The sequence below is a fragment of the Oryx dammah genome, unplaced genomic scaffold (genome assembly GCF_014754425.2).
Source record: "Oryx dammah isolate SB20612 unplaced genomic scaffold, SCBI_Odam_1.1 HiC_scaffold_26, whole genome shotgun sequence".
Lineage (NCBI taxonomy): Eukaryota > Metazoa > Chordata > Mammalia > Artiodactyla > Bovidae > Oryx > Oryx dammah.
Genome location: NW_024070210.1, coordinates 51,131,499 through 51,275,677, shown reverse-complemented (window position 1 = coordinate 51,275,677; position 144,179 = coordinate 51,131,499). Strand labels below are relative to the sequence as shown.

General features: G+C 38.4%; 2 protein-coding genes and 1 non-coding gene across 3 annotated transcripts in view; 2 read left to right on the top strand and 1 right to left on the bottom strand.

Annotated features, from left to right (window-relative positions):
- Nucleotides 1-37,196: 37,196 nt before the first annotated feature.
- MINDY2 (MINDY lysine 48 deubiquitinase 2) lies at nt 37,197-119,083 on the bottom strand. The gene is made up of 10 exons (XM_040226621.1): nt 117,958-119,083; nt 99,717-99,774; nt 85,105-85,169; nt 78,904-79,062; nt 67,326-67,428; nt 60,921-61,063; nt 47,023-47,196; nt 44,265-44,471; nt 40,924-43,712; nt 37,197-38,118 (listed from the first exon to the last, which is right to left on the bottom strand). Exons 1-9 carry the CDS (start codon nt 118,807-118,809, stop codon nt 43,584-43,586), a joined length of 1,890 nt encoding a protein of 629 aa, XP_040082555.1. The 5' UTR covers nt 118,810-119,083; the 3' UTR covers nt 37,197-38,118; nt 40,924-43,583.
- LOC120853828 lies at nt 46,541-46,647 on the top strand. Its single transcript, XR_005718879.1, has one exon. It is a non-coding gene; the product is annotated as a U6 spliceosomal RNA (small nuclear RNA).
- Nucleotides 119,084-139,926: 20,843 nt separating the features above from the next.
- ADAM10 (ADAM metallopeptidase domain 10) overlaps nt 139,927-144,179 on the top strand; it is a 137,289-nt gene continuing 133,036 nt past the window's right edge. Inside the window, exon 1 of the mRNA XM_040226620.1 lies at nt 139,927-140,276. Coding sequence (XP_040082554.1) covers nt 140,222-140,276 — 55 coding nt within the window. The 5' untranslated portion in view covers nt 139,927-140,221. The remainder of the gene's footprint in view (nt 140,277-144,179) is intronic.

Below are 144,179 nucleotides of genomic sequence, written 5' to 3'. Positions count from 1 at the left end.
CTTTATCTACAGATTTATGACCTTTATGATTCCTAACTTTAAAAAAATTCAAATATAGGCAACTCTGGTCATTCTGCCTAATCACAGGAGACTAAAAGGGTAACAAATCATATAGGGCATGTTACAAACCTTGATTGTCATCACAGAAGTTTGTATTTATTGAGCACTTAACATGTACTAAGCATTGTACTAAGTAATTCAGTTCAGTCGCTCAGTCGTGTTGTCTCTTTGCAACCCCATGAATTGCAGGACACCAGGCCTCCCTGTCCATCACCAACTCCCGGAGTCACTCAAACTCACGTCCATGGAGTCAGTGATGCCATCCAGGCATCTCATCCTCTGTCATCCACTTCAACTCCTGCCCCCATCCCTCCCAGCATCAGAGTCTTTTCCAATGAGTCAGTTCTTCCCATGAGGTGGCCAAAGTATTGGAGTTTCAGCTTTAGCATCAGTCCTTCCAAAGAAGACCCAGGACTGATCTTTAGGATGGACTAGTTGAATCTCCTTGCAGTTCAAGGGACTCTCAAGAGTCTTCTCCAACATCACAGTTCAAAAGCATCAATTCCTTAGTGCTCAGCTTTCTTCATAGTCCAACTCTCACATCCATACATGACTACTGGAAAAATCACAGCCTTGACTAGATGGACCTTTGTTGGCAAAGTAATGTCTCTGCTTTTGAATATGCTATCTAGGTTGGTCATAACTTTCCTTCCAACGAGTAAGCGTCTTTTAATTTCATGGCTGCAATCACCATCTGCAGTCATTTTGGACCCCCCAAAGATAAAGTCTAGCACTGTTTCCACTGTTTCCCCATCTATTTCCCATGAAGTGACGGGACCAGATGCCATGATCTTCGTTTTCTGAATGTTGAGCATTAAGCCAACTTTTTCACTCTCCTCTTTCACTTTCATCAAGAGGCTTTTTAGTTCCTCTTCACTTTCTGCCATGAGGGTGGTGTCATCTGCATATCTGAGGTTATTGATATTTCTCCCAGCAATCTTGATTCCAGCTTGTGCTTTTTCCAGCCCAGCGTTTCTCATGATGTACTCTGCCTATAAGTTAAATAAGCAGGGTGACAATCTATAGCCCTGACGTAATCCTTTTCCTATTTGGAACCAGTCTGTTGTTCCATGTCCAGTTCTAACTGTTGCTTCCTGACCTGCATATAGGTTTCTGAAGAGGCAGGTCAGGTGGTCTGGTATTCTCATCTCTTTCAGAATTTTCCACAGCTTATTGTGATCCACACAGTCAAAGGCTTTGGCATAGTCAACAAAGCAGAAATAGATGTTTTTCTGGAACGCTCTTGCTTTTTTGATTATCCAGTGGATGTTGGCAATTTGATCTCTGGTTCCTCTGCCTTTTCTGAAACCAGCTTGAAAATCTGGAAGTTCACGGCTCATGTATTGCTGAAGCCTGCCTTGGAGAATTGTGAGCATTACTTTTCTAGCATGTGAGATGAGTACAATTGTGCTGTAGTTTGAGCATTCTTTTGCATTGCCTTTCTTTGGGATTGGAATGAAAACTGACCTTTTGCAGTCCTGTGGCCACTGCTGAGTTTCCAAATTTGCTGGCATATTGAGTGCAGCACTTTCACAGCATCATCTTTCACGATTTGAAACAGCTGAACTGGAATTTCATCACCTCCACTAGCTTTGTTCATAGTGATGCTTTCTAAAGCCTACTTGACTTCACATTCCAGGATGTGTGGCTCTAGGTGAGTGATCACACCATCGTGATTATCTTGGTCGTGAAGCCCTTTTTTGTACAGTTCTTCTGTGTATTCTTGCCACCTCTTCTTAATATCTTCAGCTTCTGTTAGGTCCATATCATTTCTGCCCTGTATGGAGCCCATCTTTGCATGAAATGTTCCCTTGCTATGTATCTCTGATTTTCTTGAAGAGATCTCTAGTCTTTCCCATTCTGTTCTTTTCCTCTATTCCTTTGCATTGATTGCTGAGGAAGGCTTTCTTATCTCTCCTTGCTATTCTTTGGAACTCTGCATTCAGATGCTTATACCTTTCCTTTTCTCTTTTGCTTTTTGCTTCTCTTCTTTTCACAACTATTTGTAAGGCCTCCCCCAGAGAGTCATGTAGCAGGTTTTCATCACTACAGACTCAGGAAGCAACTTTTTCTTCCCCTTAGAATCATAAATTGTAAGTTCGGTTCAGTTCAGTTCAGTCGCTCAGTCGTATCCGACTCTGCAACTTCATGAATCGCAGCACGCCAGGCCTCCCTGTTCATCACCATCTCCTGGAGTTCACTCAGATTCACGTCCATCGAGTCCGTGATGCCATCCAGCCATCTCATCCTCGGTCGTCCCCTTCTCCTCCTGCCCCCAATCCCTCCCAGCATCAGAGTCTTTTCCAGTGAGTCAACTCTTCACATGAGGTGGCCAAAGTACTGGAGTTTCAGCTTTAGCATCATTCCTTCCAAAGAAATCCCAGGGTTGATCTCCTTCAGAATGGACTGGTTTGATCTCCTTGCAGTCCAGGGGACTCTCAAGAGTCTTCTCCAACATCACAGTGCAAAAGCATCAATTCTTTGGCGCTCAGCCTTTTTCACAGTCCAACTCTCACATCCATACATGACTACTGGAAAAACCATAGCCTTGCCTAGACGGACCTTAGTCGGCAAAGTAATGTCTCTGCTTTTGACTATGCTATCTAGGTTGGTCATAACTTTTCTTCCAAGGAGTAAGCATCTTTTAATTTCATGGCTGCAATCACCATCTGTAGTGATTTTGGAGCCCAAAAAATTAAAGTCTGACACTCTTTCCACTGTTTTCCCATCTATTTCCCATCAAGTAATGGGACCAGATGCTATGATCTTCGTTTTCTGAATGTTGAGCATTAAGCCAACTTTTTCACTCTCCTCTTTCACTTTCATCAACAGGCTTTTTAGCTCCTCTTCACTTTCTGCCATAAGGGTGGTGTCATCTGCATATCTGAGGTGATTGATATTTCTCCCGGCAATCTTGATTCCAGCTTGTGTTTCTACGAGTCCATCGTTTCTCATGATGTACTCTGCATATGAGTTAAATAACCAGGGTGACAATATACAGCCTTAACGTACTCCTTTACCTATTTGGAACCAGTCTGTTGTTCCATGTCCAGTTCTAACTGTTGCTTCCTGACCTGCATACAGATTTCTCAAGAGGCAGGTTAGGTGGTCTGGTATTCCCATCTCTTTCAGAATTTTCCACAGTTTGTTGTGATCCACACAGTCAAAGGCTTTGGCATAGTCAATAAAACAGAAATAGATGTTTTTCTGGACCTCTCTTGCTTTTTTGATGATCCAGTGGATGTTGGCAATTTGATCTCTGGTTCCTCTGCTTTTTCTAAAAGCAGCTTAAACATCAGGAAGTTCATGGTTCACGTATTGCTGAAGCCTGGCTTGGAGAATTTTGAGCATTACTTTACTAGCATGTGAGATGAGTACAATTGAGGGGTAGTTTGAGCATTCTTTTGCATTGCCTTTCTTTGGGATTGGAATGAAAACTGACCTTTTCCAGTCCTGTGGCCACTGCTGAGTTTTCCAAATTTGCTTGCGTATTGAGTGCAGCACTTTCACAGCATCATCATTCAGGATTTGAAACAGCTCCACTGGAACCCCATCACCTCCACTAGCTTTATTCGTAGTGATGCTTTCTAAGGCCCACTTGACTTCACTTTCCTAGATGTCTGGCTCTAGATTAGTGATCACGTCATCATGATTATCTGGGTCATGAAGATCTTTTTTGTACAGTTCTGTGTATTCTTGCCACCTCTTCTTAATATCTTCTGATTCTGTTAGGTCCATACCATTTCTATCCTTTATCAAGCCCATCTTTGCGTGAAATGTTCCCTTGGTATCTCTAATTTTCTTGAAGAGATCTCTAGTCTTTCCCATTCTGTTCTTTTCCTCTATTTCTTTGCATTGATCGCTGAAGAACACACTTTCTTTCTTTATGAGGATTCATGCTGTGAACTTCCTGAACACTACTGGTATGTGTTTAGACTAGTTACTTAACCGCTCTTTGACTCAGTTGCATCATCTGTAAAATGGGGGTAATGTAGTGCTTACTTCATTGGGTTCTAATTGAGATCAAAAGCACTAATTCATGTAAAAAATTTAGATCATTTAAATTACTATTTTAATGTTTATTCTACTTAATATGATATGTTTTATTACTGTTTTTTACAGGGACCCAATCAGAAGAGTGGAAGTCTAATTAATATTGGCTCAACTATTTTATCTTACATATGCAGACAGAAGTTGGTAATTAATCTGGTTGACTCACACCCCACACTGTTTTCTGATGTTGCTTGTCTTGGAACAATTCTAAGTTATCCTTCTGGTGTCAGCCACATCCCAAACCATCTCTTTCCCCTGCATGAAACTCTCAAGTCCTAGTCAAGTGGATGTACATTTCCAACATCCTAGATTATTTTTGGCTGCACCTAATACAAATGCCAAGGTCTCCTCTAAGAACAATGAGTGAGATTGTCACAGTACAGCTTCTGCCTTATTTATCTGAATCCTTCCTGTCCCACCTATATGATTCAAACAAACTAAGCACACACCCAGGCCCTGGAAAATGGAAAGAGGCCTATGTATTTGGTGCCGTGGAAAATGTGCAAATGGCATCACTAGTCCATCCTTCTTTCTCCCACTGCAAACTGAAGTCATTCTGTTCACAATGGACATGTCTGAGGCTGAATGTAGCCAGCAATGGCTGAGGAGTTGACAAATAAGAATTTCTTGCTAATTCATTATAAGTTTAAAACACAAGCATATATAGTATATAATCTTTTTTTTGAGTTCTCCCAGTTTATTGCTACCAACCCATCTCCCTCCATCCCCATGCACGCATGCTCAGTCATGTAACCCCATGGACTGCAGCCCACCAGGCTCCTCTGTCCATGGACTTTTCCAGGCAAGAATACTGGAGTGGGTTGCCATTTACTTCTCAACATATTACCTAATCTTAATATAATAAGTTTGACATTTCTTGTTCGAAAGAGCTTACTCTCTTTCCAAGGGGAGGAAATAATAATGGTATCTGTAGAAAATTTTGCACAAGAAGTACCAGCTTTCCTTTTATTAAATTGAAAGAGAGAAAATTATAAGTAAAGCTTAAAAAAAACCTTCAACACGGGCATTTTTATGACCAGTATTGGATGACAGGCCAACCAGTCAGATATCCCATAGCAAGCCCTTTAAAGTTGCAGAAATTACACAAGAAAATGTCTCATAACTGAAGGGCATAATCATCTAGATTGAAAAGAGTCACCAAGTCCCTTCAAGGGCTTCCCTTGTGGCTCAACTAGTAAAGAATCCACCTGCAATGTGGGAGACCTGGGTTCAATCCCTGGGTTGGGAAAATCCCCGGAGAAGGGAAAGGCTACACACTCCAGTATTCTGGCCTGGAGAATCCCATGGACTGTCTATAGTCCATGGGATCACAAAGAGTTGGACATAACTGAGCAACTTTCACTTTCATCAAGTCCCTGGAACAGTGAATAAAAAAGACTCATATCAAGGCAATTCATTTTGAAATATCAGGCCACCAAAGATAAAGAGAAGATCCTAAAATCTTCCAGGCTGTTAAAACCACACACAAAGAATCAGAAGTCAGAAGCACATCTTGGTAGTAATATTACCAAGCCCAAGCTCATTCTGCTCACCACGTGACAGGCCAATAAATTGGGAGACTCTGTTATTAGAACAAGGAAATAACGACTTTAATGAGAAAGATAGCAGATGGAGAAGAATTTTCCACAGTTTATTGTGATCCAAACAGTCAAAGGCTTTGGCATAGTCAATAAAGCAGAAATAGATGTTTTTTTTGAGAAACCTATATGCATGTCAGGAAGCAACTGGACATGGAACAACAGACTGGTTCCAAATAGGAAAAGGAGTACGTCAAGGCTGTACATTGTCACCCTGCTTATTTTACTTATATGCAGAGTACATCATGAGAAACGATGGACTGGTAGAAACACAAGCTGGAATCAAGATTGCCGGGAGAAATACCAATCACCTCAGATATGCAGATGACACCACCCTTATGGCAGAAAGTGAAGAGGAGCTAAAAAGCCTGTTGATGAAAGTGAAAGAGGAGAGTGAAAAACTTGGCTTAATGCTCAACATTCAGAAAACGAAGATCATGGCATCTGGTCCCGTCACTTCATGGGAAGTAGATGGGGAATCAGTGGAACAGTGTCAGAGTTTCTTTGGGGTCCAAAATGACTGCAGATGGTGATTGCAGCCATGAAATTAAAAGATGCTTACTCCTTGGAAGGAAAGTTATGACCAACCTAGATAGCATATTCAAAAGCACAGACATTACCTTGCCAACAAAGGTCCGCCTAGTCAAGGCTATGGTTTTTCCATTGGTCATGTATTGATGTGAGAGTTGGAGTGTGAAGAAAGCTGAGCACCTTAGAATTGATGCTTTTGAATTGTGGTTTTGGAGAAGACTCTTGAGAGTCCCTTGGACTACAAGGAGATCCAACCAGTCCATCCTAAAGGAGACCAATCCTAGGTGTTCTTTGGAAGGACTGATGCTAAAGCTGAAACTCCAGTACTTTGGCCACCTCATGCGAAGAGTTGACTCATTGGAAAAGACTCTGATGCTGGGAGGGATTGGGGGCAGGAGTTGAAGGGGATGACAGAGGATGAGATGGCTGGATGGCATCACCGACTTGATGGACGTGAGTTTGAACTGCGGGAGTTGGTGAGGAACAGATTCATGAAGTCGGAAAGAGACGGACACGACTGAGCGAATGAAATGAACTGAAGTGAACTGAACTGATATGGAGAAGATAGCAGACAGCAGCTCAAAAAACCATCTTCCCTCATTCTGAATTCAGGCGACTTTTATATACAGGAGGGGAAGGGGCGGGGCCCACTATGGCGCCAACCAATGGCTGAGCAGTACCGCTAAGGGCACCAACCAATCGCTGAGTGCCTCTGCAAGACAAGCAGAAAGGTGCAACTCCAGAAAGCGGCTGGTCTGAAGGACCCTGCTTTTGCAGAATGTCCTCCTCCAGCCCTCCATGGAGAGAGGCATGCAAGCGGCAGAGACCACAGTGCCCATGCAGAGGCAGCGGACATGCCTGTTAACCAGGATCACTGTCTGAGGCTGCGGGTGCCGTGGGATCAGCTCACCACTGGCCCCAGCAGTCAGCTTGTGCCAACGAGGAGGCCTGGAAGCTGGTGCCCTGGAGCAGAGCTCCCACCTGCCCGCTTGCCTAGTGGGTGGGTGGTGGGAGCAGGTTGGCCTAGTGGGCTAGGTGGAGCCTAGGGTCAGCAGCTCCTGCCTCAACAGAGCACTGAGACGGGCACCAGGGAGGGAGCAGGGAAGGGCCATCACATCTGGGTTCAGGCTGAGGAAGCCACCACTGCAGTAACACTGGAAGCAAGATCCGAACCTGTGAAATTCTGAGAGATGCATATTTCCACTCTAAAATTCTACATCCAGATAAACTATCCATTGAGTCTGAGGGCAAAACAAAGACACTGTCATCCATGCTTCTTCCCACGGAGGCACCCCATCTGCACACTTCTGAGGGATTTACTTAGACATGTAAACCATGTGAGAAGTAAACCAAAAAGTCACACTATGTACAAAAGAGATAAACAACAAGGATTTACTATACAGCACAGAGAACGGCATTCAATATTTTGTAATAACTTATATGGGAAAGGAATCTAAAAAAATACATATACATATATACACACACATATATGTATACATAACCGAATCCCTTCATTGTACACCTAAAAATTAAATAAATCAAAATAATTTTAAAAGTAAACCAAAAAGAAATAGACATGGGTCCAAGAAGTAGAAAATGCACTCCAAAAGAAAATTCTTAGGATTATGACAAAAGTCATCCAGGACTGATATCCAGCAGGTCTTATGGAGAGCAAGTAGTGCAGGTTGAGGCAAGAAGAACACCACAGGGAAGATATTCCCAAGAAAATGAAAGAGAGCTAGAGAGAATATGTGAGAGAAAGACAAAACAGCTTACCTGGTATGTTTGTATCACAGTGAAAGGAGTTATAATTCTATCAAAAAGTTTATAGATGAATTAGTGAGAAGTGCAAAAAGAACTAAAGCAGTGGCCAAAGAAGGCAATTATTATTATGAAGAGAAGAAAAAAGTTGTACATAGATCAGCTGTGAACAACAGATAAAATATAAACATTGATTACCAGTTTAATCAAAAGCTGGTACATCGCCAAATTGGGAAGATTGGAGGAAAAGCATATGTAGCATAAAGTCCATAGGCAACTGTGAAAGACCAAGAAACATCATATAATCAACTTTTAAAAATTATTTTTATTGGAGTATAGTTGATTTACAATGAGGTAGTTTCAGGTGTACAGCAAAGTCAATCAGTTATGCATATACATATATCCCCTCTTCTTTAAATTGTTTTCCTATATATATCATTATATTGAGTAGAGTTCCCTGTGGTGTACAGTAGGTCCTTATTATATATTTTATATATAGTAGTGTGTATAGTAGAGAAGGCAATGGCACCCTACTCCAATACTCCCGCCTGGAAAATCCCATGGATCGAGGAGCCTGGTGGGCTACAGTCCATGGGGTTGCTAAGAGTTGGACAGGACTGAGCGACTTCACTTTTATGCATTGGGGAAGGAAATCGCAACCCACTCCAGTGTTCTTGCCTTGAGAATCCCAGGGACTGGGGAGCCTGGTGGGCTGCCGTCTATGGGGTCGCACACAGTTGGACACGACTGAAGCGACTTAGCAGCAGCAGCAACAGCAGTGTGTATATACCAATCCCAAGCTCCCAACTTATCCCTCTCTCCCTTCCCCTCCTGGTAACCAAAAGATTGTTTTCTACATCTGTGACTCTGTTCTGTTACGTAAATAAGTTCATTTGTACCATTTTTAAAGATATAAGCGATATATAAGTGATATCATATATAAGCGATATCATCCAGCCTGACAATCTCTAAGTCCATTTATGTAACTGAAGCATGTTTGACTTTATAAACTAAGTACATATATTTGTTTGATGCAAAAATGTTAAAGGAAAAAATCCAGAGTTATGAGGAGAAAATTACAGAGTATTTTAAAAATATATGTACCTATTATTTTGAAAATCCTCAGGTTATTTATTTGTCTTATTACCGCCTTTCTTCCTAGGACATAATTTCTGTATTTCTATTTCAGACACTCAAAATGTGTGGTTAGCCAACCAGAATTCTTCCCTTTGAGAATGGTATTATGAAACCTTTTTCAGAGGACATAAGACACTAAGTTAAAAGCCAATTTTGTTCAAGAGAACATAAACTCATTGACTGCATAGTAAATTGTTCCAAATTTGTTTTAATAACTTTCTGACAAATCAGTATATGGCTTTTCCTATCAGTTTTAGCCCATTAAAAATAGGATAGTCAAGGTAAGGCCTATTTTATTAACACAGAAACATTTTCCAGATACATAAGAGTATTCACTAAAGGTGTGTTTGTGTGTGTGTGAATAATGTTTTACAGCAAGGAAAAAGAAAAAAGTTATTGCTTTTTATAAGCTTTACAAATAACAAAAAGCCAGGGGACTTTTTTCGATTACTCAGATAATGAAAATAATTGCGTTCTGAATGTATGTTACATGCATTATCATGTAATAGAAGGGCTCCAGAATTCAATGTGAAAGACTTGGGTTCAAATTTTGGCTTCATCTCTTACTCACTGGATGATTTTGGACACATCATTTAATTTTTTTGATTCTTAATTGCTTCATCTGTTGAGAACCTAGACTGTAACAGGCACTATTTTAAGCATGGAGGTACAGTAGTCATGTGTAGTCTAAGCCCTCACGAAGTTGATCTTTTAAATGGGGAAGATACTAAGCAAGCAAAGCAATATTAGAGTAATGAGGCTCCTGGAGAAAATTAAAAGAGCCATAGGGGGACTTCCCTGGAAGTCTAGAGTCTACAACTCTGCACTCCCAATGTAGGTCAGGGAAGTAGATCCCACAAATCCTCAACTGAAAAAAACAAAAAACCAAAAAAAAAAAAGATTCCACATGCCACAACAAAAAATCCGACATACTGAAACTAAGACCTTGTGCACCCAAATATATAGATATGCATTTTTTAAAGACTCATAGGATAGTGACCAATGGGGAGCAATGTCAGCCAATTTTAGAAACAGGGCTAGCATGGACTTCTCTGAGAAGCTGGTATTTGACACCTGGATGATCCAAAGTCGGCTATGTGAGGATCTGCTGCTGCTGCTGCTAAGTCGTGTCAGTCGTGTCCGACTCTATGTGAAGATCTAGGGGAAGAGATTTCCAGGCAGAAGGACAGCCAGTCCAGAAGGGGCTTGGTGTGCTTGGGGCTAAGAGAAAGCTCGTGTGGCTTGTTTACTGAATGAATTCAGAGGGCACTGTGTGCAGGAGCTTGAAAGGCACAGCAAAGAGTTTGAGTTTTATCTGAGAAGAGAAACAAAGGACGGTTTTAAGTAGGGGAATAACCAATTCTGATTTGCTCTGATGGCTGTTCTGAAAATGAATTACAGGAGGGCATAAGAGAAAGCAGAGAAACTAGTTTTAAGCTATTGTGTATATTGTAATGATGTATGATGATGGGTGATTCTTTCTAAGGCCCACTTGACTTCACATTCCAGGATGTCTGGCTCTAGATGAGTGATCACACCATCGTGATTATCTGGGTCATGAAGATCCTTTTTGTACAGTTCTTCTGTGTATTCTTGCCACCTCTTAATATCTTCTGCTTCTGTTAGGTCCATACCATTTCTGCCCTTTATCGAGCCCATCTTTGCATGAAATGTTTGCTTGGTATCTCTAATTTTCTTGAAGAGATCTCTAGTCTTTCCCATTCAGTTCTTTTCCTCTATTTCTTTGCATTGATCGCTGAAGAAGGCTTTCTTATCTCTTCTTGCTATTCTTTGAAACTCTGCATTCAGATGCTTATATCTTTCCTTTCTCCTTTGCTGTTCACTTCTCTTCTTTTCACAGCTATTTGTAAGGCTTCCCCAGACAGCCATTTTGCTTTTTTGCATTTCTTTTCCATGGGGATGGTCTTGATCCCTGTCTCCTGTACAATGTCATGAAACTCATTCCATAGTTCATCAGGCACTCTATCTATCAGATCTAGTCCCTTAAATCTGTTTCTCACTTCCACTCTATAATCATAAGGAATCTGATTGACATCATACCTGAATGGTCTAGCGGTTTTCCCTGTTTTCTTCAATTTGAGTCTGAATTTGGTAATCAGGAGTTCATGATCTGAGCCACAGTCAGCTCCTGGTCTTGTTTTTGCTGACTGTATAGAACTTCTGCATCTTTGGCTGCAAAGAATATAATCAATCTGATTTCGGTGTTGACCATCTGGTGATGTCCATGTGTAGAGTCTTCTCTTGTGTTGTTGGAAGAGGGTGTTTGCTATGACCAGTGCATTTTCTTGGCAAAACTCTATTAGTCTTTGCCCTGCTTCATTCCGCATTCCAAGGCCAAATTTGCCTGTTACTCCAGGTGTTTCTTCACTTCCTACTTTTGCATTCTAGTCCCCTATAATGAAAAGGACATCTTTTTTGGGTGTTAGTTCTAAAAGGTCTTGTAGGTCTTCATAGAACTGTTCAACTTCAGCTTCTTCAGCGTTACTGGTTGGGGCATAGACTTGGATTACTGTGATATTGAATGGTTTGCCTTGGAAATGAACAGGGATCATTCTTTTGTTTTTGAGACTGCATCCAAGTACTGCATTTCGGAGTCTTGTATTACCATAACGGCTACTCCATTTCTTCTGAAGGATTCTTGCCTGCAGGAGTACATATAATGGTCATCTGAGTTAAATTCACCCATTCCAGTCCATTTTAGTTCACTGATTCCTAGAATGTCAACGTTCACTCTTGCCATCTCCTGTTTGACCACTTCAATTTGCCTTGATTCATGGACCTGACATTCCAGATTCCTATTAAATATTGCTCTTTACCTCATTGGACCTTGCTTCTATCACCAGTCACATCCACAGCTGGGTATTGTTTTTGCTTTGGCTCCAACCCTTCATTCTTTTTGGAATTATTTCTCCACTGACCTCCAGGAGCATATTGGGCACCTACCGACCTGGGGAGTACCTCTTTCAGTGTCCTATCTTTTTGCCCTTTCATACTGTTCATGGGGTTCTCAAGGCAAGAATACGGAAGTGGTTTGCCATTCCCTTCTCCAGTGGACCACAATCTGTCAGACCTCTCCACCATGACCCACCGATCTTGGGTTGCCTCATGGGCATGGCTTAGTTTCATTGAGTTAGACAAGGCTGTGGTCCTAGTGTGATTAGATTCCCTAGATTTCTGTGAGTATGGTTTCAGCGTCTCTGCCCTCTGATGTCCTATTGCAACTCTCAGCAGTGACCACAGGACTGGAAAAGGTCAGTTTTCATTGCAATCCTAAAGAAAGGCAATGCCAAAGAAGGCTCAAGCTACCGCACGATTGCACTCATCTCACACACTAGTAAAGTATTGCTCAAAATTCTCCAAGCCAGGCTTCAGCAATACGTGAACTGTGAACTTCCTGATGTTCAAGCTGGTTTTAGAAAAGGCAGAGGAACCAGAGATCAAATTGCCAACATCTGCTGGATCATGGAAAAAGCAAGAGAGTTCCAGAAAAACATCTATTTCTGCTTTATTGACTATGCCAAAGCCTTTGACTGTGTGGATCACAATAAACTGTGGAAAATTCTGAAAGAGATGGGAATACCAGACCACCTGACCTGCCTCTTGAGAAATCTGAATGCAGGCCAGGAAGCAAGAGTTAGAACTGGACATGGAACAACAGACTGGTTCCAAATAGGAAAAGGAGTACGTCAAGGCTGAATATTGTCACCCTGCTTATTTAACTTATATGCAGAATACATCATGAGAAACGCTGGACTGGAAGAAGCACAAGCTGTAATCAAGATTGCCGGGAGAAATATCAATCAACTTAGATATGCAGATGACACCACCCTTATGGCAGAAAGTGAAGAGGAACTAAAAAGCCTCTTGATGAAAGTGAAAGAGGAGAGTGAAAAAGTTGGCTTAAAGCTCAACATTCAGAAAACGAAGATCATGGCATCCGGTCCCATCACTCCATGGGAAATAGATGGGGAAACAGTGGAAACAGTGTCAGAGTTTTTTTGGGGGGGGCTCCAAAATCACTGCAAATGGTGATTGCAGCCATGAAATTAAAAGATGCTTACTCCTTGGAAGAAAAGTTATGAGCAACCTAGATAGCATATTCAAAAGCAGAGACATTACTTTGCCGATTAAAGTCCGTCTAGTCAAGGCTATGGTTTTTCCTGTGGTCATGTATGGATGTGAGAGTTGGACTGTGAAGAAGGATGAGCGCCAAAGAATTGATGCTTTTGAACTGTGGTGTTGGAGAAGACTCTTGAGAGTCCCTTGGACTGCAAGGAGATCCAACCAGTCCATTCTGAAGGAGATCAGCCCTGGGATTTCTTTGGAAGGAATGATGCTAAAGCTGAAACTCCAGTACTTTGGCCACCTCATGCAAAGAGTTGACTCATTGGAAAAAACTCTGATGCTGGGAGGGATTGGGGGCAGGAGTTGAAGGGGATGACAGAGGATGAGATGGCTGGATGGCATCACTAACTTGATGGACGTGAGTCTGAGTGAACTTCGGGAGTTGGTGATGGACAGGGAGGCCTGGCGTGCTGCGATACATGGGGTCACAATGAGTCGGACACGACTGAGCAACTGAACTGAACTGATGATGATGGGTGGATTACAATGGTTGCCGGGGAAATGGAGATAGGATTGTACTGATTTGGAATATAATGTAAAGATAGAGTTAAACTTCTCATGAATTAGTTAGGGATGAAGGAAAGAACAATTCAGTTCAGTCACTCAGTCATGTCCGACTCTTTGTGATCCCATTGACTGCCAGGCCTCCCTGTCCATCACAAACTTCCAGAGCTTGCTTAAACTCATGTCCATCGAGTTAGTGATGCCATCCAACCATCTCATCCTCTGCCAGCCCCTTCTGCTGCATTCAATCTTTCCCAGCATCAGGGTCTTTTTCAATGAGTCAGTTCTTCATATCAGGTGACCAATGTATTGGAGTTTCAGCTTCAGCATCAGTCCTCCCAGTGAATATTCAGGACTGATTTCCTTTAGGAGGGACTGGTTGGATCTCCTTTCAGTCCAAGGGACTCTCAAGAGTCTTCTCCAACACGACAGTTCAAAAGCATCAATTCTTCAGTGCTCATCTTTCCTTATGTTCCAACTCTCACATCCATACATGACTATTGGAAAAACCACAGCTTCTACTAGACGGACCTTTGTTAGCAAAGTAATGTCTCTGCTTTTTAATAGGTTGGTCATAGCTTATCTTTAAAAAGCAAGCATCTTTTAATGCTGAAGGAAAAAAAAATTAAGGTTTTTCTTTTCTTTTTTCCCCAAATCTGAGCAAATGGGTAAATGATGATGCTATTGCTCAGATCATGAACTCCTTATTGGCAAATTCAGACTTAAATTGAAAAAAGTAGGGAAAAAACACTAGACCATTCAGGTATGACCTAAAATCCCTTATGATGATACAGTGAGAAATAAATTTAAGAGACTAGATCTGATAGATAGAGTGCCTGATGAACTATGGATGGAGGTTCACGACATTGTACAGGAGACAAGGATCAAGACCATCCCCATGGAAAAGAAATTCAAAAAAGCAAAATGGCTGTCTGAGGAGGCCTTACAAGTAGCTGTGGAAAGAAGAGAAGTGAAAAGCAAAGGAGAAAAGGAAAGATATAAGCTTCTGAATGCAGAGTTCCAAAGAATAGCAAGGAGAGATAAGAAAGCTTTCCTCAGAGATCAATGCAAAGAAATAGAGGAAAACAACAGAACGGGAAAGACTAGAGATCTCTTCAAGAAAATTAGAGATACCAAGGGAACATTTCATGCAAAGCTGGGTTTGATAAAGGACAGAAATGGTATGGACCTAACAGAAGCAGAAGATATTAAGAAGAGGTGGCAAGAATACACAGAAGAACTGTACAAAAAGGATCTTCACAACCCGGATAATCACGATGGTGTGATCACTCATCTAGAGCCAGACATCCTGGAATGTGAAGTCAAGTGGGCCTTAGAAAACATCACTACAAACAAAGCTAGTGGAGGTGATGAAACTCCAGTTAAGCTATTTCAAATCCTGAAAGATGATGCTGTGAAAGTGCTGCACTCAATATGCCAGCAAATTTGGAAAACTCAGCAGTGGCCACAGGACTGGAAAAGGTCAGTTTTCATTCCAATCCCAAAAAAGGCAATGCCAAAGAAGGCTCAAACTACAGCACAATTGTACTCATCTCACACGCTAGAAAAGTAATGCTCAAAATTCTCCAAGCCAGGCTTCAGCAATATGTGAATTGTGAACTTCCAGCTTTTCAAGCGGGTTTTAGAAAGGGCAGAGGAACCAGAGATAAAATTGCCAACATCCACTGGATCATGGAAAAAGCAAGAGAGTTCCAGAAAAACGTCTATTTCTGGTTTATTGACTATGCCAAAGCCTTTGACTGAGTGGATCACAATAAACTGTGGAGAAAGAGATGGGAATACCAGACCACCTGACTTGCCTCTTGAGAAACCTATATGCAGGTCAGGAAGCAACAGTTAGATCTGGACATGGAACAACAGACCTGTTCCAAATAGGAAAAGGAGTACATCAAGGCAGTACATTGTCACCCTGCTTATTTAACTTATATGCAGAGTACATCATGAGAAACGCTGGGCTGGAAGAAACACAAGCTGGAATCAAGATTGCCAGGAGAAAAATCAATAACCTCAGATATGCAGATGACACTACCCTATGGCAGAAAGTTAAGAGGAGCTAAGGAACCTCTTCATGAAAGCAAAAGAGGACAGTAAAAAGGTTGGCTTAAAGCTCAACATTCAGAAAACTAAGATCATGGCATCTGGTCCCATCACTTCATGGTAAGTAGTTGGGGAAACAGTGGAAGCAATGTCAGAGTTTATTTTTTTGGGCTCCAAAATCACTGCAGATAGTGATTGCAGCCATGAAATTAAAAGACGCTTACTCCTTGGAAGGAAAGTTATGACTAACCTAGATAGCATATTGAAAGCAGAGATGTTAGTTTTCAACAAAGATCCATCTAGTCAAGGTATGGTTTTTCCAGTGGTCATGTATGGATGTGAGAGTTGGACTGTGAAGAAAGCTGAGCACCGAAGAATTGATGCTTTTGAACTGTGGTGTTGGAGAAGACTTTTGAGAGTCCCTTGTACTGCAAGGTGATCCAACCAGTCCATTCTAAAGGAGATCACTCCTGGGTGTTCATTGGAAGGTCTGATGCTGAAGTTGAAACTCCAATACTTTGGCCACCTGATGCGAGGAGTTGACTCATTGGAAAAGACCCTGATGCTGGGAGGGATTGGGGACAGAAGGAGAAGGTGAGACAGAGGATGACATGGCTGGGTAGCATCACCACTCGATGGACATGAGTTTGAGTAAACTCTGGGAGTTGGTGACGGACAGGGAGGCCTGGCGTACTGCAATTCATGGGCTCGCAAAGAGTCAGACATGACAGAGCGAGTGAACTGAACTGAGCTGATAAGATGGATATCTCCATGGGAGGATCAAGTTTAGGGGTAGAAATCAGGAGTTCAGTTTTAGTCATGTTAAGTATGACATGCCTATTAGACCTCCAAGGAACAACTATGCTGGAACTATGAGTTTGAACTCTGGGGGAGAGTTTGAGCAGAAGATATAATTGGATTAGCATTAGCACATGGTTAGTACTTCCAGTCAAGGGACCAGATAGGATCATATAGGGAATACTGACAGGCAGATGAGAAATAGTCTGTGTCCTGGAACCAAGCCCTGAGACAGAGAAAAACAAACTATATGCTGGAATCAACAACCAAGAACCAGAAAGGAGACTGAGAAGGAGGAGCCTGTGTAGATGAAAGAGAGTCAAGGAAGTATGGTGATGCAGGAGGCAGAGGAGTTTCAAGGAGGGTGTTGAGCCTGCAGTCAGCAGGGTCAAAGGCTGCCAAAAAGTTTCAGAAGGCGCCAAAAGAGAATGCTGGATGGAGGTCAAAGGAGACCTTGATGAGAGCTGCTTCAGTGGAGTCATGGAATGGAATCTTTGAGCAGGTTGACAAAAAGATGGGAGATGACTGAAGGAGTGACCAGAGACAGTGCTTCCAAGGAGGCCTGCAGTGAAGAGGAGCAGAAGAACAGGAGAGCAGCCAGAATGACTTTCTATTTTGTTTTTTAAAACAGAAGACATTAGAACAAGTTTCCTTTCTGATAGTGGTGATCCAGGAAAAGATCACCTGGGAGATGGAAGAGAATCATGATTTTAAAATCCTGACAGGACTTCCCTAGTAGTCCAGCTTAACCACTTCCCAACGCAAGTATGGGATCAATCCCTGGCTGGGGAATTAAGATCCCACGTGCTATGGGGTACAACTAAAAAAAAAGTAAAAAAAAAGACTCCTGACAGTTGAATAATTAAATAGAAGTCCATTAAATTATATGAAAAACTTCCAGCAAAACTCCCTAACTTTGAACAGTTCTGTGAAGATTTCTGGGGCTTCCCTGATGTCTCTCTGGGTAAAGAATCCATCTGCAATGCAGGAGACTCAGGTTTGCTCTCTGAGTTGGGACGATCTCCTGGAGGAGGATATGGCAACCCACTCTAGTATTCCTGCCTGAAAATTTCCACGGACAGGGGAGCCTGGAGGGCTACAGTCCAAAAGGGTGGCAAAGAGCCAGACATGACTGAGTAATCACATGCACGCATGAAAATTTCTGGTGTTTTTTTTAGCTTTTTCTCATTCCTTGTTTTTAAGCATTTAAACTTGAGTTTACATGTATCTAGCTTTTTTGCTTTCTGAGAGTTTAACTTTCTTTATAATCCATACTTGTCACAGATAATAAGTCTGTGTCCACATGAGGTATTATTTTGTTGTGATTAAGAGATCGAGTCCTGGCTGCAGATTGGCTTGGATTAAGCCTCAGCTCTGCCACTTGGTAGAAAGAGGAGCCTGGCCAGCTACAGTGCATGGGGTCACAAAGAGTCGGACACAACTGAGCCACTAAGCACAACACAGCACTGCCACCTGGTAGCTGTGTGGCCTTGACATGTGTTAACGAAAATCTCTGAGCTTCGGGGGTATTTTCTATCCTTAATAATAATACCTAGTTCATTAGGTTATTCTGAGCTTAAATAAGCAGCTATATGAAAAGTGTCTGGCATGTAGTAGGCATTCCATAAATAATAGCTAGTATTATCATTACCACCTAAGCAAATAAAAAACAAAATTAAAAAATTTTCATGTAGTTAAAATATTTACAATTTTCAGACTTAATAATTTGCCTGATAAATTCAATAAATGACAAAAATTTTTTTCTGAATCACCCAAGTAATCTTTACTTTCATACAGCTTTCAAAAGGTGAGTGTTAATTGTTTTGGGGACTAGACAGCGGTGGTTGCATCAAGCATGAGTGTATACACTTTAATACATGAATCATACACTTGCAAATACTTGATTTTATTTTCATGAATTTTACCTCAATTTTCAAAAAAGTGTGCAATGAATACCTCCTATGTGCAAAGCACATACTATGTGCCTCTATCTTATTTTGTTTATCAAAATATAACCACAATGTGGGCTTCCCTGGTGGTGCCTCAGATGGTAAAGAATCTGCCTGCAATGCAGGAGACCCAGGTTTGATCCCTGAGTCAGGAAGATCCCCTGGAAAAGCCACAAAGAACTTTCTTTTCCTTTCTTGGTCAAGAACATCAAATTAAAGCAGAGATGGATAAAAATAGGTGGATGGATGGATAGATGGATAAGTACAAGATAGACAGGAGACAGACAAATGATCAGGGTTTCATGGTTTAGAGAGTCTATCCCCAAGGAAAGAGCTTAAAGACCTCAGTATTTTTTCCCAGGCAGGACCAAAGGCTCCAGATGTTAGATAGAAATAAACACGAGGGATAGTCAAGCATCAAAGTCCAAGAAGGGCACATTTTCAAACAAGGATTTAGATTGATGTTTTGGATAAGAGCTAAAATTCAGGAGGGGATCCTGCAAGGAAAGGAGACTGGCGAGAAGTCTCAAGCAGCACCAGGGAGAGCTCCCAGCCAGTAGGCATTTCTGCCTAAGAACAAGCTATCCATTTTCCTTCAGAAACTCAGGTCTTCCTCAGCTTGTTCTGCTTTCAGTACAGGGCTATCCTTAAATGGGAAGGAAATCCACGGAAGAGGGAATATATGTATAAGTATGAATGATTTACTTTGCTGTATAGCAGAAAGTGACACAGCAGTGTAAAACAGCTATACTCCATTTTTTTTTAATGGCAATTAACAACGACAACAAAAAAAACTGGGTCATCTAAAACTTAAGGACCTTTCTGACCTCCAGTCCTAGGGACCACATCTGCTTGCACACAAGAAACTTCAGTCAAGCTTTCAAGGACCTGCCTCTCCACAGAGACCTAACTCTGTTTAGAACATTGCTACCCAAAGTCTGGTCTGTGTACCAGGAGCACCAGCACCATTTCTGTGTTAGAATGGAGATCCACAAGCCTATGAAACTGAATCTGCATCTTTACAAGATTCCAGTTGATTCACAGGTATCTCAAACACTGAGAAGCATTTGTCTGGCAAACATGACTCCACCAGAATCAGACGCTTGAAGACCTTTGTTTTTTTCCCTGGATAAGAAACAGTGGTTCAAGAGGCAGGAACCCTGGTCATTGGAACCACTGGAAAAAAATCTAGAATTTTGTGTTCAAAAAGAATCCTAGTGATGTCTTGTCATTTGGAATTTATAAGGAATATCTATTTGATTATATAATAACTCATATAAACCACCAGGAAGACGTGATTGAAAGGAAGAAACAAATGGGAAAATTCTCTCTAGGCTCATATTCAGCATGCAACAATATGCAACAGATATTCAGTACGAAACGTTTATTTTTCCATTAAACTCAGCTGTACTAATTTAAGAGACTCTCCAAAAATATCAGTTGCTATTTAGCCTCCCTTGGTTAAGAGTCGTTTAATTTTCTATAGACAATGGAGTTGATTCTCATCATCACAGAAGGGAGAACAGAGTGTCATAAAGTCACAGAAGGATGTCCCCACTTACACACGGTCACAGTGCTATGAGTAGGGGACACTGTGACTAAGGACATGTTCTGGTCATATAAACTTAGAGGGATATGATGGGGATTGCCAGAATCAGAACCAGAAGTTGTATAAAGTGATGTGTTTGCTGCTTGTGTTTGCTTTTTGCATTTCAGTTTCCCAGCAGGAGCATTTTTGTCCTGTTTCTTAGATGCCAGTCCCCAAGGAGTGATTCTCCATTTTTATCTTGCAATGGATTTTCTAGGTCATCATTTCAGGGAAACTCTCTGTGAATCAATCAAATAGGCACCAGGCATTTGCTCTGAGTCCAGTTCCAGGTTGGGGAGTGTGAAGGGGTGAGGGGAAGGGAATTGGGGAGTGAGACCCAAAGTGTATTTAAGTTCCTCGATTCCTAGCCTTGACAGGTTTCTTGTCTTGCTGGCTTGAGTTAAAATAAAAAAGATACATACATACACACACACACACACACACACAATGACACAAACAAAAAAACCCAGAAACCATTGGGAAGAAATGAAACAGAGTAATACAGTGCTTCTATCACCAGTCACATCCACAACTGGGTGTTGTTTTTGCTTTGGCTCCATACCTTCATTCTTTCTGGAGTTATTTCACTGATCTCCAGTAGCATATTGGGCACCTACCAACCTGGGAAGTTCCCCTTTCAGTCCCCTATCATTTTGTCTTTTCATACTGTTCATGGGGTTCTCAAGGCAAGAATACTGAAGTGGTTTGCCATTCCTTTCTCCAGTGGACCACCTTCTGTCAGACCTCTCCACCATGACCCGCCAGTCTTGGGTGGCCCAACATGGCATGGCTTAGTTTCATTGAATTAGACAAGGCTGTGATAGAAGCAAGGTCTGATGCTGTAAAGAGCAATATTGCATAGGAACCTGGAATGTTAGGTCCATGAATCAAGGCAAATTGGAAGTGGTCAAATAGGGGATGGCAAGAGTGAACGTTGACATTCTAGGAATCAGTGAACTAAAATGGACTGGAATGGGTGAATTTAACTCAGATGACCATTATATCTACTACTGCTGGCAGGAATCCCTTAGAAGAAATGGACCATGATAGTCAACAAAAGAGTCCGAAAGCAGTACTTGGATGCAATCTCAAAAACAAAAGAATGATCTTTCTTCGTTTCCAAGGCAAACCATTCAATATCACAGTAATCCAAGTCTATGCCCCAACCAGTAACGCTGAAGAAGCTGAAGACCTACAAGACCTTCTAGAACTAACACCCAAAAAAGATGTCCTTTTCATTATAGGGGACTGAAATGCAAAAGTAGGAAGTCAAGAAACACCTGGAGTAACAGGCAAATTTGGCCTTGGAATATGGAATGAAGCAGGGCAAAGGCTAATAGAGTTTTGCCAAGAGAACGCACTGGTCATAGCAAACACCCTCTTCCAACAACACAAGAGAAGACTCTACACGTGGACATCACCAGATGGTCAACACGCAAATCAGACTGATTATATTCTTTGCAGCCAAAGATGGAGAAGCTCTATACAGTCAGCAAAAACAAGACTGGGAGCTGACTGTGGCTCAGATCATAAACTTCTTATTGCCAAATTCAGACTGAAATGGAAGAAAATGGAGAAAACCACTAGATTTTTCAGGTATGACCTAAATCAAATCCCTTATGATTATACAGTGGAAGTGAGAAACAGATTTAAGGGACTAGATCTGATAGATAGAGTGCCTGATGAACTATGGACGGAGGTTTGTGACATTGTACAGGAGACAGGGATCAAGACCATCCCCATGGAAAAGAAATGCAAAAAAGCAACATGGCTGTCTGAGGAGGACTTACAAATAGCTGTGAAAAGAAGAGAAGTGAAAACCAAAGGAGAAAAGGAAAGATATAAGCTTCTGAATGCAGAGTTCTAAAGAATAGCAAGGAGAGATAAGAAAGCCTTCCTCAGAGATCAATGCAAAGAAATAGAGGAAAAGAACAGAATGGGAAAGACTAGAGAACTCTTCAAGAAAATCAGAGATACCAAGGGAACATTTCATGCAAAGATGGGCTCCATAAAGGGCAGAAATGGTATGGACCTAACAGAAACAGAAGATATTAAGAAGAGGTGGCAAGAATACACAAGAAGAACTGTACAAAAAAGATCTTCACGACCAAGATAATCACGATGGTGTGATCACTCACCTAGAGCCAGACATCCTGGAATGTGAAGTCAAGTGGGCCTTAGAAAGCATCACTACGAACAAAGCTAGTGGAGGTGATGGAATTCCAGTGGAGCTATTTCAAATCCTGAAAGATGATGCTGTGAAAGTGCTGCACTCAATATGCCAACAAATTTGGAAAACTCAGCAGTGGCCACAGGACTGGAAAAGGTCAGTTTTCATTCCAATCCCAAAGAAAGGCAATGCCAAAGAATGCTCAAACTACCACACAATTGCACTCATCTCACAGGCTAGTAAAGTAATGCTCAAAATTCTCCAAGCCAGGCTTCAGCAATACATGAATTGTGTACTTTCAGATTTTCAAGCTGGCTTTAGAAAAGGCGGAAGAACCAGAAATCAGGTTGCCAACATCCGCTGGATCATGGAAAAAGCAAGAGAGTTCCAGAAATCATCTATTTCTGCTTTATTGACTATGCCCAAGCCTTTGACTGTGTGGATAACAATAAACTGTGGAAAATTCTGAAAGAGATGGGAATACCAGACCACCTGACCTGCCTCTTGAGAAACCTACATGCAGGTCAGGAAGCAACAGTTAGAACTGGACATGGAACAGACCTGTTCCAAATAGGAAAAGGAGTACGTCAAGGCTGAATATTGTCACCCTGCTTATTTAACTTATATGCAGAGTACATCATGAGAAACGCTGGACTGGAAGAAGCACAAGCTGGAATCAAGACTGCTGGAAAGAATATCAATAACCTCAGATATGCAGATGACACCACTCTATGGCAGAAAATGAAGAGGAGCTAAGGAACCTCTTCATGAAAGCGAAAGAGGAGAGTGAAAAGGTTGGCTTAAAGCTCAACATTCAGAAAACTAAGATCATGGCATCTGGTCCCATCACTTCATGGTAAGTAGATGGGGAAACAGTGGAAACAGTGTCAGACTTTATTTTGGGGGGGCTCCAAAATGACTGCAGATGGTGATTGCAGCTATGAAATTAAAAGACACTTACTCCTTGGAAGGAAAATTATGACCAACCTAGATAACATATTCAAAAGCAGAGTCATTACTTTGGCAACAAAGGTCCATCTAGTCAAGGCTATGGTTTTTCCAGTAATCATGTATGGATGTGAGAGTTGGACTGTGAAGAAAACTGAGCGCCGAAGAATTGATGCTTTTGAACTGTGATGGTGGAGAAGACTCTTGAGAGTCCCTTGTACTGCAAGGAGATCCGACCAGTCCATTCTAAAGGAAATCAGTCCTGGGTGTTCTTTGGAAGGAATGATGGTAAAGCTGAAACTCTAGTACCTTGGCCACCTGATGCAAAGAGTTGACTCACTGGAAAAGACTCTGATGCTGGGAGGGATTGCGGGCAGGAGGAGAAGCGGACGACAGAGGATGAGATGGCTGGATGGCATCAGCGACTCGATGGACATAAGTCTGAGTGAACTCTGGGAGTTGGTGATGGACAGGGAGGCCTGGCGTGCTGCAATTCATGGGGTCGCAAAGAGTCAGACATGACGAGTGACTGAACTGAACATGAACTGCATACAGTGCTAAATTATATGGTTCACACTTTGAGTGCTAGAGAAGGTCAGAAAAGATGAAGTTTTTTTCTTCTGAAAAGGGTAAAGGAAAGCTTAAAATGTGTTCCAATGAATGCATGGTATTTTAGTGCATAGAAGTGGGATTAGAGCAGTTCCTAGAGAGAAAAAAGGAGAGTAAAAATGAGCTATTTAACATGTCTCCATCTGCCTTTTCCCTTCCCTAAATGGGAAAAAAATTAATAGTATTCATTTTGATTGATTCATAGGTTTTAATGTGAATTACATGAGATTATGCTTATAAATGTTTTACATCCAAATAGTTAATCAAACAGATGAAATTATCTCAGTAACTAAATTATCAGTAGTGATTTGAAACCAGTATATCAATTTCTCATGACTAACTAGAGAAAAAATAACCCAAAGACTTGTATCAGTCTTCTACATAGGTTTTTTCCTGCAGTCAATCTAGAAATCAAATTACAAATCAAAAGGAGAGGGATGATCCTGATAATACTGACCACCATTTCTTGTGTCCCAATGTCTTGAGCTCTTTGTCCTCATGACGTTGCTGATTCCTCACAGCAGTTCTGTGAGGAGGAAGTGTCACCACTACTCCACACTGGCCAAGCTTCACAGCTTGTAAGTGACGGTCCAGTGGTTAAGGCTCTGCACTCCCAAGGCAGGGGGCCTGGATTCAATTCCTGGTCATTGAACTAGATTCCACGTGCCACAACTAAGAGTTCATATGCCACAACTAAGACCCGACCCAGCCAAATAAGTAAATGAACCAATTTTTGAAAGGAATCATTGCAAGAAATGGGCTTTCCTGGTAGATCAGCTGGTAAAGAATCCGCCTGCAATGTAGGAGACCCTAGATAAGATTCCTGGGTCAGGAAGATCCCATGGAGAAGGGATAGGCTACCCACTCCAGTATTCTTGGGATTCCCTGGTGGCTCAGATGGTAAAGAATCTGCCTGCAAGGTAGGAGACCTGGATTTGATCCCAGCGTTGGGAAGATCCCCTGGAGAAGGGAATGGTTACAGACTCCAGCATTCTGACCTGGAGAATTCCATGGACTGTTTATTCCATGGGGTCTCAAAGAGTCGGACACAACTGAGTGACTTTCATCATATTTCATAGAGCAAGAAACATTATTTATTAAAGTTTTCCCTACCTTGCTTCTTGTTAGCATAAACATTTGGAGGAAAAAATAGCTGAAAAACTGAAGTGGTCCTTATACCAGTCTTGAGAAGCACTTTTGCAACTTACGAGCTATCAACCAGACTACATTCTAACAACCTGTTTCAGCTTTCTTAACTCACTCTTGGGAAGATTAGATTCCAGAGAGATCACAGAACTACTGTGTTTATCCCTGTGAAGTAAAGAATATTGTCTTCTAAAAGAGGAAATATTAAGTTACAGCTCATGAGTTTGATGGATTGTGAAAATCAGTTTGGGTAAGTTACCAAGCACCTTTTTCCTGCATCAGGTAGGTTTTCTGTTGCCACTGTTCACTGCCTCACCTCTGCAACTAGTCCATCAACCCAGTCTTAGAACTAGCTCCCAGCTCGTATTGTATCCTCAGTGTACCATGAAGCTTATACTAGAATGTTCATTTGGTTCCCTAGAAGAGAAAGGCTTAATGCCTTCCTGGTAAAGCAGAATGAGTTTTTGGCTTTTTTTTTTTTCCTATAGCTATGTTGATCCCAGAGTAAATTTAACACTTAGAACTTGAGGAGATGATATTTAGAAAACCAAGTAAATATGAAAGGAGAGATGAGGGAATTCCCTAGTGGTCCATCAGTTGGGACTCCCAAGCTTCCACTGCAGGGGGCACAGGTTTGGTCCCTGGGTCGGGGGACTAAGAGCCTGCATGCTGCACTGCTTGGCCAAAAAAAAGGGAGAGGGAGATGGCAATGGAGCCACTGACTCGGCATCCACAGAATTTGGGGGATGGGAAACTACTGAATCAAGATACTGGAGACCTCAGCATTTATCCATTTGGAACTGCAGTGAGCTCCACTCATGTTTTTCACCTATAAAGTCACCAGTTTTGATTTTCCTTTATTTCCCAAGATTCTTCAAGGGTAATGACAGAAGCTCCTCTAGCTGCTTCACTACACACTCCCCACCCTACCCCCCATCAACTCTTTCAGTGGTTCTGGGCACATCACTTGGGAAGACACACATGCAGAAGTCTAGGACAGCAGTTTACAGACTTCAACTGCTTACAAAGAATTTTGAAAAACTAAAAAACCCTACATATATTTTCAAGTTGACATCTCAAAATTTTCACCATAAATTCAAATAGTTGCAAAAGATGTAATTTCTGGCACAATAACATTTTAGAACTGGTATGGACCTAATTAACATGCATTAATTCATTTAATTTCCAGAAACAGGCTTATGGGTTAGATCTCGGTACTAATATTATTCCCATTTTAATGTGTGGAAGCTAAGGAACAGTTTGTCCAAGATAGCAAGTGGTAGAACCAAGATTCAAACATAGGCATGTACTTAAAAGAAGGTCAGTTCCAGTCATTTCATCCATGTAGGGGAGATAAGACCAGTGACTTAATATGTAATATATTTGATACCACAAAGCAAATAATTTCTAAACACATCCTCCTCTGTATGACAAAATTATTTTCTGTAATAAGCATTTCCTTTATTCTTTGTTTTAAAATAGTGATTAAAAATGAATTTTCAATTTATAAGATATTACTACAGGTTCAGTATTTTTTGCAGTAACTAAAATTTGTACTTAAGAAACAAAAATATTATACTTTACAATTCTCACTCTGTGTAACTAACTTTAAAAATTTTAATGTAAAATCTCAAGGTGGACATGGACAAAGACAGAAATGAGGTAACTCAAGGTTACGTTTTCAGTGACTAGGTCTTATACATATTTTGTCAAATTTATATTTAGTATGTTTGAGATATTATACATGGAATTTTAAAATTTCAATATTCAATCATTTGTTGCTAGTATATAGAAACAGTATTTTTTTTAATTTTAAAGTAAAATTTAGAAATAATACTATGCACACATTTCAAGTGTACAGTATAATGAGTTTTGACATATTATACACCCAAGTAACCGCTACCATGGTCAAGATGCGGAATGTTTTCATCACTAAAGGTCTTCCTTGCACCCTTTTCCGGTCATCACAAGCCACATCTTCAGCCCTAGGCAGTCATTGATCTTCCTGTCACCTGGAGATGTTGTTTCCTAGAGTTTCATATAAACAATCACACAATAACGTCTAATTTTGTATCTGGCTCCTTTCGTTCAGTGTAATGTTTCTGCTATTCATCCATGTTGTTTTGTCGTTCCTTATTGCTGCTGTATAGTATTGCACTGTATGGGTGTACTATAATTTTTTATGCATTCACCTATTGATGAAAATTTGAGTTGTTGAGATTTTGGCTACTATGAATAAAAGTTATGAATATTTGTGTACAATTAATTCCCTGTGCACATTTTCATTTCTCTGGAGTAAATATGTAGGAGTGAAACTGGTGGGAACATATATATTTGTTGTTGTTTGGTCACTAAGTTATGTCCAATTCTTTTGCAACTCCACAGACTGTAGCCCACGAGGCTCCTCTGTGCATGGGATTTTCAAGGCAAGAAAGCTGGAATGGGATGCCATTTCCTTCTCCAGGGATATAATATTTACACTTTTATTACATAAGGCATGCCTCATTTTATCGTGCTTCATAGATACTGCTTTTTTACAGATTAAATGTTCGTGGCAACTGTGCACTGAGCAAGTCTGTGGGTGCTATTTTTCCAACAGCATTTGCTTACTTTATGTCTCTGTCACATTTTGGTAATTCTTACAATATTTCAGACTTTTTCATTATTATATTTGTTATGGTTATCTGTGATGAATGATCTTTGATGTTGCTACTACAACCCAGTGAAGGCTCAGATGGTGGTTAGGACTTTGTAGCAGTTAAATATTTTTGTTTCTTTGTTTAAAAGATCAGCAGGAATTTAATCATTAAGGAAAATTTGATATTCAACATGATACAAGGCTTTGAAAAACATGGACTTTATTACTTTAGTACATAAGACAATAAAATGAAAATCACGGACTCGATGGATGTGAGTCTGAGTGAACTCCGGAAGATGATGATGGACAGGGAGGCCTGGTGTGCTGCGATTCATGGGGTTGCAAAGAGTCGGACACAACTGAGAGACTGAACTGAATTGAACGGAACCATCATTTTATGTATTGAGTTGGACAGAAAGTTCATTTTTTTACATTAAGATGGCTCTAGTAACACTTAGTTGTCTTTAACTTCATTTGAAACAATTTTGTTAGATTGTATTGTGATAGCTGTCATATCTGTGCATTTTTTTAAAAAACTTATCAAAATTGGTGGTTTTTGTGTAGCCATTTTAATACAGAAGATGGAAGTAAAAAGTAACATTTTGGGCATATTATGCTTTATTACTTCAAGAAAGGAAAAAATACAACTGAAACATAAAAAAAGATTTGTGTGGTATATGGAAAAGGTGCTGTGACTGACTGAATGTGTCAAAAGTGGTTTGCGAAGTTTCATGCTAGAGATTCCTCGCTGGATGAAGCTCCACAGCTGGGCAGACAAGTTGAAGTTGCTAGTGATCAAACTGAGACATTAATTGAGAACAATCAACATTATACTGCACAGGAGATAGCCACCATACTCAAAATATCCCAATCAAGTCATTTGCACCAGCTTGGTTATGTTAATCGTTTTGATGTTTGGTTTCCATATAAGTTAAGCAAAAAACAAAACAAAACAAGTGTTGACTGTATTCCCACATGCAATTCTCCACTGAAATGTTAACAAAAATGTCCCATTTTTAAAACAAGCTGTGATACGCAATGAAGAGTGGATGCTGTACAATAATTTGGAACAGAAGAGATCATGGGGCAAGTGAAATGAACCAACCATAGCAAAGGCCATTCTTCATCCAAAGAAGGTGATGTGTATATAGAAGGATTGGAAGGGAGTCTTCTATTATGAGCTCCTTCTGGAAAACCAAATGATTAATTCCAACAAGTCTTGCTCTCAGACCAAGTGAAAGCACAAAAAGCGTCTGGAATTAGTCAACAGAAAATGCATAGTCTTCCAACAGGGTAACAGGAGACTGCATGTTTCTTTGATGACCTGGCAAAAACTTATAGCTTGGCTGGGAAGTTCTGCTTCCTCCATCATCCTCACCAAACACTGCACCTTTGGATTTCCATTTATTTTAGTCTTTACAAAATTCTCTTAATGGAAAAAAAATTCAATTGCCTGGAAGACTATAAAAGATACCTGTAACAGTTCTTTGCTCAACAAGACTACAAATGTTTATAAAAATGTGCAGATGGGGCAATTTGCTGACTAGGGCATTTGGGGCTAAGATAACTATCCGCAGTTTGGCCAATTTTGCTGACCCTTGTATACCATCGATGCTTCATCAAGGACATCTCAGACAAAGCAGCAACACTGCCCTGAGCTCCCTCACTTACGATGGTGGCAATGCCATACACTCTATGAGCTCCCCCACTGCTGTTCACTCAGTTAATCCCAAATGGCTCCTCAGGGGGTCAAGGGATCTGGAGGGGTCGTGACATATGGCAAGGAACTAAGAGCAAAGGAGGCCAATTCTCTTTGAGGCAGAACATGCCCTCTGGCCCAGGTTTGGATCCACCCTGCATCAAGGAGGCCTCAGTAGCAGTGCCAGGCTTGTGCCATGCTGCTTCCATCGGCTCAAGGCATAATTGGCAGACGGGTACAGAGAGTCACAGGCTTGGGATCTGAGACCCTGTATTTCCAGGATATCCCAGCATGTGACCAGCAATTTCTGCTCTAATGATATATAGCATGAATCTGAGGTTAGCCTGTGGGTAATTTATGGTCATCATAGGTGGTCCAGAGACCCCAGGGGGCATGTGGGGAGCCGTCAAAGCCTCTACAGCAAAGGAGTCTCTAAAGGCATTGATGGAAGTGCCCTTGATTTTAGTTTGGACAGATTTTAGAGCCTTTTGTTGAAGGGAGCCCCGTTTAAGATGGCCTGATTTATAAATAGTGGTGTCAGTGAGATTAAGTAAAACTTGTAATTAAGTAATACAATGATTTTAGAGCTCCAAAAGGACTAAAAGATGTTGGACTTGTGTGTCCTTAATGAATCTATCAAGTGAAACTCCTGAAAGGAGGACATCATCAATGTATTTAATACTGATGCTCCTGGGGAAAGGTGAATGCAATTAAGATATTGTTTGAAAAGTTTTTGTATGATGGCAAAGATGGTGAGGGACCTCATGGGTAGCCCAGTAAAGGTGTATTATGTTCCTTCAAAGGTGAAGGTGAATTGTGGTTGAGAAGCTGTGTAAATAGGCACCAAACAGAACATGCTAGTCAAATCTTTAGTAGCTAAATTACCAGTCTCTGGATGGCTGCTATTGCTACTGCTGCTAAGTCGCTTCAGTCATGTCTGACTCTGTGCGACCCCATAGATGGCAGCCCACCAGGCTCCTCCGTCTCCGTCCCTGGGATTCTCCAGGCAAGCACACTGGAGTGGGTTGCCATTTCCTTCTCCAATGCATGAAAGTGAAAAGTGAAAGTGAAGTTGCTCAGTCATGTCCAACTCTTAGTGACCCCATGGACTGCAGCCTACCAGGCTCCTCCGCCCATGGGATTTCCCAGGCAAGAGTACTGGAGTGGGTTGCCATTGCTTTCTCCCTCTGGATGGCATTAGTAATTTAAGTAATATTCAGTACTGGGTATGCAGGCCTTAATGGATGGGACCACAAAAATTAAGACTGCTATAAGCCACTCTGAGACATCATGATTTTTTCTAGGTTTAAGAATAGGAAAATCTGGGCTGTCAAATGGAGAATCAGTGGGAATAAAAACTCATTCATCACTTAGGTCTAATAAGACCAAATTAGACTTTTATCTAGCTTTTTTTTACTCAGCATACTTAGAGATTCATTCACATTGTTGCATGTATCAATAGTTCATTTCCTTAGTGACGAGCAGTGCTTCACTGTATGGATGGATGACATTGTTTATGCATTCAGCTGGTAATGGGCATCTGGGTTATTTTTAATTTTATGCTCTTTCAAATGAAGTTATTCTGAATATCTGTGTACAAATCTTTATGTGCACATATGCTTTCACTTCTCTTTGTTAAGTAAGAGTGAAATAGGTAGGTTGCATGGTAGGTATATTTTTAATGTTTTAAGAAACTGCCAAACTTTTTTCCAAAGTGATACTGTTTTATATTCATACAAGCAGTCTAAGAGTTCTAATTGTTTCACATCCTTATGAACACTTAGTATTATCAGTCTATTTAATTTAACCCATTCTAGTGGGTATGTAGTTGTATCTCATTATGATTTAACTTGAAATTTCTTTTGACTAAAGATGTTGAGGCTCTTTTTATGTACTTAACTTGCCATCTGTTTATTTTCTTTTGTGAAGTGTCTATTCAAACTTTTGACAACGTAAAATTTTTTTTTGCCTTCTCTTGAGTTGTAAAAGTTTATCTATTAATCCAAGTCTTTGATAGTATATGCTTTGAAAATATTTTCTCTCAGTATTTCACTTGCTTTATCATTTTCTTAAGTAACCCTAGCAAACGTTTTAAGTTTTGATGAAGTCTAATTTATTTACAATCATGTCCACAGACTAAGAGATTAAATATTAAGATGTCACTGCTTCAGAAATTATTCTATGGATTCAATACAATCCAAATAAAAATTATATAGGGCTTTTCTTGTAGAAATTGGCAGATTGATTTTAAATGATTTTTTAAATTATATAAAAATGCAACTATATAGAATCTATAAAGGTCAGAACAACCTGAAAATGGCAGAGAAAAATTCAATTACACCTCCTATCTTGAAATATCAAGACTTTTTGTACCGCCAAATCAAGATGTTATGATATTTACATAAAGATAGAATAATAGATTAATGGAATCAAGAAAATAAAACTTCAAACATTCATGGTTAATGATTTTGACAAAGGTACCAATATAAGAAAATGGGGAAAGGATCATCTTTTCCACAAGTAAGGCTGAAATAATGGAATGGTTGTATGCAAAAAATAAGTTGATCTTTACTTCACACCACATAGAAAAATTAACTTGAGGGAAGTCAGCCTCATGGCTGTGAGTTGTTTCCTTTTTCCTTCCCTTTTGAAGTGAAGTTGCTCAGTCGGGTGTGACTCTTTACAATCCCATGGACTATAGCTTATCAGGCCCCTCCGTCCATGAAATTTTCCAGGCAAGAGTACCGCAGTGGGTTGCCATTTCCTTCTCCAGGGGATCTTCCTGACCCAAGGATTAAACCCAGGTCTCCCACATTGCAGGCAGACGCTTTACCCTCTGAATCACAAATTGGATATCCATGAAAAAAAAAAAACCACTGCATAGCAGGACATCTGAGAGATCCATCCATGTGCGTGCCTGACTGGAACAGAGAGGAGGCCATGGAGTGAGGGAGGTGGTGGTGGAGCCAGCAGTGGCAGAGGTGGTTAGGGCAGAGAAGGTAGAAGTTGGTTCACTGGGGATCAGAGGAGGAGGAGGTTGAAGGCAGTGAGTGGGTGAGTGGCTCTAGTGACTAGCTGCTCTCTCCAAAGAGAGACCACAGCAAAAAAGAAAAAAAGAAAAAAAAAAGAGAAGTCACAGTGACTAGAGGGGGTGGGTATGGGAGGGAACTGCATTGGTAATTTAATAGAGATTACATTGAATCTATAGATTGTCTTGAGTAGTATATTCATTTGACAATACTGATTCTTCCAATGCAAGAACTTGGTATATCTTTCCATCTCATTGTGTTATCTTTGATTTCTTTCATCAGTGTCTTACAGTTTTCAGAGTACAGGTCTTTAGCCTCCTTAGGAAGGTTATTTTTACTGTTTTTGATGCAATGGAAAATGGGATTGTTTCCTTAATTTCTCTTTCTGATCTTTTATCATTAGTGAATAGAAATGGAAGGGATTTCTGTGTATTAATTTTGTATCCTGCAACTTTACCCAACTCATTGATGAGCTCTAGTACTTTTCTGGTAGTATCTTTAAGATTTCCTAAAAACAGTTAGTTTTACTTCTATTTTCGGTTTGGATTCCTTTTATTTCTTTTTCTTCTCTGAATGTTGTGGCTAGGACTTCCAAAACTATGTTGGGTAAAAGTAGAGAGAGGACATCCTTGTCTTGTTTCTGATTTTAGAGGAAATGCTTTGAGCTTTTTACCATTGAATATGTTAGCTGTTGGTTTGTCATATATGGCCTTTATTGTGTTGAGGTAGGTTACACTTTCCAGAGAGTTTTTATTGTAAATGAATGATAGTGAATTTTATCAAAAGGTTTATCTGTATCTATTGAGCTTGAGCTTTTTCTGGTGAATAATCAGCTGATAACCTTATCAAGAGTCCCTTTGATGTTATTTGTTGCTTTTCTATTGTTGCTTTTAATATTAAAAAAATTTTTTTTGTCTATTTAATTGATATGTATCTCAGCATATAAATAAAATCTCAGAGCTAGAGTGATAATGTAACTATATACTAAGCCACTAAATTATAAATGGCATTAAAATTTACCCTGAAGTTGGAAATTCAGATTATCATTAGCAAATACAGATTATCATTAGCAGAAAAGTTTGAATGCACAGAGACCATAATAAATGAACTGGTTGCAGACTCATATCAAAACCCTATCAGTGAGTGACAAGTGACAATTAAATTATATCTGTTAGCAGGCTTTATAGTGGCAACTGAGTTGATGGACTTCAACCAGACAGCTGCATCTGGTCATAGGCAGATGATGATTCTGACTTGAAATCAGATCCAACAATTATTTTAGTCCATGCATGGCCCTCCCATTATTCTGTTTGCCACTTCAGTCTGTGCCTCTTTCCTGCACTGCATACTTGTCTCAGCCACAGTATTGTTAAGTCCAAAAGCTGTGTGTGTTAGTCACTCAGTCGTCTCCAACTCTTTGCAACCCCATGGATTGTAGCCCACCAGGCTCCTCTGTCCATGGAATTCTCCAGGCAACGATACTGGAGTGGGTTGCCGTGATCTTCCCAACCCAGGGAGCAAACCCAGGTCCTCTGCACTGCAGGCAGATTCTTTACCATTTGAGCTACCTGGGAAATTGAAGCCCACAAGCCCACAAGCTAACCCTAGCCAAAATGAATGAAAAACTAATGTTGCCGAAGAGCTTCTTTGAAAAGGTGGAAGGGCCCAATGTTGAGACAGCAGAAGACTCTAAGACTGCCAAAAGAAAAGCTGGGAAAAGAAAGCTGCATTTAAAAGAAATACTAAGAGTCCTACTTAAATTATGGGCTCACTGCAACAGGTGATTCACTTCTCCAAGTCTGCTTTGTATAATCTGTGGTGACCAGCTATTGAACAAAGCCATGAAACCTTTAAAACTGCTTCACCACATGGGGACCAAGCACTCTCCATCAAAAGACAAGCCTTTGGAGTTTTTCAAAAGAAAAAAACTGTGAACACAAAGAACAGAAGCAATTATTGAAGGCCACCACTTCATCAAATGTGTCTGCCAAAAGCATCCTTCCTAGTGTCCAACTGCATTGGTAAAGCTAAGAAGCCCTTTGCTATTGAAGAGTTGATCCTGCCTGCTGCTAAGGACATTTGTTATGAATTTTTAGAAGAGGGTGCAGTTGAAACGGTGGCACATGTTCCTCTTTTGGCTAGCACCGTAACTAGACAAACTGATAAAATAGCAGAGGATACTGAGGCACAATAGTTAGAAAGGATTAATGAGTCACTGTGGTGTGCAATCCAGGTTGATGAGTGTCTCAATATTGACAAGGAGGCAACAATGCTGGTTTTCGTGTGATCTGTTTTTCAGGAGAATGTGCATGAGAATAGGTTGTGTGCACTTCTGTTGCCAATCAACATCACAGTTGTAGAACTATTCAAGTCTTTGAATGATTACATATCAGGAAAATTGAATTGGTCACTTTGTGTCGGTATATGCACAGATAGAGCGGCTGCTGTGACTGGATGGCTTTCTGGTTTCACTACTTCTGAATGTGAATCTACACATGGTGTCATCCATAGAGAAATGCTAGCAAGCTGAAAAATGTCACCTGAACTTAACAGTGTTTTGCAGGATGTGATTAAAATTGTCAACCATGTGAAAGTACATGCCCTAACTCATGTCTGTTTGCACAGCTCTAAAAGGACATGGACACATACATCTCTTACACACAGCAGTGAGATGGCTTTCTAAAGGTAGATCACTGGCCAGAGTTTTTGAGTTATGAGAGCCTCTCCAGAGATTTCTTCTAGAAAACCAGTTACCACTGGCAGCACATTTCAGTGACATAGAATAGGTCGCAAAACCTGCTTACTTGTGTGACATATCCAACCTGCTCAACAAACCCAATCTGTCACTTTAGGGGAGAGCAACAACTTTTTTCAAGGTACATTCAAAGCCAACCTGGAACTGTGGAGGAGACAAATGAACATTGGGATTTTTGACATTTCAAATGTTACCAGAGATTTAGAAAGAGACTGAGCCAGGGCCTTCTTTCTCTCAGCTGGTGCATGATCACCCATCTCAGCTTTCAAAAGAGTTTGAGCATTACTTTCCAACTACAAAAGACCCCCAAACTGGGAAAGAATGGGTCCGTGACCCATTTTTTAATAAGCCAGGTGAATCAACTTTGTGCTAGAAGAGGATCCACTGTTTGAGAATGCAAATGACGGTGGCCTTAAAATTACATTTGTGACAACTTCAACTTTCCATACATTTTGGATTAAAGTCAAGGTGGAATATCCTGATATTGCCACAAAAGCACTGAAAATCCTTCCATTTCCCCACATCCTATCTTTATAAAGCAGGGTTTTCTGTAGTGACAGTGACCAAATGAGATTACAGAGTAGACTGGACATAAGCAATATAATTTAGGTGTCACTGTCTACCATCACTACCACAGGGAATTGTCTAGTTGCAGAAGAACAAGCTCAGGGCTCCCACTGATTCTGCATTATGGTGATTTGTATAATTATTTCATTGTATATCACAATGTAATAATAGAAATAAAGTACACAGTAAATGTAATGTGCTTTAATCATCTGGCAACCATCCTCCCTCACACTGGACCAGGAAAAAACTGTATTCCATGAAACTGGTCCCTGGTGCTAAAAAGATTTAGGACTTCTGTAATACATCACACCAATAAAATGAAAGGTAAAAATCACCTGCTCATCTCAATAGATGCAGAAAAAGCATTTGATAAAAATGCTTTTTTAGACAGAACATGCCTCAACATAATAAAGGCCATATACAACAAACGGAACACGGATATAGACGGAACATGCCTCAACATAATAAAGGCCATATACAACAAACCCACAGCTAATATTATACAGAATGGAAAGAAAGTGAAAATGTTTCCCTAAAATCAGGAATAAGCCAAAGATGCCCAGTTTCATCACACCTTTTCAATACAGTTCTGGAAATCCTCACTAGAGCAATTAGTCAAGATAAAGAAATAAAAGGCATCCAAATCAGAAAGAAAGAAAGAAAGAAGTTAAAATGTCATATAGGACCATGATCCTATATATAGAAAATCTCAAGAATTCAAAATTCCCAACTAATTAAAAAATCTTGGAATTAGTCAATAATTTCAGTAAAGTGGCAGGATATATAAATCAATATACAGTGCAGCACTGGAGTATAGTAATGAGCATGGCTGCCTTGCTACGCTAAACATCAACATACAAAATCAATGAAGTATTTGAAGAAGAAATGAACTTATCTCATTTAAAATGGCATCAGAAACAGTAAAATACTTAGAAATAAATGTAACCAAGTAAGTGAAATATCTGTATAATGAAAACTATAAAACTTCACAGAAATTGAAGAAGACAAACAAATGAAATGATAACCCATGCTTACAATTGGAAGAATTAATACTGTTAAAATGGCCATACTACCCAAAGCCATTCACAGATTCAATGCATTACCCACCAATATGCTAATGACCTTCTTCACAGAAACAGGAAAACAATCCTAACACCCTGAATAGCCAAAGAAATCCAGAGAAAAAAGAACAAGGTGGAGGTATTACCCTTCCAGATTTCAAACTATACTACAAAACCATAGTAGTCAACACAGTATGGTACTGGCACAAAAACAGACACATTGGAAAAGATTAAAAAAAAAAAGTTTTAAAAAAAGAGTTGGTCCAAATATGTTAAGAGCCAATCCTAGGTAAATGTGAATTAATGTTAATTCCCCATTTTCCCACTTATTTTAAGTTTACAAGAAGTAGGTTAATGAGATGAATATACATAGCAGAAATACTTTTGGGTCTAAATATCAAAGTTTATTGAAATAAAATATAATCTATAATAAAAAATACTAATAGTGTTACCACTGGTTACAGATTTAAGTATATTAACAAAAATCTAACATTTTAATCCAAAAATGACACTATCTTTGTGGTACAATAACAAACATGAAATTAAAAGTTGAATAATACTGAATAATTCCTTCAGAAATATTTTATACTTTCTCATCTTTGTTCAATATGCCCCCTATAGGAGTATCCTCCAAAAGTGAAACTTCTGAAACTTAAGACTTAGTTTTTAAATTCAAAAAGTTTTAGCATAATTAGCATATAAAACAATAATTTTCTTAAAAATTCAGTTTAACCCTAAGCTGGGGAGATGCTTTTAAGTGTTTTCATTCAAAAACTGTATTTCAGTGCTCTTTTCTATCAACCTCTAGGGCTGCTATTTATTATTCTACAACTGGAATTCAAGCTGGTCATAAACCAAAACAGATATATTACTTCAGAAGCAGAAAGGGCATTAAGATAGTAAAGGAAAGAAGGAGAAAAAATAGGCACTCGTACACAGTCTATATATTTAAACTTTTTGAGAACTCTATTTCAGTTGGCCAGTCTTGGCCTGGTACAGAGATCTATCACAGCAACCTCCTGACCCAAATAGCTGGACAATAAAGTGAAAGAAGAAAGCCTTTTCTCTTGTTGTAGTTCAAGATCACTTTCTCTGTGGTCATTACACCATTTCACTTGCTAGGCCCACAAATATGTGCGACATTCCAATTATTCCGCACAATTCAAGGAAAAAAGACACATGCACTAACTTTAGGAAATTACTTTCGGGGTACCTCTGAAGTTTCACAAGTGATGATTATCCCTTTTGCTGATTGTTGGGTAGCAAGCACACATCAATCTCCAATCATATTATCCTACTTGTGATGTGTAGATCTGTGAAAACAACAGTTATCATTTTATTAAGAAAACAGCATTTTAACAAAAACCACTGGAAGCTTTTCAAATTCTCATCTTTAAAAATCTGTAAAGCTCTAGGATATCCTATATACCCTGGAAAAAATGGCTATTTCATTCAACTACCATGTAAAAAACAACAAAAACAGACAAAATTGAGAGACATATAGGAGAGATTAAATGCCAATCTTAGTCTTAAAACATATTTCATTAGTTAGAACTGTTCTGCAGGGTATTTCAGTTATAATGCTCATTTGGACAGGTCTTTGATTTGAGAATTTAAATAGGTATTTCAGTTTCCTGAATTCTTATTTAAAGCTATAACTACACTAGTGCCAAAGAAGCCAGGATCACCTTCAGAAAAATTTTGCTTTGCCTACCATCTAATCTAGGAGGTACCTCTGCCTGTCAGGATATTGCAGTAAGGATAGATACAAAATCCTTAAAGTTAATTGTGACAAATTATTAAGTGGTTTGAAGGAATTCTTAGAATTAATACCAGACTAAGTAGAGACATTATAACATATAACTTTTTGATCTTTAAATCTACAGTGATTTAAAGCTTAGGTTTTATGTTTCTGCCATGGTATTTTAACACCTTTTCTGGGACAGTTCTATGCTGTAAAAAAATGTATTATAGGTAGACAAGTCTAAATTTCACTCTTTCTCAGGTCAGCAGTATAAAGCTAAGCTTGAGGAGACAGTTGAACACCTTTGCCCTGCATTATGAGTTGAATTTTTTGGGGGATCAGAAAAGGAAAGTTAGACATTAGAATCCATGTAAAATACATATATGCATATCATAATTTACTAAACTCTAATTTCTAACAGTAGAAACAATGGGATTAAGAGACATGCATGAGTTAAAATTTAAATAAATCTTCAAAATAAATTAACAGGGTCCTGCAATTTGTCCCTTTAGACTGCATTATCTCTGTATTACAGTATATTCAAGAAGCCTTTGATTATAATTTTAGTTTTAAAGTGTCACTCCAAAAGAGTAACCACAATTTTTCATGTTTTCCAAACAGTGCTGGACATCTGTAAAAATGACACTCAATAACTAGAGGACCTAAGAACTGAACTCTGATTCCAGTTAGTTCTTTTACTATTTTTGGTTACTTTCTAACAGAAATTTAACTGTATATAGCAAATAACATTTTATAGTTAAAAAAATTAAATAATCCTAAAAAGGACAATACATAAGAGATCTAAATGAATTTCATCCAGCAAAAACGTTTACATATATGTATCAGTAATCTGATCCCACTGTACTTTATTCCATGAAGGAACAGAATCGAAATATTTAGATATATTAAAGATACTGGAAAAGATAGATTTTCAACCCCTTTATACTCCCAAGTACTCTTGGTTTTGATTCTATAGCCCTACAGAACACAAAAGCAACTGTAAAATCCTACATTTGTGGAAGAGGGAAGTCCCTGGCATCCAGTGGTTAAGATTCAGCACTTCCACTGCAGGGGGCACGGGTTTGCTCCCTGGTTTGGGAATTAAGATCCCACATACTGTGCAGTGCAGCAAAACAACACACACACACATTTCGGGAGGAGAAGATGCCATACTCAAACACAAGACAACTCTCCACACTTTAACAGCATTCAGAAAAAAACTGGCTGTAGAAATATTGCCACTGGGGAAAAACATCTACACATTCAAGAGCAAAAGATGTGTAATATTTATGATTATTTCAATAATACCCTGTGCTTATCGAAGGTGCAAAGCACTAAAAATGAGCACTCTTTAGATACTTAAACTGAGGCACAGTAAATTTGCTGAAGGCAGGATAAAAGCCAGGTTTTCAGACAAAATGCTTCAGAATTTCACATTTCCCATTCCTTAAAATACAAATTATATGCTATCTTTAACGCCATCTTATTTTTATCAAATTTTAGTAAATTTATTATTAGGGTTTAAGTTGTATGTCCAAATATTTTGTGATAGGTAAAAGCCATAAGCTTTCCATCATGTTTTACTATAACTTCATTTAATAGGAAAGTTAAATGAAATGTCATCAATTTGCTTTTTAAAAAAAAACAAGTGATTTGTTTTAGGACAACAGCTCTAGAAATTCTTGCCTTGATTTTTGTCCAGTAGAATTTTATAAGTATCTGCTTGAAAGGCCAACATTAATATAGTTCTCTTCTTAAATATATATTTGACTTCTAGTCCTCTTTCCTCTCGAGATGTTTTGTCTCTTAGTGAACTGAGCTGCTTATTCATTGAAAACAAAATGTTACGGTTTTGTGAAAGTACAAAATGTTTAATGTTGGATTCAATCAATCTGATAGTAAACTGCTTGTTAATTAAGCTAAGATCAAGAAGTATGGGGAAAAATTCAAAACATAATGTGGGATAAGTAGTCAAATACTGGAGATGTTAGACAGAAAATATATTCCAAAGCCTAATTCTAATACTTAAATCTATGTCTCATTCAACTACTTACTGGACACCTTGAAACATGAAATAAGATACTTTACCTATGCACAATGAACTAGCATTTTACAGGAAGCAGCCAAATGCCAGTTTTAACTGCCTCAAATAGCTTGGTGTGTGTATGCTTACAATGATTCTTAAATTTGAGGAACGTTCCCAGATTCCCTTGAGAATCTATTAGATCTAGGAGTCATAGATCCTTGCTTCAGAAACATACACACAAAAAACACAATTTTTAAGTGTTGATAACACTGTAAATCACAGCACTGTTGATTCAATGGGATTGGCATGAGAAATTTTTCATACTGTTAATAAAGACTGGTCACTAACCTTAAGGAATAGTCTTTGAAAGTAGGAGAAAGTTCAATGACCGTATCCATTCATTCATCTGCCTCTTTTGCTAGCTCTAATGGTGACTGGTTGATGCAAATGTGCCTCTAATCTAGCCTATAAATCTTAAAAACAAAAATGTTTAAGTTCTAATTTCTGCTAGTCTTATACATGTAACAATTTTCAAGCACTACAAAGTACTGTGAAGGAAAGACTAATACACCACTATCAAATTCCAATATACCCAAACCAACAATGAAATGTCTGAATATGTAATTTGTTGACTTGAGCAAAATAAAAATATAATTGCTCTAAATTCTTTTTTACTTTCAAGGATGTAAAACCAGATCTCTAAGAAATTTTTTTAACAGAATTAAACATTTAATTTTTCCCCCACAGTATTCAAAGTAAACATTTTATCATTATTACTCTTGGTATACCAAACTGAATTCCAGGAATGTAAGAAAGCCCAAGTGGGAAATATTACATAGAAAAAGGCTGAATTAGCAAACACGTTATATTTCTTACTTATTTCTTTTTTTCTTACTTATTTCTTATACGTATACATTGACATTTACTTATCTGATAGCAGTACTGCTGGTTTTGAGTAAATTTTTCTTCCTTCAATGGGAATGCAGAATGGCAGTGTTGTCTTTGGAACAAATTAAGAAGACAGTAACAACAGAGGAATAACTTCTACACATATGTTTTTCAAGGGCAATGAATAGTTAAGAATATAATTGTGGAAAAGTATGCCTCAAATACATTTTTAAAAATTTCTCAGGATTTATTGTTTTGTTTCTTAATAAAATATAATGCACCGACACTGTGTTTCCTCCTTTAACCAACAGAGTGATATCAAGAATAAACTCGGCCTAAAAATCAACTTGTTTGAGCTAACAGAGAACTGCGTAATACATTTTGTATCTGATTACTTGAGCACTATATGCATATTTTGGGTTACGGTCAAGAGGCTCACCAAATATTTTGTATGAAAGTTTTATAAACCAAACAGGTTCTCTGATGACTTATCATGCTACCATGTGAAATTTGAAGGAATAACAAATGGTATAACATAAAGAGACATGTGATACAGGAGGACATAAAAGATACAGCTTGACCCTGAATATTTCTCTTAGGATAACTTCATCCATAAATAAGACTTTACTTTTTATATATAGATTTAACCTACAACTGGTTTTGGATCACTGAGAATGTGAAGGACATAGCTTAAGAAATCAAGACGATGGGTTTTTTTTGTAGTCTTTCGTCCCCTCAGACCACAAAAAGCATTCTCTAAGTGGATGCTCAGGTTAAATTAAGATGCTCTTGAACAGACAAATTTACTGAGGCTTAGAATGTAAATCACGTAACTACTTACAGCAGCAATAGTCTTTTCAAAAATGACTAAAACAAACTTTTAAATATAAAGCATATAAAAAGGACTATCAAGGATAGTTTTCCAAACTATAGAAATACAGGAAAATATGTGTTGCCTCATAATAAAGTTCAATAAATATTCTTTCTGAATCCTAGAAACACTATAAGATGTTATAGGTTATTTGGTTCTTATAAGTTAGAAAAATCTGATTGTTTCTACATAAATTCCTCCAAATTCTTACCTATCATCAGATTTTTAATAATGCTTTTCTACTAGACTCAGAGATTATCTCTGTCTAACATCCTTTCAGAAATGTGCTTTTTTTTGATTTAATAAGTATACTTAATTTTCTACAAAATAAACATGATTTAAATTTTAAGGTTCAAGGTAATTATAGAAAAAGGTAGACACTGAACTATCTCTTTTTGTATATCCCTATATTTACAAGGGCTAGCATCCACTGTGGTTTCCTCTTTATACTCACTTGCACACTGAATAAATAGTAACTGTGGTCCAAGTAACCTATATTAAAGATTTTAAAACTCCTCAAAATTTTACAACACTACAAAGTTTTAAGATCTAATTTTGAGAGTATTAGTGTTATGTAATTTTGTTACTGGAAAAGAAATACAAATATTTATTTTTTTTTCCTATCTAAATTAAATCCAAGTTCCATTATCAGTTTCTCAAGGTTTATCTAAAATGTACACTCCTAAACAAAGGTAAAGCTGTTCAAGGGCTGAACTAGTCCAATATACAACTGAGGGTTATTTATTATTATTATTACTGTCTTTTTTTTTCTTTTTAAATCTATATTAAACCCCTGGTTTCTCATGGATCAGATCATAATTTAACATTGTAAAAATTAATTTCAGAAACTATTGTGCTAATATTTAGATTTGAGGAAGGAATCAGACAAAATCAATTATCTCTATTCATTGTTAGAACAGAAGATGAAATAGCTTACTAACTGATATAAGTTATGAATGTCACTATGACACAAAATTTGCTGTTATTTACTTATTTGGCTACAAGTGCATTATTTTTCATGAATAACAACACAGCATTTCCAACTTGTAACATGAAACTCCAGCTCATAAAGAGTATACTGTGTGATTTTAAAAAGTCTGATTGTAATTAAGTAACAACCTTTCCCCTGATAAACATGAACAAAATCCATTGGGAAATCAGGCACAGACGGTATTTATCGGTTTTTCTTCCTTTCCTCCTATGATTGTTTCTGAAGACATACAGATGGCTCCAACAGAATCCACACTTGTTACAAAATGACACAGCTATTTTTCTCCTTTTCCTTTTCTTTATCTTTTTCTCGTGGTTCCTTTCGTTTACGTTCACTGTTTCCAGATTGTCTGCCACTTGACGGAGAGGCTTGCGCTGGCTGGCTTTGCTTTAAGGAAAATAAACAGGAAGAAATTATCACAATTTTTCTAAGATGCTTAAGCAGAGTTACCTAGAAAGAAAAACCATGAAAGTGAAAGGAATCACTAATGGAAAAAAGGCTACTGGTATATAAATTTTTAATGTTATATGGCACCTGTGTAATTGCCTCTATCATTCAGAATAGATATAATTAATGTATCCATTATTGTAAGTAAATAAACAATAAATAACATATGAGCGACTTGCCTTTCACTTTTCACTTTCATGCATTGGAGAAGGAAACGGCAACCCACTCCAGTGTTCTTGCCTGGAGAATCCCAGGGACGGGGGAGCCTGGTGGGCTGCTGTCTATGGGGTCGCACAGAGTCGGACACGACTGAAGCGACTTAGCAGCAGCAGCAGCAGCAAGATAATCACAAACTTAGGACTGTGTCATAAAACCCATGGATGCTAAAATGCTAACAGAGCCAATACCTAATTTAAAAGTTTTAATCTCAGCACACATTTCTTTATTGCTAAAACGATCCTTATATTTAAGAGTTAGAACACTAGTCTTTACCGGGGCCTGTGTAGAAGCAGAAGCAGAAGCAGAAGCAGCAGCTGCTGCAGCTTGTTCCTGTTCCTGGTAATATTGAGAAGCTCGTCGATCCTCTTCTTCTTGGAGTTTCTTTGCTAGTTCCAAATCACTGATTCCTTCAGGTATTTGTTCCCAATTGATCTCTTGGCTCTGCTGTTCTTGTTGTAAAGATAAAGCCATAAGATAGTCCTAAGAAATTAAATGATAACCATCTTTAGCTGTGAGATTTTACCCAAGAACTAATGTGTATAAATACAGAGATTATATCTACAAATCTATGAAAATGGCTTTTTTAAAACATACTAGATGTTAAATATAAAAATAAAAGTTTACTATTTCTGTTTGGGAAACAGTATTATTTCAGCAACACTGCCATTGTTATCAATATTTTAAAAATTCATTTAAAATTCTCTCTAGCAGAAGTATATAAGGCATTCAAGAAAGTTTATAAGAGAAGCACATGTCTATAGAAAGTTGATACAAAATAAAAAAGCATAAATAGGAAAGTTAAGATTACCATATCATCGTCATAGAGTCAACTACTGTTAACAATTAATACATAATTCATCTTGGTTTTTTCTATATTCACATATGGATTCAAATACATCTTCCAACTCCTGAAACTTTCATAATCTGTTTTCTTTTCTATTTAATGTCATAAAAGTCTTCTGTTTTAAAAAAGTCATAAACATGGACCCAAATTATTTATTAAAGTCTTCCAAAGACAATTTTTAAAGCCAATGTAGCTGTCCATTAAACAATCATATGCAATTACTTAATCATGCTCTTCCTCCTCCTATACACATACTCAGATTATTTCCTATGAGATAAAGTGATGCATCTTTGGTCAAAAGTTATACATCTAACTTAACATCTACTTTTATTATGAATTAGTGCTGAATGAAACTTGACTATTCTGTGCACCTCCCCCAGCACACTCTCAAAGTAAGAGAATTATAAATAATCACAGAAGATATGTAAAAGGTGGTTGCCTGTGAACACCTTGTACTATCTAGCATGATCATCTTAGAGGCATCAAGAAATTGTCCTTCAAATTTTTCTCCTCGATTCTTCAAACTCCACTCTTTGCCAAGTCTTTGATACTTAAAAAAATATATTTATTTTTATTTATTCACTTATTTGGCTGCACTGAGTCCTAGTTGTGTCAAGGGAGATATTTAGTTGACGCACATGGGATCTTCAATCTGACATGCGGGATCATTTTTCAGTTGTGGCATGGGAACTCTTAGTAGCAGCATGTGGGAGCTAGTCCCCTAAGCAGGGATTGAACCTGGGCCCCCTGCCTTGGGACCGTGAAATCTTAGCCACTGGACCATCAGCAAACACCCCCTTCTTTGTTATTTTGCAAACAATATCATATGTGTATTCTCAAGATCTTACGACTAGATTACTGTGGCAATCTACTGCTTTACTACAATCCCTGTGTGCCAATATTTTTTATATACAGTGGTTTAAAAATCTTGTATATTTCTCTTAAATAACATTTAAAAACAATGCCCCTGTATACCTTCTGGAGGAAAATGAGTATGGATTACTATGGCTGTTTGTCAAAGCAAAGTTGAGAGTCCTAGAAAGATTAGCATTTGTTCGAATCAAGTATTCTTTTGTCCATTCACAGCTTGCTATTCAAACTGCCATTACAGAACTTATATATTAGTTGGTAAAATACCTGCCTCCCCAACTGACTGCCGAATCTCTGAGAACAGGACAGAATGATTTATCTTTGTGTCCCCAGGACCTAGTTACAGTGTTCAATACAACTGCTCAATGAATACTGGCTAAATGAACACAGTCTCTATGCACTTAAATTGTTAGCAGCAAAACATGTGCCAACTGTTTAACATAACCATATTTCTACCTCAGTTAAAGAAAATGTTACATCATTGTTAGACTTCTAGTAATAAACACAATTGTGGCTCTAAGTCTACCCGCCAACAAGCAAAAATTTCATCTCAGTTCTAAATAAGAATTCTACCAGCAGTGCAGCTCCCGCTGTAAAAGTGTCTGTTCCTCCTTACCTTGGATTCTAACGCTTAAAACAGCCCCTACTCTTTACCCAGTGCATGCAATCTTGAAGACTCCCTCTGTTCTACTTTTTTCTAACTAACCAAAATAGATCTCAAATATGTACTCATCTCTTCGTCTCTACCACTAAAGCTAAGCAAATTGCTACTTTGCTTACACCAGTGTCCTTCCTATGCATTTGCCACATAGCAGGTTTTTAAAAAGGTAAAGCAGTGCTTCCTTCAGCAGCATATATACTAAAATTGGAACGACACAGAGAAGATTAACATGGCCCCTATGCAACGATGACGTACAAATTTGTGAAGCATTCCGTATTTTTTACAGAAGTAGAAATATACTGTTGTACATATGAAACATATAATGTTATAAACTAATGTTACCTCACTTTAAAAAAAAGGTAAATTAGATCATTGTCACTTCCATGTTTAATATCTGGCATATCTTCCCTCTTACAATTAGAATAAAATTCCAACTCTTTACCATGACCTTCACAGTTCAATATAATTAGGCCTTCTGAACCAAAGTATACAATTAATGTAGAATAATCATTTACCTATTTAGGAAGTAATAGAATTTCAAAAGTATTGATATATTAATTAACAAATCTTTAGTTCAAAATTCTGAATAACCAAATTCATATCTGAAAGGAATGAGCATTTATCAATAAAACAATATGAAGATAAAACATAGTTACCTGATCTATCTGATCTTGTTGTCCTCTGTATACAGTTTCAGGATCTGAAGGAGGCCGCAGATGAAATTCTGAGTCACAGAAATTTCCATCACCATCAACATTGTGTAGGCTTTCCCAAACAACTTTTTCTTCAGTGAGAAATCCTTGGTCTGTTACCAACAAATATAGTAGACCCTTAATAAGAAATAAGAAAAAGGACTGTTAAGTTGATTAAAACTAGTTTAAAAATTTATAATTTAAAAGAAATTCTATAATCTGTTTAAAATATAATTATTCCTACTAATTTTCTGTTATGTCATCCTACTATATGACATAATAAATAGTAGACCAAGAAGATAACTTACTTGCTCACTAAGTTATATCCACTTGACTTTGAATATAGTTTATAATTGCTACACCATAGTAAAATGAGAATTAGGAGCTCTTAGCATCTCAACTAATTCATAACTTATAAACAGCCCCTTGGGATTTTTTAATCTTCCTTCACAAAATAGAAAAATACTAGACAATAAGTCCCTAAAAAATACATCAAATAACAAGACATAGTACAAAAAATTATATAATATTGCCTATTTCTTAAAAAAATTAAGCCTATATCACTAATGCAATCCATATCAATTTTTCCCTCTCTGCACCATTTGCTGCTCTTAATTTATACACCAATGGTACTTTGTACTTTTTTTATTGTAGCACTGAATCATACTATACAATGATTATATTTTCCTCCTTGTTCTCCAGACTATATAGTCTATCTCTTGGCCTACTGTAGGCTGTATCATAAAGCTGGAGTCTAATATTTATTGAATCAATGTATTCATAATGTATTTATAGTTATTATCATAGAATTTAGCATTGATCTCTAACTGTTCATATGCATCAGTTCTAATTCCAATCACATGTAAAGGGTCCCTAGTATAATGCTTCTAAGCAATTTTTTCCTCAGATTTGCCAAGGACAAGACTTTCAATTACTTAGAGTTCCCACTGGTTAATATAGTATTTATAATTGCACAAGAATCATACTTTTCAAGTTTTCACTTATACACAATCTTAATAATTAATAATAAGAAATTCCTTTAAAGACTTGTGGTACGTGTAGCAAAATTACTGAATAAATTCTGAAGCTTAAAAAAAAAAAAACTAAGTAGTTACTCTTGAACATTTACTATGTGTCCAGCACTGTGAGACACAGCTCTCCCTAGGGTACAGTCTTTCCCATTGTCTAGTAGCAGTTACATTCAAGAATCAGCTGTAGACACTGGTTAATTTATAAGGTCACTGAAATGACTACAGCAACATGAAAAGTATTTATAAAGAAAAACATTATGGTATAAAGTTTAAAGATACTATTTTAAGCAAAAATGAAGTCCAGGATCATTTTTTAAAAAATCAGGTATGTTCCAATTTATCAAATATTGAGTGCCTGCCATATACTCAGCACTATGCTAAGTGATTGAGGATTCATATCATGGATAGTAAGGATCCCACCTTACTCTGGTATTAGCTTCTCCTTTTCTGTGATTCCACAGAATTCTGAACTTAACACTATTACAGCACTTCATACACTGAATTATCATTGTCTGTTTACTTACTTATCTCTAATAATACATTTCAGGCTTGACCTAACGTATTTTTAATACCCATTAGGGTCTACCTTGTTCTAGGAAAATTAAAGAGTAAAAACTTAATTTTCCACTGAACAAGTCTGACCCTTTTGTTTAATACTTATCACAATGCATTTCAACATATTATACAATATATAAGTTTTACAATTTATTCTATGTAGGTCGTATATTAGATTGGCTGTTTGTTGGGAAAGAACTATAATCTTATCAATAATTTTTCTCCAAATGACACTTTAGGAAAGGTAGATTCTAGGAGGGTTTTTATGAAAGCTATTACTAACCATGCTGCTGCTGCTGCTGCTAAGTCGCTTCAGTCGTGTCCGACTCTGTGCGACCACATAGACAGCAGCCCACCAGGCTCCCCCCGTCCCTGGGATTCTCCAGGCAAGAACATTGGAGTGGGTTGCCATTTCCTTCTCCAATGCATGAAACTGAAAAGTGAAAGTGAAGTTGCTCATTCGTGTCCGACTCTTAGCGACCCCATGGACTGCAGCCTACCAGACTCCTCCGTCCATGGGATTCTCCAGGCAAGAGTACTGACCATAGCACATGAATATTTAAAAGTTTTAATTAAAAGGGTAGTCATTTCTTGCATATCTAACCTATCTTCTTATGGACACCAGCCTCAATTTCTTCCTCTTTTAGATGTTGACATTTATCAAAAAAGTCTATAATTGGTCCACTGACAATGCTGGTTATTACTTAACAGTTCCTTGACACAGCTGCAGTGTAAAATAGCAAAGCATGTATCCATGCTGTACTGAATACGTTAGGTTCATTTGTTCCTGACAGTCTACAATTAAATCACCACTTGGGAATTCCCTGGATGTCCAGTAGTTAGGAAGCAATGTTTCACTACTGTGGCCCAAGTTCAGTCCCTGGTTTGGGAACTAAGATCCCAGAAACCATGTAGTGTGGCTAAAAAGGAAAAAAAAATTCTTGCTTTTGTATCCCCGCACTGCTGTTATATTGTCTAGCCAAAGTTTGCTTCCCTAACCTTAAATCTTTTTCCTAATCTCATTCACCAGTCTCTAAAATATGAATTTCATCAAAAATACAAAATACATATATTAAATTCATAATTATTAATATATAAAATGTACATTTTATTATGTGAAAATATATTAGATAATTTTTATAATTTTTTTAATGGGCACTTTTAACTATTAAAGACTGAACAAAAATCTATTCTATGTAAAATATACTAATAATTTCATACAGAGTATATATTATTTGTATTAACAATATACATAAAGCCATCACATTTTGTAAATTGGCAAAACAGAAGAAAATCTGATAATACTGTAATACAAAAGTTAAGTAATTCCAGCCTTTAAAGTACAGAGGAAAACACTGCTAGTCCTGGTTAACTAGGTTGGATTTGAATTATTTAAAGCCTGGTCTCTCGGATGTAAAGTGGGAATAATAATATCCACTCCTCAGAGGGGAGTTGTGAAAATTAAATGAGATGATGATATGGGGTACCAGAAAGCATAAAAATCTTTTCTACAAATCACAGTAAAAATAAGCCCCATTAATGGAATAATACACTTACAGATACTTTTGACTGACTGCCAATTTATTATAGACTGGTTCAGTTCAGTTCAGTCGCTCAGTTGTGTCTGACTGTTTGCAACCCCACGAATCGCGGCACGCCAGGCCTCCCTGTCCATCACCAACTCCCGGAGTTCACTCAGACTCGCGTCCATCGAATCAGTGATGCCATCCAGCCATCTCATCCTCGGTCGTCCCCTTCTCCTCCTGCCCCCAATCCCTCCCAGCATCAAAGTCTTTTCCATGGAGAAGGAAATGGCAACCCACTCCAGTATTCTTGCCTGGAAAATCCCAAGGATGGAGGAGCCTGGTATGTTACAGTCCACGGGGTCGCAAAGAGTTGGACACGACGGAGCGACTTCACTTCACTATGCTGGATGAAATTTAAATAAAGATAAATCTAGAAGTACTTCCTTAGAGTTAGTAAAGCTACTGTTGTATTATTTGTTCAAAGACTATTTAAAAAAAAAAAAACTCTTTTCCAATGAGTCAACTCTTCACATGAGGTGGCCAAAGTACTGGAGTTTCAGCTTTAGCATCATTCCTTCCAAAGAAATCCCAGGGTTTATCTCCTTCAGAATGGACTGGTTGGATCTCCTTGCAGTCCAAGGGACTCTCAAGAGTCTTCAACACCACAGTTCAAAAGCATCAATTCTTCGGTGCTCAGCCTTCTTCACAGTCCAACTCTCACGTCCATACATGACCACAGGAAAAACCATAGCCTTGACTAGACGGACTTAGTCGGCAAGGTAATGTCTCTGCTTTTGAATATGCTATCTAGGTTGGTCATAACTTTCCTTCCAAGGAGTAAGTGTCTTTTAATTTCATGGCTGGAGTCACCATCTGCAGTGATTCTGAAGCCCCAAAAATAAAGTCTGACACTGTTTCCACTGTTTCTCCGTCTATTTCCCATGGAGAGATGGGACCGGATGCCATGATCTTTGTTTCCTGAATGTTGAGCTTTAAGCCAACTTTTTCACTCTCCTCTTTCATTTTCATCAAGAGGCTTTTTAGTTCCTCTTCACTTTCTGCCATAACGGTGGTGTCATCTGCATATCTGAGGTGATTGATATTTCTCCCGGCAATCTTGATTCCAGCTTGTGTTTCTTCCAGTCCAGCATTTCTCATGATGTACTCTGCATATAAGTTAAATAAGCAGGGTGACAATATACAGCCTTGACATACTCCTTTTCCTATTTGGAACAGGTCTGTTGTTCCATGTCCAGTTCTAACTCTTGCTTCCTAACCTGCATACAGATTTCTCAAGCGGCAGGTTCGGTGGTCTGGTATTCCCATCTCTTTCAGAATTTTCCAGTTTATTGTGATCCACACAGTCAAAGGCTTTGGCATAGTCAATAAAGCAGAAATAGATGTTTTTCTGGAACTCTCTTGCTTTTTCCATCATCCAGTGGATGTTGGCAATTTGATCTCTGGTTCCTCTGCTTTTTCTAAAACCAGCTTGAACATCTGGAAGTTCACAGTTCACGTATTGCTGAAGCCTGGCTTGGAGAATTTTGAGCATACTTTACTAGCGGGTGAGATGAGTGCAATTGTGCGGTAGTTTGAGCATTCTTTGGCATTGCCTTTCTTTGGGATTGGAATGAAAACTGACCTTTTCCAGTCCTATGGCCACTGCTGAGTTTTCCAAATTTGCTGGCATATTGAGTGCAGCACTTTCACAGCATCATCTTTCAGGATTTGAAATAGCTCCACTGGAATTCCATCACCTCCACTAGCTTTGTTTGTAGTGACGTTTTCTAAGGCCCACTTGACTTCACATTCCAGGATGTCTGGCTCTAGATGAGTGATCACATCATTGTGATTATCCGGGTCGTGAAGATCCTTTTTGTACAGTTCTTCTGTATATTCTTGCCATCTCTTCTTAATATCTTCTGCTTCTGTTAGGTCCATAGTTTATTATTATTATAGGTCCCTAGTTATAGACACTATTTATCTATACAGTGTTGAGAAAATATTTTATCTAGATATTAAAATTATTTTTTGTTGAAAGTATATCTAGAATTCCATGGAATGAACTGTGTTTCTACTCTAGGTGTTCCAAAGAGTTTACAGAAGCAGGAAGAAACAAAATAAAGTGATCATTAAATACAAATGCAAACAGCCCTAAAAAACATCAGGGTCTTTCAAAAGTGAAATGTTAGAAACCTTCCTGTTCCTGCTCAGTAAATGATCTTGCCTTACACATTATAGAAAACAGAACTACTGAAACAATAACTTTCTCTATTTCCTGCCATCAAATCTATAAACCTACCTGTAGCCATTGTTGTTATTTGTTGTTCAGTCGCTCAGTCGTATCTGACTCTTTGCGAACCCATGAACTATAGCACCATAGACCTCCCGGTCCTTCACTATCTCCCAGAGTTAACTCAAACTCAAGTCCATTAAGTTGGTGATGCCATCCAGCCATCTCATCCTCTGTTGCCCCCTTCTCTTCCTGCTTTCAATCTTACCCAGCATCAGGGTCTTTTCCAATGAATCAGCTCTTCGCATTCAGGTGGCCAAATATTGGAGCTTCAACTTCAGCATCAGTGCTTCCAATGAATATTCAGGGTTGATTTCCTTTAGGACTGATTTGATCTTGTAGTCCAAGGGACTCTCAAAAGACCCAGAGGGATGGTATGGGGAAGGAGGTGGGAGGGGGGTTCAGGTTGGGGAACACGTGTATACCTATGGTGGATTCATGTTGATGTATGGCAAAACCAATACAATATTGTAAAGTAATTAACCTCCAATTAAAATAAATAAATTTATATCAAAAAAAAAGTCTTCTCCAGCACCACAGGATTAATTCTTCAGCATGCAGCCTTCTTTATGGTTCAACTCTCACATGTATACGTGACTACTGGAAAAACCATAGCTTTGACTATATGGACCTTTGTCAGCAAAGTGATATCACTGCTTTTCTTCCAAGGAGCAAGTGTCTTTTAATTTCATGGCTGCAGTCATCATCCACAGTGATTCTGGAGCCCAGGAAAATAAAATGCCACTGTTTCCACTTTTTCCCCATCTATTTGCCATGAAGTGATGGGACTGGATGCCATGGTCTTAAGTTTTATGAATGTTGAGTTTGAACCCAGCTTTTTCACTCTCATCTTTCACCCTCATCAAGAGGCTTTTTAGCTCTTTGCTTTCTGTCACTAGGGTGGTAACACCTGCATATGTGAGGTTGTTGATATTTCTTCCAGCAATCTTGATTCCAGCTTATGAGTCAACCAGCCTGACATTTTGCATGATGTCCTTTGTATATAAGTTAAATAAGCAGGGTGACAGTATATAACCTTGACGTACTTCTTTCCCAGTTTTGGACAGTTGTTCCATGTAAGGTTCTAACTGTTGGTTTCTGTCCTGCATACAGGTTTCTCAGGAGACAGGTTAAGATGGTTTGGTATTCCCACTTCTTTAAGAATTTTTCATTATTTTTTGTGATCCACAGAGTCAAAGGCATTAGTATAGTCAATGAAGCAGAAGTAGATGTATTTTTGGAATTCCTTTGCTTTCTCTATGATCCAATGAATGCTGGCACTTTGATCCCTCAAAGAATGTTGAAACTACCATACAATTGCACTCATTTCACATGCTAGCAAGGTAATACTCAAAATCCTTCAAGCTAGGCTTTAGCAGTATATGAACCGAGAACTTCCAGATATTCAAGCTGGATTTAGAAAAGGCAGAGGAACCTATAGTCATACTCATAGCCTATTCTTTCCCTTCTTTATGATGAAGAGGTCTCTTTTTAAATCAAAGGTCAATCCCTTTCACCTATGAAAATGTCTATCCTTTCTCATCTTCCTTATCTATTTATCTGTTGATGTACACTTACGCTGCTACATGTCTTGGCTATTATAAATAGTGCTGCTATGAACACAGGGGTGCATGTACCTTTTTCAACTAAGGTTTTCGTCTTTTCTGGATACACACCCAGGAGTGGAATTGTTGGATCATATGGTAGTTCTATTGTTAGTTTTTTGAGGGATCTTCATACTGTTTTCCATAGTAGCTATACCAATTTACTTTCCCACCCACAGTTTACCCTTTTCTGCACACCCTCTCTAGCATTTATTACTTGTTAACTTTCTAATGATGGCCATTTTGACCAGTGTGAGTAATATCTCATTGTGGTTTTCATTTGCATTTCCCTAATAATTAGCAGTTTTGAGCATCTTTCATATGCCTGTTGGCCATTTGTATGTCTTTTTGGAGAAATGTCTATTTAGGTCTTCTAATAATTTTTGATTGAATTAATTTTTTAAAATTGAGTTGTATGAGTTTTTTGTATGTTTTGGAAATTAACCCCTTATATAACACAACATTTGCAAATGTTTTCTCCCATTCAGTGGGTTGCATTTTAGTTGTTGATTTCCTACACTGTGCAAAAGCTTTTAAATATGATTAGGTTCCATTTGTTTATCTTTGCTTTTATTTCTTTTGCCTTGGGAGACTGAGCTAAGAAAATACTGCTGTGATTTATCAAAGAAATGTTTTGCCTATGTGTTCTTCTAGGTAATGGTCTCGTAGAATGAATTTGGTAATGTTCCCTCCTCTTCAGTCTTCTGGAATAGTTTGAGAAAGATAAGTTCTTTGTATGTTTGGTGGAATTCTTCAGTAAAACTATCTAGTCTGGGCTTTGGGGGAGTTTTTTGGCGTTGTCATCGTTAAAAAAATACTTTTTTTTTTAACAGATTCTGTTTTACTTCTAGTGATCAGTCTGTTCAAAGTCTGTTTCTTCTTACTCAGTTTTAGCAAGCAGTAGGTTTACAAAAACTTGTCCATTTTTTCAAGGTTGTCCCAATTTGGTGGCATAGGAGTTTTATGGTGTCATGTCTAACATTTAAGTCTTTAAGTCATTTTGAGTTTATTTTTGTATATGGTGTGAGGGAATGTTCTAACTTCATTGATTTACATGCATCTGTCCGACCTTCCCAAGACTACTTCCTAAAGAAACTGCCTTTTCTCCATTGTCTATTCTTGTTTCCTTTGTCAAAGATTAATTGACCATAGGTGTGTGAGTTTATTCGTGGGTTCTTTATCTTGTCCTACTGGATCCATATATCTGTTTTTGTGCCAATTCCATGCTTCCCCCCTGCCTATGCTTTTTGATGACTGTAGCTTTGTGTTATTCTAAAGTCTAGGAATATTATGCCTACAGTTGTTCTTTTTCTTCAGGATTGCTTTGGCAATTCTGAGTCTTTTGTGGTCCTAAAAAAATTTTAGGAATGTTTGTTCTAATTCTGCAGAAAATGTCATGGGTTATTTGAAAGGGATTGCATTAAATCTATAGATTGCTTTGGGTAGTATGCCCATTTTAATAATATGAATTCTTCCATCCAAGAGCACAGGATATCTTTCCATTTCTTTGAATTGGCTTCAATTAGCTTTACCAATGTTTTACAGTTCTCACTATACAGGTCTTTCACTTTCCTGGTTAGTTTTATTTCTAGGTTTGTCTGTTTGGAGGGTTTTCTCCATAAAATTTTGAACAGGACTTAAAAAAATATTTCTGATACTTGTTGGCTTAAAGAAATTCAACGCATTTCTGTATATTAATATGGTATCCTACTACCTTACTGAACTTATTTATTAGATCTAATAGTTTTTGTGTGGAGGCTTCAGGGTTTTCTGTATAAAGAATCATGTCATCTGCATAGGATGACAGTTTTACTTCTTTCCTTCCAATGTGGATACCATTTATTTACTTTTCTTATCTGTTTGCTGTGGCTAGAACTTCCAATACTATGTTGAATAGAAGTGATGAGAGCAGGCATCTTTGCTTTGTTCCTGAATTCAGCAGGAAGGTTTTCAGCTTTTCACCACTGAGTATTATATTGGCTATGGGTTTGTCAAAAATGACTTTTATTATGTTGAGATATGTTTCCTCTATACTCACTTTGTTGAGATTTTTTAAAACATAATTTTATTTATTTATTTTAGGCTGTGCTAGATCTTTCTTGCTATGCAGGTTTTTCTCTAGTTGTGGCAAGCAGGGGCTACTGTTTGTTACAGTGCATGAGCTTCTCTTGTTGTAGCGCACAGGCTCTAGTGCACACAGGCTTCAGTACCTGTGGTATGTGGGCTCAGCAGTTGTGGTTCCCAGGTTCTAGAGGACAGGTTCAACAGTTGTGTTGCTTTGGCTTAGCTGTTCCACAGCAAGTGGGATCTTCCCAGATCAGGGATTGAACCTATATTTCCTACATAGGCAGGCAGATTTTTTTTACCACTGAGCCACCAGGTAAGCTCCTAGTGATAGTTTTTATCATGAATGTGTGTTGAATTTTATCAAATGCTTTTTCTGCATCTATTTAGATGATCAGGTGGCTGTCATCTCATTGATTGATTTGCATATCTTGAACCATCCTTGCAATTCTGGAATGAATACAACTTGATCATGGTATATGATCCTTTTTATGTATAGTTGGATACAGTTTGCTAATATTTCATTGAGAATTTCTGCAACTATATTCATCAAAGATACTGGCCTGTAATTTTCTTTTTTTGTGGTATCTTTGTCTGATTTTACTATCAGGGGTGGTTTCACAGTATGACTTTGGTAGTGTTTCTTCCTGTTCAGTATTTTGGAATACTTTGAGAGGGATAAGTTTTTCTTTGTATGTTTGGTAGAATTCTCCAGTAAAGCCATCTGGTTCTGGACTTTTGTTTGCCAGGAGTTTTTGGTTTGGGGGTTTGTTTGTTTATTTGGTTACAGATTCAATTTCATTTCTAGTGATCATTCTGTTCAAATTACCTGTTTCATTTTGACTCAGTTTTGACAAACTTGTTTACAGAAACTTATCCATTTTTTATAGGTTTGTTGGCATATATTCACAGAATTTATGAGTTTTTAAAATTTCTACAATATTGGATGTTATTTTTCCTCCTTTATTTCTTATTTTATTTGGGTCCTCTCTCTTTTCTTCTTAGTGAGCCTGGCTAGAGGTGTCAATTTTGCTGTTTATACTTTCAAACAATCAGCTCTTGGTGTCACTGATTTTTTTTCTATTTTTAAAAATTTCTGTTTTATTTTCTCTTTGATCACTACTATTTTATTGCTTCTGCTGACTTCAGATTTTGTTTGCTCTCCTACTTCTCTTAGGAGGAAGACTCGGTAGGCTGAGATTTCTCTTGCTTTTGAGGAAGTCTGTATGACCATAAAATTCCTTTTAGGACTGACTTTGCTGCATCCCATAGGTTTTATAAGTTGTTTTCATTGTCATTTGTCTCAAGATGTTTTGTAATTTCCTTTTTTATTTCATTGTTACTCACTGGTTTTTTAGTAGCATATTGTTTAGCCTCCATGTAATTTTTTTCCCTCATTTTTCTTTCTTTGGCTGATTTTTAGTTTCATACCATTATGGTCAGAAAAAAATGCTTGAAATAATTTCTATCCATCTTAATCACCAAATCTGGTTGATTATATCTCCTAAATGTCTATGGAATCTGTCTACTCTCTATTTCTTTACAATCTTAGTACAAGTCATTACAATCTCTTACTTGCCCTCCTATAATAGTCTCCTAACTAAATACATGTCCACTCTTGCCTCTAAGTCCAAAGCATCTCAACACATTATTGACCAGGGGATTTTTGCAGAAACTAATGCCTATGGCATTAATAGGTTTTCAGTCAATAATGTGTTAATGTTATATAAGGGGCAGGTGTATCACCACTAGTGATATACTGTTTAGCCATGAAATAAGATTCACTGAGAAAACTTAGAAGTAGAGAAATAGCAGGATGCACACATTCCCTCAGCTATCATTATCTCACAGAAATGCATACTCAATCCAGAAACAGACCTAATGTAGAATGAGTTCTAGGAGAGGGTCACTCTTTCCAACCACATAGGAAAACTGCAAATACCTAGATGACTATTAAAGGACTTACAGGTCAGGGGTATGGCCTTGATTAAAAAAAAAAAAAGGTAACATCTAAAGTTCAATTTTGGGAAGTTGTAAAACAATCACCAAAGACAGTCAGAGACCTTGTTTTCTTAACTGAACTATCTCACCCCTGCCAATAAGCAAAAGGAAAAAAGAGAGAGAGAGAAAGAACAAAAAGAATCATTAGGCCATTAGGAGACCAAGGTTTATTTCTCCTTTTTTTTTTTGGATGGCATCATCAACTTGATGGACATGAGTTTGAGCAAGCTCTGGGAGTTGGTGATGGACAGGGAAGCCTGGCGAGCTACAGTCCATGACATCAGCAAAGAGTCAGACACGACTGAGCAACTGAACTGAACTGTGGCTTATAGGATCTCAGTTCCCCAACCAGGTATTGAACTCAGGCCCTGGCAGTGAAAGTGCCAAGCCCCAACCACTGGACCACCAGGGAATTCCCTATTTTTCCTTTTAACTAAGAACTCTATAAGATCTGGTATCTATTTCTTGAGCCTTACATCATGCCTCCTATTTTCTATGCTTTAGTCACATAGGCCTTCTTTGAACTCCTTACAAAGTTAGGTTATTTCCCTCCTCAGGGCATTGCACACATGCTCAATCTGCTTAGTTAACTGCAACCCCCCTTTTTTCCTGACACTCTCAAATAGGTTATAAGTCTAATAAAAGTACTCACAGCATGTTGTATGTAGCCTTTACAGAGTAAATCTCAGAATAAATGATAACTACTTGTGCAATTATTTAACGTGTTTCCCTTGCCAAATCAGGAGCTGCCTTGCTCAGGCTGCAGTCCTGGTTCTTAGCTGAGCACTCAGTCATAATCATGCCCAATAGATATTTGATTAAATGAATGAACAAAATGTGGACTTGAGGAGATAAGGTAAAATAAAGCAAGATGACCTAGCGGTATTTATTATGTAGGAATAATTCTGATTTTGTAGTTCTTTGGCCTTAGATTTCTGAGGAATATGGATAAATCTGGGTCCATACCTATCACATATCTAGCTTAAATACAGCAATAATACAAATAAACCCTTGCTATAACAAACAGCAGAGTAGGAAAGCTAGGACTATAGAGTATTCCTATATAAGAAAACAAATCATTATTTTATACTGCTTTTTACAGTTCACTGATTAATGTGTTGAAGGAAACATGAGGTCAGATTCTTGACTTCAATAAGCCTGCACACCTCAACTACTGAGGCTGCATGACACAACTACTGAGCCCATGCACCACAACTACTGAAGCCTGAGGACCTAGAGCTTATGGTCTGCAAAGAGAAACCACGGCAGTGAGAAGCCCATGACCACAAGGAAGAGTAGCCACCACTTGCTATAACTAAAGAAAGCCCATGGGCAGCAATGAAGACCCAGAACAACCAAAAATAAATTTTTAAAACTTAAAAAAAATCACCTGGAAAGCATTTTTTAAAATACTCAACCATCTATGGGGTCACAAAGAGTCGGACACGACTGAAGCGACTTAGCAGCAGCAACTGCAGCAGCAAGTCCCACCTCTACAGATTCTGATTTAATTGAGACCGTGGTGGGATCTGGGCATTGGGATTTTTTTAAGAGCTCCCTTAAAACTGTATGCTAGGCAGTTCTAGTATACAATCTGGGTTGAGAACCACTGGTTTAAGGAGAAAAGAAGTAGCTTACTGAAGAGTTAGTATTTGAAATGCTCCTTAAACAATAGGTGAAAACTGGATAGGCAAAAATGGGTGAGAATGGGGGCTTCCTTGGTGGTTCAGTTGTAAAGAATCAACCTGTAAATGCAGGGTCATGGATTTGACCCATGGTTCGGGAAGATCCTACATGCTGCAGAGCAACTTAAGCCCATGCACCACAACTACCGAGATGGCGCTCTGGAGCCTGTGCTCAGCAACAAGAGAAGGCACTGCCATGAGAAGCCTGAGCACCACAACCAGAGAGTAGCCCCTGCTCGCTGTAACTAAAGAAGGCCCATGTGCAGCAACAAAGACTCAGGACAGCTAAAATATAAATAAATAAAGTATTGAATCTTAAAAAAGTCAATAAATCTTCTAAAGAAAAGGGGGGTGAGAATGTAAACAAAGGGATTAATGAGTAAGAAATGGCAATAAAGGTACATAAACGGGAAAACATTAAGTGTATATGGGGATGAAGGGTTATTAATGAGTAGACAGACCATTATGGCTGAAGCAAAGTGTTGGCACAAGGGAAGAGTAGAAAATATCTTGCATTTTTATCCTCTAGGAACTACGTTCTACTGAACATTTTTGCTATATTACTGACATGATCAGAGCAGTATTCTGCCACAGAAGTCTAGAGATAAGTTGATAAACTCCTGAATTAGGTGGCAGCTCTAAAAATGGAACGGCTGAAGAGATAACAAGAGGGATGAATCAGTAAGATTTTTTTGGCAAAGCCATAAATGGCACAATAAAAAGAATTTAAAGTCACACTGATAACTATAATAATAGAAAACACTATCATGCAAACAGATCTTGATTCTTTCCTCTAAAGTCCTTTAGATCTCAAATGTAAACATCCATCATCAGCAGTCATCCTAGTTCTATCTCTAGGGTTTAACTTCTTTTTCCTTAGAAAGAAAATAAATACGTTTTAATGCAATAATATGTGCAAAGGGAATTGAGACCTACATAAATACAAAAAAACCTGATTTCCACTCTACAGAATTAATAATTACCTTGTAATTTGATGGTTAAAGAATATTATGCTAAATTTCTTTTTTTTGAAGCAGATCATAAGACAACTCTAAATCAAGCTCCTTTAGTTCAGAATAACAATAGCTATTTCTGTATCATACCTTGTATTTGGTCATGGTGCTAAAATGATTATTCCGAAAGAATACACAAAGTTCTCCTTCCTGAACCGTTGAAGTTAGTTCACATAATCCATGGTATGTCAGTTGAGTGGCTGTGTTATTTAGAAACTGCTCAGCTACAAAGCCTAGGAACCAATGCATAATATTAAATGGAAGAATAATTTCAAAATTTAAAAGTTTTTCTATTTACACTGTGTTCCAAGTATGAAGAAAGGCCAATCAAAATAAGACTTTTCTATTATAACATGATGGTGCCAAACTGGAGAGTCTTCTTTCTTATTCTGCTATGGAAGATGTATCTGACATTTCCAGGCTAAAGAAATAATTATTTGCAATTCTTTTTATCAATGAATGCATTTACTTATACCACACCTACTTTTGCGAAGAATTTCAATAAAAGAAAGAGACACAATAAAACTAAAACCCAATATAACAAATGAGAAGGCAAGGGTTAGCAATTTAAAAAGTGGGTAGGAGCAAAAGTTGTATGTTAACAACCACTTCCCCAAAGGATAGGTGTTTAGAAATTAAAAGCAGCTTCAAGAAACTGAGTTGCTTAAGATTTTGACAAAGATCTCAGATAATTTTCAATTCACAAACTGTTCAATTCTTGCCTTAAAACTAAAAGTAGGCATAAAACCTAACAGAAAACAGTGGGGTAACCGATGACATTTTTATCCTATTCTTCAACATATGCCACTCATTATATAGATATATTAAGATCAGAAATAGAAATCATCTCTTTTCTTTTCAAACATAATGAAATACAAAGAAGCTTTCTGGGGTTTAATTTAAAAGATATATATGTACAGTTGATCCTCATTATTCACATGGATTCATATCTGCAAATTTGTCTATCTAAAATTTATAACTCCAAAAATAAATACTTATTGCATTCCTAAGTATGGACAAAATAGCAAAAAAACTGAGTTACCCAGTATGCACATTCCTCACTGAAGACAAAATAAGCAACACTATGCTTCTTGTTTCAGCTCTCATACTGTGAAGAAGTATCATTTTCATGTTCTATTTAATGCCACACTTTTCACATTTTGTGAAATTTTTGTGCTTTTTGGGGTGATTTTTAACGCGTAAAATGGTTCCTAAGTATAATGTTGAAGTTAGTATTCCTAAGCACACAAAGGTTGTGATGTGCCTTATAAAGACAATACATATTTTTTACAGCTTCGGTCAGGCATGAGTTACGGGGCTGTTGGCTATGAGTTTAATGTTTATGAATCAACAGAGGTGTCTCTAAACAGAAGCACGCACAAAAAACAAGGTTATCTCTTGACAAGCTGATGAAAATGTGACCAGAAGCTCATAGCTACCTAATCTTCTGTTTCCCTCGAGAGTAGTGGTTTGGTATTGGCTAATTCAGTGTTCACAGCAACTTTATAGGACATAACTTTCAGTAATAATGAAAGTCAACTGTATAAATATTTTAAAAGCCTGTATTTCTCTCTTTCCTTCTTTCTCTTCCTTTCTCCTTTGCTCCTTTTCTTTAAAAGGAATGGAGGGGAGGAGAATGCTCTAAAAAGTTTTATAAGTGAGCAGGGAAGTGCACATATAGGGAGTAAAGATGAATCTGTGTTAAGAAACTGACACCTCAACAAAAAATTGAAAAAAAAAGTTGGTAGAAACTTGGTAGGGCCAGAGGCAGCTGTATAATATAGGTTTATTCCACTCCCTTATCATCCCTTACTTTTAATTACTTTTTAGAATTGTGAGTTAAGTTTTATTTGGGGCAAAATGAGGACTGCAGCCCAAGAGACAGCACCTCAGATAGCTCTGAGCGACTGGTCCAAAGAGCGAGTGGAGGAAGGTAATAATATAAGATTTTGGTGAAGGGGGAGTTCAATGCAATCAAGCACTCATTTTACAAAAGGTTTTCTGATAGTCACAAGGAGCTGATGTCACCATGAAGGGATTTAGTGCTTTTCTAGATATGAGGAGATGCAAAGATTGGGATCATGAAATCATTCCTGAAAATATCTCACTATCTAAAGACCTGTTACACCAGTTTCCCTGAAGCACAGACTGCCTCACTCTCCATACTGAATTCCCTTCAGGGAGTGTCAAAGGTCAGCAACTGCAGCAGCACAGACAGATGGCAAATGCCCTTGTTGTTGTTCTTCACTTGCTGGCAAATGCTCTCAGCAAGTGCCAATTTGTAGTTGACAGGCAAGTGTCAATTTATAGTTGACAGGGCCCATCCCTCACTTTCAGTGTCAAGCCATAGCACTTCCAACTACAAACTGGTTGTAAAAAGTTATCAATATACCACACTATTCCAAGGAATTGGTAAGGTAGGAGGGAAAGTGCAAAAAGTTATACAGAAAGCCACAGCCAAAGGAAACTTATAGCACATCTGCAACTTCTTGGGTTTTATACATTTAGAAATAAGATTCCCCTTAATTATTATCATTACTTTGCTAAGCACTAAGTTACTGAGTGAAACGTATTAGTTATATATTAAAGCACTTACTATTATCTAACATTTAAAATGTAAGTATTATATCTCTGAGAAGTACCATTGCTGTTAGAATATCCATGTAATTAAACACTTCTTTCAGAAAGATGTTTCTAAATGTCCCTTCCATACTACACTCACACAACATCCTCTCTATAAAACCGTTTCAAAAAGATACAAAAATTCAGTGGAGCTATAGCACAATATTACTTTCATATATGAAATTCCAAAATTTAACCCTAGAAAAGTCTTTCTCAGCTATTCATTTGTTTCTAGCGATCAGGACATGGATTCATGAGAAGAAGTGATTTGCTTAAGGACATAAAACTAGTTATGGCAAAGTGAAGACTGGAACTTAACTGGTATTAAGTTAAAAAATTTACTGCATTATAAATGCAAATTTATTCCATTATAAATGTAAACTGAACTTTATTTCTCCCTGAACCACAGAGCATAGCTTAATTTAGACTTAGATAAATGTTTCCTAATTCTACCAATTTATAAACAGTGACATATTCAAAAGCTTAATCTAGTTTCAACTTTTCATAACTAAACAAATTATGGAGTTTCAAAGCATAATATCAGTGATTATTTATTAATTACAAATGGCAAAGGGCATCTTTCCAATAAAAATATCTGGTAAATATCACCTTAATTAAATTTGAACATCACCAACAACAGGACAGTCAGACATGATGTGCCACTCGATTTGATGCACTAGGAAAGACACAATGTCACTTATGTAGTGACCCCACTGAAAATATTTAACACAAGTCTACTTAGGAGGAAACAATCAAATGAATCAAAATTGAGGACTATTTTATAAAACAATTAGGCTGGATTATAAAGAAAAGTAAATACCACAAAAGACCAAAAAGAAAAATAGATAGAGATCTGTTCTAAATCACAGGAGACTAAGTTGGTATGATAATTAAATGATACCTGATTGAAGCCTATATTGAAAAATCTTAAAAAGTTATAAGGGGCATTATTGGGATAACTGGGGAATTTTGAATATAAATAGTATGTTAGGTACTGGTAGTGTATCAATCTAAATTTCCTGAGATAATTGTATTGTGATTACAGGGGAATATTCTTTGTTCTTAGAAGACAAATACTGGGGAGTTAATGGATAGTGTTATAATATTTGCAATTAATTATTACATGATTTAAAATCAGGAAAAAAATTGTGTGTGTGAATACAGAAAAAAAGTAAAACTTGAATACATTAGTAATTTGTGAATTTAGAGGAAACATATATATGTATGTACATACGCACATATTCATTGTGCTATTTCAACTTTATGGGTTGGAGTTTTTTTCAAAATGAAAGAGAAAGAAAAACAAAAGGAAATCAATATTATTTAATCAAAAATAATATGAACTCAAACTATAACCTTCAGTGTTTATGGCACATAATAAAGGTTCAGTAGGTACTTGAATAAGTGAATATGCTGGAAAATTTTCCTTAAGCTTTTTTTTTTTTTAATCTAGAGACAGTTGTTAAAGAAATTATTCCTGAGAGAGCACCTGGAATTAATGACAAGCTTTGTGGAGTCTGGCAGCTAGTACTGAGCTATTTTTTTCCTTGCTGATTTTTGCTGCCATGCTACAACCCATCATTATAACTTGAATCAAAAAAATATTAACATCCAAAAGAGGCAGCAAATAATAAATATTCTATGCACATGAAAAGTCCTGTGCTTTTACTTACGAGATACCGCCATCAGAAGAAAACAAATATTTTCCGAAAGAAGCTGAAAGAATGTCTAATTCTGTTTGACCAATAGCTAAATAATACTTCTTTTTCATCAAAAAAGAACGATAGTAAAAGTATTTCTTGTATTCTGCACCTTATGGAAATGAAACTTTTGAATTTAAAAAAAATAAGCAGTTACCATCTAAGGCCAAAGTTCAATAATTTTTAATACAGGATTAGAAACAATAAAACATTTTGGGATAATTTATGATTCAGAAGGAAAGTTACAGTTGTAAGGCTAAATAGAAAAAGAAAGCAGACTTCTTCAGCTGAATAACATACCCAAGAAAATATGGTGAAGGAAATGGAAAAAAGCTAACTGCTACATTATATAAGTAAAAAGGTCCATCGTGGTCTTTCATTTCATTACTGATGTCATAGTGCCTTTATATATATGTACCCATTGGGATTGAATACTTATTTCAATCAGACTACATATTTGTAATTTCTTATAAACAAAAAACTAGTTGAGCTTTTTAATTGTACCGAATTCCATATATAATTTTTCTTTGAAATGGAAATCTGATAAGCACAATTTCACCATTATAAAATTTATATATCAAGGAATTAATCAGCTTGGTATATATTAACTGGAAATTCTGTACCACTAAAGATGAAGATTCCTTCTTGTTTTTACCAAGATGTTCTTCTCAAGTTATCAATATTATATAAATTAGCTACCTTTTTCAATATCCCAGAAATCAATGCTAGAGAAATAATAATATTAAATAGTTGTAAAACCACTTTAGAGAAGGGACTCTTTCAGTTGCTGTTCATTCTGCAAGTGTAATAAGTGCTATCCATGTTACAATGCAGCCTCACTTGGTGAAAATGCCGTTAATAGTGTTTCCTATAGTTTCTTACCTCATAAATATATTCGTCCAAATATCACTTATTGGTTATCATTTTATGTTAACACTTTCTAGATCCAATTGTTCTCTCAATTATTATTGAATAACATACTGAAAGTTACTGAGAAAGTAGGAATCCACAGAGACGTAATTTCTTTGTAGCCTGCTTTCTAAGAGATATTTACAGAGCATGGATAAAGAATGGAATGTTCTAGTGAGTGGAATTTTGTTAACTAAGGGAAGACATTTTTTGTGACAACTTTTCTTGCTCCTCCCTCTCCTAAAATTTAAACTTTGTTGCCTTAGGTTGTAGTGAAAGAAGTGTCACACAAATCAGTCATCAATATCCCTGAATATTTATGTCTAGATAATTGAGCAATAATTAGTTGAGTTCTTATTAACCAATATAGTTTGAGATTCACTTACATATCTTCTTTCATATGTTCTTAACTCTTGTAGCACTTGGCTTTAATTTTTTAACATGTAGTGATCATAATAGATTTTTATTATACTTCATGTTAAAGAACTGTGTCTGAGACAGAAAGATGAAGCTTATCACCTCCTTTTCACTATTTGTTTTTCTTCTGTTAATCCTTCAACCCGAGGAGAATAGGAGACTTAGTATTTGTGTATATTTATGAAAAAGTGAAGTGGGTGTTGGGGAAATTATACCAAATGCTATGGTTCCTGACAGCATTTTGGTTTCAAATCTGCTTTTCCCTTTACTGACGGGAACACAGTTTTAAAAAAAGAAAGAAGAAACCATTTCTATATTGATGAATTTAGCAATACTTACTTTTAGTTAAGAATTAGGAAAACTGATGATCAAGAGTGTACTCTGATCCAGAACAGAACTTTAACATACTATACTGTACTGAAATATAAGGCAGAGCTCTACTAAAATGAACATGAGTACCATAACACACATCTCACTCAGTCAACTAAAGTGTTCAGGATGAATTATAAAGTGCCCTCAGTACTCCCAAATAATAACCCTTTTTTAAAAGAGCAATTATCAGTAACCCCTGGTAATCGGCCATATCAAAGATAGCAAGTGATTCCAAAGGCTTTTATTAGAATCCAGACCTGATTTTACAAGGCAAGTAAAAGGTGTTCTAGGAAAAACCTTTCACTGGCACCTTTATGAATAATTACTTCTTTTTTTAAAATAATTACTTCTTTTAATTCCCATAGGTAACATCACTTTTATTTTTAGAAGTTGTATTTAAGACATTTAAAAGATATTAAATTATAAGACAAGTTAGTCTGCAAGAATAAGTCAGGTATTAACAGCACTCACCCACCTTCACTAACCAGCTCACTATTTTCTGACTGCTTACAAGAGATGATCTTCTCCACTAGCTGGTTGTAGCTGCAGTTACCAACAGCTTTTACAATGTCATCAATCTAGAAAACAAATGACTGTCTCACTAATCATCATAAAGTTATTTATAAAAACAGTTACACACATCACTCTTGAGGGTTTTATTCTAATATAATACTAAATTTAAAATTACTACTGATGAAAAAAAAATAATCACTAAAATCAACACCCAACAGTTTTCAAATTTGTTTATAGCTCACTATAGCATAGTATGAAAATACTGCTTAGCTATATTTCAATTATGCAAAAAATTATAAAATGGAATTATTATATACAACTTTATTTCTAAAGATTGTAAAGATGTATTTAAGTGATTAAAATTTAAAAAGTAATCTATTTCAGGAAGAAAATTAAGAAAATCCCATTTTTTTAATTGAAAAAACAAATGTTTTGTATTTAAAGCAAGGCAAATCTAAAAGATGGTAATTTATGGGTTAATAAGGTTTTCCCATTTTATTACTTAGTTCCTAGCAAAGTATATTGGAGATACAAGTAAACGTAACTAATGTTACTTCCTTAAAGGAAAGTTAATATATATTCTTAAGGGAAAATATTTGCCTCATGATTCTTATTTTGTCTGTAGAGGTAAGGCAGAAAAATAAATTCAAAGTTTTAAAGTATAGGACAATAAAATTGGGCATCTCTACTCTCCTTCCATTATACTTTGCTTTGACTATTGAAGAAAAACAGATTTCTGCTGTCTAAACAACTTACTTTGATTTCACTCCCATTCCTAAAATATATTTGTAAGTTATTTACATATACTTAATTAATATATGAACATAAATTTATATAATGAAATAAAAAATAAGAAGGGCAATATTTTCTTTCCATATCCAAATGATCTTCTTGAATACCACAAGAACTGACAGATTTGCACAAGTAACAGTTTGAACAGTAGTTTTTAAACAGAGAGTGTTTTAAAAAGTTAAAAGATTTTGAGACTCAAGTTGTTTCTCAAGTATCTAAGTTTTCATTCCACTGCAGTATAGCAAAGTTTGAGAACAACTTCTTTAGGCTATAATTTATTTCCTCTATTTCTGCAAAATTTAAGGGTGGTAAAAGCCTCTTAATCATGCAAGTGTACTAATGGTTGGCTGAAAATAAGTTAATTGAGTAAGTTAAAGCAGAGAACTGTGGAAAATGTTATATACATATCTTAAATATTTCATGTTAACTTAAAACACAACTGTATTCACTTGTCAACCTTCTGACGCAGAGCCAAAATAAGGCTGTTTCTTTGAAAGTGGATCTTTTGGCTATGATTCTATATAAACAACACAAGAATATGCCTTCCAGTTTTAAGTTATTTAAAATGAAAACTTAGGCCCTTAGGAAGCAGTTTGAGAGTATAATCTCTTTAGATTTTCATTATTTTTTGGAACATCTTTACTGATTACAGCAACTGTCTTTAGTGTTCAACTTCATTAAGTCTTTCCAAAGTACTGAATTTTTAATCCTAAGAAATCCACAAAAACACACCTAGAATAATACATGATCAATATATAAAAATCAGTTGTACTTCTATAGACTAGTGATGGACAATACAAAGATTTCAACTTTTCACAGGCAGAATCTCTACATTAATTAGTACTTTATCAATTAACTCATTTGGATGTCTTTTATGTACTACTATGTACCAGGTGCTATTAGAGAAACTGAAGACTAAGCAGTGAATAAATATATTAGCAAATATATAATATACTAAGTAATTGTATGTAGTGATAAGAAGCTCTTCTCTGTTTTCATTGTACTACAGCATTCCATAGTATGAATATAACAGTTATTCATTCATCTTTTGATGAATATTCAAGTTGCTTTCAGTTTGGGGTGATGACAAATAACACTGCTATGAACATTCTTTGTACATTTATCCTGTTTCACAAATCTAGATTTTCTCTAGCAAATTTGCCTTGTCAAATTCCTGAGTCTTATCCTCAACTTTACTAGATAACTCTCAACTGCTTTCCAAAGGAGGTAGTCAGTTTATGTTATCATTAGCATGGTATGAAAATTCTCTATATTGCATATCTTCTCCAACATTAGTATTCTCAGACTTCTAAACGTTAGCCATTCTGAAGTGTGAATTTTGATTTTAATTTGCATTTCTCTGATGACTAGTTCATATGTTCACAGGTCATTTGGGTATCCATTTTTTGAAGTGTTTCTTCAAGCCTGTTTTGAAGAATTTTAGCTTTGCTAGTCTTCTTTACTATATATTTATTTTCTATTTTAATACTTTTGCTCTTAGGATAGATATATAGCTCATTAATTGTCAGTCTTTTACTATTCCTTAACATATGACTTTTAGGGCTTTAAAAACTGTTTTAGCTAAATCTCACAAATTTTGATAAAGATTTAGCTGCTGTGTAGTTTAAAACACACTTTGTTTCATTATGAGTTTTTGACTCAAACAGTCTCTACTGATTTTCTCTACTGATTTCTAGATTAATTACATTGTGGTCAGAGACTATTTTACACTTCGTTTATTTTAAATCCTTATAAATTTGTTGAAACTTGGCTTTATAACAGCATTAGGTCAAGTTGATGAAAGTGAAAGAGGAGAGTGAAAAAGTTGGCTTAAAGCTCAACATTCAGAAAATGAAGATCATGGCATCTGGTCCCATCACTTCAGGGGAAATAGATGGGGAAACAGTGGAAACAGTGTCAGACTTTATTTTTGGAGGCTCCAAAATCACTGCAGATGGTGACTGCAGCCATGAAATTAAAAGACGCTTACTCCTTGGAAGGAAAGTTATGACCAACCTAGATAGCATATTCAAAAGCAGAGACATTACTTTGCCAACAAAGGTCTGTCTAGTCAAGGCTATGGTTTTTCCTGTGGTCATGTATGGATGAGAGCTGGACTGTGAACAAAGCTGAGCGCCGAAGAATTGATGCTTTTGAACTGTGTTGTTGGAGAAGACTCTTGAGAGTCCCTTAGACTGCAAGGAGATCCAACCAGTCCCTTCTAAAGGAGATCAGCCCTGGGTGTTCTTTGGAAGGAATGATGCTATAGCTGAAACTCCAGTACTTTGGCCACCTCATGCGAAGAGTTGACTCATTAGAAAAGACTCTGATGCTGGGAGGGATTGGGGGCAGGAGAAGAAGGCGATGACAGAGGATGAGATGGCTGGATGGCATCACTGACTCGATGGACGTGAGTTTGAGTGAACTCCAGGAGTTGGTGATGGACAGGGAGGCCTGGCGTACTGTGATTCATGGGGTCGCAGAGTTGGACACGACTGGGCGACTGAACTGAATTGAACAGAACTGAGGTCAAGTTTTATAAATTTCATTAGTACATAAAAGGAATGGATAGTCAGGTACACAGAAAACAAGGAAAGGCTGAGAAAGCAGCATAGACAAGGGGAGATTATGAAGATACAATGATTAAAATGCAATATAATACCCTGGATTGGATTCTGGAATATAAAAAAAATTAGTGAAAAAACCAGTGAAATGTGAGAACTGTAATATAGTTAATAGTAATGTACCAACATTAAATCTCTACGTTTTGACACATGTATTATGGTCATGTAAGAGTAGGAGAAATTGGGTGAAGAATGTATGGGAATTCTGAATACTATCTTTGCAAATTTCCTGTAAATCTAGAATTAGTCAAAAATAAAAAGTTCATTAATTTTTTGAAAAGAATATATGTTTATTAGTTTATCTTTTCTGCTTCTATCAATTACAGTGAAAAGTACTGTAAAAGCTTCCAGTATGACTAATTTATTTCTTCTTATTAAATTCTGTACATGGAGCTTATGTTATTAGTTGCACACAAATTCTGTTTTCCATTGTTAAAAACTGACCTTTACTCTCTGTGGCAATTTCCATGAGTTCAAGGAATAAACAGTCAATCAGAGTATTTATTTTCCATGTGTCTCCAGACACATACACATTTGAAATGACTATATCTTCTTAGAAAATTAAACATTCTGTCATTAGTAATGCTTTTTGACTCAAAAGTCTATTCTTTGTGATATTACTATTGGTACATCAGTTTTCTTTTGATTAGCAATGTATGGCATCTCTTTTATCTCTTCTTTATTTGCAATCATTCTGTTGAACTTCAGACTATTTTATATATGTCTCTTCTAACAGCAAATATATATATTTTAATCTGACCTCAGAATCACTGACTTTTAACTAGAGCATTTAGTCCTATTGATATTATTATAATTATTCATATGTTTGAATATATTAAATCTACCGTTCTCTCTTTCCCATCAGCTCTACATTTCTTTACCTCTCCTTTCTTCTTTTTGGATTAAACTTCCCCCTTTTACTAATCCAGAAGTTACCTACTATGTTTTCTATTCTTTTCATGGTTACTCTAAAGTAGCATTATCCATCAGCACATGCTATAATAATGGAAATATTCTAAATCTTTGTGACCAGTAAGATATCCACTAGTCACAGGTGGCTACTGAGGAATTTAAAGTGTGTCTAGTGAAACATAGGAAGTAAATATTTAATTAAATTTAACTAGCCATATTTGGCTACCATATTGGACAGAGAAGTTATAAGAACTATAATATCAACCCATAATCATATCAAACTTAGAACTTAATATTCTCTTCTTGATCAACTAATTCTAGGGCCTTAGAAAACTTACCCTTCTCCCAGCTTCTGTTATTATTTTTGCATATGCTAATGTTTTTAAACTGTAAAAGATGATGTTATTATTTAATATAGTCAACAATGATTTACATTTATCATGTTATTTTCTCTCCACTCACTCTTCCATCTGGGATCACTTTTTCTCGTTTCAAAATCCTTGTTCAAAATTTCCATAAATAATGGTCTACTGGCAGCAAACTATCTTAACTCAATTAATCTAAAAATGACTTTAGGGACTTCCCTGGTGGTTCAGTGGCTAAGACTACAACTCAACACAGGGAGCCCAGGTTAGATCCCTGGTCAGGGAACTAGATCCCACATGCAGAGACATTACTTTGTGAACAAAGGTCTGTCTAGTCAAGAATATGGTTTTTCCAGTGGTCATGTATGGATGTGAGAGTTGGATTGTGAAGAAAGCTGAGCGCTGAAGAATTGATGCTTTTGACCTGTGGTGTTGGAGAAGACTCCTGAGAGTCCCTTGGACTGCAAGGAGATCCAATCAGTCCATTCTAAAGGAGATCAGCCTCAGGATTTCTTTGGAAGGACTGATTCTGAAGCTGAAACTCCAGTACTTTGGCCACCTCATGCAAACAGTTGACTCATTGAAAAAGACTCTGATGTTGGGAGAGATTGGGGGCAGGAGGAGAAGGGGACGACAGAGGATGAGATGGCTGGATGGCATCACTGACTTGATGGACTGAGTCTGAGTGAACTCTGGGAGTTGGTGATGGAGAGGGAGGCCTGGTGTGCTGCGATTTATGGGGTCACAAAGAGTCAGACACGACTGAGCGACTGAACTAAACTGATGCTGCAACTAAAGATCCCACATCTAAGACTTGGCACAGACAAATAAATAAATAAATATTTTTTTAAAAAGATGAAGCCAATCTTACAAATGATTTTATTTCTCTCCATTGTTAAGAGATAATTTTTCTGGGAACAGGAAATAGGCTAGCATTTGTCTTCTTTCAGCACACGGAACGTATGATTTTCACTATCATCTGGCTTCCGAAGTTGCAATTAAAGAATTAATTATCAATAATGGAGAAATACCTTCTCAGTGGCTGAATTAGTGTCCATCTGGGGCAGCGACCGAGAGCGCCAAGCTGCAACAACGCAGGAGCGGCCAAGACGAGCTACCCGACGCCTGAGGTCAGGGGCGGCGGCCGAGACTAGCTACCACAGACCCAAGGTCAGAGCAGCGGCTGAGAGGAGATACCCCTCGTCCAAGGTAAGGAGCAGCAGCTGTGCTTTGCTGGAGCAGCCATGAAGAGATACTCCACGTCCGAGGTAAGAGAAACCCAAGTAAGAGGGTAGATGTTGCGAGAGGGCATTAGAGGGCAGACACACTGAAACTATAATCACAGAAAACTAGCTAATCTGATCACACAGACCACAGCCTGTCTAACTCAATAAAACTAAGCCATGCCGTGTGGGGCCACCCAAGACAGTCGGGTTATGGTGGAGAGGTCTGACAGATTGTGGTCCACTGGAGAAGAGAATGGCAAACCACTTCAGTATTCTTGCCTTGAGAACCCCATGAACAGTATGAAAGGGCAAAAAGATAGGACACTGAAAGATGAACTCCCCAGGTCGGCAGGTGTCCATTATGCTACTGGAGATCAGTGGAGAAATAACTCCAGAGAGAATGAATAGATGGAGCCAAAGCAAAAACAATACCCAGTTGTGGATGTGACTGATAACAGAAGCAAGGTCTGAAGCTGTAAAGAGCAATATTGGATAGGAACCTGGAATGTTAGGTACACAAATCAGGGCAAATTGGAAGTGGTCAAACAGGCGATGGCAAGAGTGAATGTCGACATTCTAGGAATCAGCAAACTAAAATGAACTGGAATGGGTGAATTTAACTCAGATGACCATTATATCTACTACTGTGGGCGGGAATCCCTTAGAAGAAATAGAGTAGCCATGATGGTCAACAAAAGAGTCCGAACTGCAGTACTTGGATGCAATCTCAAAAACAAAAGAATGATCTCTGTTCATTTCCAAGGCAAACCATTCAATATCAATATCACGGTAATCCAAGCCTATGCCCCAACCAGTAACGCTGAAGAAGCTGAAGTTGAACAGTTCTATGAAGACCTACAAGACCTTTTAGAACTAACAGCACAAAAAGATGTCCTTTTCATCATAGGGGACTGGAATACAAAAGTCGGAAGTCAAGAAACGCCTGGAGTAACAGGCAAATTTGGCCTTGGAGTATGAAATGAAGCAGGGCAAAGGCTAATAGAGTTTTGCCAAGAGAACGCACTGGTCATAGCAAACACCCTCTTCCAACAACACAAGAGAAGACTCTACACAAGGACATCACCAGAGGGTCAACACCAAAATCAGACTGATTATATTCTTTGCAGCCAAAGAAGGAGAAGCTCTATACAGTCAGCAAAAACAAGACCGGGAGCTGACTGTGGCTCAGATCATGAACTCCTTATTGCCAAATTCAGACTGAAACTAAAGAAAGGGAAAACCACTACACCATTCAAATCAAATCCAATTCCTTATGATTATACAGTGGAAGTGAGAAACAGATTTAAGGGACTAGATCTGATGAACAGTGGATGGAGGTTCGTGACATTGTACAGGAGACAGCGAGCAAGACCATCCCCAAGAAAAAGAAATGCAAAAAAGCAAAATGGCTGTCTGAGGAGGCCTTTCAAATAGCTGTGAAAAGAAGAGAAGCGAAAAGCAAAGAAGAAAAGGAAAGATATAAGCTTCTGAATGCAGAGTTCCAAAGAATAGCAAGGAGAGGTAAGAAAGCCTTCCTCAGCGATCAATGCAAAGAAATAGAGGAAAACAACAGAATGGGAAAGACTAGAGATCTCTTCAAGAAAATTAAATATACCAAGGGAACATTTCTTGCAAAGATGGGCTCAATAAAGGACAGAAATGGTATGGACCTAACAGAAGCAGAAGATATTAAGAAGAGGTGGCAAGAATACACAGAAGAACTGTACAAAAAAGAGCTTCACGACCCAGATAACCATGATGGTGTGATCACTCACCTAGAGCCAGACATTCTGGAATACGAAGTCAAGTGGGCCTTAGGAAGCATCACTACGAATAAAGCTAGTGGAGGTGATGGAATTCCAGTTGAGCTATTTCAAATCCTGAAAGATGATGCTGTGAAAGTGCTGCACTCAATATGCCAGCAAATTTGGAAAACTCAGCAGTGGCCACAGGACTGGAAAAGGTCAGTTTTCATTCCAATCCCAAAGAAGGCAATGCCAAAGAATGCTCAAACTACTGCACAATTGCACTCATCTCACATGCTAGTAAAGTAATGCTCAAAATTCTCCAAGCCAGGCCTCAGCAATACGTGAACCGTGAACTTACAGATGTTCAAGCTGGTTTCAGAAAAGGCAGAGGAACCAGAGATCAAATTGCCAACATTCGATGGATCATGGAAAAAGCAAGAGAGTTCCAGAAAAACATCTACTTCTGCTTTATTGACTATGCCCAAGCCTTTGACTGTGTGGATCACAATAAACTGTGGAAAATTCTGAAAGAGATGGGAATACCAGACCACCTGACCTGCCTCTTGAGAAATCTATATGCAGGTCAGGAAGCAAGAGTTAGAACTGGACATGGAACAACAGACTGGTTCCAAATAGGAAAAGGAATTCATCAAGGCTGTGTATTGTCACCCTGCTTATTTAACTTATACGCAGAGTACATCATGAGAAACGCTGGGCTGGAGGAAACACAAGCTGGAATCAAGATTGCTGGGAGAAATATCAATAACCTCAGATATGCAGATGACACCATCCTTATGTCAGAAAGCGAAGAGGAACTAAAAAGCCTCTTGATGAAAGTGAAAGAGGAGAGTGAAAAAGTTGGCTTAAAGCTCAACATTCAGAAAACGAAGATCATGGCATCTGGTCCCAACACTCCATGAGAAATAGATAAGGAAACAGTGGAAACAGTGAAAGACTTTATTTTGAGGGGATCCAAAATCACTGCAGATGGTGACTGCAGCCATGAAATTAAAAGACGCTTACACCTTGGAAGGAAAGTTATGACCAACCTAGATAGCATATTAAAAAACAGAGATATTACTTTGCCAACAAAGGTCCATCTAGACAAGGCTATTGTTTTTCCTGTGGTCATGTATGGATGTGAGAGTTGGACCGTGAAGAAAGCTGAGCGCCGAAGAATTGATGCTTTTGAAGTATGGTGTTGGAGAAGACTCTTGAGAATCCTTTGGACTGCAAGGAGATCCAACCAGTCCATCCTAAAGGAGATCAGTCCTGGGTGTTCACTGGAAGGCCTGATGCTAAAGCTGAAACTCCAATACTCTGGCCACCTCATGTGAAGAGTTGATTCATTGAAAAAGACCCTGATGCTGGGAGGGATTAGGGGCAGGAGGAGAAGGGGACGACAGAGGATCAGATGGCTGGATGGCCTCACCAACTCGATGCACATGAGTTCGGGTCAACTCCGGGAGTTGGTGATGGACAGAGAAGCCTGGTGTGCTGCGATTCATGGGGCTGCAAAGAGTCGGACACGGCTGAGTGCCTAAACTGAACCATCCAGAAAAATCACATTTATTTGCAAGATAATTATTTGCAGGACACATATTCAAATAATACAAAGAATTAGCCAGTGTGAAGAGATATTTCACAGAAGCCTATGGATTTTCAGCTTTTGCCTTGTTCTTTTTTTTTTCTCAGCATTAGAGTCCTTCAGTCATGAAACAAGTAAGTAAAAACAGATAAAAAGCACAACTCTCAGGCCCAAGAGTTTGAAAACCACTGTGCAGACCAGAAAAATCTGATGAACAATTTGTATCCTACATTAGAGTATACTTTTCTTTAAGCATATGAATTCAACTGTTTGCCAGACAATATGCAGCTACACATACAGTCAGAGGGATGATGTAAATCCAGTTGATTAAGTTCCTTAGGCCATAAGTTCGTTTTCCTCAAGAATCTAGGCTACCTGGCATTGCCATTTGCCAGGACACAACATGATTTACCTTGGAGGAATCAGATGCTGGACATGTTTATACTTTTCAGTGATGTTCTCAAGGGTCAGAGTGCCAAAATCAATAAACAGATGTCTGCCTACAGCAAGCCTTTCACTGCTCAGAAATACCAGTTACCTTTACCAAAGGACAGGGATAAAGAAACACTACCAAATCTTTGCTATATGATCTCTCTGTCTCTGTAGGTAATGCATGCATGAATGTTTCATTTCATCAGTTAATATTTACTGAGAATCTACCATGTGCCAGGCACTCTTCTTAACAATAAGAGCCTAGCCTTCACAAAACATACACTTTACTGGGAGATGACAGTTAATCAAGTAAATAAACAATTCTAGATAATGACTTGGGAAAAGGAAGGTGACTAATTTCAACAAGGGAAGCCTCTCTAACAAGATGATATTTGATCTAAGACCTGAATAATGAGGAGACCAGAAATGAAAAGATCTGGGAGAACAATGTGTTAGGGCAGGGAAACAGTGTTCCACAGTGGGCAATCAGCTAGTACGAAAACCTGAGCTAGAAATGAGCTCTGTATATCTCAAAAATAGCAAGGCAGCTGGTGTTGTTGGAAGACAGTAAAAAGGTGAGAGAATTATATAAGAAGTGAAGTTGGACATGAAGCAGAGTTTAGATTATGCAGTGTATCATAAAAATTCTAATAAAGATTTTATACCTTATTATAAAGAATGAAATAATGCCATCTGCAGCAACATGGATGAACCCAGAGATTGCCATATTAAATGAAGTAAGTCAGATAGAGACAGATATATGATATCACTTATACATGGAATCTAAAAAAAGTGATGCAAATTGACTTATTTACAAAACAGAGAGTCACAGATGTAGGAAACAAACTTATGATTACCAGGGCTGGAAGGGGAAGGAGGGATAAATTGGGAGACTGAGAGACTGACATATGTACACTACTTTATATAAATAAATTAGTAATAAGGGTCTGCTGTATAGTATAAAGAACTCTACTCAGTACTCTATAATGGCCTATATGGGAAAAGAATCTAACAAGGAGCAGATACATGTATTACTGACTACACTTCCCTGTAAACCTGAAACTAACACAAGACTGTAAATCAACTATACTCTAATAAAAATTGGAAAAAAAAGATTTTGTGTCTTATTCTCGTTACAGTGGAGGCTTCTGATGAAAGGAGTAGGGTGCAGGGATAAAGGGGAGGGTTTATTTCACAAAGATCATTCTGAGTGCCAAGACAATTCACTGTGGGGAAGAATAATCTTTTCAACAAATGAGACTGAGACAACAGAATATCCACATGCAAAAGAATAATGTTGGATTCCTTCCCCAAACCACATACACAAATCAACTCAAAATGTATCAAACTTCTAAATGTAAGCACTAAAAGTATATACTTTATATATTATAAATATAGAAAAAACTCTTAGAACCCAGTAACAAAAAGACAAGTAGCCCAATTAAAAATGGCCAAGAGATTTGCAGATATTTCTCTAAAGATATACAAATGGCTAATAAGCACATGGAAAGATAATCAACAACATTAGTCATTAGAGAAATGCAAACAAATCCACAATGAGATACAACTTTACACCTACTAGGATGGCTACAATAAAAAACATAGACAATAACAAGTGTTGGTGAGGATGTGCACTCAGCTCTGTAGTTGGCCTCTAATTCCATGAAATTATAGTCAGAAGTCTTGAGCAGATTTAGCAGTCTAGAGGACTGTGCTCTTAACCTCACAATGTGGCTAATTCCATGTAAAAGCACAAAAATATAAATATCAGAAAATGTAAACCTAGATTCCTTTGCCAAATTAATAAATTTTTACTATATTTGTGTTCATATAATTTAAGATTTTGTACTTACCTGAGGGTCCACTAACCATCCATGATACAAAGGAATATCAAGAAGATCAAATACTATGCATTCTGGCGTATATTCAAACACTCGAACACCAGTGAATTTTACATTTACATCCAAGCCTGTCTGTAGTTTGTGCAATACTGCCATAGCATCACTCATATTCTGAAAATAGAAAGGGGAAGAGAAAAAATGAGAAAAACAACAACAAAAAAAGATATTTAAATACAGGCACATTTACTACAAATTTTCCACTTTATCCAATTTATTCATCCTTTCCATTTTTATTATTAAGTACCTACTATGTTTAAGGGGATTCACTGGTGGCTCAGATGGTAAAGAGTCTGCCTGCAGTGTGGGAGACCCAGGTTTGATTCCTGGTTTGACTACACCAAAGCCTTTGACTGTGTGGATCACAACAAACTGTGAAAATTTCTTAAAGAGATGAGAATACCAGACCACCTTACCTGCCTCCTGAGAAATCTGTGTGCAGGTCAAGAAGAAACAGTTAGAAATGCACATGGAATAACAGATTGATTTCAAATTGGCAAAGGAATACGTCAAGGATGTATATTGCCATCCTGTTTGTTGAACTCACATGCAGAGTACATCATGTGAAATGCAGGGCTGGATGAAGCACAAGCTGGAATCAAGATTGCCAGGAGAAATATCAAAAACCTAAAATATGCAGATGACACCACACTTATGGCAGAAAGTGAAGAACTAAAGAGCCTCTTGATGAAAGTGAAAGAGGAGAGGGAAAAAGTTGGCTTAAAACTCACCATTCAAAAAACTAAGATCATCAGTTCATGGCAAATAGATGGGAAACAATGGCAACAGTGAGAGACTTTATTTCCTTGGGCTTCAAAATCACTGCAGATGGTGACTGCAGCCATGAAATTAAAAGATGCTTGCTCCTTGGAAGAAAAGCTATGACCAACCTAGACAGCATATTAAAAAGCAGAGACGTTACTTTGCCAGCAAAGGTCAGTGTAGCCAAAGCTATGGTTTTTCCAGTAGTCATGTATGGATGTGAGAGTTGGACTATAAAGAAAGTTGAGAGCTTAAGAATTGATGCTTTTGAACTGTGGTGTTGGAGAAGACTCTTGAGAGTCCCTTGGGCTGCAAGGAGATCAAACCAGTCCATCCTAAAGGAAATCAGTCCTGAATCTTCATCGGAAGGACTGATACCGAGGCCGAAACTCCAATACTTTGGTCACCTGATATGAAGAGCTGACTCATTTGAAAAGACCCTGATTCTGGGAAAGACTGAAGGCAGGAGGAGAAGAGGACGACAGAAGATGAGATGGTTGGATGGTATCACCAATTGGATGGACATGAGTTTGAGTAAGCTCCAGGAGTTGGTGATGGACAGGGAAGCCTGGCATGCTACAGTCCATGGGTTGCAAAGAGTTGGACAGGACTGAGCGATTGCACTGAACTATGTTACAGGCATTAAATATGAGTTCTAAAGATAAAACAGTGGATAAAACAAAGTTCTTAATCTCATGGAACTAACACTCTATGAGAGAAAAATACATAAATTATAATATAAAGTTAAGTATTAGTAAGAAAAATTGGATAGGATAAACATATACAGAGTGAGAGGGGAGAGGGATCTATGTTTAGACCAGGAAGTTCAAAGACAAAAGTTTCTAGTCAAAGAGAAAGTCCTCTCCCACTTCCAGGTATATTCCTAAAAGAATCAAAAGCATCATCTTAAAGAGATGGGTGTACACCTATATTCACTACAGCATTATTCACAACAGCCAAGAGGTGCATGTAGCTCAAATGTCCATTAGCAGATAAATGGATAAAGGAAACATGTTATATATATATATATATATATATATATATATATATATATACACACACACACACACAATGGAATATTATTCAGCCTTTAACAAAAAAGAAGGAAATTTTATTACATGTTACAACATGGATGAAACTTGAGGACATTATGCTGAGTGAAATAAGCCACTGCAAAGAACAAATATTATGTGACTCCACTTAGATGAGATATCTAGAGTAGTCAAAATCATGGAAATAGAAAGTAGAATGGTAGTTGTCAGGGGCTGGAGGGAGATCTGGGGAGTTGTTCAATTAGTATAGAATTTTAGTTTTATGAGATGAAACTATTTTAGAGATCTGTTACACAAGGATATAAATACAGTTAACACTACACTTAATGGTTAAGAGAAAAAAATGGTTAAGAGAGTAAATTTTATATTTTTTAAACCACAATTTAAACGAAAGAAAGAAAAATCAGCTATCAAGCCATGAACAGACATGGAAAAAATCTAAATGTACATTACAAAGTGAAAGAAGCCAACATGAAATGTATTGTATGATTCCACATGACACAAAACAATGGGAAAAGGCAAAATGATGGAGACAATAAAAAGCTCAGTGGAGGAGGGAGGGATGTAGTGGCAAAGCACTGAGGATTTTTAGGGCAGAGAAACTATTCTGTATGATACTATAATGGTGATACACGTCATTATATATTTGTCAAAACCCAAAGAATGTATGGGAAGATCCCCTGGAGAAGGGAATAGCTACCCACTCCAGTATTCTGGCCTGGAGAATTCCATGGACTATATAGTCCACTGGGGTTGTAAAGAGTTGGACATGACTGAGACACTTTCAAAGAATGTATAAACACCAAGATTGAACCCTAATGTAAACTATGGACTTTGGGTAATAATTTTGTATCAGTGTAAACGGTGGGAGGTGAAGTCTGTGACAAAGAGGCTCAATCACAAAGGCTTACTGGTCAAAGCAGGGTCATTCTGTCCACACCAGGTTTCTCATTAAACATGGTCATGTAAGTGTGTAATGAAGAGTATTTAAAAACATGTTTTTCTAAACATTTTAATATATTAAATATGGACTTAAGTACAGAGGGTATATTTGATGGAACAAATAAAATTCAATATAGAAAATTTGATAAAATTTTATTAGATCTATAATGTTAATCAGATACTGTGCTATATAAAACAGATATAAAATAGGCTATAGACTATAGCCTACTGGAGGGCTTATAGTAGAATGGCTGAACATGAAATAAACCCTTTTATATTACAATTAGGGACTCTCTGAAATCTGGAAAGGACAAATTTAGGTCATAAAAAAGAAAAGTTTTACCAGTTAACTTACAAAATTCTATCGTAAGAGACTACACAGACTAAAAACAGAAATTAATCAAATGTTTTCAATTTATGAGTGAGGAATTTACAACAGGATAGCACTATTATAGAGTTTTTGTTTTTTTTCAGTCTCACCTCTAACAATTGTAATACCCTGAAACACTTATTTTCTCAGTCTTCCCTAAAGTTGAACCTTTGAAAACAATCAGCTCACATTTTTTTCCTTTCAGTGTTTTAAAACTTTTCCTAAAACCATAACAATGACGAATGTGGGAAAATATAAATGAATATGTGCCACTCTAGGATTGTAGTTTTACTACTACTAACTTTTTCTGATATTTGTTAAATTCTTGGTTGCCAATCACCCAGTTTTCTTCAAGGGGGAGTATAATTTCAAGTTTACACCTACATATATCTTCTACATTCTAAACAGATTATATAATATTAAAATCACTAAACTAATATAATTAATAATCTCCATAAAGAATAAAACTGATATAAATAAGTCTATAAACAAAGAATTTGGAAGAGTATTTTGCCATTTTGTTCCTAAGTTCATATTATGATAATTAACATAAAATATAAATTAGGGAAGGGTGCTTATAAAAGGATTACTACTTCTTTAAGCCAATAGTTCAACTGCTTCTTAGAATTTTTCTTGAAGGTACTGTTAATGTGGTAAAATTTTAAATTTAAACATAAGATATATTTTTAAAATGTATTTGCAGTCATATAAAAATCTGTCATAAACACACAGTATTTTGTGTTGTCATCATTAAGCAAAACTGGAAAAAATACTCTCTTTGTTTATATCGCAACTTCTGGTAAGGATTTTAGATTAGGAAGACTGAAGTTCTGCACTGGTCTTTTTAAAATCTAGGCTTGAACATTTCTGCTCACACAAAAGTACACAAAAAGATTATTGTTACATCATACCTGTGGAGCATTAAATACCAGCTTAGACTCAATTTTATCAGCTTGGTACTAACCCTGATCCTGGGAAAGATTGAGGGCAGGAGGAGAAGGGGACAACAGAGGATAAGATGGTTGGATGGCATCATCGACTCAATGGACATGGGTTTGTGTGGACTCTGGGAGTTGGTGATGGACAGGGAGGCCTGGCGTGCTGCGGTTCACGGAGTCGCAAAGAGTCGGACACGACTGAGCGACTGAACTGAACTGAACATACTATTCTCAAAACGAATGGTAATTCAATCACAATACCTTATAAGTAGTTTTAGAGCTTATTTCAAATATGGTACTTTTTGTCTGACATGTTGATAAGAAATGCAAATGGCTGTCAGTGTTTGTTTCAACTTTGAAACAAAACTTCCAGTCATTTTTCAAGAGTCCAGATCATCTTAATGGAAGGACATCCTGAGACTGCAAGACAAGATTTGAAACAAAGTGCTAGTATCATTTGCAAATACTTTGCACTCAAGATTTTCTCAAGTCTGTGCAACAGAAATAAACTGAATTTTGAGGTTGATATGAAACTGCAAGTATGATCTATAATTTCTAATTTCAAGTTTTTGTATTAATTATAATAGCCTTACCGATTTCAATAAGAACTGATACAAATTTGATAAATGATATATATTCAATGGCTTTATAAATTGAAGGTTAACATAAGATTTCATTTGAAAACAAGTTTCTACTGTGAAAAATGTTTGGAAATCCTTGCTTTAAGTTACAAATTGCAATAGAACTGAAATGACTTAGTATACCTATTTGGCTTTAACTACAGATTTCCTGGAGGAGAGCATGGCACCCCACCCCAATATTCCTGCCTGGAGACTCCCATGGGCAGAGGAGCCTGGCAGGTTATAGTCCATGGGGTTGCACAGAGTCGGATACAACTGAGGCGACTTAACACACACAGAGACTTCCTACCTTACACAGTGATTCAATGTAACAAACTAGCTTTTCGATCTTATTAGGACTAGATTATCTAACATTCAAACTCAAGAAATTTTGCAATACTGAAATGAGTTTTCTTTTTGCTATCTGGACACTGGTGAAAGTATGTAATAAGGGTTACTTTGAAAGTAAACATAAAGGTTCCAATGATATGTTTCTTCCCTAGCTGATCTTTTTGCTATCTGGACACTGGTGAAAGTATGTAATAAGGGTTACTTTGAAAGTAAACATAAAGGTTCTAATGATATGTTTCTTCCCTAGCTGATACGTCTTCCACTGCAAGAACCTGTGTTCTTCTTGCCTTCTACTGTCAAACAAAGGAAGCATACTGAAGAAAATGAAGCTCTGCTTGCTTACTTCCAGCTCCAGTAATTTTGAGGCTAGTGGTCCCCTCATATATTACAGAATAGTATCTCCAAAGAATATGCCAAACAATGTAAACACATTCAAACAAAAGTTCCAATGATATGTTTCTTCCCTGGCTGATACTTCTTTCACTGCAATAACCTGTGTTCTTGCCTTCTATTGTCAAACAGAGGAAGAATATCGAAGAAAATGAAGCTCTTCTTGCTTTCTTCCAGCTCCAATAATATTGAGCCCAGTGGTCCCCACCTATATTACAGAATAGTATCTCAAAAGAATGTGCCAAACAATGTAAATACACTGAAACCATGAAATAGCAGATTTAGCCCTAATGGCATACCCTAGACATCATTTGCTGAACGATTTCCAAAGTATAACTTAACTGTAAAATATAAACATATGAGGGAAGATGAATATTATAAATTCACTTGAAAGTCAATTTTTTCAAGGAAAATACTAGGTTATGATTCTTCATAGGTGTGTAGAATGGTATCCATGTTTCATTCTTCATGTTATATGGTTTAGTCACTAAGTTGTGTTCAACTTTTGTGACCCCACGGACTGTATATAGGTTCACATAAAAGAGAGATCAGCAAAGTATGGCCTGTGGGTCAAATATGGCTGTGGGCTGAAAATGGTTTTTACATTTTTAAAAGGGCATTAAAAAAAAAGAAAACAAAGAATATGCCTGAAAAGCCATTGTTAGAGATCAATAAATATACGCATAAGGGCAAATTACCTATTTTAATATAACAAAAATTGGGTCTGTTACCTGCTCATAGTTTAAACGCTGAATTTCTGAAATTTCTTTTGGCTTTGTATCAAGCATGTAATCTCCTGTAAAAAGAAATTGTAAAGTTGCCTTTTAAAAATATCACTTTTTTTCTAATTACAAAAGTATTTAAATTATAAACTAACAATAAGTAACATAAAAAAGAGCCCCCGCCCAATTCTATTCAGAGAAAATCATCAGAGAAAATCAATGTTAACTGTTAGCTAAGATCTCATATTTTTTTCAGTGTATATGTTTTAAATTTATTTTTCTTCCTTCATGAGCATCTTTCCACACCACTACAACAAAACTCTAAAAGGCTTTACAAAGTTTCACAGATACCAGCAATATAATTGTTACCCCAATACCTTTCCAAGAATGGGAGTTATCAGTCTTCTGAATGTTGCTTTTCTTAGAAGTAAACAAAAACTTTTTTGAACTTAAGAAATTGATATATTAGTAATTGCCAGTAGGGAGAGGGAAAGGAGAAAGGCAAGAAAGTGGTATGGAATTGAGATACAAAGTACTATGTATAAAACAGATAAGCAACAAGGATATATTGTATAGCACAGGGAATTATAGCCACTATTGCATAATTTTAAATAGAGTATAATCTGTAAAGATACCGAATCACTAGGCTGTACACCTGAAACTAATATTGTAAACCAACTATTCACCCCTCCAAACTTATATCTTTTTATACATGTATTTTTATTTGGTATCACCTTTTTAATATATAAATGACTTTTAGTGTATGTGACACTTTTTAAATATATGTAGCATCATTCTAATATATGCAGTACCTTTTGATCTATGTTCTGCTTTTTAAAATATATATTAGTTATATATACTTTTCTTCAAATTGCCTGCCTATACACCAAAATCATTGCAGACGGTGATTGCAGCCATGAAATTAAAAGACGCTTACTCCTTGGAAGGAAAGTTATGACCAACCTAGATAGCATATTCAAAAGCAGAGACATTACTTCGCCAACAAAGGTCCATCTAGTCAAGGCTATGGTTTTTCCAGTAGTCATGTATGGATGTGAGAGTTGGACTGTGAAGAAAGCTGAGCGCCAAAGAATTGATGCTTTTGAACTGTGGTGTTGGAGAAGACTCTTCAGAGTCCCTTGGACTGCAAGGAGATCCAACCAGTCCATTCTGAAGGAGATCAGTCCTGGAATTTCTTTGGAGGGAATGATGCTAAAGCTGAAACTCCAGTACTTTGGCCACCTCATGCGAAGAGTTGACTCATTGGAAAAGACTCTGATGCTGGAAGGGATTGGGGGCAGGAGAAGGGGAAGACAGAGGATGAGATGGCTGGATAGCATCACTGACTTGATGGACGTGAGTTTGAGTGAACTCCGGGAGTTGGTGATGGACAGGGAGGCCTGGCGTGCTGTGATTCATGGAGCTGCAAAGAGTAGGACACGACTGAACGACTGAACAGAACTGAACTGAACTGTTTAACTATAAAAGCTCTTTTTCAATTAGAGAAATGAGAACATTTCCTGTTAAATGTGTGGTAAATTATTTTTTCACCATATTGACTTCTGACTTTATGATAGTGCTTTTTTGCCTATTTTTCACCACATAGAAATATTTAATTTTAATATAGTCATATTCTTCTATTACAGCTTCTGAGCTTGATGTTATGTTTAGAAAGATTTTCACCTCTTCAGAGTATACGAACATTCACATATACTTTCTTCGTGTAATTTTATGTTTGTCTTTTTTTATGTTTAAGTCTTTAATTATCTGGAATTAATTTTTATATAAACAGTGATATAACCAGCTTCTCATTCAGCCTCCCAAACCACTAACAAGTTGATAAATTGCTTTTATATAACTTTTACTTTCAAATTCAAAATAAACTTCCAAAGACTGTAGTAAGTACTCTTTCAATCTCTCCAATTTTGATAATCAAAGAATTCCTATAAACATCAATATATTATTATCTGTGGGTTTATTTAGAATTTTAAGACAGCAAGATCTAACTAATAAAAATTTTATTCCACCATAGGTAAAGGAACTTCAAAAATACTAAATTCATTCATTCACAGAAATATATAAGCAAGTATATTTAACGAATATTTTTGAAACCTTACTATAACTGGTACACTGTATATGTACATGTTGAGATTTTAATATAGCACTTAACTGAAAACTACATTGAGTAAATTTTATACATTATTTACTCAAATAATTGAGACCATATTTGCTATACTTTGATCCTGTATTTCATTTAAGTTCTGTAATTATCCTGATAAAACACTGTATTGTGTGTTTTTCTAACATTTTAGCAGGGTCAGGATGCAGAATATTATATTATTCAATACTAAATGACCCTAGGTATGCTATCATAGATTAAAGCTTATGTGTTAAGAGTATAATAATTGTTGGGAAAGACTCAGATAAGCAACTTCTCTTTTCCTGAGGTCAGAAAAGATTTTAACAAGAGAAGAATGACCTCACTAAGGGAGGCAGCCTCTTTGATGGACCCTATTGCCTGGTATTCATACCTCTGTATAATCCCCTTCTCTTGACTGTGGACTGGACTCACTTCCAGTGAATAAAATACAACAGAGTTAATGAAATGTCACTTACAAAATTAGAAAAGAAAATACTGTGTCTTTCATCATGGTGCTCTCTCACTTGCTCACTCTGAAAAATGCCACGTGTCATGTTCTGGGCGCCCTTATGGGAGAGGCCATGGCAAGCAACTGAAGGGGGCCTCTGGCCACAGTCAATGAGAAACTGAGGACCTCAGTCCAATGACCTGTGAGGAACTGAATCCTGTCAACAACCAAGTAAGTAAGCTTAGAAGCAGATCCTCCTCAGCTGGGCCTGGAGATAAGACTGCAGCCCCAACTGACACACTGACTGCAACTGTATAAGAGACCTTAAACGAGAGTCACTCAGCCAATTCAGATTCCTGACCCACAGGTACTTTGTGACAATAAATGTTCATTGTTCAAAGCAACTAACTTTTGAGGTGATATGTTATGTAGTAACAGACATCTATATTTTTAGGAAAGTTTAAAATAGAAAATTAGATATTTTTAAAAGACTGATTTTGAGTTTTTAAGGGAATATCCTTCAGTTTTAGATATCTAAAAAAATCACCTCTTAAGAATGCTGTTTTGTCTAGCTTATCTAGCCTTTATTTCAAAATTGATCAACAACACTATTTCAATCAAAAAGTATTTATTGATAGTGTATCCCGTGTTCAGCAACAGGTTAAACAAATAACCTGTTGGGAAATGATTGTTTCTCTTAAAAAACTAATAATCTGGTAGGGTAAAGAACATACAGAAAACAGAATAAGATAATAATAAGGTATATATAATATACTGTAAACTGTAATAAATGCCTTAAGTATCACACGATTTTGAAAAGAGACATTGAGATAGCCTGTAGCACTTAGAAATATCCTTTGGAGCAGGTAGTATCTAAAGCAAAACTTGCCAAGGCAGTGAGGAGAAAAGCATTCTTTGAGGGAGAAAGAATGATGGAAAAAGTATGTATAAGAAACATCATGCCCTATGGACAGCTTATAAGGAGGTTTATACATAAACCCTGGTGGCTCAGATGGTAAAGCGTCTGCCTGAGATGCCTGGGTTCAATCCCTGGGTTGGGACGATCCCCTGGAGAAGGAAATGGCAATCCACTCCAGTACTCTTGCCTGGAAAATCCCATGGACGAAGGGGCCTGGTAGGTTAGAGCCCATGGGGTCTCAAAAAGTCAGACATGACTGAACGACTTCACTTCATACATAAGATTGGAGAAGGCAATGGCAACCCACTCCAGTACTCTCGCCTGGAAAATCCCATGAGCCTAGTAGGCTGCAGTCCATGGGGTCGCTAAGAGTTGGACACGACTGAGCAACTTCACTTTCACTTTTTACTTTCATGCATTGAAGAAGGAAATGGCAACCCACTCCAGTATTCTTGCCTGAAGAATCCCAGGGAGGGGAGAGCCTGGTGGGCTGCCGTCTATGGGGACAAGTCTGAAACAACTTAGCAGCAACAGCAGCATACATAAGATTTATGTTGCAGAGTGGTGGGAAATATGGCTGGATGGGTAACCTTGATCAGATTATAGGAAATCATAAATAACACATTGATAAGTTTGGTTGCTTGTGAAGATCTTAAGGGATCTTTATGTTTTTAAGTTGATAAGTGAAGGATGAAATTAGTGCTTTAAGAAGATAACATTCGTAAACAGGCCAATTTGGATCACAGAAAAAACAAAAGAGCTTGCAATAAAACACACTCCAAAGTACCAGCATACAGAGAGGAAAGAATTTCAAAGAAAGAATCCCTAAGACTTTGCTGCTGCCGCTTGCTGCTAAGTCGCTTCAGTCGTGTCCGACTCTGTGTGACCCCATAGACAGCAGCCCACCAGGCTCCCCCGTCCCTGGGATTCTCCAGGCAAGAACACTGGAGTGGGTTGCCATTTCCTTCTCCAATGCATGAAAGTGAAAAGTGAAAGGGAAGTCGCTCATTCGTGTCCGACTCTTAGCAACCCCATGGACTGCAGCCTACCAGGCTCCTCTACCCATGGGATTTTCCAGTCAAGAGGGAGTGAGTTGCCATTGCCTTCTCTGAAGACTTTGCTACTAATAGGATATTCCAAACAAACAGATATCAAGAAGCAAAAACGTGACAGTTACATTAGGCCGAAAACAGAAGACAGGGTTTGTCAGTAGGGAACCTATCCCATGTTAAGCACCTGGAAAAAAGGAGACACAATTAACTGTAGGCAAAATTCAGTTCAGTTCAGTTTAGTTACTCAGTCATGTCCGACTCTTGGCAGACAAAATTTTGTAGGCAAAATTAAAATGCTTCAATATCACTTTTATAGTATTTATGTTCAAAAGATAAATTATCTTTTAAGAGAGCGAGGGATTGACTTGTTTAGCTTTTGTTGTTGTTCTTCTCTGTTATCTGCTTAATAGAGAGAACTTCGTGTGGTGGGAAAGATTTTTAAAACACACACATACACACAGTATATATGGGGCAATGCACAGGTGGGAGCTGGCAGTGCAGAGAGGAGGAGACACTGGTCTGCAGCAACAGCTTCTACTACTAGCCCTTGGGGCACTCACCCCTGTTCTTAAGCAATCATTGTCAATGACAAAGTGACTATTGAAGTTATAGTTGTATTAAATTAATGCTAATAATTTGGATATTTTATTTTATTTAGGGCTGCTCGGGTAATGTCAGCCCTTAACCAAGCATATGTGCTTTTTTCCTTTTTTTTCTTTCTTTGTGGATACAGCTATAAAATATTTGGATATAGGAAATGTTTTGTTATTCTTGCAGCCTTGATATTCAGGGTGGATTATAAAATATAAATTTTTGTGAGATTTCAAAGATTAATTTGATAACATCATTTACAGATTTAAAAGATGTGGTTATCACAAGTCTTTTGAGAGGGGAAAACTACTGCATAAAATAACTAACTTGGAATAAATATTTCACATCAGCTTGACAAAAAAAGGATAAATTATCTTTTAAAAAGTCAGACAGCACCACCATCCCACCAACTATTTTCCTTACTATAATACGGTGCTAATCTCACAATCATACAAACTACAAAAATCATACTATATATTTGAAACAGGAGGGAAGGGGACAGGGCACAACCTCTGAAAGGATGACAAAGTCTGAGGACACAACATAAACTGATTAGAACCAAATGGGTCCAAGATGGCAGACAAGTCAACTTGGACTAGACCTTGATCCTCAGTCTCAGTGTACATTCACTGTAAAATCAACAAGCTAAATGACACACCTAGAGGCACCACAACAGTTTCAAGGGCCGACCAAAAAGTAGACAGTGGCCCAATTTCTGAAAATCTCCACCCCTTTCCCAAAATTGCTGGAATAATCCTCGCACTTATTAGCCTATGAAATTATCCAGCCTCCAAAACCTAACCACACATTTCAAGACCACACTCTCTCTGTTCGAAGGCCCATGATGTTGTCTGTGGCATGTGTTTTTCCCAAAGTTACTCCTGCCTTCTGACATGGCCTACACATGTCTGTGTATTGTGTTTCTAAGTAAATCCACTTCTTACCTATCACTTTGTCTCTCACTGAATTCTTTCTGCTATGGAAGACCATGGGTTTTGGCTGGGTTCAAGTTCTGGCCACATGGGTTAGAGTCCCAAGCAGGGTTTTGGCCAGGTCTGAGTCCTAAACTGGGTTTTGGCCAGGTCTGAGTCCCAGCCACGTGGGTTCAAGTCCCAGTCTGAGATGAACAGTGTCACATTCTAGTTTGTGTTGTGCTTCTTTACCTTATCTTTCTAACCATTTTCTGCCTTTCACCTACATGTCTTTCCCACTTTATTTTATTCGATCTCCCAGTACTTCCTAGGTATCCAAGCTTTCATGTTTCTTTCTTGAGGCCAAAGTTCTCCAACAATCCATGTCCAAGCTTGGCCCTGCTCTTGTTATGATTCAGTTGTGTACGACTCTACGACTCTTTGCAACCCCATGGACTGCAGCATGCTAGGCTTCCCTGGACTTTATCATCTCCCAGAGCTTGCTCAAACTCATGTCCATTGAGTCAGTGATGCCATCCAACCATCCTCTGTCATCCTTTTATCCTCCTGCCTTCAATATTTCCCAGCATCAGGGTCTTTTCTAATGAGTCAGTTCTTTGCATCAGGTGGCCAAAGTATTGGAGTTTAAGCTTTAGCATCAGTCCCTCCAATGAATATTCAGGACTGATTTCCTTTAGGATGGATGGGTTGGATCTCCCTGCAGTCCAAGGGACTCTCAAGAGTCTTCTCCAACACCACAGTTCCAAAGCATCAATTCTTCGATCCTCAGCCTTCTTTATGGTCCAACTCTCACATCCATACATGACTACATACTGGAAAAACAACAGCGTTGACTATATGGACCTTTGTTGACAAAGTGTTGTTTATGCTTTTTAATAAGCTGTCTAGATTTGTCATAGCTTTTCCTTCCAGATTTCAAGGCCCTGTTCTAGAAATTTCCAAATTAAAATTCGCACCTCTTCTAATCTTTAACAATCAAAATTCCCATTCCCCATGGTTCCTCATCTGGGTACAGGAAAGTCTTCAATGTTTTCTTTTACCATATTTCTTCTAGTGCTTGCTTATTAATGCAAAATGTCTCTGGTTCCTCCAGAGAACTTCAGTCATCTCAAGAGAACAAAATCCAAATAGCTTAGAAAACTAAACAGTTAGTTCTGGCAGAAATGGCCTTGAATAAATTTTATTTTTGGCAAGGCAGAGTTTCCAGAATCTCTCTTCTCACATCACTCTTGCTCACTTCTCCCCCATCTCCCATTAGGATCATATTACTTTCATGCTATCCCTAGTAGATGAGTACCCTCACCCAGGACTTCCAAACCTCTTCACCTACCCCAGATCTAAATATTTCTTCAACAATTTTTCTTTTCCCTATAATTAAAAAAAATCTCTATGTCCTGCTTCTTTAGGACTTTTTAAAACATAGCAGTTGGATAAATTTAAAATACCAAGATGTACTAATTATTTTCTTTCCAAGAAAAATACCATGTTAACATTTTCTCAGTAGAGTACATTTGTGCAGTCACCTGACTGTATTGTTGACAGCTCCAAACAATGTGTCCATAGTACATGATCAGTAAATATTTGCTGGATAAGAAAAAAGAAAAAGGAAGATAGAGACAAGTAGTACAAATTTAAAATACACATCTGAGTCGTAGAAAGGGAGAAGAGATACACTTTTGAGAATACTAGCGTTTCAGCATTTAAAAAATAATACTAGAAGGTGCCTAGGTAGAGAGCACACATTATTTAACCTTTCTGAGCTTTGGTTACCTCATCTGTAAAATCAAGAGGTACTATAATTTATGATGCTTTTATTGCTACTTCAGTCTTATCTTTTCCTACATCCATTCATATGCCTCTGCCTCTGCTCACGGGTCTCTGCCATTACAACTGCATTCTTGAGCTACGGGAGCCAACAGCAAAAGAGCTTATTTTGTCCCAGAAGACAGAATAGAAAAAGGCAAGTAGATTGATGGTAATAACAGCAGGAACAGGTTAGGTAAATAATATCAGTCTATGGTAGCACAGAGAGCAGAGCCAGGATGAAATAAGAAGCTGTGGAGAGGTATCACAGTTTAGGTTAGCACTGTCCAATAGAAATATAATGTAAGCCATATGAAACCTCAAATATTTAGTAGCCACATTTTTTAAAAGTAAAAAGAAATAGGTAAAAATTAAAAAAAAAATATTTGGCTGTGCTGGGTTTTAGTTGTAGCACTTGAGATCTTTGATCTTTGTTGTGGCATACAGGACCTTTAGTTGTGGCATGTGGGATCTAACTCCCTGACCAGGAATCGAACCATGGCCCCCTATATTGGGAGTGCAGAGTCTTAGTCAGTGAGCCACCAGGAAGTCCCAGAATTAGGTAAAAGTAATTTTAATAATATATTTTATTTAGTGTAGTATATTAAAAACATTATCATTTAAATACATAATCATAAAAATTACTGATATGTTACATTCTTTTTTGAGCTAAATCTTTGAAAACCAGTATATATTTTATCTCAATTCACTCTGGCAATATTTCAAGTGCTCAAAAGCCACCTGTGGCCAGTGGCTACTATGCCAGGTGGTGTAGGTTTAGGTGATTATAGTCATGATATGAGAACAAAGAAAGTAGGAGAAATAGTGGTTGGATATGGAAAAAATGGATAGGAAACTGGGCTCAAAAATATATGTTTTCTATATATATTAGGCATTCAAAAATCTACTGATATTTGACCACATCTGAACTGCTATTACTATTTCCTAATTGGTCTCAACCAGACAATCCTAAAAACTACACTTAACATGTTGTTTACTCCTCTTGAACTAAAATACATGAAGCAGCCTACCATAGTAAACAACTTCTCTGCCTGGCTTCCAAAACTCCTCTGTTTAGCTGTAGCCTACTAATCCAATCTCCAATCCAACTTTCTGTAACATGTAGAGTTACCAACCACAGTCAAATTGTACTCAAATCACCCTTCTTCCAAATATGTCTTACAGGGGTTTCCCTGGTGGCTCAGTGGTAAAGAATTTGCCAATGTGGGAGACAGGGGTTCGGGCCCTGATTTGGGAAGATGCCATGCCTCGGAACTACTAAGCCTGTGCTACTGAGCCCATGTGCCACTGAGCCCATGTGCCACAACTACTGAAGCTTGCATGCCCCAGAACTTATGCTCCACAAGAGAAGCCACTGCAATGAGAAGCCCACACACCATAACTAGAGAATAGCCTCCACTCACCACAACTAGAGAAAACCCTGCACAGCAATAAAGACACAACACAGCCCCACCCCCCAAAATAAATAAAATTAAGGGGAAAAAATGCCTTACATTTTTTTACCTTGAGCTTGAGCTTAAAATAGTTTACACCTAGCCCTAAAACAACCTTTCTCCTTTTTTACAAGGGATCTAAGTATACCACCTTCTTTACAAGGATTCTAAGTATACCATGAAACCCAAGATAAGTCACATGTTCTCTACTAAACCTTTTCCAACTTTTCACCTACTTCTCATACCCATCTACAGACAAACTTCTCAAAAGTTATCTGCATTTGAGTCTTCACTTACTTATCTCTTAGATGCTCCTCAACTCACCATTTCATTTCTATCCCGTCACTCTACTGACATTGTTTCTGTGAAGGTTACAATAACTTCCATGTTGTCAAATTATGTAGAAAATATCCTCCAGTATTCAATACTCTCTTATTCTCCCTCCTAGCACTCTTCTCTTCTTGGCTTCACTGAATCACCCTCTTCTGGCTTTTCTCCTCTCTTAGTGGCTACTTCTTCCCTTACCATTCTGTCCTCTAACCTATATATTTCAGTAGGGGTGATGTTGCCCCCACAAGAGCGTAAAAACTGATTCTGGGAGGGTAGGGGCAAAAATATCTTAGATATAAGTGCTTGTGGCCTTCAAAGGGCCATAGAGCATGAAGAGACACACAGTATGTCTGTGGTATTAAAATTTCCTATAGTGATTAGGACAAAGATGTCTACAAAGGCTCCTTATGGGGGCAATACTGAAAAAAAAGGTTGAGAAACACTGTTCTACACAATTTGGGCATGCTGGGAAACTTCAGGAGACAATCCTGCACCCACTTCTCTCTTTATTCTTTCTCTCTTAATGATCTCATCTGTTTCCACAGATTTAAATATAATCTTTAGACCTGTGTGTGCTCATTCACTCAGTCATGTCCAACACTTTGTGACCGCATGGACTGTAGCCCACTAGGCTCCTCTGTCATGAAATTTTCCAGGCAAGAATACTGGAGTGGGATGCCATTTCCTTCTCCAGGGGATCTTCCCATCCATGACTTCTAAATTCCTATTTTGAATTTCAACGTCCTCTGCAACTCATGGTCTCTCAACAAAGCTACTAAATGTTTTTTCTTAATGTTTCCTTCGCCTTCTGCCTAAGTGAAATTTGGCTCTGCCTTGACACCGCAGCCCTTTCAAGTGATAGCTCTTTTCTCGCTTATACTTCTTTACCAGTGAGTCTGCTGGTGGCAGATATCTATTTGTTCCTTATGATCATTCTTTCCCCCCATTCTCCCTAAAACTCAGTTTTAAAACCCATGCCATGATATACTACTACCCATTATTCACCCACCTGGTTATAGTTCTCTACGAACTTTTAGGTCAATCTCTCTCATTCCTAGCTCACTCTCTCTCTCTGATACAAATCCTGCCATAATTTTTGATAATTTTAATGCTCATAGAGATGACCCACCTAATATTCTGGCCTTTCTCTTCCTTGACCTCTTTTCCAACAAAAATCATATATTCCACCTTATGTCAGAAACTCATTCCCTGTGATCATACAATTTTGTTACTACAAGGTTCCAAAAATTCTTTGACTGTATTAGGGTCTACAATCCACTAAATCTGTCACATTTTCCTTCAATGTATTTATATCCGCATCTCCTCTTCATGCAACTTAAATATTATGGCTCATTATTATATCACAGGTATATCTACACATAACTTCAATTCCCTAGACTCTTTCTTCAACATACTCACTTGGCAAAAACCCAGCTCTGGTTAAACCCTGCTCCTCCACGATTCAGGCCTATACTCATGCAGCAGAATGTGACTACAGAAACCATACCACCAATGCTGGCTGGTCTCACTAACCCCAGGGTAAAACCCAGGAATCACTGCATCTCCTCATTCACTCTCCCACTTGTCTAAGCAACTATTTTATACCTTCCTTCTCATCTTCAGTAACTCCTCCTTCATTCTCACTCTCAGCTGATGACCTGATTTCCCATTTATTGAGAAAATAAAAGTACTTAAAAGACCTTCTACAAGCTACCATACCCACATCTACCCATCTACCTGTATCTTTTAAAAATTTTTTGTATTTATTTATTTTTGGCTGCTCTGAGTCTTTGTTGCTGCCTGTGGGCTTTCTTCAGCTGCAGTAAGCGAGGGCTACTCTCCAGTTGCAGTGTGTGGGCTTCTCATTGTGATGGCTTTTCTTGTTGTAGAGCACAGGCCCTAGAGCATTCAGGCTTCAGTAGCTGTGGTGTAGGAAGGTCAGTAGTTGTGGCACACATGCTCTGTGGCATGTGGGATCCTCCCAGGCCATGGAACAAATTCATGTCCCCTGCATTGGCAGGCATATTCTTAACCACTAGACCACTAAGGAATTCCAACCTGCACCTATTTTTAACAGTCTATCTTCCCGTCTATTGCTAAGGATGAACTATCTGTATACCTAAGTCTAATTCTTCATTTATCTAAAGTATATTTTTCAATTCTTTTCTTCCAACTTTCTGTTAAAACCAGCTTTATTGAAACATAACTCACATACCATACAATTAACCCATTTAGTGTGTACAGTTCAATGTTTTTGAACTATATTAACAGGATTGTGAAATTATCATCATGATCTAATTCTGGAACATTTTGGTCCCCCCAAAAGAAGTTCTATACCCTTTAGCGGTCAATCTCTATTTCCCCCCTATATTCCCCAGTTCTAAACAACCACAAATCCTACTTTCTGTCTCTAAATTTGCCTATTCTGAACATTTCACATAAATGGAATCACATAATAAGCGATGACTTGGCTTCTTTGACTTAGCACAACATCCTTAAGGCTTATTTATATTATAGAATACATCAGTACATTTCCTTTTATGGCTGAATAATGTTTCATTATATGGATATACCATAGTTGGTTTATTCATCAGTTGATGGCTATCTGGATTGTTTCCAATTTTTTGGCATATATGAATAATGCTGCTATGAATGTTCCTATACAAGTTTTTATATGGACATATGTCTTTACTCCTCTTGAGGGAAGCTATAGGCTTATATGGTAATTCTATATTAGCTATTTAAGGAACTAACAAACTGTTTTCCACAGTGGCTGCATTATATTCCATTCCTATTGGTTATGTCTTAGGACTTCTGGTTTTCTCTTGTGCCTACTCCAGTCAGGTTTTCATCCTGTGGACTTACTGAAGTTACCAAGTACCTCTGTATGGCTTCAATCAGTGGTTAATTTTTAGTCTTAATCCTGCAAGGCCTATTAGCAACATTTGACTCAGACAATCTCTCATTCTTTACTGAAAATCTTCATTTAGATTCTAGGAAATCAGTCTCCAGTTTTCCTTCTACATAGCTGAGTTTCTATCTATCCTTCCTCTTCTCCAGCTTCTGATCACTGGCATGTCCCAGATGCAGTCCACTGACGTCTTCTCTGTCTACGTTTCTATCATCTGTGACTCAGTCTAATGATCCTTTATATGATAGTTACTGTTCCCACATGGGCATTTACAGGCTAGATGTGCACTATCCAACACAACAGCCAGTAGTGACAGGTGGCTATATTAATTTAAATTAAAATTAAATATTCAATTTTCCTACAATTTAAAATGTAGTTGAATATTCGCTACATTTTAAGACATCAAGAGCCATATGTGGTTAGTGGCTAAGAAACTGGACAGCACAGATAAAGAACATTTCCATCAACACACAAAGGTTCACTGTACAGTGCTGATCTAGACCTGTCTTCTAGGCTCTAGATTTATATATCCCATTGCCTCCCTGATATCTCCACTTGAAAGTCAATAAACATCCCCAAACCAAAATCCTGATATTCTTCTGTAAACATATTCCTTCCATTTGTTCCTGTTTCAGTTGATGTTAATGCCATCCTTCCAGTTATTCAAGCCAAAAATCACTGGGTAACTCTTGACTTCACTCTCACTCCACATTCAACTAATTAGCAAATTCTGTCAGCTCTATACTCAGAATCTGACCATATTTTATAATCTCACTTCTATTACCCTGTTTGAAGCCAGAGAATTCTTGTTAAAGAATCTCAAAGATCTCAAAGTCAGATCGTGTCAGTCCTCTGTTCAAAATCCTTTAATGGCTTCTCAGATCACCCACAGCCAAAGTCAAAGTTGCTATAAAGGCCTAGAATACTCCGTATGATATGATTCCATTGTCTCTAACCTCATCTCCTGATACTTCCCCTTTGCAGTCCTGGGCAGTCCTGGCTGTTCCTCAAAAGCATTAAGCATATTTCAGCCTTTTTCTATGAAATATAATTTAGAAATCACAAAGTTTAAGAATCACCAAGCTAGAATAAAAAGAGGTATAAACAGAAATTCTATTTTCAGATATCTAGATATTGAAGTAATCTACACTTAATGATGAGGTTCCCTAGCCAGTGAATAAGATTAAATTATATTAATTATATAAGTAAAAAGGTCTTCCAAAAGCTGTAATCTCAATTATTTCACTAAACTTACATCTCACAAAAAAATCAGTTAGCTAGTTGTCTGCTAATCAGCTAATAAGATCTTTTTAATAGAAATTTAATTACTAAAAATAAGAATATGGATTAAGATTTCTCATTTGGTAACAGTACAAATATATAACTTCTTATTTGTTAAGTTGTAAAAGACATCAGTGTGATAAATAACTACCTACTCTGTAAACAAGTTCTATTGAATCTGCAAACTGTGTATTACGGTCTGTTTTAAAATAAGAAGCTTGCATAAGAATGCAACTCAATATGCTGCTTCCTTCATCAAGAAAAACTCGCTATAAAAACATTTCAGATGGACTAAACAGTGTGCTTCCTAAAGTAAATGTTTTATACTGTAGAACAAGCCTCTATTTCACTGTAGACTGGTCTAATATTTTATTGACTGGCATAGGTTCGTGAACCATATTTTGGGTACCACTGCTCTAAATCACTTCCTGGATTTTAATTCAAGTCTATTCAATATTTTTAAATACTCTCTACATGCAGTGTTAGAGTTTCCGTGCCATTTCCCATTCTGTAATTTATTGGAATTAATATATACCTTGTTGTTTTCTAGATGTCACTAGTCTCTTTATTTACATTAAAAATTTTTAATGCTGGTTAGAAAGAAGTCTGTAACATCCAAGAACAGAAACACATTAATAAAATTATTTAGTTAAGAGATTAAAAATAGCTTTGAAAAGGTGAAATTTGGTAATATATTAGCTTTGAAAACTTTGTTTTATCTTGAAAGAGATATAAAAATCATTCACTTTTCAACACTAACCTAAATATTCCATCAGCTGTTCAGCAGTTATGATTTCCATCATCGGTGGAAGTTTCACCTGAAAAACAAAGTATTTTTTCTATAAAATCAAATGTTTTAGGTAATTAAAGTGTTTCTTCAGTCAGAAACACAAGTATGTATATATATTATATGTATCTACTATATGTATACCATACTCACTTTAACTAATCTTTAATACAACAAAGCTATTGTATTAAAGATTAGTTTAACACAATCCTATCACCATAAAATTCAAGATCTCACAGAATCACTGAGAAATCTGTTTTCAAAAACAAGTGCTATGCCTTTCATCACCCATCCTGATTGTCATTAGGCACATGCAAGTGTCCTGCATGACAGAAAATGCGGTTAAAGGGCAGGAAGTGGCACCAAACATGTTTTGACAGATCACCCATGAAGCAGTTTTTCTGAAGACAGGCTGGAACACAGCTCAATATCCCATCAGTTCAGTCTACCCTGACCATTTTTTCTTGTTGTTGTTGAACAGCTAAAATGAATACGGTATAAAGGACTGGTCATAAACTGAAGTATTCATACTATATGAGCCCACCTGTAAAATTTTAAAAAACAGGCCAAACAAACTACACTGTTTAGAGCTGCACATGTACTAAAAAAAGAAAATAGATACTATAAAAATCAGGACTGTAGTTAACCCTAGGAATAAGGGAAGGGGTTATAGTTAGAATGAGACATACAAGAGGCCTCTGGGGTGCTGGCAATGCTTTATATTTTGACTTGCATGGTAGTTCCACTGTTTGCTTTATAATTAACCTGTTAAACTGGACATCTCTGTTTTATGTATTTTCTGTGCTACATGTCACGATAAAAAGTTTAAAAGTTGATATATATGTTACAGTCACATTTAAGTTTCAAAAGTTAATTCAGCTGCAACACAGTCTAAATTTTTCAAATGAATTATCTGCTGAGTTACACAGATATTACAGCCAATAATTGTTAAGTATTTCAGCTAACTTATTAAAAAGGATACTCCTTGGTATATTTATAGAAGAAAAATAAATACTATAGGATGCAAACTCAAAGTAATTAACATATCAATCATAGAATAGCAGCATCATTCAGAAATCTTCAAGAATTAATATTTTAGTAATTATTTTCTGTTCAACCAAGGAAATCATTTAAATCAGCAATTCCTCCAACAAGTGTTGAAGAAGGTGCTCTGAGTATTTATGTTACCAAATGTAGTAACAGTATGTGACACCGCTACCTCTTTGTTCGCTTTCAAGTCCTAAAAAAATCCTTGTAAAACAGGACAGTTTTAGACCCTCTGAAAGCAGACCTGACAGTTGGAACAGATGAGTTAGTCACCCAGGGGCTTTATCACTCAGTGAAAACCAAGAGATGTCATGGAGGTTTTGATCATTCTAAATAATTTTTATTTTCTAGGACATTTATAAAAATTGTAAAAAACAAAAAAAAAAAGAAAAAAATCGTAATAGACTTTTTTTTTTTTTTGGCTGCACCATGTGGCATGTGGAATCTTAGTTCTCTGACCAGGGATTGAACTAATGTCCCCAATACAGGAAGTACAGAGTGTTAACCACTGGACTGCCAAGGAGGTCCCAGAAACTGTAATAGGCTTTTTTTGGAGCAGTTTTAGGTTTATAGAAAAGTTAAGCAGAAAGTACTGAGATTTCCCATAAATAGTATTATTTTTTAAGTTGAAATTCATTGGCAAGTTAACGTCCCCTGCTTTTCTAAATAAAGTTTTATTGGGTGTCACTCTCATTTGTTTATGTACTGTCTTTGGCTGCTTTGCACTATAATAGCAAAGTTGAATCTTTGCAGCAGAGAACAGATACAGCCCATAAAGCCTAAAATATTTACTATTTGGTCCTTTACAGGAGGGCTTCCCAGGTGGCACTAGTGGTAGAGAACTGGCCTGCCAATACAGCAGATATAAGAGATGGGGTTCCAATCCCTGAGTCAGAAAAATCCTCTGGAGGAGGGCATGGCAACCCACTCCAATATTCTTGCTGGAGAATCCTATGGACAGAGAAGCCTGGCAAGCTACAGTCTACAGGGTCGCACAGAAGTTGCACACAACTGAAGCAACTTAGCACACACATACCTTTAGAGGAAAAGTATGCTGAATGCTGCTTTAGATGATTTTAACTGCTTTTAGATAATATTTCATCAAGGTGTTTCAGTACCACTTTGAAGGTCTGATATTTAAACTAGTAGTTTACATACACTGTGAATATTTACATTCTGAATAATTATCAGACCAATCTGAAAGTCCCATTTATACCTAACAATGCTTTTTGAAAAAAATAAGACCTATACATTCTTTTATTCCAGACAAATCTAGTACAGAAATAGATTCACTAGAGGGCTTCCCTGGTAGTCCAGTGGTGAAGAGTCTACCTGCCAATGAAAGGGACATGGGTTCAATCCCTGGTCTGGAAAGATCCCATATGCTGTGGAGCAAACAAGCCTGTGAGCCACAACTATTGAGCCTGTGCTCCAGAGCCTGCAAGCCACAACCACTGAAGCCCACACACTCCAGAGCTTGTGCTCTGTAGTAAGGGAAGCCACCACAATGAGAAGCCTGTGTACCACAACTAGAGAATGCCCCTGCAGAGCAACAAAGACCCAGAACAGCCAAAAGTAAAATAAATATATATATTTTACTAGAAAATTCCATAAACAAACAGCTTATCCTCTTTTGGTCAATGTAGTGTACTATAAAGTTGTCAAAATAAAAAAGCAAAGCCTAACAAGTATATGTATTTGGGAAATACATTCTATAATCCTAGATTTCTGCAAATAGATGATTTCAGGTTTTAGTCTTGAAATTTCCAAATAATAACAACCGCCTACCACATCTTGCTTCAAGTATTTGAAACAGGAAATGACAATCTTTATATAGATTTTAGAAGTGAGACAACAAATATATAAATATTTTAACTGACTATTCCCAAGCATACTCAGTAGTATATTCAGTTCCTGAATCTGAGCCAACTAAAAATCATGAATGTTCACTAAAGCTAGAGATTAAAGAGTACAACAGTGAAGAAATGCTTGTTTCCCACTAATACTTAGGAACCATCAACAGATTTTAATTTTTTTTAACCACAAAATGATCTTCCTGAAAGCTCCTTCTCTTTTTGCTTCCCTCTACCACCATTACAGATGCTTACTCCTTGGAAGAAAAGTTATGACCAACCTAGATAGCATATTCAAAAGCAGAGACATTACTTTGCCGACTAAGGTCTATCTAGTCAAGGTTATGGTTTTCCCAGTGGTCATGCATGGATGTGAGAGTTGGACTGTGAAGAAGGCTGAGCGCCGAAGAATTGATGCTTTTGAACTGTGGTGTTGGAGAAGACTCTTGAGAGTCCCTTGGACTGCAAGGAGATCCAACCAGTCCATTCTGAAGGAGATCAGCCCTGGGATTTCTTTGGAAGGAATGATGCTGAAGCTGAAACTCCAGTACTTTGACCACCTCATGTGAAGAGTTGACTCACTGGAAAAGACTCTGATGCTGGGAGGGATTGGGGGCAGGAGGAGAAGGGGAAGACAGAGGATGAGATGGCTGGATGGCATCACGGACTCGATGGACATGAGTCTGAGTGAACTCTGGGAGTTGGTGATGGACAGGGAGGCCTGGTGTGCTGCAATTCATGGGGTCACAAAGAGTCGGACACGACTGAGCAACTGAACTGAAATGAACTGAACCACCATCACCACAAAAGCAAATGCCAAAGATTTTGTTAATGATCCTAAGACTTTCTTTCCATTGTCTCTTTAGAGTTTATTAAAGGGAAAAAAAAACACACATGTTATGGGAAAGCTAGCCAAGAATACAGGGGGGAAAAGAAATCAAGGAAACTAAGAGCTAGTTCTTTGAGAAGATACAACAAAACTGATAAACTTTTAGCCAGACTCATCAAGAAAAAAAGAGAAGCGGCCCAAATCAATAAAAATAAAAATGATAAAGAAGGTACAACTGTCACCACAGAAACACAAAGGATCATAAGAGAGTACCACCAACAATTACGCTTCTGAGGTGGAGCTAGTGGTAAAGAACCCGCCTGCCCATGCAGGAGACACAAGAGACACAAGTTCAATCCCTGGGTCAGGAAGATCCCCTGGAGGAGGAAATGGCAACCCACTCCAGTATTCTTGCCTGGAGAAGTCCATGAACAGAGAAGACTGGTGGGCTGTAGTCCACAGGGTCACAAACAGTCGGCCACGACTGAAGTGACTAAGCACACAACAATTATACTCCAATAAAACAGACAACCTTAGAAGAAATGCACAAATTTCTAGAAATGTATAATGTCTCAAGACTGAACCAGGAAAAAAAAGAAAATATGAACAGATCAATTACCTGTAATGAAACTGAATCAGTAATTTTAAAAACTCCCAACAAATTAAAGTCCAAGATCAGGCTCCCTAGTAGCTCAGAGGTTAAGAATCTGCCTGCAAATGCAGGAGACACAGGTTCTGTCCTTGATCCAGGAAGATCCCACATGTCACAGAGCAGCTATGCCAGTGTGCCTCAATTATTGAGCCTGAGCTGTAGAGCCTGGGACCCACAACTACTGAGCCTACAGGACATAATTATTGAAGCCCAAGCGCTCTAGAGCCTGTGCTTCACAAGAAAAGCCACTCTAGGGAGAAGCCAGCACACTGCAACTAGAAAGTAGCCTTCACTCTCGACAACTGGAGAAAAGCCCACACAGCAGCGAAGACACAACAAAACCCAAAAAAACCTATTGATTAGGCAGGACACTGGTCAACCACGTACTGGTAGCAAATAATTGTGTGTGTGGTGTCTGTTGTTTTCCAGCTTTGTTTCCAAGCTTACTGATGTTTAGTACAATAATAATTATTAAAAAAAAAAAAGTCCAACATCAGATGGCTTCACAGATGAATTCTAACAAACATTTAGAAAAGAGTTAATACCTATTCTTTTCAAACTATTCCAAAAATTGCACACAAAAAAATGCTTCTGAACTCATTCTACAAGGCAAGTATCACTTTGATACCAAAACCAAAGATATCACACAAAAATGAAAATTATAGGTCAGTATCACTGATGAACATAGATGCAAAAATCCTTAGCAAAATATCAGCAAACTGAATTCAACAATACATAAAGAGGATTACACACCATGATCAAGTGGCATTTATCCCAGGGATGCAAGGATGGTTCAGTTCAATATCTGCAAATCAATCAATGTGATACATCACATTAACAAACTGATAAATAAAAATTATATGTTCTTCTCAACAGATGCACAAAAAACTTTTGACAAAATGCAGTATTAATTTATGATAAAAGTTCTCAACAAACTGGGTATAGAGAAAACACACCTCAACATAATAAAGACCACTTATGAGAAGTCCACAGCTAACATCATACTCAATGGTGAAAAGCACTTCATCATTTCTTCTCAGATCAGGAAGAAGACAAGGATGCTCACTCACACATTTTTTTTTGGCTGCACCATGTGACTCTGGGACCTTAGTTCCCCAGCCAGGGACTGAACCTGTGTCCCTTACAGTGGAAGTACAAAGTTCTAACCTCTGGACCTCCAGGGAATTTCCATCACCACTTTTATTCAACATAGTACTGGAAGTCCTAATTATAGCAACCATGCCAGAAAAAGAAATCCAAACTGGAAAAGAGGAAGTAAAACTGTCAATGTTTGCAGATGACATGCTATACACAGAAAATCCTAAAAACACCAAGAAACCAACAGAACTCATCAATGAGTTTGATAAAATTGCAGGATACAAAATTAATATACAGACTTCCAAAAACAGTAATACTTTCTTTCAATGAAGTCTTACATAAAACATCATCTGAAATATATTTTAAATGAAGAATTGACAGAACTTTATGACCAATGAAAAGTGGAGGATAATGGGAAAAGAAAAATTAACTCTAAGGTTGACTCTAAGGTTTAGGAAACTCCAAAAGTAAGATCCCTACACCTAATGAAAATAAAAAATTTGGTAAGTTTGTATAAGAAATAATATCTGCTTCATAATTGTGAAATTTAGTTTGACATTCAAACAGAAATTTGAGTTGGAACTCGGGAGACAAAGGTTTTTAATTTGTCCATGAATTATTTGATTCCTATGCTGCAGTCTATTTTTCATTACTTATGGTAAAATGGATCACTAAATAATACATAAATAATATAATTTCTTGGAAATTCCCTGGCGGTCCAGTGGTGAGGGCTCCACACTTCCAAGACAGGGAGGCACAGGTCAGATCCCTGGTCAGGAGACTAAGATCCTGCAAGCCACCCAGTGTGGCTAAAAAAAAAAATTTTTTCTCAGTTCAACTTTCACTGATTTTGAATATGCAGTAAATCATATAGTATTGATGAGTTTTAAAGTTCAAATTGTAAAATAATTATACTGTAAGTATTCTTAATTGGAATCAAAGAGAAGAATGTAGGCTTTTTTCAAAATAAGAGCTAAAAAACTTAAGGATCCTTTCAACATGCCTTTAATTCTGGCTCCAGCAAATAAACATGTATTACAAGCTATTGTAAATCATGTTTTATATTCTAATTTCTTATAGGTAATATTCATTTATTATTAAAAATAATTACTGTACTTTAAAATACTAAAAATTTAACTTTCTACTTCCCATCAGTATTTCAAATCAGGAACATTTAATAAGAGACAAGCTTCAACTTCCAGTGATTTGCAACACTTTTACCATCAATGTTTATCATAACTCAAACCCCACACTCAGAGTAATATCGAGGCCTATTTAAAAATGCTTAACATCAGAAATTATAGATGCATCCATATGTATTAGATTTTCAAGAATGTCCAATTTTATATGCAATTCAAAGGATTATAAAACAATGAAGAATGTTGTTCCAGAGAAATTTTCCCAGTAAAAGATTCATGAGTAAAAGAAGACATCTTTAGTTCAAATTTCACTGGATTTATACTTAAGCAGCTCAGCAAGCTTACCAATGTTGAAAAACCTACTAAAGAAAGTGTAACAGTGAAATTTTTATATTAATTGCTTGCAATATAGATGACAATAGGATAAGGTAAGAGACCAGTTAGAAGGTACAGAAGATGGAAAGTGGCATGAATTAGGATAGTAGCAGGACAGAGAAAACCTACTAATTTTTGAAAATATTAAAGAATATAGTCAATAAACTTTCATGGTTAAGGCAAGCTCACTCACCATAGAACTCAAGAAAGGCTCTGAAATTGGAAGTGTCAGAGAATTCAGAGGACATGGGATAAAACATATGAGGCTGAAACCAGAACGAATCTGTGCAAAGAGTAGATCCCCAGGATTTGTTCTAAGGAATCATGATTCATAACGTCTATTTCTGCTTCTCTGACTTTATCACTAGCTCTTCTTCCACCCTGGTTTGTCCCAGGCCTATTGTCTGCCAGGTGTTATCTTTAATTTTAATTTTCCAACCAAATATCTGAACTAAGAGCTCAGGTTCTGGAGTGGGTATCAACTTACCTTGGGGGAGTTATTTGAACTTTATGTACCTCAATTTTCTATGTATGTAAAATAGGAACAATATCTACCCAAGGATCTTATGATGTGGTTGAGAAAATTAAAACAGAAAATGCATACAATACATATAAAATACTTAGCAGAGTATCTGGACTAAAAAATAATTGAGTGCTTAGGATTATTATTAATCTTAGGTGGTACCCTAAGATTACTGATACTACCTGTGTGCAAATGCTACCTGGGACTCAACATCGACAAGGACGGAAGGAAAATGGGAAAGTTTTCCACTGAAGGACTACTCATAGCAAAGGGAGGAGAAAAAATGAGGACATCACTAATAGGACAACCACCACAGGGAGTATTCATAATATCATCTGCCCATTTCCACTTTATCTCACAAATCCAGAGATATTACACCAATCCTAATTTTTAGGACTGACTGGAAATGAAAACTTCAGAAGTGCTGCTTGCATCTTTTGTGTAAACAAACTCCACCACTGTGTGAAGTTTTTCTCTCTCCTTAAAGGATCTATATTTAAGAACAAATAGGGTGGGCAGAGGCAAAAATGTATTCTTTGGCTATTCTATTTTTCAATTTTATAAGTAATAACTTGGCCAAGAAGAGCTACGCCAAGTCTGAGGTCAGCGGCAGAGGCTGGGAGGAGCTACCCCATGTCCGAGGTAAGGAGCAGCGGCTGTGCTTTGCTGGAGCAGCCGTGAAGAGATACCCCACATCCAAGGTAAGAGAAAACCAACTATGAGGTAGGCACTGAGAGAGGGCATCAGAGGGCAGACAGACTGAAACCACAATCAGAGACAACTAGCCAATCTGATCACATGGACCACAGCCTTGTCTAACTCAATGAAACTAAGCCATACTGTGTGGGGGGCCATTCAGGAAAGATGGGTCATGGTGGAGAGGTCTGACAGAATGTGGTCTACTGGAGAAGGGAATGGCAAACCACTTCAGTATTCTTGCCTTGAGAACCCCATGAACATAAAAGGAAAAAAGATAGGACACTGAAAGATAAACTTCCCAGGTTGGTAGGTGCCCAATATGCTACTGGAGATCAGTGGAGAAATAACTCCAGAAAGAAAAAAGGGATGGAGCCAAAGCAAAAACAATAGCTAGTTGTAGATGCGACTGGTGACAGAAGCAAGGTTGAGTGCTGTAAAGATCATTATTGCACAGGAAGCTGGAATGTGAGGTCCATGAATCAAGGCAAATTGGAAGTGGTCAAATAGGAGATAACAAGACTGAACATCAACATTCTAGGAATCAGCGAAGATGGACTGGAATGGATGAATTTAACTCAGATGACCATTATATTTACTACTGTGGGCAGGAATCCCTTAGAAGAAATGGGAGTAGCCATCATAGTCAACAAGAGCCCAAAATGCAGTACCTGGATGCAATCTCCAAAATGACAGAATGATCTCTGTTTGTTTTCAAGGCAAAGCATTCAATATTCAAGTAATCCAAGTCTATGCTCCAACCCATAATGCTGAAGAAGCTGAAGTTGAACAGTTCTATGAAGACCTACAAGACCTTTTAGAACTAACAGCACAAAAAGATTTCACTTTCATTATAGGGGACTGCAATGCAAAAGTAGGAAGTCAAGAAACACCTGGAGTAACAGGAAAATTTGGCTATGGAGTACAGAATGAAGCAGGGCAAAGGCTAACAGACTTCTGCCAAGAGAACGCACTGGTCATAGCAAACACCCTCTTCCAACAACACAAGAGAAGACTCTACACATGGACATCACCAGATAGTCAACACCAAAATCAGACTGATTATATTCTTTGCAGCCAAAGATGGAGAAGCTCTATACGGTAAGCAAAAACAAGATCAGGAGCTGACTGTGGCTCAGATCATGAACTCCTTATTGCCAAATTTAGACTGAAATGGAATAAAATGGAGAAAACCACTAGACCATTCAGGTACGGCCTAAATCAAATCCCTTATGATTAAACAGTGGAAGTAAGAAATAGATTTAAGGGACTAGATCTGATAGACAGAGTGCCTGATGAACTATGGATGGAGGTTTGTGACATTGTACAGGAGACAGAGATCAAGACCATCCCCATGGGAAAGAAATGCAAAAAAGCAAAATGGCTGTCTGAGGAGGCCCTACAAATAGCTGTGAAAAGAAGGGAAGTGAAAAGCAAAGCGGAAAAGGAAAGATATACCACTTGAATGCAGAGTTCCAAAGAATAGCAAAGAGAGATAAGAAAGTCTTCCTCAGTGACCAATGCAAAGAAATAGAGGAAAACAACAGAATGGGAAAGACTAGAGATCTCTTCAAGAAAATTAGAGATACCAAGGGAACATTTCATGCAAAGATGGCTCATTAAGGACAGAAATGATAGGGATGTAACAGAAGCAGAAGATATTAAGAACAGGTGGCAAGAATACACAGAAGAACTGTACAAAAAGATCTTCACGACCCAGATAATCACAATGGTGTGATCACTCACCTAGAGCCAGACATCCTGGAATGTGAAGTCAAGTGGGCCTTAGGAAGCATCACTATGAACAAAGCTAGTGGAGGTGACAGAATTCCAGTTGAGCTATTTTAAATCCTGAAAGATGATGCTGTGAAAGCACTGCACTCAATATGCCAGCAAATCTGGGAAACTCAGCAGTGGCCACAGGACTGCAAAAGGTCAGTTTTCATTCCAATCCCAAAGAAGGCAATGCCAAAGAATGCTCAAACTACCGCACAATTGCACTCATCTCACACGCTAGTAAAGTAACGCTCAAAATTCTCCAAACCAGGCTTCAGCAATACGTGAACCGTGAACTTACAGATGTTCAAGCTGGTTTCAGAAAAGGCAGAGGAACCAGAGATCAAACTGCCAACATCCGATGGGTCATCGAAAAAGCAAGAGAGTTCCAGAAAAACATCTATTTCTGCTTTATGGACTATGCCAAAGGCTTTGACTGTGTGGATCACAATAAACTGTGGAAAATTCTGAAAGAGATGGGAATACCAAACCACCTGACCTGCCACCTGAGAAACCTGTATGCAGGTCAGGAAGCAAGAGTTAGAACTGGACATGGAACAACAGACTGGTTCCAAATAGGAAAAGGAGTACATCAAGGCTGTCTGTTGTCACTCTACTTATTTTACTTATATGCAGAGTACATTATGAGAAATGTTGGGCTGGATGAAGCATAAACTGGAATCAAGATTGCCGGGAGAAATATCAATAACCTCAGATATGCAGATGACACCACCCTTAGGACAGAAAGTGAAGAAGAACTAAAGATCCTCTTGATGAAAGTGAAAGAGGAGAGGGAAAAAGTTGGCTTAAAGGTCAACATTCAGAAAACTAAGATTATGGCATCCAGTCCCATCACTTCATGGCAAACAGATGGGGAAACAGTGGAAACAGTGGCTGACTTCATTTTTCTGGGCTCCAAAATCACTGCAGATGGTTATTACAGCATGAAATTAAAAGATGCTTACCCCTTGGAAGGAAAGTTATGACCAACCTAGATAGCATATTCAAAAGCAGAGACATTACTTTGCCAACAAAGGTCCGTCTAGTCAAGGCTATGGTTTTTCCAGTGGTCATGTACGGATGTGAGAGTTGGACTATAAAGAAAGCTGAGTGCTGAATAATTGATGTTTTTGAATTGTGGTGTTGAAGACTCTTGAATGTCCCTTGGACTGCAAGGAGATCCAACCAGTCCTTCCTAAAGGAGATCAGTCCTGGGTATTCATTGGAAGGACTGATGTTGAAGCTGAAACTCCAATAATTTGGCCACCTGAGGCAAAGAGCTGACTCATTGGAAAACACTCTGATGCTGGGAAAGTTTGAGGGCAGGAGGAGAAGGGGACGACAGAGGATGAGATGATTGGATGGCATCACCGACTCAATGGACATGGGTTGGGTGGATTCCGGGAGTTGGTGATGGACAGAGAGGCCTGGCGTGCTGCAGTTCATGGGGTGGCAAAGAGTCGGACACGACTGAGCAACTGAACTGAACTGAACTGAACACTTGGAAATTCTCAAAAGAGCTTTGTACCTACTCTAGGAAAAGTGGAATATGAGAAAATATGTGTGGCTACAATATTCCTATAAGTCAGGAAGTAAAAAGAGAAAGTAAAACCTAGTCAAAAGTAAGAAGAGGCATTGTGAAAACGGTCCAAGAAAAGAAAAGTCAGGAGGGAAGGAGAACTAGAGCAAAAGTTTTCTGGGAAGAAGCACAGCCTCTGCAGGTGATAATGAGACAGAGGATATGTCCATTTGAACTTCACTGAATTTTCTGCCAATGGCTTTCTGCTCATTTTGCTATTGCATTGCTCATCTTTTTCTATTTATTTTTAAATATTTATTTATTTGGCAGCATGTAGGATCTAGCTCCCTGACCAAGGATGTAACCTGTACCCACTGCATTGAAAGCATGGAGTCTTAGCTCCTTGGGCACCAAGGAAGTTCCTTTTCTAATTTATGGAGGTTCTTTGTAAATTGAGAAATTAGCCCTTAGACACATACAGTAGTCTAGCAGATAATTCCCTGTTTGTAGTGTGTGTTTTGAATTAGTTCCTGGTGAAGTTTTTTGGGGGAAGGGGTATATTTTTGTCTTTTTTTTTTTTTAACTTTAAGCTCTTTCCTTTTTTTAGTGAATCAAATACATCAATTCTTCTTTTACAGTTTCTAGATTTAATGTCTAAACCTAGGAGAAACCAGCCTAATATAAACAAACTTAAGAATCCTGCTGTACCTCCCTTGATGTGGAGTAGGCGATCACTTCAGCTCCTGCTAAGCAAAAAGAGAAGAATTTTCCACCCAAAAGGGCTAGGCAGGAGAGCAGATGTGCATGCACACCTTAAATAGAAGATATTGGAGTACATCTTAAATAGAAGGACATCTTAAATCAGAATAGTGCATTTAGTCTTCCACTAACATGTTACATACCAATTAGGTATTACAATACTATATGTCCTCTACTACAAGTACAGTATAAGTTATATATACATATATATGTCTATATGGACTTCCCTTGTGGCTCAGCTGGTAAAGAATCCACCTGCAATGAAGGAGACCTGGGTTTGATCCCTGGGTTGGGAAGATCCTCTGGAGAAGGGAAAGGCTATCCCCTCCAGTATTCTGGCATGGAGAATTCCATGGACTGTATAGTCCATGGGGTCGCAAAGAGTCAGACACGATAGAGTGATTTTCACTTCACTTATGTCTATATATATATATATATTTTTTTTTTTTTTGAGTATGTGGGCCTTAAACCTATATTCTTTCTATAAGAAAACAAAAGTGTGACAAAGGAGGGACTCACTGTTATTAAACATGTCTCATGATATAAAAATATTAATGCAGAAGCTTTTAAAAATGTTTTATAATGCAAAAGTTAAATCATATGCAAAAGTAGAAAAAATAACAGCATAATGACAGTACCCATCACTCAGATTCAACATTTCTAGTATAGGCCAGTATCATCAGAAAATAAATTTTACATTTCTTCTGATTTGTTGATTTTTATAAACATAACTGATTCATTGGGTCACAGTCCTCAAGTAAACCTATAAATGGCATTGTTTTTGATAGACAAAATGAAAGATTAAAGAAAAATTATTTAAAAACCACTAAAACCATTCTCTTTTAAAGAAGCAAATGAAAATGTGTTCCAAGACATAAATTTGAGCCAATTTACCTGGTGTCAGTTAAGAGAATTAGAAAATTTCAGCTCTAATTAATGAACAGATTTTGTTCTTTCCTGATTTATTAGATTATCACAGCTCAACTATTTTACAGATTATTAATAATCACCTATTTTCCATCAGTCCTAAACCAACACGTCTAATTAAAACTCCAACATTTCCAAATCAGTACTTACCATGTTTGATAATTTTACCTGTCATCTCTCACTCAGAAACATGGCACTTCCTTCCTTTGAATGACTCAAATCCTCCTAATGTATTCAGTTTATTGATTTCTTTCTTTCTTTCTTTTTTTTTAAGTTTCCCAATCAGGGACAGAACCTGTGCCCTCTGCAGTGGAAGTGAAGAGCCCTAACCACTGGACTGCTAGAGAATTCCCTAGATAGATAGATAGTGAAGTCGCTCAGTCGTGTCCTACTCTTTGCGACCACATGGACAGTAGCCAACCAGGCTCCTCCATCCATGGGATTTCCCAGGCAAGAATACTGGAGTGGGTTGCCATTTCCTTCTCCAGGGGATCTTCCCGACCCAGGGATTGAACCCGGGTCTCCGGCATTGTAGGCAGACGCTTTACCGTCTGAGCCACCAGGGAAGTCACCTAGCAGAAAAATTAAAAATTGATTTTTCTCATTGCTTCATTCTCCCCCAAAAGAGATGATCAACTCTTTTACTTTCAACCCTTAACTCCATTGACTCACAATGAATCAACCCTTGAAAAACCCAATACTTGATAATCCTAACCAGTCATTCTTCCTACACTTGTTTCCAGAGATAAGAGAACTAATAGGGGGAGGAGCAAAACTGACATACTAAAAGTTTTAAGAGTACCCCAATTTATTAATGGCCACTTACAACTTTCTACTTATGCCTCAATTCATAGGCATAATTTCCAATGAGAACTTCTTTAAAATACAACATAATATTCTCACAAAATCACACTTTGATGCTTTGCAACCTCTCCTCTTAATCACTGGCAAGTTCAATAGTTACTACTGATGAGATCAACTGTTATTTTGCCAAAATTGAGAGTGAGGCCTCAATTTTCACTTCTCTCTCCATTTTAATTAATATAACCTTGTCTTTGTGTCTTCTTTCCATTACTTCAGGGTAAAAAAAAAAAAAAGGATTGTTGTTCTTTTCCTCTGAAGAGAATTTTACCACCTCTGAGGATTCCATGATATCCTAACTTTGTAATGCCCTATTCTCATACCTGTCCTTTTTGGCAACAATCTTTCCTACTTCACCAGTTCCTTACCGCTGTTGCTTTTGATAATAAGTCACTTAAAAAAAAAAAAATTAAGAGTCTCTCTCCCAGACTACTGTTATGACATTGTCCCATTTCTAGTTCTCACGTACATCTCAAATTGGGCCTATATTGGTTTCTTTTATACTCTTTCACCTTTACTGCTTAGCATTCCCTTCTCCCCACCAACTTTATTTATTTATATTTATTTATTTGTCTGTGCTGGGTCTTCACTAAGGCATGTAGGACCTTTAAGTTGCAGCATGCAGGATGCTTAGTTGCAACATTCAAACTCTTAGTTGCAGCATGTGGGATCTAATTCCCTGACCGGCAATGGAACTCAGGCTCCTCTGCACCGGGAGTGCAGAGTCTGAGACACTGGACAACCAGGGAAGTCCCTCCCCAAATAGTTGAGAACTACTGTTCACCATTTTCTATGGAGAATTAATTTATTCTCATAGATACCATACTTAAATCTATGCAATAATTCTCCAACTCAATTTTTCCCATAATTTTGACCTCTTTTCTGAGGCCCATTCTATTCTTCTGAAGGTATAATAAACATTTATATTTTTATGACTTACTGTTAGTTAGACAGTTCCAATCTGACACAACCAAACTTTGCATCAACTTTCCCATCTAAAGCACATTCTCTATCTTTTGAATAATCCAAGCAATTCTCTATTACTCAAATTGGAAAAAGTATCACATCCTTAATTTCCTATATCCAGTTAGTAGTCAATTCATCATTTAGGCTGTGTGGCCCTCATCAAAGAGACAGGCCAAAGAATTCCCCATCCAAAAGAGTTAATCTCATCAATTCCTGTTGCTACACTCACTACAGTCTGACTTTTAGTTTAATCTCAAATGAAAAGATCTCTTTCATTATGTCATTCCTTTATCCAATAAATTATAATAGCTTCCTATTGCCAACTATATATAAAGTCTAAACAAGCCTAGTGATGGGTCCTCTGAAATCTGACAATTACCTTCATACACTGAAAGAAAGTTAAGTCACTCAGTCATGCCTGACTCTTTGTGACCAAGGACTCTAGCCCACCAGGCTCCTCTGTCCATGGAATTCTCCAGGCAAGAATAACTGGAGTGGGTTGCCATTTTCTTCTCCAGGGGATCTTCCCAACCCAGGGATGGAACCCAGATCTCTCGCATAGCAGGCAGACTCTTTACTGACTGAGCCACCAGGGAAAACTTTCATACTGTATTTACTATTTTTCTCCACAACTGCATTTCTCAAACTTTTTGGTCTCAAGACCCTCTTCAGTCCTAAAAAATCACTGAGGATCCTAAAAAGCTCTAGTTTAAGTGGATTGTCTATCAACATTTACTATACTAAAAACAAAAACTGAGAAAAATTTTAAACACAAGAATGCAGAGCACATATTCCACTAACCGTCAGGGCAAGGATGTCATCACACATCATACAGCTTGGAAAATTCTATTGACACTGAAAGAATGATAGTGAAAAAGGCAAAAAAAAAACACTAAGTACTATTCTGAACAGTACTGACCTCAGAAACCCTGGCTCACTTTTAGGACATTGCTCTATCCAAGCTTGCTTCTCTTAATATACTCCCTATCAATCACTGAGGATTACTAAGTAATTTTTGTGTGCATCAATAACCTTTAGAGAAAAAAAAAAAAGCAAGAACCAAAGACTTATAAAATAATCTTAAAGCTCTTTAACATGCTTTCTCATTCAGAGTCTAACCTAACATCAATTTTATTTCCTGCTACTGCCATTTCCTTCTCCTCCGCCACAGTCCAACCAAGGCTGGAATCCCCAAATAGAACAAACCATTTTCTGCTTCAGCATCTTTGAATATACTATTCCCTTGGCCTGAAAGGAACTTCATTTACTCACCCATCAGACCCAGTACATAGGTTACCTCTTCTACGAAGCTCTCCCTTGACACATTCCACTCTCACTTACACTTTTCTCTGTTAATTCCATAGCATATTTCTCTGTAATTCCATAGCATAATTCCACACTGCACTGGGATTATGGTTTATATGTCTGTCTCTGAATCAATACTAAGCTACATGAGGGCACTCTTGCATCTTACTCATCTCTGTATTCTATTATCTCACACAAAGTGGGAACCCAAACGTTACGGTCATTCACTTGAAGCTGTCTTTCAAAGACCAATCCAGTGCTCATCTATCCTCAAATATTTGAGACCACAGCAGTTGCTCTTTCCTTTGAGCTTCTGCAGTACTATGTAGAAACTAGGAAGTGAGAAAAGCCTAAAGGAAACAGTTACTCCTTCAGACAAACAGGCTGGAGATTTTGGCTTATAGGATGAAATCTAACTCCTTAGTCTAACATGCAAGGTCCTTCATCAAGTGGCTCTTCACCTTTTCAATCTTATTTTCTATTATCTTGCAATATGAACCTTCCACTCCTGTCATCCAAAACACATACACACACGCATCATTCAATTTTCATTCCTTTTTGCTTATATCCTTCCCTCTCTCAGGATTCCCATTTTTCTGTTATTTTAAATCCTACTTTTTCCTTAAAAGCTTCCTTCAAGATATAAAGATTTCATGAAGCTCTCTGGAACTACGCCAGACTAAAGGAAAATTTCCCCTCTTGGGATGTCTAATGCATTTCAATCTGCTTCCTATAACGTAGTATTTATAGTATATTGTCTTGCATTGTTCTTTAGTAATTTCAAGGAAGTCAATACTGCGGTTCCAAATAGCTCAATAGCTCTTCAAGAGCAAGCAATCTCCACTCAAAACATTTGAGTGCCATTATGTACTTGATACTGGTAAGATATCTAATCTTATTTCTTTTGCATTATCCCTTGCTAGACAGAAAGATGAGGGAATTTCATAAACACTATTCCCTTTACTTGATTTTCTTTCTAACTGGTCACAATAATCCAGGTTATTTTTTTCCTAGGGAACATTTTATCTATAGACACAGCTCTCAATTTGACAGTAAAATATGTGCTCTAAAATGCATCTTCTCAGCACTCTAAAACTGCAAGCTTAAATAAGACAGTTCATGTACAGGTAACTCACTCCTGAGTCCTCAGTACAGTTACTTTTGAAGGGCCCTTCCCTTTTTTGCTCCTTTATCTTGAATATATCTTTTATTTGTTATTATAATTTTAGTTCTCTTAACACATTCTGTGTGGTTATGGGTAATAATACTAGACTATTTAACTAGAGTCAAAGAAATGAGGCAAATAAAAACCATCCATAAAATAAAAACAATCTTTGAAAACCAAGAAGTTATGGTAATTAGGTCTCAGGCCATTACTTTTCCTTAAATGGAATTTGTCTAAGGGGCCACATCTTCCCTATTACCACGTCCTTAAGTATCCACACCCAAATGAAGCATAACTATCAAAACTTGCTCCCTGATATAATGGACTGATGATAACTTCTGAAGATGATTTTGTCCAATTCTTCACGCTTTTGCATATAGGATAAAGTCAGTAAGAAGGAATAACAGAAAAATATAGTTAAAAAATAAAAGATTTAGGATGCCCTAAGATCTGGCTGTTTTCAAGTGTATCAGGCACAGCTGTTGAAAGCTAACCACTGAACGCTAGAAGAGAGATCTTAGGTTGCCGGCAGTTCTTTCTGACATACATATGAGAATATTCCTTAAACAAGACAATCTCAGAGTGAGTTTCGTGTAGGAAGAAACGGGGATTATTGATGAATGAGGAAAGAAAGGAAGAAGGTATCAGCTGACAATGCAGCAACTCTCTCACCCCCCTTTTACCCCTCCCCAAAGCTGTAGGAAATAGAAGCTGCGGAATGTACCTTCCAGGCCAGAAGCAAAACATTGAGGATGGCCAGTAAAGGGCAGGGGCCATTCTCATTCTGGGTGATGATAGGTGTGTTCTCTTCCTTCCACTGGATCCACTTGATATGATAGACAGACTGTCCCGGGAAGCGTTCCTTGGAGGCCGCCAGCACCTGGGCTGTCTCCCCTTCCTCCTCCTCCACCTCCTCCTCTCCACACAGGGGCACAGCCCTGGGCAACACCGCCGCGCCCTCTTCTTCCTCGGGGACCCTGTTCTCAGCTCCTTCCTCACTATTAAACTCGGAGCTACTGGGGAAAGAATGTAGGTTAGAGAACGACTCCAGGGAGTCCAGGCTCGGCGATTCCCCAGGAGGGCTCGGGTCGCTGCAACTGCTGCTGAGGCCGCCGCCGCTGCTGGGCTCCGAAGAGCCCGCGGCCGCCGACTCTTCCTGGCAGGTGCCGGCGGGATCCGGGCGGGCGCCCCCGTCTCCCGCTGGACCCAGCCCATGGTCAGCTCCGGCCTCGGCTGTCTCCGGGGAGGCGGTCACCTTGTGCTGCCCTCTTACAGGCTCCTTCTGGGCAGCAGGACTCTCCAAATCGCTCTCCTTCAAGTCCAAGCTCGGGAGCGAGCTGCAGGGTACTAGAACCTGAGGAGAGCCTGCGGGAGAAGCCGAGTCCGAGAGGCTCCTCCCGGCGGCCGCCGCCCCCTGCCCCTTCCCGCCGCTGCTCTCCGCCGCCCATACTCCAGGACCATCCCCAGCGGCGAGCCTGGTCTCTTTCTGCCCTTCCTGCGGAGAACCTGTCCCTGGCGCTGGCCCGGCGGCCACTCCGTGTTCTAACGGTTGCAGGCTCTCGGGGCCGCTCTCCATACCCAGCCGCCCGCCCCTCGCTCTAAAGAGACCGCGGCGGGATCTCCTCGGACAGCGCCTCAGACGCCATGACAGCGGCACTGGCAGCTACAGCGCCCTTGCGCGGCCTCGGCCAGGCACGTCACAGAGGAGGGCATCGGGAGCGCGCGTGCGCGCCGCCGCGCTGTCCGTGGGCCCTGGGCGTTCCTGCGCGTGCCTGCGCGCCGTCGGGTGAAAGGGACACTCACAGCGACCGCCCACGGGGCTCCGCCTCGCCGGCGCGCCCGCGCGCTCTAGCCAGCGCGGGGCGTGGAGGGCGTGGCTAGGGGGCGTGGCCAGGAGAAAAACATCCTCTCATTTTGTGGCCGGAAGTTGAACTCTGGGGCAGCTAGACCGCGCGCGGCTTCTTTAAAGGCGAGCGGGGAGGTGGTCAGCTCGGGTGTGACCCTTAAGAGCTGAGTCGTGTGTGGTTCAGCCTGGGGCTGAAGGATGGGGAGTTGGCAGCAGTTGTAGTATTTGGAAAAGAACTCGTCCCTGAAAAGCCCAGATTTGTTTCCCCAGGTTGTAATGTGGAAAATTGAAGGAATTTCTTAACGAAATGTAAATTTTAAAGGCTGGGATCCACTCAAGGTGTTTGGATTACTACACGGCACAATTTCCAGTCTCTCTCGGTTTTGGCTGAGAAACACCCTGCTCCTCATCAGCTACTGGGGAAAACGTTCGCTCCACATGAGGCGTCAGTGCGGTTGTGGATATTGGCCTGCGCGGCAAAAAAAAAAAAAAAAAGTGGGTGATTTGGGCCAATCATAATAAATTAACTTGTGCTTGCAATAGCCAAGTCTTTGCGGTTTTAACTTGGCCTCATTTTGCATGGAGTGGGAAGTGCCTGTGTCAGAAAAAGTCAGTTTTCTATTGAGTCTACTCCTCTTAAGGACATTCAGTTTTCAGAGAGGGGAGAGTAGGCTGGTGGTATTCTGATCTGTGATCTGTTCCTGACAGGGGCTTTTTTCTTCTTTTTTCGCCTTTCAACATTCCTTAGGTAATGGAGATCCGAAAATGGCAAGATATATCTTCCTTCCCAGTCAGATGTATCAGTTCCTGATATCTAACAGAAAGTGGTCTTTCTGTATCTCTTGATTAGAGAGGATAGACAAAGTTACTAAGCAGTGTTTCATTCACTCATTTAACATATTTCAGTACCCATTACATTGCTGGATTCTGTGGCACTAGGGATGCCCGGTGAATAAGAGGAAGGGCTCATATCTTCTTGCTGTTTACTGTCTAATGTTTTTTCTTATTGCTACGTTTTTGATATTTGCTTGGGAAATACTACTTCCTATAGAAATGATGTTCCTTCCACCTTTTTTACAGTGGCATAATATTATGATACTTATCCAACTCTTGGCAAAGAGGAAAATTAGAAGAGATAATAGAAAGCCCATCACTTCATGGAAAATAGATGGGGAAACAGTGGAAACTGTCAGACTTTATTTTGCTGCTACTGCTGGTAAGTCGCTTCAGTCATGTCCGACTCTGTGCGACCCCATAGACGGCAGCCCACCAGGCTCCCCGTCCCTGTGATTCTCCAGACAAGAACACTGGAGTGGGTTGCCATTTCCTTCTCCAATGCATGAAAGTGAAAAGTGAAAGTGAAGTTGCTCAGTCGTGTAATGTCCAACTGTTAGTGACCCCATGGACTGCAGCCCACCTCCAAAATCACTGCAGATGGTGATTGCAGCCATGAAATTAAAAGACGCTTATTCCTTGGAAGGAAAGTTATGACCAACCTAGATAGCATATTCAAAAGCAGAGACATTACTTCGCCAACAAAGGTCTGTCTAGTCAAGGCTATGGTTTTTCCAGTAGTCATGTTTCGGTGTGAGAGTTGGACTGTGAAGAAAGCTGAGCACTAAAGAATTGACGCTTTTGAACTGTGGTGTTGGAGAAGATTCCTGAGAGTCCCTTGGACTGCAAGGAGATCCAACCAGTCCATTCTAAAGGAGATCAGTCCTGGGTGTTCTTTGGAAGGACTGATGCTAAAGCTGAAACTCCAGTACTTTGGCCACTTCATGGAAAGAGTTGACTCATTGGAAAAGACTCTGATGATGCTGGGAGGGACTGGGGGCAGGAGGAGAAGGGGAAGACAGAGGATGAGATGGCTGGATGGCATCACTGACTTGATGGATGTGAGTTTGAGTGAACTCTGGGAGTTGGTGATGGACAGGGAGGCCTGGCGTGCTGCAATTCATGGGGTTGCAAAGAGTCGGACACGACTGAGCGACTGAACTGAACTGAACTGAATAGAAAGCTTCTTTAGAATCTTGAATTTAGGAGTTTTGTGTGTTTTTGGTCTCCATGTCAGTCCATAAGCAATAAATACTATTGTTCAAATTAGAATCTTTCCCTGAAAAAGAATTGCAAATGTTAACAGATTAAGATATATGTTGCTGGATTAAGCACTTTACAGTATTTAAGATCATTAAGTACAAGTGAGAATATTATAGATTTCAGGAAATTCAGAAGTCAGCATGCTGCCTTGATTATAAAAAGGATATTTATAAAAGTGTATTACATTAAAAAATTGAATGGATGAATCATTTTTACAGGCCAGAAAACATAGTAGAGCTAAAAATCTTGAAAGTGCATCTCAAATAATGACCATTCACCATTTTCAAAAATGCTACTTAAACCTTCTTGCTCTTGTAGTTTTTATGAGTATATGTTTCAGATGTTCACATGCATAGTTTAATAGCTTATCTATAATAAAAACAAAATCAGTTTTTTTCATAGCAATTATATAAATCAAGATGACCAAATATATATATTTATTTAAGTTTGTGAAAATGTGCATAGTATTTTCTAAGAGAGGTGGCCAGTAGCATCTAGGGAGAAATGTCAGAAGATACTAAACTGGAAAATATGCCATTCTTTTTTGCTTATTTGCATCTCTAGTTAAAATAGATCATTTAAAAAACAAACTGGTTATTATCCATAATTTTAAAAAATTTTTTCAGGGTTACAGATGTAATAGCCTTAAAAGTCAAATGTTGTTTTTAGAAATTTAGTCTCTAAGTCCTGTCCCATGTTTTATGACCCCATGGGCTGTTTTATAGCTCACCAGGTTCTTCTGTCCATGGTATTTCCCGGCAAGAATACTGGTGGTGTCATTTCCTTCTCTAGGGGACCCTCCCAACTCAGGGGTGGAACCTGCATTTCCTACATTGGTGGGCAGGTTCTTTATCATTGAGCCACCAGGGAAACCCAAAAGTCAGATAGTTTATGTAAAAAAAGCAGTTACTGCTCTATCCCTCCACATTGATGCAGTCCCGTTCAGCTCCTAGATGTCTTTAGCTCCTTATCCCCATATTTCTGAGTAACATGATTACACTCTGATGTCTTCATTTAAAAGTTGTAAATATTGTTTATTGATTAGTCCTATAAAGATGAGGATTTAGGGGTTTTTTTTATACCATTTTTTCCCTCCTTTTGATCCAACCTCCCAATTTTTTTTCAAAACTTTGATCAGAGTACTCAAAATGTAAAGCATTAGATTTATTCACCACAAAATCAGGTATTTTACTGTGACTCTGATTACTTTTTTTGCTAAAGTTTTGTTTTCCCTGGAAGTAACAATTGCCTTATCATTTTGTTGCTTGGCTTTAAAACTCCACCTACCACTAACTCAGCCAGACTTACCAGTACTGTCACCCATATCATGTTATTTCTCAGACCCATTTTAATCTTGTGTACATCTCTCCTGAACACTCACTGCTGCTCTGATCCGGACTTGTTATTTTATAGGCCTGCTGAGCAGCTGTCATCCTGGGATTCCTTTTTTCTGTTGTTTTAGGAATTGCTTTTTCCTCTCTTCTATGTTGATTCCTTTCTTTCTTGGATCTCCTGTCTTCCTGTTTCCTTGATTTGGTGGAATATATTCTCAGTTTCCTGAGAAAGAGTGCATAAGAAGCATATTTTTGTAGGTCATATTTGTCTGAAAATAGCTAGACCTTTATTCTACCTTTATATCGTATAGTTTGGCTGGAATATAAAACTCAGCATTGGAGATACTTTTTCTTCATTTTAGATTGTTGAGAAACTGTCTTCTAGCTTCCAGGTGATTATAGAGTAGTCTGATACTATTAGATTCTGAAACCTTTGTATATAACCTATTTCTTCTCTCTGACATTTATTTGATCTCTTTCTTCTTGGTGTTCCACCGTTTCAGTATTTGATATACCTCTGGGTGGGTCTTGCTTTATTCATTGCACTGGGTATTTGGTGATCACATTCAATGTAGAGACACATCCTTCAGGTCTGGGAAATGTCTTTTCCTTTCTTTTATAAATCTTATCTTTTCTCTAATTGTATTTATCTTTTTGTTCTGCTTTCTAAGAGACTTACTCAAATTTATCTTTCAATTTTTTTTGTTGCATTACTTATTGACACTATTGTATATTTAATGTCCAAGAGTTCCTTCTAGTTCATCTCTTAGAATACTGATCATAATTTTTAATATATCCTTTATATTTTTCAAAGGATGTTTGAACCATATGCAATAAAATAGTATCATTTAGTTAGTATGGAGTTATTGGTAGTGCCGGAGAGAGTGAGATATAGGGATACTAGTATAAAACATTGGTTTTATTCTTTAGGAGAGCAAAATCTACTTTGAGAAATAAGATTCACGTGAATGTGAATTCACGTGAATTGATCATTAAGTACTGATCATTAAGAATACAAGTTAATAGTTAATACTGAAGGAGTGGTAATAAGCAGTAACTTAAAAAGATTCAGATGAGAAAAAAAATCTTTTAGTGTGAGATAATGAAGCAGTAATTAAACTACACTCTCCTGATTAAAATCACAGGCTGATTATTACTTCAGCCTTAAGAAATCTAAAAAATATATCTCTTACTCTCAAAATAATAGTTTTTTTCCTTTTAAATTAATTTTTATTGGAGTATAATTGCTTTACAATGTTGTGTTAATATCTGCTGTACAGCAAAGGGAATCAGCTATACATATACATATACATATATCCTGTCTTTTTTGGATTTCCTTCCCTATTAAGTCACCACAGAGCACTGAGTAGAGTTTCCCTGTGCTATGCAGTAGTTTCTTATTATTTATCTATTTTATACATAGTAGTGTACATATATCAATGCCAATCTCCCAATTAATCTCACCTCTCTTCCTTTCCCCCTTGGTATCCATACGTTTGTTCTCCACGTCTATGTCTTTATTCCTGCTTGGGAAATAAATTCATCTTTATCATCAGAATGATAATTCTTTTAAAATTCTCTGTTTTTCATAGTTAGATCATGGCTTTTCTAGCTACCATGACAGAAAAAATAGATGCTATATCTGGCTTTTACCCGAATTTATTTACTATTATCTCATCTGTCAAGTCTTGCTGATATTGTATACCCCTTTACTAGTTCACTTATGTATAGCCACTTGCTCACTGAGTCCTTATCATTTTTCTAGCAGCAAATCTAGAAATTTCTAGCAGAATCTAGCAGCATTTTAGTTATTCCCCAGTCTATGACTCTGTCTTCCTCACCTTATCCTGCATAAACCTATCAGAACTATAGCTTAAACATCTTGGTTTTATTTTGTGGATTCTACTAAAAATAATGCAGTGGTTCTTTATTGTTAGTTGAGTCAAAATTGGCTGTGATTACTGCAAAGGTACAAGACATGTATACCTTTACTCCTCTTAGCATTTTACACAAGATAGAGTGATAAAATTCTGAGTTAAAATCAAGGGTTTCCATGTAATTCAAATTGCCCTGGCTCTGGCCCTCGAGTGACTATGCAGAAATTCCAGCCTCCTGTAAAGCACATCCCCTATTTAATTATTTCTGAGAGCCCCCATGAGGAGTCCCACACCTGTTCAGAAACAAATCCAAACCTATGATATTCTACCAGGTGCTGATTCTACTACATGCTGTTTCACCAGATGCTAGTCTGTTCTGGTGGTGTTAAAGATGCATGATGGTGACCGGAGGGAAGTGACCTTCTTTTCCCTTTTATTGTAGCTCTAATGTGCTACAGCATTAGTAAAACTTCTCTCAATTTTACTTAGGTAGACTTTTTAAAAAGTGGGACCTAAATATGAGTCCAGATAGGTTTCCACCAGCAGTGAATTAAAGGAATATAGTCCATCACCTTCAATTCAGAATCCTTGTTCCCCTGGTATTATACCAGATGTTAAGGTTTGTTTTTGTTTTTTTTTAAATTCCCTACACCCCAGCTCCTTCTTGCTGTACAATTCCAGCCCAGTTCCCTTCCCTAGTGCCCCTTACTCCTCTGTGATCAAAACTCTTCAGCCTCATGAGAAAGGGGCTCTGGAAGTGGCTCTGTTCATCTAGTTCAGTTTTTTTTTTTTTTTTAATTGAATCAAGTATATCTCCTGGCCTCCCTGATGGCTCAGCGGTAAAGTACCTGTCTGCAATGCAGGAGATACAGAAGACACAGGTTGGATCCCAGGGTTCCAGAGCCCCTGGAAAAGAAAATGGCAACCAACTCCAGTATTCTTGCCTGGAAAATCCCATGGACAGAGGAGTTGGGCAGGCTACAGCCCATAGGGTTGCAGAGTCCGACATGACTGAGCGACTGAGCACGCATGCACACATGCCTCATGTCTTAGGACTTCTCTCCTCAAACTTCTACCCTGTCAACCCAACAATTTACCTAATCTCTCTCAATTCTAATATGATTATTCCCAAAATCTGGTTTGGGGATTAGCAGTATCAACATCACTTGGATCCCTGTTCAGTCCAGTTCAGTCACTCAGTCATGTCCAACTCTTTGTGAGGCCATGAATCACAGCACGCCAGGCCTCCCTACAATCACCAACTCCCAGAGTTCACCCAAACCCATGTCCATTGAGTCAGTGATGCCATCCAACCATCTGATCCTCTCTCGTCCCCTTCTCCTCCTGGCCCTAATCTTTCCCAGCCTCAAGGTCTTTTCCAGTGAGTCAGCTCTTCACATCAGGTGGCCAAAATATTAGAGTTTCAGCTTCAACATCAGTCCTGCCAATGAACACCTAGTACTGATCTCCTTTAGGATGGAGTGGTTGGATCTCCTTGCAGTCCAAAGGACTCTCAAGAGTCTTCTCCAACACCACAGTTCAAAAGCATCAATTCTTCGGTGCTCAGTTTTCTTTATAGTCCAATTATAGTCCAAAAACCATAGCCTTTGGCTATAGTCCAAAAACCATAGCCTTGATTAGACAGACATTTCTTGACAAAGTAAGGTCTGCTTTTCAATATGCTGTCCAAGTTGGTCATAACTTTCCTTCCAAGGAGTAAGTGTCTCTTAATTTCATGGCTGCTATCACCATCTGCAGCGATTTTGGAGCCCAGAAAAATGAAGTCAGCCATTGTTTCCACTGTTTCCCCATCTATTTGTCATGAAGTGATGGGACCGGATGCCATGATCTTAGTTTTCTGAATATTGAGACTTAAGCCAACTTTTTCACTCTCCTCTTTCACTTTCATCAAGAGGCTCTTTAATTCTTCACTTTCTGCCATAAGGGTGGTGTTATCTGCATATCTGAGATTATTGATATATCTCACGGCAATCATGATTCCAGCTTGTGCTTCATCCAGCCCAGTGTTTCTCATGATGTACTCTGAATATAAGTTAAATAATCAGGGTGACAATGTACAGCCTTGATGTACTCCTTTTCCTATTTGGAACCAGTCTGTTGTTCCATGTCCAATTCTAACTCTTGCTTCCTAACCTGCATACAGATTTCTCAAGAGGCAGTCAGGTGGTTTGGTATTCCCATCTCTTTCAGAATTTTCCACAGTTTATTGTGATCCACAGTCAAAGGCTTTGGCATAGTCAATAAAGCAGAAATAGATGTTTTTCTGGAACTCTCTTGCTTTTTCCATGATCCAGCGGATGTTGGCAATTTGATCTCTGGTTCCTCTGTCTTTTCTGAAACCAGCTTGAACATCTGTAAGTTCACGGTTCACGTATTGCTGAAGCCTGGCTTGGAGAATTTTGAGCATTACTTTATTAGCGTGTGAGATGAGTACAATTGTGCAGTAGTTTGAGCATTCTTTGGCATTGCCTTTCTTTGAGATTGGAATGAAAACTGACCTTTTCCAGTTCTGTGGCCACTGCTGAGTTTTCCAATTTTGCTGGCATATTGAGTGCAGCACTTTTGGAGCATCATCTTTCAGGATTTGAAATAGCTCAACTGGAATTCTGTCACCTCCACTAGCTTTGTTCATAGTGATGCTTCCTAAGCCCCACTTGACTTCACATTCCAGGATGTCTGGCTCTAGGTGAGTGATTACACCATCGTGATTATCTGGGTCATGAAGATCTTTTTGTACAGTTCTTCTGTGTATTCTTGCCACCTCTTTTTAATATCTTCTGCTTCTGTTAGGTCCCTACCATTTCTGTCCTTTATTGAGCCTATCTTTGCATGAAATGTTCCCTTGGTATCTCTAATTTTCTTGAAGAGATCTCTAGCCTTTCTCATTCTGTTGTTTTCTTCTATTTCTTTGCATTGGTCACTGAGGAAGACTTTCTTATCTCTCTTTGCTATTCTTTGGAACTCTGCATTCAAGTGGGTATATCTTTCCTTTCCCCCTTCGCTTTTCACTTCCCTTCTTTTTACAGCTATTTGTAGGACCTCCCCAGACAGCCATTTTGCTTTTTTGCATTTCTTTTTCTTGGGGATGGTATTGATCCCTGTCTCCTGTACAATGTCACAAACCTCCGTCCATGGTTCATCAGGCACTCTGTCTATCAGATCTAGTCCCTTAAATCTATTTCTCACTTCCACTGTATAATCATAAGAGATTTGATCTAGGTCATACCTGAAAATTCTAGTGGTTTTCTCCATTTCCTTCCATTTCAGTCTAAATTTGGCAATAAGGAGTTCATGATCTGAGCCACAGTCAGCTCCTGATCTTTTTTTTGCTGACTGTATAGAGCTTCTTGTTAAAAATGCAAATTTTCAGACTTCCCTGGTGGTTCAGTGGTTAAGAAGTTGCCTGCCAATACAGGGGACATGGTTTCCATCCCTGGTGGTCTGGGAAGAGTCCACATGCCATGGAGCAACTAAGTCCGTGCGCTGCAACTGCTGAGCCCATGCCCTGGAGCCTATGCTCCACAACAGGAGAAGCCACCACAATGAGAAGCCGCGCCACTGCAAACTAGAGGGTAGCCCCTGCACTCCACAGCTAGAGAAAAGTCTGCATGCAGCAACAAAGACTCAGCACAGCCAAAATTAATAAATAAAAAAATTTAAAAATAAATTCTCTATTTCCACCCAGATTATAGAATCAAGGTGTAGAGACCAGCAACAAGAGGTCTGGTTTAACAAGATCTCCAGGTGATTCTGGTACATGATAAAGTTTGATAATTACTGTTCTAGCATTAGAGGAAGCCTCCCTTCCTCATCCCTACTGCTGATAAATAAATCTTAGCAAGACAAAAATTTTCTAAGTTCATCTTCTACAGCCAGTGTTATTTTTTATTACTCTCCCAGAACTCCACACTGCTCTAAAGTTAGTTTTCTGGCCATTTTTCTATATACTCTCCCTTGAGATATGTATGTAATCCCAGTTTCAAAATGCTCTTTTGCTCTTGTCTTTCCTCCATTTTTGATGTTAGTATCAGTCTCTGTTACCCAGGCTTAAAACATTCAAATAGTTTTGTTTTAGTTTCCTCATGATCAAGTCCTATTTTTTAACATAAATGCTTAATGTAAAGAAATAATTAACTCTGCTTTTTTTTTTTAGTAAAAATCCAAAGCATATTCATTTTCCAAAAATTAGAAAACAAGCAAAAAGAGGAAAATAAAAAATACCCTTCATCGAATTATGTGGAATGAAGTGTTAGAAATAACAGTAGTGATACTTTATTGTCTATCCTTCCCAAACTTTTCTAAGCATCTGAACACTTACATATTTTTGTAAACAAGAGTTACACTATTCTAAACACATTTGTTTCAGTTATCAATATATCATAAATATCTTTATGCATTAATATCCAATCATCAGCAACATTCCTAGTGACTTAATAATATCCAACTATATGGCTGAAAAATATCTGTTTCTTAGATATTTAGATCATTTTCATTGTTTATTATGAACTTCACTGCAATCAATGTCCTTGGAACTGAATCTCTATAACTGTACATATAATTAAATCCATCAGATAAATTGCTAGAAGTACAAGTCAAGTCAGGATATGACTCTTTCTTCAGTGTTTTATTCAAGCTTTGCCTTCCATTCTCTCTGATGTCCTAGGTTACTGAGTGTGTTGGAATAAACTTGCTAACTAATTTCTCTATGATTTCTTTTCCTTTGAATACATTATATATATTGCTAGATAGTGAAAGTGAAGTCGCTCAGTCGTGTCCTACTCTTAGAGACCCGTGGACTGTAGCCCACCAAACTCCTCCATCCATGGGATTCTCCAGGCAAGAATACTGGAGTGGGTTGCCATTTCCTTCTCCAGGGGATCTTCCCAACCCAGGGATCGAACCCAGGTCTCCCACATTGCAGGCAGACCCTTTAACCTCTGTGCCACCAGGGAAGCCCTTGAATACAAGAATACAGTCTCTCAGAAGACCTCAAAGATTTCAAGGGAGGAAAGGAAGCCAGGTTGAAGGAAGAAGGGGGAGGAGGCGGGAGAGGGGGCCGAAAGGGGTGGCCTTACAGACGTCTCCTGCCACCTACAGATACCCAGGCGTTATAGGACTTTTCCCTGGGCCTCCAGAGAAGGGAGGACTGGAACTCGGCCCTACCAGAAATCAGACCAGACCAGAACCAGAATTCGAGTCCTCTGACAAGAGGAAATGATCAGTCTCCAATCCTCAGCTCAGGCTGAGGGCCCTTCGACCAGATTCCTGCGTCCAGGACCGGAGGACTAGAAGAACAGGGAAGGATAGGAAGGGTTAAGGAGAGGAAAGAGAGAGGGAAGGGGAGAGAGGTCAATAAAGTCTCTTGTTCCTTACCAGTCAGGGCACTCTGGCCAGTTGTCTGCGTCAGGAGGAGACCAGGGACAAAAGAGTCCCAGTTGCAGCCACTGGGTCTGGTCCATTAGCAGGCAAGCTGGCCCCTGAGTACCCCGAGTGGTCAGGATGTCAGTCTCAGCGAAGAAGAGTTCCCGCCAGAGTCGCCATTTGTTGCAGGAAGGCGGACCCCTTCCAGGACCCGAAACTGGGCTCTTGTCTAACACTCGGAAATGAATTGTCCGAGGAGACACATCTGCTGACAAAGCAAGAGATTTTATTGGGAAAGGGCATCCAGGTGGAGAGCAGTAGGGTAAGGGAACCCAGGAGATCAAATTGCCAACATCCGGTGGATCATGGAGGAAGCAAGAGAGTTCCAGAAAAACATCTATTTCTGCTTTATTGACTATCCCAAAGCCTTTGACTGTGTGGATCACAATAAACTGTGGAAAATTCTGAAAGAGATGGGAATACCAAACCACCTGACCTACCTCCTGAGAAATCTGTATGCAGGTTAGGAAGCAAGAGTTAGAATTGGACATGGAACAACAGACTGGTTCCAAATAGGAAAAGGAATATATCAAGGCTGTACATTGTCACCCTGATTATTTAACTTATATTCAGAGTACATCATGAGAAACACTGGGCTGGATGAAGCACAAGCTGGAATCATGATTGCCGTGAGATATATCAATAATCTCAGATATGCAGATAACACCACCCTTATGGCAGAAAGCGAAGAACTAAAAAGCCTCAAAGCCTCTTCTTCAATAAAGTAACCCATGATTAATTGCAGATGAAGGATATAAATAATAGGTGTTTTGTATTAAATGTGATTGAGATAGATAGGGGGCCCCAAGATTCTAGGAAAACACTTCAGGACTGTTTGGAACTTGGTCTAATTTTTAAAACAAGTATCAGAAGGTGAAATACTGAAAGGGATAATACAGACTACAGGGACGTTAGGCCAGCCCGTCCAAGAAGGGCTGCCTCTACTCAGTCTCAGCCAACTGATGCTTTGCAGGAATTTCAGTCTGCTTAACCTTTCAGCTTTCACAGAAAATCTGGCATCCAGGTTTTAACATGAACTAACTGTTGCAGAATGACATATAATTAAGAAAAAAAAATTTTTTCAACTACAAATCAAACAACTTGTCTGTGAGTCTAATTTGGTCTATGAGCTACCAGGTTGTCATCAGCACTTTAAAGCCTATGTATGAAATACATGTTAAAAGGTAACCTGAGGCATATTAAACATTTTAAGAATTTATTTGAACAAAAATTGATTTGAATCAGGAAGCATTCAATCTAGCAGATAGAAAGGTATTCTAAAAAATGAAAGACTTTTATAGGCAGGAGGGAGTGAAAACAAGGAAGTTATATTAGGCAAAAAGCATGTTTGTTATCGCAAAGCTACTTTCCTTTAGGGGACAATAAGGGACTGGCCCAATATACAGTTAGGTATATTACCTATCAGGTGCTGATCAGGGATTCCTGATTGACTGGTTTAAGTTTCTGTGTCTGAGAGAACTGAAACTTAAATCTTAGTTTGGTGACAAGAGGCCTAGTATAAGTAACTCCATTTTGGGCCCATTGCCTTTCTTTCTTTTTTAAATATACCATATGAGCAGGGAGGAAACAAGAGAGGGAAAATGTAGAAGGGAGAAATTTGACGATATTGTGGCATCCCCACGTGCAGTTTGACAGGGTGGAGTAAAGCTGTATTGTAAGGAGACGAGAGAAAAGTTTGGACAATTGAGTTTTTTGGAGCATCTTGAATGTTAGAATAAGATACCACGATTTTAGACAGTGAGGGGAGCAATCACTCCTAGGTTTTGAATATATTAGTGAAATTGATTCTATTCTGGCATAAGATTCAATAAACATTTGTTGGATATATATTTTTGCTTAACTCTCTGAGGTTCTGTTTTCAAAATCCCTATAACGTGATTCATTACTATCCTTAGGAATTAAGGAAGATTTAAAATAAATAAACAAATACAGTACAGTTTGATACAAATACATTAGAATTATGGACATGGTATACTTAAAATTTTTTTTTTCAGCCCCTTGGCTCCCCCTGTATGTTTTCTCAGCATCCTGTGCGTGGAGCAGGTTGGGTTTGAATGTCATGGTTATTGAGCAAATGATTTTAAATTTTGCCTACTAGTAAAGTTAGTGAAAATGTTACAAAGGAGAAACCTGAGCTATATGTTTAACAATATCTATTCCTTTACATTTGAAAGGAAAATGATATTTAAAATACTCTTCTAAATGCCTTAAGTTGTAAACACCATTTTCCATTGTTCTCTTTTCCTCAAAAGTGGATTTTCATTTATTATTTTTATTTGGCTTTTCCAGGTCTTAGGGCATGTGGCATCTAGTTCCCCAACCAGGGATCGAACCTGGGCCCTTTGCATTAGGAGTTCAGAGTTTTAGCCACTGGACCACCACGGAAGTCCCCAAATGGATTTTATAAGTGTTTTTCTTCTCTAAGCCATCTTTTATACAGAAAGCAAAATCCTGACCAAAAAAAATGTCATAAAATGAATTATTGAAATTCCTTATGGAGGAAATAAAATGTGCAAAGATACTGAAGAGGGAAGTGATATGTGCGTCTGAGAAGACAACTGCAGTTGAACAGCAGTGTATTGTAGTGATTAGAGCACATGCTTTGGAGTCAGATTTAACTTTGGGTGCTGACTCTGCCAGGTACCAGCACTGAGATTTTAGCATTTTAAGTTCTTTAAGCTTCCATTTCCTTACTAATAATGAGCTACTGCACTTAGTCGCTCAGTAGTGTCTGATTTTTTGCTACCCCATGACCTGTAGTACGCCAAGCTCCTCTGTCCATGGGGATTCTCCAGACAAGAATACTGGAGTGGGTTGCCATGCCCTCCTCCAGGGGATCTTTCCAAGCCAGGGATTGCACACTGGTTTCCCACATTGCAGGTGGATTCTTTACCATCTGAGCCACCAGGGAAGCCCAACAACCAGCTACTACTATTACTCTGATTTTTGTCCTTGCTTCTTTTAGAAGATAAAGTAGGAAAAGAGCCATGAAAGATGAATCTGTCATGGAAAGCAATGACCAGATCATAAAGGCCTTGCATTTTATCCTGGAGATAAAAGGATATATTTTCAAAAAAGTCACTCTGGCAGCAGTGGTGTCAAAAAGTCAGGGAATAGGTGATATGAACTGGGGAGACCAGAGCTTGGGCTGTGGGAGTAGAAATAGGTGGAAGGGGTGGAATTTCATACAGTGGAGAATAGAGATGACTTGATTGCCTGCTGGAATGGGAGAGGAGTTTAGGTAATTGCATGGATGATGTTGCCTTAATCCAACTAGGGAATTTAGAAGGAAAAACAAACAAACAAACCAGTTTGGGTAGGTTGATGTAGGGGTTTGTTCACTTTGGGACATGTTGAATTTGGTGTGGCCATGTAACGTCAGGAAGGAATTGGCTAGTACATGTTCAGTTCAGTTCAGTTCAGTCGCTCAGTCGTGTCCAACTCTTTGCGACCCCATGAATCACAGCACGCCAGGCCTCCCTGTCCATCACCAACTCTCGGAGTTCACTCACATTCACGTCCATCGAGTCAGTGATGCCATCCAGCCATCTCATCCTCTGTCGTCCCCTTTCTCCTCCTGCCCCCAATCCCTCCCAGCATCAGAGTCTTTTAGATATGTAAAAAACACCTAAGATTTTATAATGCTTGCTCTAATGCCTTGCAATATTCTCAGTGCCTTACCTCTATTAATTTATTTAGCTCCCTACCTTCAAAGGTAGGTATTACTACTACAACTATTCCTAACGTAAACATTAGGAAATTGCGGTACAGATGCTTTAACTTATTCAAGGTTGCTGTACTGGCGAAAGATGTAACTAGCACACAGGGCTGGTGCTTGGGGCACAGATGTAGGAAAAGTGCTGACTATGTGCTAGATAGTGGGATAGGATTCAGAACAATACAGATCCAAGCTTTGTTTTCATGGAGTTTACAGCCTAGTGAGTCATAGACATTGGAGGTAGTAAAAAATAAGTCATGCACATGAAGAATGAGAAAATATGAAAGCCAAAGATAAAATCCTGAGGAACATCAATATAATAACTAAAGGATAAAGAGAAGAAGAAACCCTAGGGAAGAGATGCAGAAGAGTGAAAGGAAAAGTGTTAGTCGCTCAGTTGTGTCCAACTCTTTGCAACCTCATGGACTGTAGCCCACACATCTCCTCTGTTCATGGAATTCTCCAGGAAAGAGTACTGGAGTGGGTAGCCATTCCCTTTTCTGGATAGCCATTCCTTTCTCCAAGGGATCTTCCTGACCCAGGGATCAAACCTGGGTCTCCTGCATTGCAGGCAGATTCTTTACTGTCTGAGCCACCAGGGAGGCCAAGAGATGCAGAAGTCACAGTTAAAAGTAAGGAGGAAAATCAGGGGTGAGCACGACCTTGGGAAACATTGGAAGGGGGAATTTTGAGGAGAGATTGTTAATTGACCAAAAAGCCTAGTTAGATAAGGAGTAAAAGAGTGTAGTGGCATTGGTAACTAACAGGTCTTTGATGGCCCCAGCAAGGGTAGCTTCTTGGGGCTGATGGGCATGGCAGCAAACTGTAGTGGATTGAGGTGAGATTTGAAAGCAGGACCAGAAGTGAGAGAGATTGGAGTGAGATGGGTTAAAAGTCCAGTAAGCAAGAGATAATAATTGTGTGAATTGGAATGACAATAGTAGGTAGGGAAGGATTTAAGGCACAAGAAAAACATTTTTAGGGAAGAATTAATAGTTGGTGCCTGGTTATGAGTAGACAAGGGAAGAAGAGTCAGATAATTTCACTCCCCATCCCAGGTTACTGAGAGTGTTGGTGCCATTATCAGAGATAAGTTAAACATACTAAGTTTGTCATGACAGTGAGACATGCAGCAGGCATGTCTTTAGTTGGAGTTGGGAAATTTAAAATGTAATTGTTGAAATGTTTGCTAGGATTGGCTTTAAGTTGTGCAAGAAGCATTTTCTGGTAGTATTACTTGTGTAATATACTGTGTACAGCCATGTACTTCCTAGCTGAATTCCTCATTATTAAAACTTGAGATAACTTTCGTTTATACTGATAGTATCAAAGCTGGATGTTGTCATTAAGGAAATAATACTGTTAATCACTGCGTTTGAATGGAAGAATCATGATACTTAAATATTTTTACTTAAACACTTACATACTAATAGCCAGACACTGTTACAATCACTTTACAAATGTTAAATAATTTAAACTTAATTATCAAAATATTCTCACCAGGGATATACTTTATCATTCTCATTAAAAAAAAGAAACGTTGAGGTTAGAAAATGTAGTAAGTTAAAATGTCAAAGAAAACAGTAGTTCAAACTTCTAACATTGAATCCCATTCATTATGATACTGATATGTGATGAATTTGTTTTTAAGTGAAAAGAAATACAATCTTAAACATTAATTCTTGATGATCACCTTGATAATACAAAACATATTTTTACCTAGTTGAAATTAAAAAGAAAATACCATTTACCTCTATCACCGAAATTAACTATAAAAATTGCTGCACAACTAAACACGCCACAAGATAGTCTAACAGCTAAAAAATCAAAACATTTGCAGACAACACCACCAAAAGAAAATACAGGCACAGGTATATGCAATGTAACATTTCCATGTAACTCATCTTTCCTAAGATTGGATCTTTTAAGAAAGAGAAAAAAAAAATGAGATTCTGCCATTCTTCCAGACATCTCATTGTAAATGGGCACTATTAATGATGATTTTAGAACTTCTGACTGTATTTTTGAGCTTACTGATGTTGGAACATAACTATAGTAATTCATTTTTCAAAATGAGAATTAAAAAAGCACGTGGTAATAAGTTGAAAAAACCTACAGTAAGAAGTAGGAATTCCAAATTATTTTTAGTATTAATACCTATCTTCTCTAATTCAGCCTACTGAGGCAGGATGCTAAAGATGAAGACTAATTTGTTACTTAGTCCATAGTCCTGTCTGACTCTTTGCAACCCCACAGACACAGTCTCCTCTGTCCAAGGATTTCTCAGGCAAGTGGGTTGCCATTTCCTCCTCTAGGGGATCTTCCCAACCCAGGATTGAACCCATGTCTCCTGCTCGGCAGTATTCTTTACCACTGAGTCACCTAGGAAGCCTGAAGACTAATTCAGTTCAGTTCAGACGCTGAGTCACGTCCGATTCTTTGCGACCCCATGGACTGCAGCACGCCAGCATCGAGTCCATGATGCCAACTAACCGTCTTATCCTCTGTTGCCCCCTTCTCCTTCCTCCTTCAATCTTTCTCAGTATCAGGTGGCCAAAGTATTGGAGTTTCAGCTTCAGCATCAGTCCTTCCAATGAACATTCAGGACTGATTTCTTTATGGTTGAGTGGCTTGATCTCCTTGCAGTCTAAGGGACTCTCAAGAGTCTTCTCCAACACCACAGTTCAAAAGCATCAATTCTTCAGCGCTCAGCTTTCTTTATAGCCCAACTCTCACATCCAAATATGACTACTGGAAAAACCACAGCTTTGGCTACATGGACCTTTGTTAGCAAAGTAATGTCTCTGCTTTTTAATATGCTCTCTAGGTTGGTCATAATTTTTCTTCCAAAGAGCAAGCATCTTTTAATTTCATGGCTGCAGTCACCATCTGCAGTGACTTTGGAGCCCCCCTCAAAATAAAATCTCTCCGTTTCCATTGTTTCCCCATCTATTTGCCATGAAGTGATGGGACCGGATGCCATGATCTTAGTTTTCTGAATGTTGAGCTTTAAGCCAACTTTTTCCCTCTCCTCTTTCACATTCATCAAGAGGCTCTTTAGTTCTTCTTCACTTTCTGCCCTAAGGGTGGTGTCATCTGCATATCTGAGGTGATTGATATTTCTCCCGGTTATCTTGATTCCAGCTTGTGCTTCTTCCAGCCTGGCGTTTCGCATGATGTACTTTCCACATAAGTTAAATTAGCTGGATGACAATATACAGCCTTGACGTTCTCCTTTCTCAATTTGGAACCAGTCTGTTGTTCCATGTCCAGTTCTAACTTGCTTCCTGACCAGCATACGTATTTCTCAAGAGGCATGCCAGGTAGTCTGGTATTCCGATCTCTTTCAGAATTTTCCACAGTTTGTGGTGCTCTACACAGTCAAAGGTTTTGGTGCAGTCAATAAGGCAGAAGTAGATATTTTTCTGGAACTCTTACTTTTTCTATGATCCAACAGATTTTGGCAATTTGATCTCTGGTTCCTCTGGCTTTTCTAAATCCAGGTTGAATATCTGGAAGTTCACGGTTCACGTACTGTTGAAACCTGGCTTGGAGAATTTTGAGCATTACTTTGCTAGCGTGTGAGATGAGTGCAATTGTGTGGTAGTTTGAGCGTTCTTTGGCATTGCCTTTCTTTGGGATTGGAATGAAAACTGACCTTTTCCAGTTCTGTGGCCACTGCTGAGTTTTCCAGATTTGCTGGCATATTGAGTGCAGCACTTTTGGAGCATCATCTTTTAGGATTTGAAATAGCTCAACTGGAATTCCATCACCTCCACTAGCTTTGTTTGTAGGGATGCTTCCTAAGGCCCACTTGACTTCACATTCTAGCCTGGCTCTAGGTGAGTGATCACACCATCGTGGTTATCTGGGTCATGAAGATATTTTTTGTATTGTTCTGTGTATTCTCACCACCTTTTCCTAATATCTTCTGCTTCTGTTAGGTCCAAACCATTTCTGTGCTTCATTGAGCCCATCTTTGCATGAAATGTTCCCTTGGTGTCTCTAACTTTTTTGAAGAGATCTCTAGTCTTTCCCATTTTATTGTTTTCCTCTTTCTTTGCATTGATCACTGAGGAAGGCTTTATCTCTCCTTGTTATTCTTTGGAATTCTGCATTCAGATGGATATATCTTTGGATAATCAACATACCACATGTAAACTGTATGCATGTTTTTCATGTACTTGAGACATGATTTGATACACTTAAGTACTGCAAAATGATTACCACTATTAGATTCCCAGCACTTATTCATCTTATAACTGGAAGTTTGTACCCTTTGACCAATATCTCCAGATTTCCCCCACCTCCCAGACCCTGGTAACCTCCATTTTACTCTTTGCATCTTTTAGTTGGGCTTTTTCAGATTCCACATATAAATAAGACCACACACTATTTGTCTTTCTGTTTCATTTATTTCACTTAGCATAATGCCTTCCAAGTTAATCCCTGATGGCAAGAGTTCCTTCTTTCTCATTGCTGAATTAATATGCCATTTTATCTATATACCACATTGTGTTTAACCATTCATCCATATGGGGACACTATTGTGAATAATGTTGTAATGAATATGTGAGTGTAGATTACTCTTCAAGACCTTGATTTCACTTTCTTTGGTTTTATACCCAAAAGTGGGTACTGCTGGGCCCTATGGTAGTTCTATTTTTAATTTTTGAGGAACATCTATGCTGTTTTCTGTAATACTTACACCAATTTACATTCCAACCAAAAATGCACAAGAGTTTCCCTATCTCCATATCCTTGCCAACAAGTACCTCTTGTCTTTATATATATATATATATATATATATTTTTTTTTTTTTTTTGCTGTGCTGTGTTTTCACTGCTTTGCTCGGGCTTTCTCTTGTTGTGGTGTGCAGGGGCTACTCCTCCTTGCCATGCACTGGCTTCAATAGTTGGAGCACGTGGGCTCAGTAGTTGTGATGGGGGACTCCATGGGCTTCAGTAGTTGAAGCACACAGGTTCATTAGTTCTAGCTCATGGGCCCTAGAGTGCTCAGTAGCTGTGGTGCAGGGGTTTAGTTGCTCCAGGGCATGTGGAATCTTCCCAGATCCGGGACTGAACCTGTGACCTCTGCATAGGCAGGCAGATTCTTATCCACTGAAGTCCAAATATCTCTTATCTTTTTGATGATAACCATTCTAACAGTGTGGCCTTATTTCACCGTCGTTTTGATTTGCATTTCCCTGATGATTAGTGGTATTGAGCATCTTTTCAAGCACGTATTGGTCATTTGGATGTTTTCTTTGAAAAAGCACTAAGTTCCTCTGCACATTTTCAAATTGGATTGTCTGCTTTGTAGTCTCTGAGTTGTAAGAGTTCCTTGTGTATTTTAATTATTAACCCCTTATAAGACAAACAATTTGAAGTGTTTTCTCTCATTCCAAACACTGCCTTTTCATTTTGATTCTTCTGCCAAGGGTTTTTAGTTTGATGTGGGCCCACTTATTTATTTTTGTTTCTGTTGTTTGTGCTTTTGGCATCACATCCAAAAAAATCATTTCCAAGACCAACATCAAGCTTTCCCTCTGTTTCCTTCTAGGTCTTACGGTTTCAGGTTTTATGTCTAAGTCTTTAGTCCATGGAATACAAGTTTAAAAAATCAAAGTGACTTACTGTGAGCTCAAACAGGAGCTTCAAAGAAGTTGGGGTGACGGAGACTCCAGAGTTCTCTTCAGAGAAGGAACAGAAAATGGTAACTAGGACATTTTTCAGGCTAGATTCAGTACCTGTGGTTGAGGCTGCACGCTTTTAGAATGGCCAAGGCCTGGTCTGTGACACAATTTTATAGAATTCAGAAAAATAGGACTTAGGCTGTATGTTTCTGCTGCTTGAAGGGCTTTACATTCAGGTTCTGAGCTTTGTCGGCTGTCTCCAAAGTAGTAACTGTTGGGACTTTGCTTCTTTTGCGGGGTGGGGGAGGCTTTGCTTTTGTTTACTGGGTAGAAGTTGTGCACCCAGCTCGGCAAAAAAAGAAGTAACAAAAATCCCCATTCCCTGTGAAGTTAAAACGAGGACAGCGACCGCTTAACATCCCTCACTTTGCCTCTTCTGCTCAAGACACAGTTCTCAGCAGCACTGAGTGAAGCCTGTACGGTCCGCAGAGTTGCGCTCCATTCCGGGGGCGGAACCCCAGGAAACCCCGCCTCCCAAGCCCAATCCCAGCTCTCCGCCGGCGGACAGGAAGCGGCGGCGGGCCTAGCAGCCCGGGAACCGGCCCCAGTGCGCATGCGCGCGCCCCTGGGGCGCCTGGGGGAGGGGGAGGGGCGGGAGGAAGGGGTGCGGCTCCGTCTGCCCGTTGGGCGCCGGCTGGTCACGTGGTAAGGAAGGAGGCGGAGGTCCCGGGCTCGGGGGAGGGAGGTAGAGAAGAGGGAAGGAGCGAGGGAAGGAAAGCGGGGAAGGGAGGAAGGAAACGAACGAGGGGGAGGGAGGTCCCTGTTTTGGAGGTGCTGGGAGCTTTGCCGGCCCTTGAAGTGGGGCGAGAGGGAGGTGCTTCGCCGTTTCTCCTGCCCGGGGAGGTCCCGGCTTCCCGTGGAGGCTCCGGACCAAGCCCCTTCAGCTTCTCCCTCCGGTTCGATGTGCTGCTGTTAACCCGTGAGGAGGCGGCGGCGGCGGCGGCGGCGGCAGCGGAAGATGGTGTTGCTGAGAGTGTTAATTCTGCTCCTCTCCTGGGTTGCGGGGCTGGGAGGTGAGGCACGACCCCCAGTGCCGGGGGCACCGTGAGCACAGCGGACCGCGCGGCGGCAGCGGCGGCCGGGCCGAGCGGAGCCCAGTCGCGCCGTGCGGCGGGTGCGTCAGTCAGCCCGGCCGGCCGGCGGCGCCACTCGGGCGCGCAGTGCTCCCCACTCCCTATTGTCCCCCGCGCCCCGACCGCGTTCCCTTCCGTGGCGGGCCGAGGACGCTCTGAATCTCCGGCGAGGCCTTTCCCGCTCCCTACCGCCCCAGTAGCAGGGGAGGCTGGGGTCGCCTGCCCGAGAGGCAAAGTCGGGAGATCTGGTGGCCAAGCGAGAGCCGTGGAGCTCAGGCCGGTTGGCACCATCACTCCAGCGGGCTCGCCGGGCGCCGGGGCAGCCAGCTGCCGCGGGGCCGGTGATCACCCTCCTTACCCTTTTGCCCCAGCCCCTGCCCGTGGCGAATTCCGGAGTACCCTCCGCCGCGAAGAACCACCGCGCAGGCTCGTGGGAAGTTGCAATTGTATTGTTCTTTACCGGGCGCGGCGATCCAGACCGACCCGGTTCTGCAGAGAGGCCGCCCGAGGAGGGGTAACAGTGATCTGCTGGTCTGAGCCGGGCGGCTACGGCTCTCCAAAGTGCCCTGCCTCTGTCCAACTGTTCCGAGAAGATTAGCAGGAGGGTGTGTTTCTGTTCTGTGAAAAAATTCTGTTGCCCAGGGGAAAGGGTTTCGTGGAGAGAAAGCTAAGTCGTTTCGGGATGTTCTTTGATCTGTAGGCTGCTTTGCGTCTTTTAGAGGGACGGTCCCTCGGTGACCTAACTTGAAGTGTTTTCTTAAACTCTCCGGTGGAATAGACATATAGTGTAATTAATGGATTGTCAAAACAGTGGCAGTCCTCCACCATCCCTCCCCACGTTGGAGTTAAAGTGTGCTAAAGTGTATAATTTCTTGATGACTTCCGTTTTGAAGACGTTTTTTGTTTCCAGTTTATCCCAGGACCAACTGCATCATTTTATTCATGTGTGAAGTGCTTTATTTTTGGTTAACTTTTTCACTTCCCACCGTATTATACATAAAGACCTTAAAGTATGTTTAAAAGAATTGGATTGAAATTTTTTCCGGAATGTTTTGGATGAGTATAGACTCATTTGATAATTTAGAAAATGTCTGAATGTTTCATGTAGTGGATTGTTTTTGTTCTTTTCTCTGATTTAGGACTGCATAGCCTAACATATTTTTGTTCCATCTTCTACTTAGTCTGAGGATACTTTGTAGGGAGACTTCTGTTGCAGTTTGTAGTGTTCATTTGCTAGAGAAACATTTTGGATTAGGAGCTTTTGGTAGATGTTTAGTTTGAAATATCTGTGCTGGATAACCTCTATAAGGGCCTTTGTTTTTATATTTGTATTTATGTTCTAAATGTGACTTGCAGCACATTTCTGTTTTCACTTTTTGTTAGATGCCGATTCCTATGAGGTAGTAAAAGGTAAGGCATCCACGTGAGGCCGTTTAAACTACTGATTAGTAGTATGTAAAATGTCCTTTGTTTTTAAAGAGTGAAACAGTAAGAATAGACACTGGTCTGTTCTGTTGGTTGAAGAAAAAGTATAAATTGACAGCGTAATCTTTGCGGGTTAAGACCCTTTTTAGACAAAGATTTTCTAAATTCAGAACTTGAGTCATTTATAAAGTATCATTTTGCATTAAACATTGGTTAAAAGGCTGCTTACTTTTTGATGTTTGTTTTAAGCAGAATTTTTTCAAAAAGCCACTAAGAAATCTTTCATTTTAAAATTAACATTAAGGTTGTAGTTTTGGGGTACCTGAAGATATTTGTAATGTATTTTTATCCACACAGCTATTTATGGTCATTTGTAAGAAGTTTATGGTAAGATGATATGAGAAAAGAATGCATTCAAACTCTCCTATGAGAGAATGAATATGTTTGTGTAGATTAGGACAAGCTATAGTGGAAATATGGATTTAACTTTAAAGTATAAGTCGTTTTAGATACTTAATAATCATTTTTAGTTGCTTCCTCTTTGTGATTTGTCAGTCCTGTTTTGCATTAGTTTTTTCTTGCTCTTAGTGTGATGGTGGGAAGCTAGAAAAGAGAATGGAATGTGTTTAGAATCTTGAAACTAAACTTCCCCAATGCTGTCCATTTCTCACACATGTCTACCTTGTGTTCTATTTGTAGGAAGATACCATGAATTTTCTAGAGCTTAGCATCTATATAGATATGTACTCAAATATATGAATAAAATGCTTTATTATATGCAACCGCATTAGAAATTTATTTGAACTATTCTGATTATATATAGCCCAAAGAATTTTTATGTATATGTGAATTGTACTTTTTAACACAAATATGTTGGTGAGTTGATGCTTTTTCTTTCTCTTTAAAAAAATTGGTGTGTTTGAGAGGTCCAAAGGTATTTCAGCTGTACCAGTAAATTCAATCCCCTGTTTTTGTTTAATGAAATCATACTTTAAATGAACTCTTAGAGTATGACTTGTTTTTTTTTTTGACTGTGCTGTCTGGGCTTGTGGGTATTTTAGTTTCTCAAGCAGGGATCAAAACCAAGCTGAGAACATGAATTCTTAACCACTGAAGAACCAGGGAATTCCTGTCATGTTTCTTATATTAAAAAGTCTGGTGTAAATGCTTTGCTTTGTAGCATGCTTCTTAAAGAAATAAGTTTTCTGGAAGTTTGGCCAAAAGTATAAAAGTTTAAGCTTAAATTATTTCTCACTTCTACCAGCAAATCAGAGTCTGTGAAGTTAATAAAATGGACAGACTTTTGGTCTTTATCTTTAAGGAGCTGTGACTCTTCATCTTTTTAATCTTGATATTGATAATCCAGTTAGCTGTACCATCTTGAGAAGACCCATTTCAAGCCATTAGTTAGCAGTATCTTTTCTGTGTGTATAAGGGCCTCTTTGAATAGCAAAGAACTGGGCATGGCAAGCACCCCTCTCTTCTCTGATCTCATTTTTATAACTTGTTTAACATCTCCCAGGGTGTTTATTACCTAATATCTTTTAAATTATCTTACAGACTTGCAGGGTGGATCAGGGAGAGTAAGGGACATTTTTGTAATGTCTGCTGTATTTCTGATACTGTGTTAGAAGTTTCGCTTTCCAACTATATGAGAGAGTGGTGACATTCTACATTTGAAGAAACAGACTTGAAGAAATATTTTTTCTGACATTGTCCACCTGCTCAGTGGTGAATTAGACAGTCAAACCCAAGCCAGTTGGACCTAAACCTGGACTTTTTACCTATTGCCTCCTCATGCCTTTTTGAATGCAGTTTTCACATGTTAGTTCAAAGGTGTTCTCTGGACTGAATCACCTTAGAGATGTGTTTTGTTTGATTGCAGTGTCTTTAAGTTTCAACTACTGATGAGCTTTGAAAAAGTGGGAAACTTCTTTAAAAATTTTTTTTCTTCATTTTGGTTAAAATTTACTGACTGTGCTGGGTCTTAATTGCAGCGTGTGGAATCCATAGTTGCAGCATATGGGATCGAGTTCCCTGACTAGGGATTGAACCCAGGCCTCCTGCACTGGGGCATGGAGTCTTAGCCACTGGACCACCAGGGAAGTCCCAAATTGGGAAATTTCTGAGTGAAATTTCTGTGTTTTGGGAGGAAGACTTGAAAATCCTGTTAACTATTCAGAAATATTCCTATTGTCTGGAGCAGACCAGTAGCCGTTCCCCTCTTTAAACTGGACTTGGGAATCAGCGTGGTTCCCCTCAATCTGGCTGGCTGTATGTACGCTTAGCCTGCTGCACTCATTTTTGTTACTTGCCTCAGTCCTTGTAGATATGTTATTTGCATCTTTGCCTCAGTTTCATCTTGCAAACATGACAGCATCATTTATTTATTTGGTTGTCCTGTGTGAAATGTGGGAT

What these genes read in the sequence shown, in the direction of transcription:
- MINDY2 (XM_040226621.1), bottom strand. Translation starts at nt 118,809, where the DNA reads ATGGAGAGCGGCCCCGAGAGCCTGCAACCGTTAGAACACGGAGTGGCC. An exon ending in AGCGTTTAAACTATGAGCAG is followed by an intron (nt 79,063 to 85,104) that starts GTAACAGACCCA and finishes TTCTATTTTCAG; the next exon opens with AATATGAGTGATGCTATGGC. An exon ending in TAGTGAGCTGGTTAGTGAAG is followed by an intron (nt 61,064 to 67,325) that starts GTGGGTGAGTGC and finishes ATTGGTTCCTAG; the next exon opens with GCTTTGTAGCTGAGCAGTTT.